The sequence below is a fragment of the Narcine bancroftii genome, chromosome 8 (assembly GCF_036971445.1).
Source record: "Narcine bancroftii isolate sNarBan1 chromosome 8, sNarBan1.hap1, whole genome shotgun sequence".
Lineage (NCBI taxonomy): Eukaryota > Metazoa > Chordata > Chondrichthyes > Torpediniformes > Narcinidae > Narcine > Narcine bancroftii.
This window is the reverse complement of record NC_091476.1, coordinates 10,582,218-10,726,396: the sequence shown is the minus strand read 5'-3', so window position 1 is coordinate 10,726,396 and position 144,179 is coordinate 10,582,218. Positions and strand designations below refer to the sequence as shown.

The 144,179-nt window shown below is 39.6% G+C and overlaps 3 protein-coding genes across 4 annotated transcripts; 2 read left to right on the top strand and 1 right to left on the bottom strand.

Moving 5' to 3' along the window:
* Positions 1-19,394: 19,394 nt before the first annotated feature.
* Positions 19,395-22,166, top strand: LOC138741661 (G-protein coupled receptor 12-like). Its single transcript, XM_069896004.1, has one exon. It carries the CDS (start codon positions 19,395-19,397, stop codon positions 20,388-20,390), a length of 996 nt encoding a protein of 331 aa, XP_069752105.1. The 3' UTR covers positions 20,391-22,166.
* A 29,893-nt stretch (positions 22,167-52,059) lies between these two features.
* On the bottom strand, positions 52,060-121,892 carry LOC138741660 (actin-binding protein WASF3-like). Of its 2 annotated transcripts, none has more exons than XM_069896002.1 (9): positions 121,650-121,892; positions 94,170-94,328; positions 89,106-89,240; positions 77,955-78,108; positions 74,278-74,395; positions 63,649-63,824; positions 61,244-61,498; positions 55,332-55,708; positions 52,060-52,355 (listed from the first exon to the last, which is right to left on the bottom strand). In XM_069896002.1, the coding sequence occupies exons 2-9, from the start codon at positions 94,300-94,302 to the stop codon at positions 52,198-52,200; spliced, it is 1,506 nt and encodes a 501-aa protein (XP_069752103.1). In that variant the 5' UTR covers positions 94,303-94,328; positions 121,650-121,892; the 3' UTR covers positions 52,060-52,197. The 2 variants fall into 2 exon arrangements, with proteins under 2 accessions (XP_069752103.1, XP_069752102.1); XM_069896001.1 differs by lacking the exon at positions 121,650-121,892 and adding an exon at positions 120,845-121,564.
* A 10,532-nt stretch (positions 121,893-132,424) lies between these two features.
* igbp1 (immunoglobulin (CD79A) binding protein 1) lies at positions 132,425-143,936 on the top strand. Its single transcript, XM_069892885.1, has 6 exons — positions 132,425-132,685; positions 134,109-134,420; positions 134,528-134,723; positions 137,294-137,364; positions 139,661-139,773; positions 143,118-143,936. The coding sequence occupies exons 1-6, from the start codon at positions 132,456-132,458 to the stop codon at positions 143,246-143,248; spliced, it is 1,053 nt and encodes a 350-aa protein (XP_069748986.1). The 5' UTR covers positions 132,425-132,455; the 3' UTR covers positions 143,249-143,936.
* The last annotated feature ends 243 nt before the right edge of the window (positions 143,937-144,179 follow it).

Sequence of the window (144,179 nt, the reverse complement as noted above, 5' to 3'; positions counted from 1 at the left end):
GAGAGATATAAGATATCAGAATGTGTTTCTGTGCAGTATACCCTTTGTAAAGGGAAAGAGAAGAAAGCTCCTGGAAGTATATTCTTACAACCAATAAATGTATGGAGTAAATTCTGATGATCAATGGTAGAAAACAGAAGATAATTATCACTGACATTATTTAGTGCAGCAAACCCAAATTCAGTCCTGCTCCGTAGAAATTAAAAATGAGAAGACACTAAGGTTTCAAAGAAAAGAGCCACATTACTTCATGCATGCTTTTATTTGGGGGAAGTTACTCTGAACCACTATTAGCCTATAGATACCATTTTCTAGATAGGCTTGAATCTTAAACATAAACACACCATCACTGATTATTTTTCAAGACTTGCAGAATAACATAATTTTTAACATACCCCGGGCATCTAAAATCTTGTTGCAGTACTCCAAAACCAACATAGGATCATTTCCACTTTCAAAAAAAACTGGGATCTTAATCAGTTTTGTGCATCATTGCTGCAGATGCTTCTTATCCCCTACTGGATACGCAAGCCTCTTTTGATGTTCTTGGCATGGAAGAAACACCAGGCATAATAGAGCATGATATGTCGTAGTATTGTCCTTATTAACTTGAACTAAATGCATTGATTTTTCAAAGAAAGCTGAGCACAGTTTGGATGTTAGACCAAGCTTTTAAATTTAACTGCAATGCTCACATTTCTTTCCCTCTAACTACCAATTTAACTCATTTTACCACCAATCAATAGTGCTGGAACCATTTGAGCTTTACTATGGCCGTGATGACCTAGATATGAAGATTGGAGGGATGATCTGCAAATTTGCCTGCGAAACCAAAATCCATGCAAACATTAGTATAATAAACTAATATGTGGGGATAATGGGCTGTTCACCCCCTCCATCCAGTGATCTGATACAAAAAAGGACGAATTTCATTCACATTGATGCAAGAAAAAGAGTGTTAGGGGTGTGAGATAAGGAAGATTTAGTTTGTTGAGTAGGCATTGTTAAGTCGACACAATGATCACAAGCCTCCAGTCTGAGTAACATCCCTCCACTAACACATTCTGTCTCCTACCACTGTGCTGTTATGTTCTATATTCTAGTTTAAAGCTAAATATGTATTCAACCTATTGGAAATTAAATTGAGCCCATAATTTAAAAAAAATGTTCATGGTCAGTGCTTTGAACTCATAAGGTTCTCAATTTTATTCACAGGACAATTCAACCATTTTGTCCTAATTCAGAAAATGGGTTAGCTCTCCATTAAAATGCTGTTCCCAAAGATGATTTCCAACATGTATATTTAAGCTACAGTCTTGATATAACTGTTTGTGACCAGTGATCCAGTACTTCCATGTGTGATTGAGATCTGATGTTCTAAAACCACTAGCATCTATCTGTTGCCTATTCCATCTTGAGCAGTTGAATGGGTAGGCCATTGCAGTAAGGGAGCTTGGGAATATATAGTCCCTTAAAATGTTAAAAGTAAGAGTGGGTAAGGAGAGTGTTATGTGTTTTTCAATAGAATTATGCAGGAGATGGGAGGTAGAAGACATCTGTCATTCTGAATATGGAGGCTGATGAGGTGAAAAGGCCATTGTGGTTCCTAGAGAGAGGAGAAGGGTTGAGAGGATAAGAATGGGAAATGAGACAGACAACCTTGAGGACTCTGTCATCCCCAAGGACTCCATCAGTTGAGCGAATAAGAAGATGTAATTGGAAACAATTGTGTAAATGTAAATGTGCTTTATTTAAAATTACCATTCTGAAATGTAATATGTTGGCATGACCTACTTTAAATAAATTGAGATATGATATCAGAATTATTTACTGGTCAATGTTTTGCTCTAATCACCAAACTAGATCAGAATTTATTGATTTATATGAATGTTTAGGCACATATACTTCACAAGTACATTATTATTCCAGGCAAAACATTACAATACCAGATCATAATTCCACACAATATCATTATCTTAGAACAGGAGACTTGTCTATTTCATGTTCTTCAGAATACTTTGAGAAAAGTGGAAAATATTCACTAATCTTTGACAGGAAACACAGAAAGTCTGGTCCTTCCCATTTTTAATTTAGAGATACAGTATGAGCCCACTCCAGCTCATGAGCCCACTCTGCTCAAACACACCCATGCAAACAATGAACTTTAGCCTTTAAAACGAGGGAGGAAGTCGAAGATCCTAGAGGAAGCCCACACAGTCATGGGGAGAATGTACAATCTCCTTGCTGGCTGCGCCAGATTTGCATCCAGGTCGCTGGTGCTGTTCTTTTTCTTCTTTGGCTTGGCTTCGCGGACGAAGATTTATGGAGGGGGTAAAAGTCCACGTCAGCTGCAGGCTCGTTTGTGGCTGACAAGTCCGATGCGGGACAGGCAGACACGGTTGCAGCGGCTGCAGGGGAAAAATGGTTGGTTGGGGTTGGGTGTTGGGTTTTTCCTCCTTTGCCTTTTGTCAGTGAGGTGGGCTCTGCGGTCTTCTTCAAAGGAGGTTGCTGCCCGCCAAACTGTGAGGCGCCAAGATGCACGGTTTGAGGCGATATCAGCCCACTGGCGGTGGTCAATGTGGCAGGCACCAAGAGATTTCTTTAGGCAGTCCTTGTACCTTTTCTTTGGTGCACCTCTGTCACGGTGGCCAGTGGAGAGCTCGCCATATAACACGATCTTGGGAAGGCGATGGTCCTCCATTCTGGAGACGTGACCCACCCAGCGCAGCTGGATCTTCAGCAGCGTGGACTCGATGCTGTCGACCTCTGCCATCTCGAGTACTTCGACGTTAGGGATGAAAGCGCTCCAATGGATGTTGAGGATGGAGCGGAGACAACGCTGGTGGAAGCGTTCTAGGAGCCGTAGGTGATGCCGGTAGAGGACCCATGATTAGACGATGCCGCTTTAGTTGCCCATTCAGAGCCAGCTCTTCAGCGCTTGACGTCCTGCTTTGCGGAAACTGCCAAAGTGTTTGGCCTGGAAGTCAGCCTGAAGAAAACTGAGGTCCTCCATCAGCCAGCTCCCCACCATGACTACCAGCCTCCCCACATCTCCATCGGGCACACAAAACTCAAAACGGTCAACCAGTTTACCTATCTCGGCTGCACCATATCATCAGATGCAAGGATCGACAATGAGATAGACAACAGACTCGCCGAGGCAAATAGCGCCTTTGGAAGACTACACAAAAGAGTCTGGAAAAACAACCAACTGAAAAACCTCACAAAGATAAGCGTATACAGAGCCGTTGTCATACCCACACTCCTGTTCGGCTCCGAGCTGTTAGAGGGTTGTGTTAACCATGCCACATTGTGCTATTTTGTCTGACAACCAGGATTATAACACAAAATATATCGGGGTTACATACTAATAGCTGGCATCTTACCTTTTCTCCTATAAGCAATGTTAATTTGGTAAACTTAATTATTTGACCTGGGTAGTGCTCACTAAGTATGGTGAGAATATAAATAAGCAATTTTCAGATGGCCTTGGAGAGAAAGTGTCATTACCGGGACTTAAATCATCTGACCCAGGAAAATGTTATATAAATGTCGTAGAATTTTCAAAAAGACTTGTTAGGAAATTAAAGGATTACTGTCATCTTGCATGAATAAGTTGTAGCATATAGATTAGGGAAACAAACTCATACAATATTGTATACAATAAACATGGACTATGAAACCTACCCAGGCAACGACTTGTTTAGTAACATTACATCAGTAACAGAGAAAGTAAAGGCCAAGAAAATGCCTAAATATAAAAATATCAATAAGAAAGCCCAACCATGCAATTTTTCTCAGATTTCATATTTTAGATTTATTGTCAGAATACATACAGCCCTGAGATTCCTTTATCCTGCGGGTGTGGCAGAATTATCCCTAATTCGTAGTGCAAAAATAAACTATACACAGCATAAACCTGTAAGCAAGTAAACAGATAACAAATGTCAATAAACTGACTGTGTCTCCGCTCTCCTCTCTCCCAGGTCCACACCAGTGCTGCCGTTACAGCTGTTCCACAGCCCACCATTTTCTTTTTGTACCGATACATCATGGAACTCCCTGTCATGATCTGTTTGGACTCGCAGAAATTTTTTGACTTGCATCACGAATAAAAAATTTCCAAAAATGACGGAATAGAAATGTGAATCCAAGCGTGAACCAAGACTGAAGGTTATATGGTTTGATCATTTACTCTGAACAATTATAATTATTTTCTCAGTACATTTTAACTGCTCAGCGTCAATTTACTGCTCTTGAATTTTTATTCCTTAAATTCCAAGAATCCAATTATTTGGGTTAGTCAAGTACGATAGGGAAAGTTGTTGAGAGCGCCCGTTTTTTTTGTGGTGTATTGGAAGAAGAATGTCTCAAAAATCCTATATTTACATTCTCTTATATTCATTTTCCATGCAGACATAAATTTCAAGTTTATTGTCTTCTGATTGTACAGAAAATGAAATAGTGTTCTTCGGTCCTTGCTGCCAAACCTGCAGGCACAAAGCCAAACATTGCACACATATAGACAAACAATGCATACGCAGGACAAGTATTACATTTAAACAAACAAATAAATATTGTTTCATGAATATAAGAGACTCGGATGGATAGCGTGAGCAGTTCCTTTGGTCGTTCTGCATTCTCACTGTCCGAGGGAAGAAGCTGATCCTCAGCCTGGTGGTGCTGACTCTAATCCTCCTGGATCTCTTCCCCAATGGGAGCAGCTGAACGATGCTGTGTGCAGGGTGGAAGGGGTCCTCAATGATTTTGCGCACCTTCTTCAGACAACAATCCCAGTAGATCATGCCAATTGTGGGGGGAGGGGGTTCACGAGGAAGACTCCAGTGATCCTCTCTGCCACTCTTATGGTCCTGTGGATTGACCATTTATCTATTTCTCTGTGCAACTGATGCTCTAGATAGAGATCCTATAGAAGGTAGTAGCCTTGTCCACTTTCGTCTTTAGAAGTGCAGTCACATGCAGTTTAGACAGACTAAATTCCAAATTTAATTTATGAAGATCGATTTGGCGATAGCCAGGAAGTGCATAGTGGTTTCATGGAAATCCAACTGCCAGCTAAATACCACACAATGGAATATGGAAATGCAGAGTTGCATTCTCCTGGAGAAAATCACATAAAACCTATGGAGGAAACCTGTCACATTTGTGAGAGTGTGACAACCTTACTTGCAGTGCATTGATTCTCAGGTGGATTGATTCCCCCTCTTTTAAAAAGGGATAAGGTTAAATTATCCCAGAGCGGCCAGAGATGTGATTATGGAAACAGGACTTGGTGCAGACGACGCACCTGCCCTTTTCTTTTCAGGCCCTAAGTTTTTCTTTTGAGTTTCTTTCTTTTCTTTTTAGTGTTTTCTTTGAATGGCATTGCCACTGTGATTTCTTTTCATTCCAGGTCTTGATAGGGGTCATGTGCCCTATGATGAGTGGGATCGAGATAAGTTTTTGGAATGTTTTCGCTGGGGTTGGGTGGGGGGGGGGGGATGGTTGGGACAAATACGGACTTTTGGTATGGATATGTACATGTTTATTGGATTTTGTAATTCTCTTCCATCTTCCTGACAGCTGAGGAGATGTTGAAGATCACTAGTTAAGTGAACTCCAAGGAACTTGGTGCTCTCCACTCTCTCTACTACAGAGTTGTTGATATGTAGAAGAGGGTGGCTGTTCCTCATCCTTCTGAACTCCATCATAATCTCCCTCATCTTGTCCTCATTGAGACTCAGATTGTTACTCTTGCACCATTTCACGAGATTTTCCGCCTCTTCTCTGTAGTGCAACACATCGTTGTTGCTGATGAGGCCAACAACTGTTGTGTCACCTCCAAACTTGATGACACTGTTGGAGCTGGATCCAACATGCAGTCGTGGGTCAGTAGTGTGAATAGGAGCAGGATGAACACACAGCCCTGAGGTGCACCAGGGCTCAGCTTGACAATGCTTGACATTCTGCTACTGACCCAGATAGACACTACTCTTTCAGTTAGAAAGTCCAGGATCCAGTTAGAGAGAGGGATGTTGAGTTCCAGCAAGGACAGCTTCTCCACAAGCCTCTGGGGAATTATCATATTAAATGCCGAGCTGAAGTCCATGAACAGCAGCCTGGCATATGAGGTGTTGTTCTCTAAATGGGTCAAGACTTAGTGAAGTGACAAGTCTATAGCATCATCTGTGGAACAGTCTCTTCTCGAGGTGAATTGAAGTGGAGGTGTGTTTTGATGATTTCTATCATTAGATTTGCAAAGCATTTCATAATGGTGGAGGTCAGTGTACCGGGATGGTGGTGGCTGTCTTGAACCCTCCAGAAACAATGGCTTGCTGCAGCAAGGTGCTGAAGATGTCTATGAAGACCTCCGTCAATTGGTCTGCACAGTCCTTCAGTACCTGACCAAATATGTTATCTGGTCCTGCAGCCTTGTGTGGGTTCACCTCAGATAGGGTTCTCCTCACCATGGCCACTGCTATGCAGGGGGCCTATTCATCAGAGGGACACAAATCTTTCTTTGGCGTCATCCTGTTCTTCTCATCAAACCTCATATAAGAGATGTTCAGTCTGTCCAGAAGGGAGGCGTCATTGACCTTAACTCATAAGGTTGACTTGTGATCCTGATCCCTTGATTTGCCATGTGGCTATTTATACCAACCCATGCCATTAAAACAGCAAGAACACAACCTGCCAAAACTGCTTGAAAGGACAATAACTATTTTAGTATTTACATTACAAATATAAATAGGTATTAAAATATCCTAGGAGTAACAAATATTATATTGTACTTTCCTGGAATACATAGCATTAGACATCCATAACTGTTCTACAAGAATAACAAAATATGAAATATTTTGTACCCAAATAAGAGTTATTTAAAATACAATAACATGATATACATAGTCCTTTTTTAAATGTCTTTTAGTCTGTAACATGTCCAAGATGATTCATTTCAATATTTGCCTTGGCTGTAAAATTGCCCACACACAAAATGTCGGACATTGTGTGGTGACATAGTTGAAACCCTTATCCGCGGGTGTAAACTTTACAACTCAAAGCAAATGATGAAAATAATATTTAACACGAACAAAATACTTCTAATGCATTTTAGAAATAAAAGCATCAACATTTCTTAAATTAATTGTCCTCAGAATTAATTGTGATCAAAGATTTTGCACTATCCTGCATATCACAGAGGAAGGTCAAATGATCAGAGTATGGTATACAAGTTCATTTGTCTTAATTTCAATCTGAGAACTAATTAATATATTGCTTCATCCTTTAAAGCAGATCAGATTCCCTGAATTGTCTTTTCCCTATGTGACCTACCCTTTCTTTGTTATCCAAATACAGTAAAATCCCCATTATCTGGAATTCAAGCAACCGGCAAAGGTATCACGGAAAATAAATAGGTAAAAAAAATATGAATGTTTAAAATTGCACTCCTCACTAACCTCCCCCACACTCCAAGCTGTCGGTTCGCCAATCAAGCAACATGTAATCTCAAGCAATCGGCAAATTCACTTATCCGGCATCTATCAATCCCCAAAAGGTGCTGGATACCGGGGGTTTTACTGTAATACCACATAAAATCATTTATATTTATTTGATGCAGTGCAAAACTGGAGTAGAGAAACAATGCACGAGAAACAAAATTGTCTCCATTCAATGATCTTAGTAAAAGAAAAGCCATAGCAGTGGGAAGCATCATTATTAATGACCTTTAATTGTGGTACATGGATTCCAATCTAGAATAAGAAGCTCTGGTTAAGAGCTGGTAATCAGATTGATTTGGCCCATTTTCACTCAGTCCAACATTCACATCATCACCCTTCCTTACTTTGAATTCCATATGCTCTGCTCTTTGTACGTTTATGCTTATTCACACTGATTTTGGTGCCACCAATCTTAGTCATCATAAATTTGAAGCTACAGTAAGTAGATGAGGTCAGATATTGCCATTTGCATCCTGCCAATTAGAATACTGTGTCCAAATTCAAGTCTCCAGTTCTCAGATTCATTTTAAACAGAAAGAGAAACATGGAAATTGCAGGTGCTGTAATCCACAGAAAACAATGAGAAGCTGTAGAAACTCACCAGGTCATGGATAGGAGTGGTCGGTCAAAGGTTTGGGTTAGGACTCATTAATGAGACTAAAGTGGGAAAGGGGGATAAAAGAGGCAATGGGGAAAGAAGGTGGAGTGGATTGTTTATTTCATGGTTTCTTAAATTTGTATATTCTGTTCAATAGAATGAGACTATAATTTGCGGCCCTACTTCTCAGAAATGCTACTATTAATTTCCCCCATCTTAGAATATTTCAGCAATTTGCTGTAATGTAATTTTGATCTTGTAATGACATGACTCAGTGCATTCATTTTTGTAATTATTATTGGGTTGTGCCTCTTTCCTAAGTAGTTCCACAGTTAGCGCAACACTATTTTTAGCCCCTTTCACACTGCCAAATAACGTGGGTTGAACTGGGCAATATAGCGGGTCACCTGCCAATGTGAATGCTCCCAACCAGGTATGGGGGGGGGGGGGGGGGTTAAAAATCAACTGGACTCTGATACTTGGTAGGAGGTTGTATCAGAGCCTGGTTGAGTTAACTCGGATTTCACTTGGCACCTGGTCGACTGAAATTTGAACGAAGAATTGGCTCTACCAGGTACCATTAATGACATCAGTACCTGTGTGCGTGCATCAATCTGGTAGTTTGAATATCAGTGCATTTATATTTCACAGGGCGGCCAGTGGAGCTGTCAGAGCATATCTGTGCTTTAAATCATCTCACGATTACTTATATATAATACCTAATACAATATCAATGCTAAGTTGTTCTTATTTACCCAGTATGATCACAGAACTTGCATTAGTGCTCAGCCCAATGTCCTCTCAGATCCCATGTTTGAACAGACTGAAGCCCGCTGCAGTAGATTTTCCAATGGTCTTTTATACATTGCATGCGTAAGTCTTATTAAATTGTGTGCATTTTTTCCCATGCTCGTTTATACATTGTGTGCTAATGTGCTTTACTCCCGCTACAACTTCATGCCCTGCAAATACATAATATGTCACTAGGGATGTCACCACTGGAGGTTGGACCTCCCTTAGATTCGAGATATCCACATGCACCAGGTAATTCAAGGTCGAGTGTGAATGGCTTAAGCCTGGTGCAGCTACCCGGGTCATTTCCTCACCTATTTATTGGGTTGCCAGTGTGAAAGGGGCTATAGTGTCTACGACCTGGGTTCAAAACCAGTGCTGTCTGTAAGAAGTTTGTTTGCTTTCCCGTGTGTCTGCATTGGTTTCCTCCCACCTTTCAGAATGTACGGGGCATGTGGGCTAATTGGGGTATTTGGATGGCACGGGCTTGTGGGCTGAAACGGCCTGTTACCATGTTGTATGTCTAAATTTAAATTTAAATATAAAATGCAATCAGTGGTAGTGACATCTCACCATCACCTGAAGGTTAAAGTTACACAAATTTATGAAACATTTGCTTTCTTGAAAACTTTCTGTCTTTTAAAAAATCTAATTATCACACACACACACACACACACACACACACACACACACACACACACACACACACACACACACACACACACACACACGTCACTAGACTACTAATCATTTCTGAATTAAATACTTATTTGTACAATTAGGCTCTGTGTATTTATTTAGTAAACCTCAACCCCTTGTGTGCATAGACAGTTAAATAGGAGACCATTTTCAGATCAGGTGCTGTTGCTTGAGCATATCTTTATAAAAAATATATTTCTAACAAAAACCAGAAAAGAAATTTCAAATCTTCTTGTCTGTTTGATATTACAGCTGTAAAACCATTGAGACTTTAAAATAAGATTCAGCAATGCCATCAACAAGAAGAATGGCAGGCCTCAGGAGGTAAATCTAAACCTGGAACACCTAAACACAGAAGTGGTAAATAAATAAGATGCAAAAGGTCTTACAGGTGAGAAGAAGCACAAAATATCACCATGCCAATTAAATACTAATGTCATATATATGAATAAAGCAATTCATGTTCAAAGTGTTGAATTGGAGCCTGGGAAAGACAAAACATACCTCTTCCAGAATTAAATTCCAGAAATTGACGATTCAGTGCAATGAACCATGCATCCCAAGGATAATAAAAAGTGAAGGATTTACATGAATGTTAATGGTGTCCTACCTGTTTCGATCCTCATACACTCTTGTTCATTTAAAGATATTTGACTTCAGGGAAAGATAAGTTGGCCTGCAGTCCATCGCTTAGTTTTCTCCAGTATTAACTCTGTGGCAGAGAAAGAATTTTATTCTTCAATGTTATACAATGTGAATTGATGACACACACATGCATTAATGTTTTCAATGGGAGAATAATTCTAACACCCACAACAGTTTAGCAATGGCAATGAATAATTGTTTACCACAATGATACTCTCTCATGAACACTATGAATCATTGCCTAAGTTTCTTCTAGTCTGGTACTTTAGTAAAACTTTGATAATCTGCTATATGCCCCATTCTATATGTGATTCATCAGATGCACTTTCAATCAGGGCCAAGATTCCCATTTTCCTTTTTAATCCACTGGGGATGAGATTCCTCTGTTCCCAATAAACAATTTCAGGGTCTAATTTCCTGCACTCTCCGTTGGCGACTCGAGGCGAGAAACACACACAGGCTGCAGTCAAGGGAATCACACCATGCCGCAGACTGCTGCAGATTGGCTCGAGACTGGTTCCAGGTATTGGAACCGAGACGCGAAGGTGCTGAAGGCATCCTGATCATGTCAGAGGTTTGGATCTGGACCTTAATTTGCTGGTGGTTTGCACTGAAGGCAATTTGGCTGCAGAAGCGCAATCCACGAACACTCAGTGACTCTGGGAGGACTCTCTATCAGATGCTCACCAATTTCTGCTGAGGGCAAATTGAAAGCAAATTTTGTGTAATATTACACCTGTTTTATTACATGACAATAAAGGAATCTTGAATCTTGAATTCACTGAGACCTCTGTTTCAGCATTTCACCTGAAACTCACCTGTGCTCCTTGAAATGTACCAGGCCTTTTTTCTGCTTTCACTGTAAACTTACTGTGGGTTTTTTAATATTTTATTTTAAAAGACTCAAAGAAATATATACAAACAATATAAGACATCTTTTTAACCACACAATATAATATCAATTTATATAAAATAAAGTATTTTTCCCCTTCCACAGATATTAAATAAACCATAAAAGGGAAAGGAAAAAGAAAATCAAACTAAAATTAAAATTAAAAACAAAAAATTAAAACACATGTCATCTGTACCACAATCAAAATTCAGTCTCTTCTTTATTTATCTGTCAGGATGGTTTGTATCTTAATTTTCTTTCCTTAAACTTACTGCGTTCAATGGAAAATTGATTTCTCTGCTGTGTAACATATAAAAAAAGTGAATTAAAAGTGTGTTGAATAACATCCAATCACCCAGAAAATCGACTAAACTAGAAACACTGGATTTACAAAGATGTAATGGAATTACAAAAATTACAAAGGACAGTTTTGTGTTAGCTCAGAATAGAGAACAATGAAAGTGAATGTGAAATCCTAGAATTATCTTCATAGCTAATCTCATGTTAAATGAATAATGTGACACCATATACTGGGTAACACTCAGAACAGTAGCTGGTTAATGAGTCTGCCCTGAATCTCCTGACAGCTCTACAACTGATGGTATATTAATGGATAGTAGATAATTAAATAATATTGATACTAACATCAATCACTACTACATTGACACCTTGACAGCTTTAGGTTTTAATTGTCTTCCTCTAAATCTATTTCTCTAGACTCCATTTGCAGTAGTATATTCTGATCAAGCTCTCAGTACATTTTGCTGCAATTTCACCACTAAAGGAACCGTCTATGGAGTTCATTTATCAATACCCTTTGAATTTCCCTCAAAAATATAGGTGGTTTTTTTTTAACCTCTAAGTGCATGAAATTGTATAGCACTCACATCTTGAAGATGAAGAGCCTACTTCTTTCTGTATAATGGTGTGATATTTTGCATATGCTGATACTTTCGTTTGGTTCACCTGCTCTTTTACCATATACTTAAGACAAAGTTGGATAGATTTTTACATTGCAGGGGAATTAAGGGATATGGGGAAAAGACAGGTAGGTGGAGATGAGCCTAACAGCAGATGAGCCATGATCTCATTGAATGTTGGAGCAGAGTAGACGGGCCAAATGTTGACTACTGCTCCTATTTCTTATGTTCTTATGTACCGCAGTCCTTTAAATATTTCCTTTTTAAGTGTGTGTTAGATTCCATTCCAGAAGTTACTAATGATCTAGAATCTGCACTGAGAAATAAAGAATTTCCATGCTCTCATTCTCCAGCCACTGGAAAACTAATTACTGAGGGGAAGGATTCTGAATTTCATACTTCATTGGCTTATAACCAACAGAATAAATGAGGCAGAGTAGAATCTAAAGGAGTTCAAAATGGTTCCCTTGGACCGAGTCAAGGAAGTGACCTGAATTCACAAAAATAATATTTTCTTTTTAATAAATTCCATGCCAAGGGTCAAGAAAGAGAAAAGTGAGATATTAGGATGGGCAAAGCCCTGATAACCTTTTTGATGGAGAGCAGCTCCCAGATTTTCTGACACCATGGACTTGTATATGTCTGTCATAGCATGGGAACCAACAGTAATTTGCAAACATAAGTGAGGTTAATAATAGAGGGCACAGCAGAGTATTTTGAATGCTTTTATGGTTGCTGCTGTACTTAATGACTAGGATAAACCTCCCCCCCCCCCCCCAACAGTTAATGGTCAGTGACATCGTAATGTTTAAAGTAGAAACAATCATTATGTTTTGTTAAGTGGCATTTGTCAGATGTAGGAATGAATATTTCAGTTTAGATCTAATTGTATCCTGACTGAAATCATTCAGTTCAAAATTAATAGTGAAAGATATTTTCAAATGCTTAGCAAGGTAAGGGTAACTAGTTCTGAAAGTGTTCCAGAGAATGATTTCTTGAATAAATTAAATTAATTTTTTAAAAATCTAATGACCCTAATAAAAATTAGTTACTTCATTGTTAGTTACACCTGATCAGAAAAACTGTGGCAGTAAAGAATTGCACTCTCTTTCCAGATGAGGGGGAAATCTGATACCTTTAGTCATACAAAGGTAGCCATCGAATACGAAATGACAGCTATAATTCACTGTTCCTTTTATGTTTAAACCACCTCCTGAGATGACAGTTCTTAAGTCACAAATTTGTCATCCTACACACTTTAACATCCTCCATACTCACTGGTGTAACCAAGATAGACTCTCTTTCAGATGCTTCATTTATCTCCACTATGTTTCAAACTCAATTTGGATATTGAACTGCCACTCGCTTTGCCAGGTAAGTGACATTTTGTTTTCATGTTCATCCGCCAAAATCATGTAACAAGCTGAATGGAATTGATTGTATTTTTTTAAACATATCAGAGTCAGGAGTCATACCCTGGGTTTATGTCAGGGCTACTATGGATCCATAGACTGACATAAAAGAGACAAATAGGAACAAAGGAATGAAACACGAAAATTCTATATATGGTATTTTATTGTCTCTATTTAATTGCATGATGGAGTCAAGTGGAAGAAAGGATCTGTTTGTTCAGTACCATACTTTTTCCTTGCCTAAGTTCTACTACTTGACTGTCTTTCAATTTCTTAAAACACAGATATTGCTCTTTATTTAACCAGGCTTCCCAAACTATTATTACTTGCTTTGGAGGATGCTCTATCTTAAACTTTCAGTACTCTATCGAGGTACTATCAGGGTAGAAATCTACGATTTTAGAACATAGGACAGATTTTAGGACATAGGACAGTACAAAACAGGAACAGGCCCTTTGGTCCACATGTCTGTGCTGAACATGATGCCCAAGTTAAATGCTGCTTGCTTGTAATGCATATCCCTCTATTTTCTAAATATTCACGTCTATTTAGAAATCTCTCACACCCTACTTCCACCATGTTCCAGACACCAACTTACCCTGCTCATCTCCAGCCACCTTAAATTCATGCCCACTCATATTTGACATCTTTACCCTGGGAAAAACTATTCCAACTGTCGATCCTATCAATGCCTCTCGCAATGTCAGGTCACCCCTTCCTACAAATATTCTAAACTGAGCTTGGCTGCGATTCGTTGAATATGAGGCAATAAATATGGAATATAAAAGGTCTGAAGAAATGCAATCAGACACTGATTTTGAAAGTAAAGATTAATTTGTCTTTAAGTCAGAGGAAGAAAGGAACACAGCGGAAATGCTAAGTATTGTGAGTTTTCTGATTTATGCTAAAATATCAAAATAGTGCATCATTAGGTATCAGCCCATCAGGATGGAGTTGGGGAGAAATGTATTCACCCAAAGCATAGTAAACCTTTAGAATTCTCTATCCAAAGGGGCGATGGAAACTTAGCTTAGAACATTCAAGGCAGAGATAAATTTTTAGATATTAAGAGAATGGATGGATATGGAGCCAATGCAGGAAAGTATTTCTGAGGTAAACGAACATCCATAATCTTAGTGGATGTCAGAGACATCCATGTTATCTTACTTAAATCAAATTCAATTTTGCAAAATGTACTTTCTCTTTTCACATATGTCGCCTCCCATATATTTACATTTTCTGCATTAGCTTCAGATTTTCAGTATGTATGCTTTGTTCTTCAATATCTACAAGAATTCACAGGTTCCAATAGATCTCTGACTTACAAATGGTGCATTTTTGCAGATAACAACCAAACACGGAAATTGCATTTATGGAGAAAATGCATTTTTTATACACTCCAGTGAAGTATGCATACAGAATGGTAGTTTGGACAATAATAACGCTGGAAAACAATATTTTTCACAAAGTTTGCTTCCTGAAAAAAAATTGAGGATTATGATAAACAACTTAAAGCTGAACACAAAGATAATTTCAGATTTGCTGCATCATGTAGAAACATTAAATTAACTTTTATTAAATTTACATGTTTAATCACATAATGATCCTGACACATTGCATTATTTCAATTGACCTAAAGATGTTTTGCCACTGATTTTCATTTGTACTGTAAGGTAAAACATCATGAGATGGGAATGTGTAAGGAGTTACCCTGTACAGGGCTGTAACAAGATGTGAATGCATCCTTGTACTTACAAGATAAGAGAGACATTGATGGATTGAGAGGCAGGAAGCTAGCAGGGAAAGGATAGCAACAGTTTTAGTCATTGGACAAGTAATGATATGATGATGTTCTAAGCACGTATCCAAGGGTATAAAAAATCACCATATTGCTGATAACGGCAGAATGCATTCTCCGACTAACATGGTTAGTTGCAAGTGTTACAATCTGGTAATAAAGAACAAAGAACCCTGATTTCGACTCAGTCTGGTGTTTGTCTCACTCATTCATGAACAAAGCAGACCTAACAGTACTCAGCATCTGAAGCCTCTAGTATCAGTGCCCAACAATAGTCAGCTTGCATTGATGGATTCCAGTGACCTTGAAACCACTTTTCCATGGTCGCAATGTCCTGGTGAAACTTTTCAGCACCAACTGCACCAAGATCAGCAGAGAAGAAAACCAAGTGCAAATACAGAAAATTAATTTTCAATGAGATGCTGCACTTCATGGTTTTGTATTCTTGAAACACGTTGTCAATCAGCTGGATGTAGTTTGGTGCTCTTTTTAGTTGCCAAGAAAATCCTCAACAACATCTTTAAATGCTTCGCAAGCACGCCAGGCCTTTGATAATGTTGGCATAACACCTGCACTAAGTGCATGCCAAAGCATGCTTGGACTGACCAAAACGTCTTGTTTTGTGGGCAAGAACCTAGTCGACAAATAATGACAGGAAATCACAAAAAAATTTGAAAAAACAGTAAGGTAATTTTCATGATCATCAGCCCAAAATCCATAAACTACATGCAAAAGTGTTCAGGAAGCGAAATCTTCGTTGTCCAGTGTAATGATACACTGGAATTAATATTGAAAACATTGATGCAATTGAGAAGGTAAGAAACATGAGGAAAAAAAAGGTTAATTATAAGAACAAATTTGTGAGGTACAATCCAAAGAAAAAGCGGAAATTAAAGAAAACAAGATTGGAAAAAAGGGAAAAAGTAACCAAGCAGCAAACAATGGGAAAGGTAAAGTCATTGGGAGAAATGTGAATGGAATGTGAATGGAAAGTGAATGGAAAGTGAATGGAAAGTTGAGTTAGGATGAGAAAATAATGCAAACAACTCTGTTACGAGCCCAGAGGACCCATAAACCCAGCAGCAATAGATATTCACCACGACAAATGGTCACTTAAACAAAAGTTGATTTTAATGATCTTTAAACATGAAAACAGAATCACACTTCAACTTATCACTCTTGACTTAACTAACCTAACTTAACCCCCTTCTAGTTTGAAGGGCCTGTGTATGTAATGTGTGTGTAAGTTCAGAAAAGTTCTTTGGTTCACAGTCCAGTCTCATTTCTCATAGTTTACAGGTTGCAGGCAATTCTTATACTGTGCACAGAATTAAATATTTATAAAGTTCACCAGGCTTGGTGCTTGAAAGGTAAATGGTTACCGTTCAGGAAGGTTCTTGACGGTTTTCAGAGAGAGATTTGTTGTACGCTGGACATCCACAACTGATTCATTTTTTAATGAGCCACTTCAGTGTCTTGACGAAGAAATGCCCCTCAGGGTTCTCCAGATGATAACCTCTTTCTTTCAGGTCACCACAGAGTTCCTTTCTGTTTACTTATTTCAAGTGAAACATTAGACAGCCAGTCCTCTCCTCTTGCATGAACCACAAGGGCTTTGACATGAAGAAAATGAAGAAAAGACTATAAATCAGAAGGAGTTGGGATAAAATAGACAGTCCTAAAGAAAATCAAGAGAATCAAAGTAAAATGAGGGAACCAAGAATTAAATTGAGAAAGAAAAGAAGCAGAATCAAAAAGTAAGGGAAACCCAGACACAAACAGTGAAATTAAAGAAGAGCTGCCCTGTTAAAATATTGGTCATGTTTTACTTTGCCAGTGAGTATGAAGCATGATGAGGAAAAAATAGAGGGAAATAGTTGAGGGAATTTGTTCAAGACACTGGTACTCAACCTTTTTTCCCCACTCACATACCACCTTAAGGAATCCCTCGCTAACCACAGAGCGCCAACGGCATAGGATGTCACAGGGTCCTCTATGGTTAGTAAAGGATTATTTAAGGTGGCATGTGAGTGGAACGAAAGGGGTTGCGGACCAGGAGATAGAAGGGATGTAAGGAAGATTCTTTTTTTGTTCATCCAGGGGATGCTTGGAGTCTGGAACATTCTGCTGGAGGCAGTGGTTGGAGCAGAGGTTCTCACAATATTCAAACATGTAGGGGGGCTCTTGAATTGCCGAGATATGACAGATCAAGAGCCAAATTCAGGAAAATGGGATGAGCATTGTTAGGTAATAGATGCCTCACACGGGCCCTGTAGGCCGAATGACTTGTAATTATGGGTATGAATGATGGGGAACCTTGTTGAAAGATATCAATATCGAAACATTACAATTCAGGAGTTGAATTTTACAAATCGTAGTCAATGAGGTAAAAAGCAAATACTTCATAACAATCTGCCAGAATAACAGAGAAATATAAGGAAGACGAATATGGAAGTCAATACACAATCTTCCCCTCAATAGGACTTCTCTCCAAGACCCTTCTGAATACTTGTGGTTAAATTGCATCTCCACCGTCGCAGGAAACCCTCAAATCATTTTACGCGATGATTGAGACTCTTGGCTTGATCAGTGATTCCAGAAAGCTGGAGCCCCTCTTCAGCTTGAAGAACCTGCTTCTGATGAACACAGGAAGCAGATCTGAGCAAATATCGAATGTTACCTTGTTTCAGCTGAACATCTCACCCCTCGAGAACGATCTCCAACAGCCGCGGTGCAGGGAGATATTTGGGAAGCCAAAAGGGTCGCCCTTCTGCGGGTCTCACCGGACTGCATATAGGGCATATGCGTTCAGACTGCATTTGTCGAGGGGGGAGGCCACCGATCAAATGATTTCATCTTCCATTTTATTCTCGGTGCGGGGGGGGGGGGAAACGGGGGTGTCAGTGAATATGAAGGGAGTTTATCCAGGTACGTGTAGACTGAGCTGGAATTTCGCCCGCAGGCTTTATTTAAGGGGTTCCTCTCCGCTCTGCCACTGGCAGGGGAGCTTGGCTTTCGGGGATCCTGCTCGGCTCGGTTCCGCCTGAGAAGCCAATACATGGGACGGGACAGGAACACCAGGGCGAACATTACCCTCCTTGCCGACCGACATTCCAAATTCACAGCAGTCAACGCTTATAAAACAGAAGGGCTGACGTTTCCGATTTTAGTGCAGTCTCGAATATGTGAAAAGCATTTGAATTGCCCAAACCTGGCCAAGGCAGTGGGTGCGGACTGAGTCGCCTTGCCTTGTGCGGGAGCTATTCCTGGGGATGATGTACTGGAGACCTGGCTGGTTTCAGTGACCTTGGGAGGTGTCTGCAGAGGATGGAGGTCTGGTTAGAAATCTTGTGAATGGAGCTCGGCCCGTCCAGATGTGTGTGCGTGCATCTGTTTAGATATTCCTCTCACACAGCCGGGGCGCTGAACACAATAAGTGAACAGTTTTTGACGTCAGAGCTGAGATTTATCAACACCCCACTGAGGCATCGCATGAACCGCATTCAATTCACCAAATCTTGCGTTGGATGAGCCATGTCAACCGAAGAATAAACCTGCAAACCCGAGCAAAGCTTCAGGCGAGCAGCACCGAGGAAAGAGCAGAGAGTCGGTAAGATATTGAGCCCAGTTCCGGTCCTTCTGGCATCGTTCTCGTATTGGGGGGGGGTTGCGTAAACGAGTTAGGAATCCGTGAACTCCCTGCCTGTTCTGAGTTTAGTTACAGTATAGAAACGAGCACATCGTATAACTTGTCCTCTTTGTCTATGATGTACGAATCGAGAGAGGAGATTGATCTGTAAATCAGTGCTGTTTTCTGATTGGAAAATCGATATTTGTTCTGTCCCCACTCGTGCGACTGTTGAGTTAAAAGGTACAGGCTTCCTCCTTCCCACAAACACGTTTACAATGAGGTCCAGCTCAGTGCTACTGCAGTGAGTATTTACAAAGGACTTCTCCCTACTGACAGCAGCCGGCTGTTATGTAATAGTGAATGTTCCCTCATTGGGAAACTGTCAACAAATGCTAATAACTTCACGCCGCAGCACAGGCTCGGTTCTTTACAAACGGGCACCTGAATGTCTCGTCTCTTTGTTTCTGAACGATATGTTTTGTTTCCCCCCCCCCCCCCCCTTCAGATCATGATTTCCATGCCTCCAGTTATGAATGATCAGAGCAGGAATAGCTCCAAGCAGTCCTCCAGCTGGCTCCTAGCAGACAGCAGTAACTCCTCCGTCGTCAGCGCTGACATCCCCGAGGACATAGTCAATCCCTGGGACATCGCCCTTTGTGTCGTGGGCACCGTGATCTCTTGCGAGAACGCCATCGTGGTGGCCGTCATTTTCTACTCGCCGACCCTCAGGGCTCCCATGTTCATCCTGATCGGGAGTTTAGCCTTGGCTGATCTCCTCGGAGGTCTGGGCTTAATCCTTAATTTCATTTTCCTCTACTTGCTCAACTTCGAAGCCGCCAAACTGGTCTCGGCGGCTCTCCTGATCGCCTCTTTCTCGGCTTCGGTCTGCAGCGTGCTTGCCATCACCATCGACCGCTACCTGTCCCTGTATAACGCCCTGACCTACCACACGGAGAGAACCACGACTTTCACCTACTTGATGCTGGTCGTAGCCTGGGTCACATGCCTGAGCCTGGGATCCCTGCCCGTGGCGGGCTGGAACTGCCTGGAGGACGAGACCACCTGTAGCGTGATCAAGCCAGTCACTCGGAATCATGCCGCGGTGCTCTCCGTCTCCTTTCTGCTGATATTCGCCCTGATGCTGCAACTCTACGTTCAGATCTGCAAGATCGCCTTCAGGCACGCTCAGCAGATCGCCATCCAGTCCCACTTCATGGCGACTTCCAGCACCTCGACCAGGAAAGGAATCTCGACGCTCTCTGTCATCCTGGGCACCTTCGCGGTTTGCTGGGTCCCTTTCGCGATCTACTGCCTGGTGGCAGACTCCAGATATCCACTGATCTATACCTATGTCACGGTCCTACCAGCCACCTGCAATTCCGTTATTAACCCTATCATTTATGCATATCGGAACCCTGATCTCCAGAAGTCTCTCTGGCTGGCTTGCTGTGGGTGCATTCCGTCTAACTTTTCATTCAGACCAAGGTCGTCCAGTGATGTATAGTACCTTCTGTTTCGTGGATTTTATTTTTTCAACAGTTATTAATTGTAATATTTATTTTTTACTGGAGCTATTTCAACAAATCGCCCGTTCATTCAAATGAGAGAAAGGTGTATTTTTCGAGAGTAATATTTTCGCATTGCCGGTGGAAGAACCTTCTTGGTGCCCCCGGCATGGTCCAAACCCCATGGAGGGAAGATTCAAGCTGCAGAGTGTGGGACTGGACGCAGGTCCTCGCTCGCTGCGCGCAGAGAGACGTATCGATCCAACGTATCAAATATCTCCGCGTGGGGCCAACTAGTTTGGAAAATCAAAGACACGGATGAAGAAGAGAGATGTTGGGATGTCTCCACCGTCGATCTCGCTCTTGTTCAGGAAACGCGAATCCAACTTTCCTCAACTCCGGAGCCACGCCGGCATGTGATGCACTTTAAACCGACTCGTCGGAGCCCCGTGCTCAACTGCATCGTTGACCCTGACGAAGTTACCACTGTGAATTGCTTTGCCGCAGATTTACCCCCGAAACAAACACAGATGTTGCAGATAGTGGGAGAGGGCATTGTTCGTGTCACAGACTGACAGGGGATCCCTGGATGAAACGCAGTAGCCAATATTAATTTTTATCTGCAGCGGAGCAATTTTAATATGAAGTGGGCATCAGTTCTCATTTCAAAGGTTCGTCCTATTTATTTCGAAAAGTATCTTTTTTTTTGTCATATTGGAGATCGATACCTCAAATTGTAAGCTGTAGTGGCCGGCCCCTGTGTTAACTCGACAATTCCCGATATGGGGGCTAGCATGGGAGTAAAAATCTGATTCAAATGTTCAATAAAAACGACTACCATGAGTTTACTAGACCTTCTGATCTCGCCGGGAAATCGGGCCCATCCTTTTCACCAGGCACTTTGTAAACCAATAGCTCAATTCGAGTCATTGCCAAAGCACTCTGTCAACATTCCCTCGCTACGAGGAGTTCGACACCAAGCACTGCAACTCAGTGCAATAGTTTGGAGACGTCCCCGGGCCGATTTGATGGGACAAAAGGTTCCCCCACCCCCCTCTCATCCGTTCTAAAATTGCACTTTACCAAACCTAAAGGATTAGAAGAAACCACCCGTCCCGCCACTGTCAAATCGGTTTATTTTGATATCGTTGTATATTACTGTAAACTGCCTTTTGCAAAAGGTCAATTGGATTGAATAAACGATATTTTAGGAAGCCACCGTTTGCATTGTTTGATCTGGTTCTGTGCATTACTCGAGTCTGCGCATTGCCTCGCTGCAATGAACTGATTGATTTCCAGCCCGAGACCTCAACGTGGTGAATCGAATCCCTCATTTCCCTAGCCTTCCTATTCCAAACCGGGGAAGGCAGGAACAGGTTGGCCGGAAAGCTCGTCTGTTTTCCTCGGACTATAACGTGGACCCTTCGCTGGGCATCTCGGCGAAGGTTGTGCGCAGTCAGGGCTCAGCCTTTCATTTCAAGGCAGAGTCTCCCATCTTGACTGAGAAGTGAAGCCCTCCCCTTCTCTCAGGCTCCAGGACTCTGACGTCAATGAAGCCACGGACTCCCCCTGTTTGCAACGTGAGTGAGGATTGAGAAGTGAAGCCCCCTTGTTTTACTGGCCCTGCACTGCAAACCACTGGCGGATAGTCGCTGACATTCAGACCACGAGTGATCCGCCCCCCCCCAAACTTGGTTTCGGGTCTGTTTCAGATTTCCTATCCCATCCCCCCTCCGGCCTGACCTGGATGAAAGAGGAATGTTTATGCAATTAATTACCACGGTCGTTTATTAAACTGTATAAACATTTTTTTCTGTTTGAGCTGCTTTTCTCTTTCTTATTTCACCCGTGTCCCGAAACATCATTGCCACAGCAGTGTGTGTGTTTGTAGGGGGGGGCTCTGTCCTAGCGTGTGGCAACGACACCTTGCACTTGTCCCACCCCGAAGGAAAAGACGTAACCTTGTCTCATGCATTTTAAACGCTTACTCGTGATATAAAGGTAACGACTCTGTTTAGAAGTCACCTGGTCACCGAATAAAAGTGGAGACGTTGTTGTCAATTGTTGCAGGTAGGCAGATTTCCAAAATTGAATTTAACATTGCTAAAGAAGACTTTTAGATGCACATCATGGTAAATATCAGCGACAAAACTGCACTTAAACCCATCCCTGATTTTGGTTGAGAAGGTTGTGGAGAACAAGCTTATTGAGCGACTGCAGGCCTTGTGGGCTGGTGGTTTTCAGCCAGGGAAAATGAAAAACAAGGCAATAGGTTTTCCAAATCGTGGGAGTGTGCAACTTGGAGACAAACTTGCAGGTCTTTATATTTGTTGTCCTTGACCTCTGGAATTTTGGACATTTTTGTTGAGGCATCTGCAAGGTACGTTATATAGGTAGTTAATGTATCGGGTATTAATGGCGTACCTAAAGAAGGGTCGTTTTGAAGCTGCGACATGTGTACACATGATGTGTTTTTTGAATATGTAAAAAATTTTTAATACCAGGAGGTACAGATGCTCTGAAATTCCTGATTGTGGCAACTACACAGGCATGTAAACAATGAGTATAAATTAAATTATGAGAAAAATAATAACAAGGATAAATATTCATAGTTGCAGTTGGTGGGAAAAAAAAAGTGATGTCATGAAAGCACCAACAGATCTATGAGTGGTCCGGGTGCAGTTGTAATTAGGGTAGTGCAGGGAGGTTCAAGAGCCTGATGGCTAATGGGGGGGAAAATAAAGACTGCTCTTGAACTCAGAATTTAGTGTTCTGTATCTTCTGTCTGAAGGTAGCAGTGAGTAGAGAACATGACCAGAGTGATGGGGATCCTTTATGATGTTGGCTGCTTTCTTGAGGCACTATTTCACGTAGGTGGGAGGTCAGTGACCATGATCGACTTGAGAGGTTTGTCCCTTTGTCCAACCTCTGTGTTTCTGGGCAGATGAGTTTCCAAACTAAGCCATGATGTAACCAGTGAGTACACTTTCCATTGTATGCCTGTGAAAGCTTGATAGATTTTTTGACATGCTGAAGCTTAGAAAGTGGAGGTGTTGGCATATCTCTGTACACTTGCCTCGGACTACTTGTCTCAGATGTGCGGGTGATACAGGTACATGGATGGAAGTGGTATGGAGGGCTTTGGACTGGGTGCAGGTCAGGTGGACGAGGCAAAAAAAATGGTTCGTCACAGTCTAGAAGGGCTGAAGAGGCCTGTTTCTGTGCAGTAATGTTCTATGTGCTGTTCACTGTCTCAGTATAGACAACTGGTCTGTATAAGATTTTAGTTGATGTTCCTTAGGGTGTTGATGGTTGTGACTTGATGGTAGTTAAACCAATGAATGTTAAGGAAGATGATCAAACTCTTGTTATTCCTGATAATGCTTACATGCACTTCTTGCCAATAGCTAAAGATGGGAACATGTTGACCTTTATTCATATCTGATAATTACTTGGTCACCATTTCCAGACTGAGAATAGCTTGAAGTTTGAGTGCACTAAAAGTGCAAATAGAACTGAATCTCATTAAATTGTAATATCCCCAGAAAGGAAAATCTGTAGGAGGGAGGATATTTTACATCATGTTTCCCTCTTAAAGATGGGATGAGGTGTTCTATAATTTGAATATATTACTTCCTTTAGTGTCTATTAATATATTTGTATATTGGTTATTTTTAATATTGAAAATCAAATTTAAAAACCAGCTTCAAGAACCAGTTAATAAAATTAAACTTTAGTTTCCCTTGTAGCTGTCTCTATCTTTGAGGCAATTAAAATCCGAGGTTGCTATATATTTGGACCATTAATTTAGGCAAAAATATGCTGGTCTCCAAGAAAATTGGGCTCTGATTATTACTTACTGATGATTTTGAATGTGTGCCTTGGATGACCAGGGAGACAATGAAAGAAGAATGTGTTTTTGATGTTGATGAATATATTTTTCACCAACAGGGAAACAAGAATTAAATTGTAGTCAGATGTGTGTAAATCAAGAGATCTCTACCTGGTGGATAGAGATGGTTGATACTGTTCCAGTATAATCTTGATTCTAATTTAACAGCCTACATCAATGTGCAACACACCCAGACACAACATCGATTTCCACTACCAGACTTCTGAAATGTGAGCTTTACCGTGGGAAAAGATCATCAGAAGGACACGAGAAACAATTCAAATGTGTTCTTCAAGTTTCTTTGAAAAAAATCTAAGTTCTCCCACTTATTAAAATGAAGAAGTCTCCAGCAACATACTGCAGAAGCCTAGCAGAAATGGCAGAGAGGTGGACACACTTCCATGTCATCCATCTCTCTGTCGCATCAAGCACTCCTACCTGTATGTAACAGATTGTGCAGATGCTATGGTAACTTAGACCTCATCAGAATGCATGGAATTAGAGTAGAAGTTGTCATTTTTAGATCCCAGAGGATCTAAAAAAGGAATTGAGAAGATGGTCATGAGTTCTTAAGAAGATTGGAGCATGTAGGGTGAATGATTAAGTAACAATTGCATGGTATGATGAATAAATTTAGTGTTCTAGATATTGCTCAGTTGTGCTAAGGGATTGATGTGTAATTTCCCAGAGCTCTTTCTGGAATTGATTCATTTATTTATTTGCCTCCTCAGAAGTTAACATCATTTAGCAATCAGGGAAAGTGCTGATGAAAGGACTTAGATTAGTTGTCTTTTGCTTTTCCATTTGTAGGTTTTATATAAAAGTTTGACCAGAGTGTAAAGTTACCGATTTTAAAAGAAGTATTGAATTCACATCAGTGGGGAAAATAATTGGACTTTTTTCCAAAAAGCATTGCTGCAACATTGTTACTTGAAGAGGATATTTTAAAGCTAATCACATTTTAGACCCAGGGGAAGCATATTTTAATGATGAAACATTTGTCTGGCATTGAGACACGATGATTAAAAAATCAGTTAAAACAATTACAGAGATGAGATTGAAGAAGCAAAATGAGCCAACAAACCAATTCTTCTAATTGTTTTGTGCTATTAAATACTACATGTTGGCTATCATTTTATTATTCTCCTGGGTAATCAGTTAATCTTGTATCTGGTCTTCCACTTGTGAAATGTTTGACTTGTATATTTTGCCTCAAGCATTTTCTGTGTGATTGTTAATGGGCAATTTGAGCATCGCAATAGACTATAAGAGAGATGCCCTTCTAGCGTTTTGGAGAGTCCTGTTTATTGCAACAGAGAGGATTTCCCTACTCTGCCCAGTACAGTACAATCAGCCCCAAAACTCTACGTATTTTTGAGTCTTCCAATTTTCATATTTTTACCTTTAGGTAAATATCCAAGTTGTAAAGGAATGGAATGGAAGTAGTCTGAGAAAGTAACTCTAAATGGTTTCATGATTCAGTTTCAAATACTTTTTGAGATTTCTTCCGACTTTAGAAAGCCAAGAGAAAGCATTGGCAGAAAAGGTGCACGTGGAAGTTGAATATTGACAGACGATTTAACCACGTTTGTATATTTTCCTTACAATGCGAGTCTATTTGGCCCATTGAATCTACATTGGCTTTCAGAGCAATGCTATTATCGTTCCCCACCTTATTTTCCTGCCATTTCTTTTTCTTGCACTCCTATCAACTCCCCCTCAATTCATCGACCTCCCACCTAATTACTCAAAGGGGTCATTTACAGCATTCAATTAACTGGGATGCAGAGAAGAAACAGCATATGGGGTAAATCTACATAATGATGGGAAGATGCATAAGCTCTCACCCAACAACACCAGAGGCCAGAATCAAACTGGAGCTGAAGTAACAACGTTCCCTGCTGCACCCTTGTGCAGCCCATTTATTTCAGGGAAACCGGTTGCTTTATTTCCCCTCCACAATCTCACCTCTTGCTCCCAGTCCCTGCTGATAGGTGAGCTTGCAGCAGGAATTTGTGATGTGATTCTTGATTATATCTTGCCATGTATGCATCTTAGCAAGTCCAAGACTATCTCATTTGCAGAATAAGGAGACCTTCCTTCCATTTAATGCAATGGAATCCAGAATTTGCATTGCAGATGGACTATTGTTGGAACTTCAACCAAATTTCTGCAGGGCACTGGCATTGCAGTTCTGATTTCATGTAGTCAGCTTCTAGTCTATTTGACCAGTTTGGATGTACAGTAGAAGTCAAAACGTTCAGATGCCAGAATTCCAGACCACCTGATGATCCGAACTTTTTGAAAACTCTTAAACTTTTAAAACTTAGTGGGCTTTTCGTGTGTGCCTTAAATGCCACAGATGCACAGCGGCAGCAAGCGACCACATTAGTTGACTTTATTTTTCATTAAAGCTGTTTATTTTGATCAATGAAGCATGCTGTATTTGCGAATGAATAAATTATCAACATTTACCTGTTCATCTCTTCTTGATTTCTCCATAAAATTGAATTTTAAAAGTACTGCCCAAGAATCTGGAAAATCCAAAAATTCCCAAGCAGTCCAGATTTTTGGACTTCTACTGTAAATTTCAAGTTTTACCATAAGATGATCTTGCTTTTCGGTAGGTGAGTAATATCTTTGTATAGCAGAACATTTGGGCTCATGCATAATTATTTAGTTCTCTCAAATTATTATTTCATCCCTGCCATGTCGGTAGGGATATTGAAATAAATCAAACAGCTGCAGTAGTGGTGTAGATTTTGGGGAACTACTCAGTGTTAACATGGCAATATCCACCTGTATGTTGACATAATATTTATTTAGATTTTGGCACCAGAAACAAGAACGATACTGGGCTGTAGATCATACTATTAGGTTGTGGTGCAAAACAGGAAAGGTGACAGCTTATTCATGGACTTCTCTGCCTTGTGTAAATGCACAATTCGCCAGACCACTGACCAAACTGCTGCTCAAAAATGCCAGTGCAAATGCCTGTTTTAAACTTATTTGGAGACTCAATGCAAATTCTGCAGCCCCCGCTCAATGGGGAATCTGTTGTAAAGGAATTCTCTTATCAAATCCATGTAAAAATCTTACTTCAGATGAAAACACTTCTTGACTCAGTTTATACCTTTAGAGTAAAATAGATGATAACAAAACAAATCTGTTTAATCACATCTTCTTGTATTGCCTGCAATAGAAATAAAAATCGCAAGATTGATAGTGTATTTCCAGCCCATTTGTAATTTCACTTGCAATGTGGATTATCATGTTTTTGGTGGGTTATTTTTGTGAAAAGGAAACCTGGTGCTAAACGGGTGTTTGGTTTACAAGATGTCTGTTGGTAGTCTGCAGTTTTATTTTTTTAATTGCTGATTACCAGAGTTTGAACTTGATGGAAGTTCTTCAATATAAAATCTCTGTAAATGTTTTCCAGTGCTGATGAAGCACTGTTTTCAAGAATTAATACTTGGCCTCCACTTAACCACAACCACAAACTTTGTCGAGAGCTTTCGCTAAGTTATAATAGCCTGATCTGGTGTGGCTTGGGAACTTGACGGAGGCGCGCACCACTGGGTGTCATGACGGATGATCAACAAAAGTTAGGATGCTGTCCTCTCAGGAAGGGACACACTTTGCTTTCCTGCCTTTGCCATTCTCCTGTTTCCCTGGCCTCAATATTTTCTCCCACAGTGCTGTTTGACCCCTTGTCTCATTCTTGTTTCTTTATAATTCCATTTATTCCAGAGCAGGTTCCACAGGCAACAAATGTAATCTGACTATTAAAGGAAGAAGAGAGAAGTTAGGGGATGGGGGGGCCAGTTAACCCAACATCAGTAGTGGGGAAATGCTACTAAAGAAGTGATGACAGGCACTTGAAAAATAACAGTAGAATAGCACAGAGTCAACCTGGATTTATGAAAGGGAAACCACACATGACTAACCAATTTTGGGGTTGCATCCAGCAGAACAAGAAAAGGCAAATCAGTTGATGTGGTGCATTTAGATTTCCAAAGATCCTTTAGTGAGGCATCACACAAGAGTTTTCTTAAAAATACAATTATTTGTAATACCAAGTGTTCTATTTATTCACAAATAAAAGAGTAGGGATATTTAGTAATTCTTGGATTGGGAGGCTGTTATGAGTGGAGGCTTGTGGGACATTGCTAGACTCCCAACTATTCACAGTCTACACCAATGAATTGGATGAGGAGGCAACATTTGCCTGATGATATTAAGCTGAGTTCCAGGGGATGTAGACAAGCTGAGTGAATGCCATATGGAATATACTATGGAAAAATATGAATCTTTTGTAATTAAAATAAGAAGGCAGAGACTTTACGTGGTGAAATCAGAAGATGATTGTGTTCAATCCGTTTTCCATACCCTTGCGTACGAATTGAGGAAAGTGAACAGCAATTAGTGAGGAAGACCAGCTACATATTGGCTTTTAGTGCAAAAGTGAGTATTAGAGAAAAGATAGCTTGATGAGCTATCTGGGATCCATATTTGAAGGTGTGGGTGTTTGATGGGGCCAATACAGTCTCTTGCATTGGAATGAGAGATGATCCCAATGTAGCTCACAAAAGTACGGGCCTTGAAAGGATGGAAGCAGGGACGATGTTCTCCCTGACTGGGATATCTACAAGCAGTATCAATGTCACAAAACAAGAGGGAGAAATGTCTTTCAAGATGGCTTTATTGTCATATAATAAAACAGGTGTAACATTACACAAAATTTGCTTTAATCTGCTGTAAGGCAGAGCGGTTCGCCATCAGCAGAAATTGCCGGACGCCTCTTGCAGTTAGAGAAAGAGAAGCAAAAGAGAGTCTCCCCAGAGTCACCGAGTGTCCATGGATTCACCTCCAGTGCTCCTGCAGCCTCCACAGCCACACAGACTCTAGTCCAAACTATCGGCAACCCAAGCTCCAGATCCAAACTTCTGATAAGATCACGAAGCCTTCTGCACCCTTGGCGCCGGTTTTGATACCTGGCACCCCTTCAGTCTTAAGCCAGTCTTCAGCAGTCCGCAGTCCTGCAGTCGCCAGCAGCCCATAAGCCTGGGTGGGTTTCTCGTCTTGACTTGCCCTGCCGCCTGTGTGTTCTTCAGCTGCAAAGCCCCTCACTGGTGACTGTCAAATAGGGTCATCCTCTCTGCTTTTCCTATTTTCTGGTGCCCTGTGCCAGTCCTCTGCTGTCATGGAGTCTGCTAGCCCTTGACGCTGCTAATGCCATCTTGGGCCCAGACCCCACGGTTACAGGATTTTAAAATGAACCACCATTGGCTCCTTTAAAGCCTGTATGGCACCATCAATATTGATCTGGGCGGTATAACCTTGCAGAGGACCACTGGGGTGCCTCTTCCTGCTCTCCACCAGTCCACCAGCTTTGGCAGCCCCATCATTTTTTTTTTGGATTATGTACCTTCAATCCAGAGAGCTGTGAAACCAATGTGGCTGGGTATCTGGACCTTATGGGTTTGTGCAAAAAGGTGACAAAGGTAAAATATCAATGTTGGTGTGAGTTTACATTGAATGTCTTGCAGTGATAAATACATATGAATTGTTATTACAAAATCCATTGTAATGTGACAAGCTTGCATGGTTTCTTTCCATATTTATAGCAATTCACAGAAATAAATGCACTTTGGCTATTTCAAACCTTAAGGCTCCAAAAGACCATTGTGGGGATTTGAAGGGAAATTTTCCTTTCATGAAAGGAAGTACAATTGTATTTTGACTAGATATCAGTGAGCCTACCTCACTGACAAAAGACAAAGGAGGAAAAACCCAACACCCAACCCCAACCCACCAATTTTCCCCTGCATCCGCTGCAACTGTGCCTGCCTGTCCCGCATCGGACTTGTCAGCCACCAACGAGCCTGCAGCTGACGTGGACATACCCCTCCATAAATCTTCGTCCGCAAACCCAAGCCAAATAAAGAAGAAAGATATCAAAGGAAATCTTTTGGCATCAGTTTTTAATCATTCTTGCTGAATACAAGTGAGAAATTCTGAATATAAAATCAGTCTAGTGACGGCTAGAAAAATCTATTGGCATGGTTATTCACGTCAAAAAGAGTTACAAAAATGAGGCAATTGATATATGAAATGTTTCCAAATTATTTATATAACATTTATTTTTAACGCAAGGATGTCGAATGAAGATGATGAAATAGGCAAGCTCATGAGTATTTCCTTAACCAAGATGCGATTACTCTATAAATTTGCTTACTATATTCTAGGTTACTGCTGAATATTAACTTAAAACCATAACCATATGACATAGGAGCAGAATAGGCTATTATGTCCATAAAGCCTGCCCCGCCATTTAATCATGATCTGATCCATTTTCCCACTCATCCCCACGGCCTGGTGAGAATAAAAACATCCAATGACTTATCCTCCATAGTTGCCTGTGGCAACAAATTGTGCAGATTCACCACCCTCTGGCTAAAGAAATTTCTCCTCGTTTCTGTTCTAAGTGGATGCCCTTCAATCCTGAAGTTGGGCACTCTTATCCTAGACTCTCCCACCATGGGAAACAATACTCAGTCCATGCCTTTGAACGTTTGAAACATTTCAATGAAATCCCCTAATTTTCTTAAATTCCAAAGAGAACAGGCCGAGAGCGATCAAACTTTCCTCATGATAATCCTTTCATTCCCGGAATCCTCCTTGTGAATCTCCTTTGAACCCTCTCTCAAGGCAGCATATCCTTTCTTAAATGAGGAGCCCAAATTGCTCACCATACTTCAAGCGATGTCTCACCAGTGCCTATAAAGTCTCAACATCACATCCTTGCTCCTACATTCTATTCCTCTTGAAATAAATGCCAGCATTGTATTTGGCACCTTCACCACTAGCTCAACCTGCAAGTTTACTTCAGGGTATCCTGCATGAGGGCTCTCAGTATCTGGGAATCTTCAATTTTCTCCTTATTTAGAAAATAGTCTGCCCATTTATTTCTTCTACCAAAGTGCACGACCATACACTTTCCAACATTGTATTATGTTTGCCTCATCTGTCAAAGTCCTTCTAAAGCCTCCCTGTGTCCTCAACACTACCTGCTCCCCCACCTGTCCATATCATCTGCAATCTTGGCCACAAAGCCATTCATTCCATAGTCTAAATCATTGATATAAAGAAGCAGCCCCAACACCGACCCCCCCCCCCCCCACATTAGACAACACTAGCAACTGGCAGCCAACCAGAATATGATTCCTGTATCCACTCACTGCCTCCTGCCAATCAGCCAATGCTCTACCCAAGCTACTATTCATATTATAGCATGGCCTCCTATCTTGTTGAGCAGTCTCGTGTGGCACCTTGCCAAAGGCCCTCTGGAAGTCCAAATACACAACATCACCTGCCTCCTTTATCCAGCCTACTTGTCACTAATTGAAAGAATTTGAATAGGTTTGCCAATCAGGATTTTGCCTTGAGGAAACTATACTGACTTTGGCCTGTCCTGTGCCTTCAAGTACTCCATAATCTCGTCCTTGACAAACGACTCCAACATTTTCCCAACCACTGATGTCGGGCTAGCCGGTCTATACATTTCCTTTCTGCTGCCTGCCTCCCTCCCTCCCTTCCTGAATAATAGAGTGCCATTTACTATTTTCCAGTCCTCTGGAACCATGCCAGAGTCTACTGATTTATGAAAGATCATTGCCAATGCCTGCACAATCCTTCTTTCAGAAGACGAGGTGCCATTTATCTGGTCTGGGATATTTGTCTATCCTTGGACACGTTCCGCTTTCTGATCACCTTGAAAGAGTACTTGCACTCACTTCCCTGTAACCCTTGGATGTGCGGCACACTGCTAATGTCTTCCACAGTGAAGACTCATGCAAAATACTCATTTAGCTCCTCTGCCATCTTCTTGTCTCCCATTATTCTGGGGCATCATTTTCTAATGTTTCTATATCTCATCTCTTTTACTTTTTATATACTTGTTTTTTAAAATCCTTTGATATCATTTGCTAGCCTACTTTCACGCTTCATCTTTTCCTTCATGAGTTTTTTCAGTCGCCATCTGCAAGATTTTAAAATTTCACCACCCTCCATCTTCCCATTAATTTTTGCTTCCTCGTATGCCCTCTTTTGCTTTAACGTTAGCTTTGACTTGTCTTTCCCTCACCTGACTGTCACCCAGCTACATTCCTCCTGCCTTCTGGGTGCATTTGCTTCCCTGTAACCCCGTTCTATCATCACTCTGCCTCTTGAATGATTTGGAGTTCATCCAGCTCCAGTTTCCTGACACAGTTTATAAGGTGCTGTAGTTGGATGCCCTTCTCGCAGATGAAGTCACCAGGGATACTGTTGGCTTCCTTGACTAACCACATACTGCAAGAGGAGCATATCCTTGCCCTGGCTGCCGTTCCCTTGTCTGTGCTGCCTTGTTGAATCCTTTTGCTTCTCTCAGGCTGTCTTACCTCAACTCCTGCACTACCACCAGTCTTCGTTAAGTCAAATCAAGTCACTTTTATTTATTGTTCATACCATGCTCGCAGGGTAAAGACCAGATGGTGTTTCTCCAGGACCATGGAGCATATTTACATAAATATAGGTTAGAATAGAAGTTAAGCACAATTAAATATTAAAATATTAAGACGTACACAGCAAAAATCCACAGTACACTATCCACATATGTTCTGGGAATTCAGGAGCCTGATGGCTTGGGGGATAAACTGTTGCCCAATCTGGATGTAAGGGCCTAAGTGCTACAGTTCCTCCTACCAGATGGAAAAAGGGAGAACAGTTTATATGAGGGGTGTGTGGAGTCCTTCACAATGTTTATTGCCATTCGCCTGCATCAAGTGTTGTAGGTGTCCTTCATGGTAGGAAGAGAGTCCTCAATGATCTTTTCCACTGACTTCACTATTGTCTGCAGGGTCTTGTGGTCCAAAATGGTTCAGCTTCCAAATCAGGCAGTGATGCAGTTGCATAGGATGTTCTCAATACATCCTCTAGAATGTAGTGAGGATGGAAGGTGGGAGATGAACTTTCCTCAGCCTCCGCAGGAAGTAGAGATGCTGCTGGGCTTTCTTGGCTATGGAGCTGGTGTTAAGGGTCCAGGTGAGATTCTCTGCCAAGTGCACTCCAAGGAATTTGATACTCTTGATGACCTCAACGGTTGAGCCATCAATGGTTCAGATGCAGGTGTTGGCTCAGCACCAGTCTATTAGCGACTGTACCTCTTCTCTGTCTGATGACTCCTCATTCTTACTAATAAGGCTCACCTTTTTCTTTCCACTCGCATCCCACTTTAAGTAATCCCTAGGGATTAGTAAGAGATTGCTTAAAGTGGGATGTGAGTGGGAAGAGAAGGTTGACAATCATTGCTCTAGACCCAATTGTTACTGAAATATTTTGCTTGAGAAAAATTGTCATTGGCCCATTTCCTTTGGAGTTAGGAAACCGTGCACATAACGAGTCAATGAGGTACAATGAGGTGGTTTTCAAACTTTTTCTTTCTACCCACATCCCACCTTAAGCAACCCCTTACTAATCACAGAGCACTGATGGCATAGGGAATACTTAATGGTATGAGAGTGGAAAGAAAAAGGTTGAGTGCCAATTGGTATAAAGCAAATATTAGGAGTGTGCAGGCCTGCTGGCAAATCTGAAACATGAGTGTGCACCAGATGCTTGGGAACATTTATTTTCCTGCTTCCTTTTAAAAGGGGCAAAAGCTGAAGGTTGCCATCATGTGGTCGAAATATGTTGTGGCATATTGAAAGGATCATATTATCCAAACTACCTATCCAACACAGCCAAAAAATGACTTTGGCTAATTTTGGATTAATCTAAAAGGCTATGCTCCAAAATTCAAGCAAATGTAGGTCAGGGTACAGTTTTCCTGACCGTGAAACACTTTGCCTCCAAGCAGTGATTAAAAAATAATAAAAATCTCCCTATTAGAAGGCAAGAAATTAATGTTATTTTTATTTAAAAAGTAATCAGTAAGCAGGGAATTTCTACTTGGAAACAAGTATATAAATTTCTAGCTGGAAAAAAATAAGGAAATGATAATAAGGGCACTTTGAAAAGCACAGTGTGATTAGGAGTGAGCATGGTTTTATAAAAGGTAAATTGTGTTTGGATTGTTCGGAGAATGTGTCAAGCTGAGTAAATAAAGAAGATCTATAGACATAGATTTTCAAGAGGCATTTGATACGATGCCAGAGAAAGGAGTGTCACACACGCCCCGTGGAACTAGGTAACGTTAAATTGGTTAAGGAATCGGAGAGATTAGGAATTAATGAGATTTTCAGCTTGTAACAAGATAGGTCCCTTAAGGATCAGCGCCTGAGCTGCAATTAATTACAATCTGCATTAGTTACTTAAATGAAGGGACCAATTGTGTGTAGTTCTCTTCACCCAGCTATAGAAAATGTGTCATTTAGCTGAAAAAAAGAGTTCAATAAACGATTCACGGGGATGTTACTGGGACTGGCAGGCTTCAATTGTAAAGGTTGGCTGAGGGGTGAACTTATCAAACTATATAAAATCATGAGGCCCATGGATAAGGTGAAGAGTTGTTTTTCCCTCTGATATGGGACTGTGAAACTACACAGCATGTATTTAAGGTGAGAGGGAAAAGATTTAAAAGTTATCTGAGGGGTATCTTTTTCATATAGAGGATGGTGGGTTTGTAAAACGAAAGAGAAAATTATAAAGGCAGGTACAATTGCAACATTTAAAATAAATGGACTGATGTATATGGATTGGAAGTATTTAGTGGGATGTAAACTTGGGAAAATGGGCAGCACAGATTGGATCATAAAACAGGAAGTGGGAAAGTAATTGTGAGAAAATGCAAAGAAAAATGAATAGATTAATTCAGAGGTTACAGACAATCCCATCACCATTATTCACCTATCACTTGAATATTTTCCTGATATTTGGCATCCCTGATAAAAGGATCAGGCTTGAAACATTGACTGGTTATTGGTTTCCATGGATGTTGTGTGATCTGCTACATTCCTCTAGCATTTTGTATGTTGTTCCAGTTCTCAATCATCTGTAGACTTCTTGCTTAATCTCTGTCCAGACCACTGGCTGTTAATTTAGTAATTTAACCACGATACTATCTTAATTGTTATACCAACAAATGGGTCTCTCACAAACATTGTATCGCTCAATAAGGAAATAAAACCTTTAGGCTGGTTTACACCCACAAAGAAGTGTTGAAGAACAAACTGTGTGGTTCCCAGTTAGACTGAACTTAAACAATCACAATAGCTAAAGCTTCATTGCAGAGCAATTTGAGAAAAGAGAAAGCTATCGAGACTGTAAGGGAGAGAACTTCCAGATCCACAGAATGAGGCTAAATTTTCTTTGAATATTTTATTTAAAATTTTTAACCATATATGGATTCAAATATATTTCAAAATACAGATGTAATGTTATCAAATACATGATGATGATACCCCAATGGCCCTCCACCCCACCCCCTACAGTCCCAAGAAAAGATAAAGAAAAGAAAATACACAGTTAAATGTTAAAATAGAAGAGAAAGGAATGAGAATGAACTGTTGAACATGTTAAAACCCATCTAGTCTAAAATTCTTATCTAGTTCATCATTAATGGGGTTTCACGCATTATAAAAATTAAATTTGTTTTGTAGATACGGGCACCAAATTTGTAAAAAATTATCTTTTTTTTCCCTAAATTATAGGTAATTTTCTCGAGGGGAACACAAATGTGCATTTCCCCACTCCACTGTTCCAAACTCGGGTGTGAATCAGATTTCCAAGCAACTACATTTTCTGGCCACTGCTAATACAATTTTAACAAATACTATAAGGTATTTATTCAATTTCAATTTAGGTTTTAATCCTATAATGTTACCTAATAAAAGTAATTCTGGATCTTGTGGAAATTGGACTCCTGCAAGTTATTCTAAATATTTCCTAATTCCAGCCAGAAGGGTCTGACTTTATCACAACACCATGTTGAATGTTTAAAAAAAACTTCCCACCTCTTTGCCACATGATCTGATTTCAATTTATTTAAATTTTGTGGTGTGAGGTATCGAAAGTATTAAAAAAAATTATATTGTTCCAGTCTTTATCTTACAATTATTGTATTAGTCATACAGTGTTGACATAAATCAGCCCAATTCTTCTCATCTATATGACACATTTTAAGTCTGACTCCCCCTCTTTGTCTAGAGGTAAAATTCTTGAGAGATGCGTGTGAAGAGGGAAGTCCGATGCTTGGGGAGTGTAGGAGAGGGGCCAGGTAGCCCACTCAGAGCAGTATAAGAGCCTTGCAAGCAAATAAAATGATTAAAGAACATGTTTATAGTGTTTGCAATATCTACGATCTCCAAGACGTGTTGATTCCCACCTCAAGACTCTTCCTCACTTGAGACGTGCAGGCCCGCAGATGCTGGAAACTGGAGCAACAAATAATCTGCTGGAGGAACTCAGCAGGTCGAGCAACGTTAGGGGGAGAAAAAAGATTGTGAACGATTCAAGCTTTAACTCTTGCTCAACCAGCTGAATTCCTCCAGCAGATTGTTTGTTGCTCTTTCTTTCTTTGGTTTGCTCTTCCAATAAGTTTGCTGGAGAACCTCAGACTGTGAGCAAGATCAAAAGGTGCAATGAAGCATCTGCTCCAGGTTGTTCATTCTCCAAGAGTGAATTTTTGTGTGTGTTTGAAAACAAAAGTCATCACTGATGCGGAATGATCTGAGCATACTATGGCATAGATTGTGTCTGGAAGTACCTGGTAATGTTTCACAATTGGCATGATTTCACTAGACAATGATAACTGACAGGATTTGTTCTGGATAAAATAAATTTTGAATCATGTAGCACTTTAAAAAAATTTTTTAAAGTGTCATCAGTTCTGCTATAGTTTTCTCAAAAGCTGGTTGTGTGAAATTTCATGCTTTCCCGAGATGTGCCCATTGTTTATTAATTCATAATAAAACCATCATTTAATCATGTTTAAATCATTAAACTCATCTAGTTCTGATACATTTAGCTTTGCAACCACAATGAAAAGAAAATTCATCTCTAAATTTCCATGTATTAACAATTTCTGTAAGTTGGTTTCATTTCACATTTTGACCAGAGCAAAAAATGATGAGCAAATTGTGTCACGTGTCTATCAGTGGAATATTTTTATATTTCATAGTTATACACACCTGTTTTCCCTGTCATTAATGAGGAAATTTCTAGAAACCATTTGGAATTTCTCTTTTTATTTCTGAGGTTCATTGTATTTCTTGACCTTTTCTACACCAAATTTGACAGCACAGAGTGGCACTTAGGGTTAACAGAATGTGCAAAGAACAAGAAATATTCCTTGAAGAAATTAGTCATTCAAAGTCTTCCTGCTTGCACACGATGTTGCCCATGGGATCCACGTCCCTCAAATTTTACTGTGCTTGGAGACATTTTCAACCTCTTCTAGACTTTTTTTTTGTGTAGGAGCCCAAGTTGAAGTGGTCAACTTCACTCATTCTAAATCTTTGTTTTCAATTTCTGAACTGGTGGAGATGCTCAGGTTGGTCGAATATTTTGGGTGCACAAAAGGAACATTTAACTTCTCAGATGCTATATTTTTTTTCAGATTCTGTACATTTATAATTATTTACTTAAATAGCTAGCATACAAATAAGCCATCCCAATGTTTTCTTTCTCTTTGCTTTTCAATCTTTCCTAACATTTTTCTATTCTGGCTTTCTGCGGTCTCAGTTCTCCTTATCCATGTTAATATACTGTGTAACATAGTTCAGCAATATATCCCTTTGCAATGGAACCTTCGTGTTTCTCAATTAAGTATTTTGTCAGAAGCCAATTAATGAAACAGCATGGAACCTGAAATTAAAGTTCAATCAAAATACTTGAAGCACTTCGAGTTAGCATTGAAACATTCAAAGGTGCTCACAGGGATTTTTTTATTTGATTTTTAAAGACATTGTAAAGTTTAAAAATCACCAGTGTTTACATCATCATTGTCTATTTCATTAAATACCGTCAAAACTCCAATAATAAGCTACTGATGTAAACTGAAGCAACGACATATCCCAGCCAAATAAATACCTGTACGAAACATTGTGTTAATCGACTGTCACTTGTACATTAACTCATGTCGAGCAATTAAAGATGCAGTGCACTTTTTCATCTCAAATACAGATTATGCTTTCACACTGAAATTTAAAAGTTGCAAAGGTCTAAATAAGAGGCAATTCTGCACATGTTTTCCTGAAGCTCCTGTTCGTGCTTGTAAAATTATTACGATTTGCATTGGAGGTATCTGTGCAGCATCAGATTCAATGTGCAGGGAAAAATGGAAAACCATCTTGCATGAAAAATTGACAGAATTCCATCTTTCTATTGTCAGTGATAACAGTAAACATTTTTTTGGGGGTGGGGGAGAAATGGCTTATTGTTCAATACTGGGTATTTTCCTCCATGAAAATTGAAACATGAAATGCATTTTGTAAATGGGTCTTGGACTTAGCCAAATATAGATGAAAGATTATCTCAGAAAACCCAAATGGCTGCCTAGTGTGCAAAAGTTGAGGTAATAAACATGAGTAATAAAATACACAATCAAATACTAAACAGAATTGTCTGCTCTTAAGCTTCAGGGTGGAGAATGGGGACTAGAAAATGCAGCAGCAGGGTTAATTATGAATTTATGAACATCATGGGTTTCTAATTTTTACCTTTAAACAATTTTCAAATTGTAACTGTAACTTTCTCTTGAATTAAATAGTAGAACAGATTCTGAGATTAGAATAAATTTCATGTGAGCTATGTCCAGGGTTGGCTTGATGGACAATGTTCCATACATAATGTAAATTGTACACCAACATTGATTGATTTCTAGTCTGTTCTACACTATTCTTGACAGACAAACTTGCCACTCTGAAGCCATCAAACTACATCAAGATTGATTTCATGCCTCTTCTTTCTGTGAATCCATAATATCTGTTCCACCCTTTTCCCACGATATGGAAGATAGTTAAAATTCTTCCTGTTCCTCTTCTCTTCCCTTCAAAGCTTTCCAACTCAACTTGCCTGATGACTGGCTGATGGAGGAATCCTCAAGCTATCTATCTGTGTATTTTGCAAGCAGTTCAGGGTTGGGGGTAATGGGATCTAGCAGGGCAGGGGAGATGGTCGGAGAGATGGAATTTTTAAAAAAAATGTCCAGCCTGTTGCAGATCACATCAATGAGTTACTATGACTGGACCTCTCTCGCACGAACCCACGCTGACAATTCAGAATAAGACTATGCTTTTTGAAATGTAAATCCCGTTCTTAAAAAATCTCCTCCGATAATGTTCCCGCCAACGATAAGGTGCACCGGCACTTTGTTTCTTACATTATCTTGGTTGACCTTAAACAAAGGAACATTGGCTTTTCTCTGGTCTTTTGATACCCTAGTCAAGGCCCTAGCAATCTTTTCCTTGTTTCCTTCAATATCCTGGAATAGATTCCATCTCATCGTCTCCTTACTATTGGTAATGCCTTGGTTTATCAACCTACTCCTCCCTGACCTTACCAACATGCAAAGTATTGAAAAAGGACCTTGCCTACTTCCCCTGACTCCACTCTTTTGTCCTGAAGTGGATGTACCATTTCCCTAGATAGCCTTGTTCCTATTTTATGTATAAAATGCTTTGGGATTCTCCTGGACCCTACTTGCTAAGGGCATTTCATAGTTTGAGTTTAAAGTACAGATGATATATTTGTGCATACTTTAGATAATAGTGTGCATAATAATATCAGATCCTTGTATTCCATTGATCTTTTTCAGAAATCTATGTCTCCATACATGCATGTAATTCTGTAGTGATTGTAAATTTAAAAAAAAAATTTATCCCCAAAAGTCTGTATCAAGATAATTATTCCACCTTCATGCCTGAATCACAAAGAATTAACCAATATTGAAAATCACGTGCCGCATGCCAACCTGAAATAATGGTAAGCCCTGGATCCCTCTGAAGAGGAGAGCTTTGTACGTTGCTTTTTCTTTGGGCATATTGTCATTGTTTTACAACATATAATGCCATTCACATTATTGTTAACACTCAGCTAACAAGCAGCTGCTTCAATATCCAAGTCAATTAAATGACAATGTTAATTTATTTTTCATTGCAACAATCCTGCAATTGGTGCAATGAAAAAGCTAGTTTATGTGAAGAGATTTGCTTTAAATATTGTCAGAATTTGGGCAAGACACATCATTGAAATTAAATCACAGTTTCCCTTTTGGAAACCAACAGTTTTTATCAAACTTGTTCACACATTGGAACACTGTAATTGGACAATTTAACAGTAAATTCTTTAGTGTAAACTTGAAGAAAATAAAATATTCCCCAAATATACTTTGGAAGTTGTTAATATTGATCAAGAGAACTCTGGGCTAGGACATAATTTAGATTGAGAGAGTACTGCCTTACCAATGAAATTTTAGAGCAAGGTATACCTGTTCCCTGATAGATGTTACTGCCACCACAATATCAGATGAGAAACAGGAGAAGGGAGTATTTTTGACCAATATTTAACTTCCAGCACCTTCTAAAACATTTGATCTAGTCATTTATTACTATTTGCTCTGCAGGCACTGGTTGCAATAGAGACCATATTTCAAAATAACTTAATTAGTTGTAAAGATATTTGGGATGGCTGGAGCTTACCAAAAATGTTATATAAAGACAATTTATTTATTTCCTTTTGCATTTCACTGGAGGTAACTTTAGTGAAGTGATGGCTCCCTGTGAGTCTAGTCTCTTAAATATATTTCACACTTGGAAACCCAGATACCAAAGTACAGTTCTTGAACTTGGGCTGTTATTGTTCCAGCATTTCTCAAATATGACTGAACAGCAATATCTTAGTGAGTGTACTAAAGGAGAAGTGAAAATTAGTCAAGCAATGGGGGGGGGGGGGGAAAATCTGACCTGACCTACAGCTTAATACTTCAATCAAGTGTTCAAATAAGACTCTCGTATGAATGCATTTACAAATCAGAGCTTAGAAACTATTGTCCAATTGCTTCAGGCCATTGACTTTGATTTCTATGGTCAATAAGATAAATAGTCTTTGAAAAGAATGATTTGTATCAAAAGCATTTTGAAAAATTACAGGCTTTATCTATATACAAAAATAATTGATAATGACATCTCAGAATTGCCTTACATAGTAAAATATGTGTGATTCAGTTCAAGTATCCACTTCAGTATATTTTCTTTCCAAGTTCTGTAATCATACTGAATAGTGTAATTGTGTGTACAGAATGATGGCAGAATGCAATTATTGAAGGTTAACTATAAATACTAATATCAAGTCTGAACTCAAAATATATCAGACACAACATCAGCAATAGTCTGACCATGTTATTTATCTTCTGACATTTGGAGGGTGAGAATGATAAATTTAAAGGTGATAGTACTTTTCTCATCTTGACATTTGAGGCATATTAATTTCACATAAAATGTCACCTCAATAGTTTTCAAAAGCCATTATTTAAATCACCAGCTGAATGAAATGATGGCAAATTGTTTTGATTCACATGAACCCTTTTTACCTTCTCCTGTAAAGCTACCATTTCTAAATCAGATGACCACTGATGAAGAAGGTCATGAGAAACCAAATTGTTTAGGAGCAATAAAAAATGTCATCTGATGATGGCTGAATTGATTCTTTCTCATCCTGAAGCTATCAGCCAGGCAATTAATAGAAATCAATCACCTAATGATCCCACATTTTATTTTTAATGCATTGACTTATCAAAGTAGGGTAATGGATACTGCAATGGGTCTAATGCATTGAGAATATAGAGATACTAGAATTCACTTCCATCAAACTACCCTCTTTCCTAAAATAGACAGCTATTTATGACATAACATTTCACCTAATTGATTTTTTTTTCCCTGTCCTCAACCTTTTTTTCCTTTAAATGTTAATATTGTTGACATTGGTTGTCTTCACGAACAATTCTCAACTTTAAAACCCTGGTCCCATTTTGCAACAGTCTTCACTGTGGAAGACATTAGCAGTATATCAGACTTTCAAGGTTGTCAGGGAAGAGAGGCGAGTGCAGTCACAAAGGTGCTTGGAAAGCTGACTGGTCTAAGGGTAGATAAGTCTCCCACAACAAATGGAATGCACCCTCAAGTTCTGAAAGAAATAGCTATAGAGATTGTAAAAGCATTAGTAATGATCTTCCAAGAATTCTGGCATGGTTCTGGAAAATTGCAAAGGTCACTCTGCTATTTAAAAAGGGAGCAAGGTACCAGAAAGGGAATGATAGACCTGTTAGCCTAGCATCGATGGTTGGGAAGTTTGAGTTGATTGTCAAGGATGAGGTTATGGAGTACCTGGAGGTGCATGACAAGATAGGCCCTAAGGGAAAGTCTTGCCTGACAAGCCTACTACAAATTTTTGAAGAAACAGGCAAGACAAAGGAGATGTAGTGGATGCCATATATTTGGATTTTCAAAAGGCCTTTGACACGTAAAAGCCACTTAACGAGTGGAGAGCCCATAGAATTACAGGAATGATCCCAGCATGGGTAGAGCATTGGCTGATCAGCAAGAAATAGAAAGTGGGAATTAATGGATCCTATTCTAGTTGGCTACAGTTTACCTGTAGTGCTCTGCAGGGGTTAGTATTCGGGCCTCTTCTTTTCACATTGCATATTGTTTTGGATTGCAGAATTAATGAATGGCTTTGTGGTCAAGTTTGCAGGTGATACCAAGATAGGTAGTGATGAGGACATGGAGTGGCTGCAGAGAGTCTTGAATAGATTACAAGAATGGGCAAAGAAGTGGCAAATTAAATACAATTAAGAAAGTGTGTGGTCATGCAGTTTGATAGAAGGAATAAAAGAGGGCTGACTATTATTTGAATGGGCTGAAATTTCAACATTCAGAGGTGCAAAGAGACTTGGGAATCCTCATGCAGGATACCCTAAAGATTAACCTCCAGGTTGAGTTGGTGGTGAAGAAGGGGAATGCAATGTTGACATTCATATCTACGGGAATAGGATATAAGAGCAGGGATGTAACATTGAGGCTTTTGAGGCACTGCTAAGACCTCACTTTGAGTAAGAGGTACAGTTTTGGGTTCCTTATTTTAAGAAAGGATGAGCTGGCATTTGGAGAAAGTGCAGAAAAGGTTCATATGATTCCTGGAATGAACAGATTACCATATTAGGCATGTTTGATTGCTCTTGGACTATACTCAAGAGGGAACAACTTCAGGATTGAAGGGCACCCATTTAAAACAAATGCAGAAGAATTTTTTTTTAAGACAGAGTGGCGAACCTCTGGAATTTGCTACCAAGGGTGCCTGTGCAGGCCAAGGCATTGGGTATATTTGAGATTGATGGGTATCTGAATAGTCAAAGTATCAAGGGTTATGGGGAGAAAGCAGGGGATTGGGGCTGAGGGTGAGAATGGATTAGCTAGTGATGGTCTGTTCACTAAACAGATTTTGTGTTTCTAAAACTGCAAGAAATAGTTAAATGTTACTAATTACACCAAATTTCAGTGAATTGTAACACTGAATGGAGAAATTATTTGATGCCTAATTATTTTATAGTTTTGAAGTTAGAATTGCTAATTTGGAGCAGGTGGCTTCAAAACTGTATAGACAGAATTAATTAACTGTTTCTCCTTGCATGTAAATAAGTACCAGAAAATGGTCAGCAAACAATATTGAACTAATATGCTCCCACATTTAATATTCATTCTAATGTCTGATTTACAAAGGACATTAAACTCTGCCTTTAATGGTTACTTGCTTGGCCAAGATTCTCTTCATTGAGATCCTAGTTTCTCTCAATAGGTCACTCTAGAAAAGCCATGCTGCTCGCTGATTAATATCAGACCCCTGAAACACACATCCTACTCCTTGCATTTGTAAGGAGATCAAGATCTGAAACCACAACCATTTAAAATCCATAGGCCATTGAAAATACTGTAGATAGTTTGACTGCATTTCCTATGCATCAGATATGGAGGAGTCACCATCACAATGAGAATTGCAGAAAAAAGCCCTTCTCCTGGCAATACAAAGTTAATCAGAAATGCAACATCTTTTAAAGTATGCAGGCACTGGTCTGATTCCCATCTTGAAAGCTTCAAGTCAACTTGTTTAAGAACTGGATGCGTTTTGAGTCAAATGTGAATCAAGAAAAGCATAGTCCATTGCACTTTAAAAAAAGCTGAAATTTTGAGACCAGCTGCTTGGGTGAATAAATATTTTTAAGAAAGATAAAATTGAGATGCCATGAATATATCTTCACTTCAGAGGAACTGTGAACATATTAAAGTACTCTTTGCCATAGTTCTGTCCTGCACAAAGCAGGAGATCCCATTACCAGGATAGAGATCCAGGGCTCTTGCACAACTCGAAATATAGGAAACATTTTGGGATTATTTAAACTCTCAGGTGAAACAACAGAATCTGAATTGGTCTTTAAAAAATCACTGACTGATATTCAGTATCAGTTTTAAGACACTAAAGCTTCATTGTTACAAACTATTTTCCAATGGTCCTTATCAAAATCAACTCCCAAATCTTTCTCCCATTTAAGTCTTGATTTATGCAAATCAATTTTGGGCATTTTCTGTTGCAATAATTTATACATTTCAGAAATAAAACCTTTCTTCCCTCCATAATGAACCAACATTTCAAATTTTGACTCTTTAGGTAAAAACAAATTCTTCCCAAAATAATCATGTAACATTACAGAGCCAACAATCGAGATCTGGCTTAGGTTCGAATTCCATGCTGTCTGTAAGGAGTTTTTATGTTCTCCGCATATCTGTGTGGATTTTCTCTGGAAGCTCTGATTTCCTCCCACCATTCAAAAAAAGTACCAGAGGTGAAGGTTAATGACCCGTGGGCCAAAATGCCCTGATACCTTGCTGTATGTCTAAATTTTTAAAAAAAGCTTGCTGCAATATGTTTTATATCTATATATAGATATATCTATAGCTCTATAGGGGAGTGAGAGATATAAATATAGGGAGGTATAAAAGAGATCTACCGGAACCAATGCCTGAAGAGGGCGCACAGAATCAGTGAACCGGTGCGGACTCGAAAGGCCAACATGGCCTGTTTCTGCTCCGTATATGGTTATATAGAAGCTAGGTGTTAGACAACTGCAATGTGAATACATTTCCTAATGTTCATGCCCTTTTAAACATGATCATCTTTCCAATAACCATCTGCACCATGGAAAAGTTCATCTTATAAAGCGAATCAAGTTAGCATCAAAAAATTTTCATGTTCACAAGCCATCTCTCAATGGTGCTCTCTGAAAGGGAACCACGGGGTTCACTGAACAACAGGATTATTGCAATATTCAACAATAAGCTACAAAGACCTGCATCTCTGCAGAGAGATGAAGCCAGAAGCTACAACTATTGGTTTATTAATAATTTAATTAAATAGTTAATGGAAAACCTTGAAGAACATGGATGGGATTAATGGTCAGGTATTGTGAAACAATACATCTTTGACACACAAAATTAATCTTTGTTATATTTTCTGAATGATGCTTCTTCATCATATGGAAAATGTTGGCATACCAGGTTTATTCAGTTTCATGACTTAAGTTGACATGTGCCCTGTTGTATAAAAATTTGGGTAGAAGTGCAAAATGTACTAATTACATTATAGAATTCTTTTATCAAAATGCCCATGTACATACAGGATAACTGTCAATGTTTAATGGCTTTGTATACAAGTATTTATGTGTTTCATTAATGCATTTTAGCAATTTGAAGTGTTACCAAATCCTTGTTGAAAAGGCAGCACACTCCAACAAATTTTAGATTAAAAGTGTATCACATGACAAGTAGTATTATTTTGGAGTTGTTTACTATTGTGCAAGGATATGATCTCTAGGATAGAGAGAAACTGAGCAGGATGCAGCATGAGAGCTTGTGTTTTGATCAGGATGGACAGATATCCCATTTCTCCTTCCACTTCCTGACCTACTGAGTATAACCAACACTTTCAGTTTTTATTTGTGAACAATTTGTCCCCGGCATGATATGATGTGATCTGACGTGCCACGTTAACCACGTGCCAGCCAAAATATCATTCCTAGCTATGAACTTTGAATGGTAGTACATGTGCAACTGGGATAGAAAATTGAGTTGAAACGGCTTTGAGATTTTACATGGAAAGGAGGAATGATTTTGGACAGAATTCGAGTGGCGCTATAACAATTCAAACTCACAATCAGTAGCATGTAAATCATGCGCTTTATAATCTCAGAAAGTAACTCTATAATGCAATGCATCTTAGTCTAGACAATCACCAATAGGAACCAAGACAAGCTGGATGAGGAAAGAGAAGAGGTTTTAGGACTTGTGTTAAATATGTATTTGAAGCCAATATTTATTGCCAGGATGTAATGAATATGGAAATAGACTGTTGTCCATTGGGAATCAATGGATCTCAGGCATTAAAGAATGTGCATAAAAGACTACTTAATCATAGTCGCACTTGTGTGCAAAAGGATTCCTCACCATAGAAAGTCAAGTTTGTAGAGATTCCACTGGGTCAAAGATGTCAGCAAAAGGTACAAGTTACCGCAACTGAATTCCTAATTAACAAACACAAATAGAAACAAACCCTGCAAATTTAATTCTACAATACATTTTTTAGAGGACACATTATGATTCATTGCTCTGGGCCTGAAGTTGATTTCCTTACCTAAAGAACTCTGTTGAATCAGATGGGTTTTGTTGACAATTCAGTACTTTTATGGACATCATTATCTAACACTGGTTATTTTTTATTTAAATTCCAGACTGAAATTTAGCTGCTGTGTCAGGAACTCTGGTTTCTGGATTGTTAGTCGAGATCACTTGGTTACTAATCCAACAGTCTGATCATTGTATTACCAGTCAGACCATAGCTATCATTTTGATTCTCCAGTGCAGAATGTCATTGATTTAGTGCATATTTTAATAGGTACTTTAACATTTTTACAGGATATTTTGAAACATTTAATTGCATTATTCTTACATTTCATTCATAATTCATATTGAATTTTTTAATACTTTTATTTAATCCTTCTAATTACTGATTTCTAAATCATGCTAAAATTGAGTTACTTATTAAGTTACTGTTTAATTTCATTGAAATTTGTACAGCATAGAAACAGACCCGTGGGGAAAAAAACGATGGCGGACCTGCCTTCCCAGAATGCTATGCAGCAGAGAAAGGGCTGTATGCCCGGATGGATGCATGGTTTCTCTGCTGCACGGGGTTCTGGGAAGTCGGGTCCACAATTGCCTTTTCCCAGGATCTTTATAAATTGGGCACTATAGAGTTACCAATTTTCCCACGTTGTTTAAAAATTGTCCGCTTATTGCTATTTATCCTATTTATGGTTATCTGTTTCCTCTCTATCTCCCACTGTGACTTTCCCATGATAAAGTTTAATCTTTTCTTCCTTCACATTCCTGCACTTGCACAAGTACTTGGATCATTTCAATCCCACAATGCAATTGCCTGTTTCACACTTGTCTGATTGTAACACCGGCATCTACAGATGCTGGGGATTGTACTGAGGGTTGAGGCCATCGATTCCCGGCATGATATGATGTGATCTGACTCTGGCGTTGAGCTGATTTTGCTTTCACACTAGACACTTTAAAGGTCAATTGGCCGTTAATTTTTGGGATGACTTGCAAGTGTGAAAGGGGTTAAAATACCAGGCTAAAATGTTAAATAAATCCAGCATTTTTTTTATTGGTGTAAACTGGGGTCAGCACTTGCCCAATTGGACTGGCTTCCCTTTTAAAATGTAGATATATTTTTTGGATTTATTCAGTACTAATAATTCTCAACTTTTCACAAATTTACACTTTCTTCCCAGTCATCTAGTCAGAAGATTTGTTACACTTAATCCACTCATGTCCAAGATAAATCCTTTCCATTATTCAAATCCATCTCTGGCTTTTAATGTAACTGATGGTGGCGCCATGTCTTGGAATATCATCTGCGCCACTCAGGGACACTGTAGTCCATCCACTGTCAACAGAGATCCTACCAAACTACACCCCCACCCCCTCACCCCCTTTCTGGGGCCAACAGCACATTTAAGTCAAAGCCTTTTTTTCATCTCACATAACATGAATTTTTTTTTATGTAGGAGAGACATACAGAAGAAACTAAAACTTGACTGCTTCACAGGGAAAGGGGCCCCTAAACATTGAGCGGTCCTCAGGGGCAAAAGCCAAAAAAGGTTGAGAATGGCTGCTGTAGACCTTGATGTGTGACAAACTTTAAGAGGCAGAACTGGTTGCTAGTGGCCACTTGAACTAAGATTTCACAAGCAGGACCAACTTTTTTTTTTAAATGCGAAGGTCATTTCACATTCATGCTATTGGCATCCAGAGCAAAGTGGTGAGAAAATTCACACAAACATCCTATGGATAAAATGCCCATGTGATTTTTCACTTTAAAAGAACAACTTTGGTAGTAATTTGGAGATTTCAATCTTAATGTCAAAATTAAAATAACGTGCTAGTTATTCAGATTTGTTTTAGTCATCGAATTACAGGAAGGATATAAACAGTATAGAGAGAGCGCAGAGTAGGTTTACGAGAATGTTGCCAGAGTTTCAGGGTTTGAGTTACAGGGAAAGGATGAGCAGGCTGGAGCTTCATTCTCTGGAGTGTAGAAGGTTGAGGGGTGATTTTATAGAGGTATTCAAAATTATAAGGGGGGCAGATAGAGTCAATGTGGATAGGCTTTTTCCACTGAGAGTGGGGGGAAGATTCAAACAAGAGGGCATGGATTGAGAGTAAAAGGGGAAAGGTAAGGGGAAATTTCTTCACGCAGATGGTGGTGGGGGTATGGAGCTAACTTCCGGCAGTGGTAATAGAAGTGAGAGGGATGTTAATATTCAAGGATAGGTATATGGACGGGAGAGGTGTGGAGGGTTATGGGCCAAATGAGGAGGGAGATGATGTTTGGCACAGACTAGTAGGGCCAAACTGTGCTGTAAATGGTTATATAATGGTGTAATTTATGTAACAACCTTTTAAAGTAATAATGCATATTGTAAAACTCAAAATATACTGCAGTTATCCATGTGGATACCACCCAGCATTTTTTCATTTGATTACATTTACTGTATTTCAGTGCAGCTATGCTCTCATGCTAACCGCAACGTTGCCTTTCTATCTGTCAGCACCTGTGCCACTCTTTCAAAATTCAATTTGCAATTTAAAATGGTCTGAACACTTGCTCGTCTTATTAAAATATATTTTTTCCTTGTTCATCTCTTGCCTGTTTGGCTGTTCCTTATTTAATTGCACCTCCACCTTTATCTTGTTGGTTTTGAAATGTGCAAATCAGCTCATTTTTAAAAAAAAATTGCTCAGGGTGTATATGTCGCCAACAATGTGCATGCTTATTGGTCATCCCCAACTGTTCTTTTAAAAAAAAAAATTAGTGGCAGGCCACCTTTTGTGTATGTGGTAGTCTTTTAAATATGAGCAAGTTAAAATATTTTCACAAAATAAGATTTCCATTGCATTGATCCTTCTTTCCATCTTTGTCATTCTTACACTCTACTCCTTATTCCCAAATGTCTCTCCCCATTACTGTTCGAGGAGAATTTTTTGCCTTTAAATTGTCTCGGCAGTTTTATCTCTTGATGATTATTATGACATCATTCAGGAGCTTCCTTTTATGTCTGAAAAGCACTCATTCTCCTCTTTACTCAACATTAATTAGCTGGTAATTTTCCCTCTTATTTTAGATTAAATTGCCTTGTAAACATGTTTTTTTTTTAATAATTTTGGCACAATTAGAAATGAGCAGTAAATTATAACCTTGCCAGCAATACTCAAATTTAATTTATCAGAATGTGGGCATTACTGGCAAGGTCAGCATTCACTGCTCACTTCTAATTGCCATCAAACCGAATGACTCATTAGGCCTTGTCCAGTATCTACTTTTGCTACATATTCCTTGAGTGTGGAAATAAGGGAAGAAGGAGTGAAAAACTATGTGGATGGTGGTGGGGGGAAAGAAACGGAGGTCAGGAGAGGGTGAAAACTGGGTGTGTGTTCTCATGCACTGAAATAATCAGTAAATAATTTAGAATGTGGGGAGGAGGGGTCATTGGGTATGAAAATTATGCACCTTTAATTTCGGTATGGTTATCCATTTTGGGTCTCTTGAATGAAAAACTATGGTCTAATCTTTTGATCCAATTTCTATCTGAGCACCGCATACATCGGTTCAATGACAGCACACCCTCCCCCACCTCCAGTTTAAATTCCATATGGAACCAAGAAGGATGAACAATACTGCATATTCTTGGTTCAAATTTCCCAAAGGGCAGGATCTCAACCTGAAATAGATGCACAATATTATTTTTATATAAGATTTGCACAAATTAATCAAGTGCAAATAAGTACAATTTCCAGGCAAATTTTGTTTTGATGTTTCTCCCTCATTTTGAATAGACAGCTGACAGTGAACTTTAACCGAGTGCATGCTATTTTTGGCTAGCCCTGTATTAGAGGCTTTTAATTAGAGTATGTTGCACTCTTCCTATGGTCTAATTTCATTATACTTCTAAGGTCATGGCAATAGAAGGATTTATAGGGACCTTTCTGCATGGGAAATACAGAATGACCAGATGGTACTGATTAAGAAGAAATTAAAAGTTTGAGCTCAGGGGTCTCTAATCAGGAACAGCAAATAGAGAGGCGTCCAACAGTGGAACACAAATATTAATAAGACATTAATAAAAACATCCCTATCACCATTTTCAATCATGTCATGGAAGTGCTACAAACAAGTATACAGCATGTAGATAGAACAGCACCTGTATCAAAGTTATGAATGTTTATTTTACGAAAGGAATAATTTAAGATTTATTAGTGAGGCAACAACTTTGGGACCCATCAAGAGGCAGGTGATACTTTGAAAATGTAGGGTTTCCAGGTGGAAAATAAATGGAATGACATTGCACTTTTGTATCTGTTGTTGAGGTTAGGGACTAACATCATCATCTCAGATTATGACTTTGAAATGATTTTAGTTTGTATTTCAAATATCTCAAATTTTAATTTTTTTAATTAGCTGGGAACTTTACTACATCCATAAATATTTATCTTTCACTGCAAAAATAACCTAAATTGTAACTTGAGGCTTGTGTTGATTACCTGATACTATTATCTGAATTACTCAAATTAACTAAAAAGAATTAGTTATTATTCATTCACAGTGGTATGAGCTCACCACTAGATTGTCAGTGACCTGATTGTTGACCTGTAATGTCAGAAAATCGCAGTCCTGGGCTGCAGTATTTAATATCAGGTTAAAGGCAATATTAACTTATAGAACAGGATCTCTAGCATTTTTCAATTATTCTGTGACATAAACTACAGCAAAATTTCTTTGTGTTTATGTTAATAATAATATGGACAGCCAAGATCTTGTGTATGCACAATATAGGAGGAATTTCACTTATTTTTGGTATTACATAGCATTTGTTCAACAAAAGGAACACCTAAATTTAGACTTCTGCCACTGATCAGATGAAGACATTTGCTTAAATATAGTGAACGATTCTGGATGTACATCACCATTGGAAATATAAATCCAATACGTGTTCACAAGAGCACATTCTAAATCATAGAAATATATAGAAGCCATGCTCATAAAAAGCACCTGGCATTTTACACCAGAGGCAGGCCAATAAACAATGTTATTTATTTTACATTTTTAATGTGTGCTTTACTTAGGTGTGGTTACAAGGGATACATCAGCTAAAATATGTAAATGTATCTGCATCCCACACCTTGAAAAACAGAAACCCCCCCCCCCCAAGGCTGGGTCACTCCAGATAACATTTCTCAAATACGTAAGTAAACTTGCTAATCAGACCACTCATTCTCGTCCAGTTCGGAGTCATCGTCAGACTCACTATACTCTACTGCAATTCTGCGAGACAAGATGGTTGCCACATCATTCCCTACAGGCTCCTTTTTGGCTTCTTGCTCTCGCTGTTCTTGTACTTTTCGAAGCTGAATTCCTGTAGTAGATAAGGCCTGGTTACAAGGTGTCTTTCAGTTTTTGGCCATTGTACAACTCAAATGAAGAAAAATATAATGAGGAAACATTTGGGAAGGTAGATTTGTTTACTTTGGAATAGAAACGTTAAGTTGCTCATTTGAAAATTTTATAACTTGGAAATTGATTTATAAATTTTATCCAGGCAAAATGTCATTACATTGAAATACAGGTTGTACCTCTTTAATCTGGTTATGTTGTGATCTGGCCATTGCTGGACCACAGAAAATGCCAAAAAACAGAAATTGACCCCTCAGGGAACCCTCTATGTAACCTTATGCCTTCTTGACATCCTGAAGGGCTAAAATACAACTGAATATAAGAAATTAACAGGACTATGACCAAAATGTTTGGCTGCAATGTACATTAGTGTTGCTAACAGCGCCACCCTGGTGGCAGATCCACAAACTAATGGTGGCAGATTCAAAACGTGCTGGACCACAGGAATTGGTGAACCCCAGAGTGCCAGAGTAGAGAGGTACAACCTGTATTCAACTTGCTAAGACTTACAATTGTATTTATAAAAGGAAAGTTATATGAAATGTGTCTTAATGAGGAGTAGAGAATTGCAGAATAGGTTGCTAGGCAAGGCAATCAAACACATAGTATAGGTAGACTGGTTGGTTGGTTTATTGAAGTAAGAGCACAACTGTAATACTCCTCCCCATTAAATTGTGACCTTTCAGCTTTAATGCAGCTTAGTCACTGAGCAAAAATGTAGATATAGAAACAGGACATTTGGCTCTTGGGGCTGCTCTGCGATTCAACAAGATCACAGCATTATCCTGCCCTGTTCCCATAATTCCTCGATTCTTCGAATATCCAAAACACTCATTCTCTATTTTGTGCACTTCAATCAAGTCACCTCTCTTCAAAACTCTAATTTTTATTTTTTTTCTATTGTATAATCTTGAAATCATTCAACCCAGGGAAACAGTGATCAAAAGGGTCAATGAGATAAAACCTTGATTTCCTCAAATAGTAGAAAAAGAGAGTCTGATGGGTCAATAATTACTGGCATGTTCTTGGATAATGAATTTTGGGAAAATCAAAGTTATATTTGCTAATCCAAAAAAAAGTTTCCTTGATGATCATACTCTTGCTCAAGGTTAAAACTCGTACTTTATTTACTGTATGGTATATTTTAAAATATCAAAATTGATAACTTTGAACTTTTTTTTAGAATAGATATATAGAGATAGATAATGAAATTAACTTATTCAGTGAGTAGAGACACTAAATGGCACAATACTGTCCCTTACTTGGGTTGTGTGTGCACGTGTGTGCTCATTTTCACCTGTGAACTTAAATCAGTGATTTCACTTTTATTCCCTGCTGCCACTAGGATATGCTTGTGATTTATCATACAGTGAAACTATTTCAATTTTTATACTCGCATACAAGATCAGTCTACTCATCATCAAAATCATTGTCTTAATCTCAGGAGAGAAACTTTCTACAGACGTTTTTTAAAAAACAAACCTACCTCAGCTACACTTCTTCACAATCAATCCCCTGTAAGGATTCTATTCTTTCTTTTAATTTCTGTCTCCATCACATCTTCTCTCAAGATAAGGTCTCCCAGACTAGATAATTCAAGATGTCCTCCTTAAAAACATGGCTTCCCCTCTACCACCATCAACTCAGCCCTTACCTGCTCCTCCATTTCCCATATATCTGGCCCCCTCTACCTCGAGATGCAACAAAAACTGGATTAATCTTGTCCTTGCCCATCACCCCACCAGACGCATCTTCCCCTCTCCACTTTCCTTCAGGATCACTCCCTCATGACTCCCTTGTCCACTCATCCCACAAATCACCCTCCCCTTTGACCACAAGAAGTGTCACACTTGCACCTCCCTCACCACCATTCATGACCCCAAGCAGTCCTTCCAAATGAAGCAACATTTTACTTTTAATCTGCAGGAGTCATCTACGCATCTGGCGCTCAGTCCACATCAATAACAGAGATCTCCCAGTGGCCCACTTCTGCACCTACATGTCAGTCTATGGCCTCATGCACTTCCAAACCAAAGGCACTCATAAATTGGAGGAGAAACACCTAATATTCCTGTGGTGAAAGGCATTTGCGTAGATGTATGGACTGGCCAGTCCAAACCTATCTGACTTTCCCTAGCCCCTCCCTTGGCTCCTACCTGTATTTCCCAATAAAGGTTGGCATGCCGGACTTGCCCCCTCTTGCTCCTGTATCTGGAACCTGGCCAAGTCATGTATCAGTCATGCTCAGGTTTTTGGTAATTAAAGCCGTTTAATTACTCCACCATGTCAGCGTGATTATTGTGTGTACCACAGTTCCTTCTGGGCACTCTCCAACTGGATGGTTTGAACATCAACTTCTCTAGTTTCTGCAAGAGCACTACCAGTTCTCCCGTTCTTCCCCATCCCCCCCATCTCCTTTCCTCCAGCTCTACATCCCCTACCCCTCCATTCACAGAGCCATCTCCCCTCCTGAGAATTACTCTTGGCCCTACCTCTCTTATCTACCTATTACCTCTTGCTTTGGGCCTGTGCTCTTCTCTTCCCCCCCCCCCCCAATTTTATTCAGGCACCTGCCAACATTTTGCTCACACCTTGATGAAGGCTCAAGCCCAAAACGTTGGTGATGTATCTTTATCTCTGCTATATAAAACAGACTGTTTGACCTACTGAGTTTCTCCAGCATTATGTTTTCAAGTGTCTGCAAACTAAATGACATTAATTGCCTGAACTACCTTTTAATAAAGTTTTACAATCAGTTTAATCCTAGATTTTTTTGGCATTCAATCACTTTGAGCTTGATGGAATTTAGTACAATTAGTAGATGCTGATGCACTCGGTTCTTTAGAGCGGTGATGGAGCTGCTCCAAAGCATCTCTGAGATCAAATGTCATTTAGTTAGCCTCCATTTTAAATGTAATTAGAACTGAATGCCACTCACCTCTTCGAATAGCAGCAAGCAAGTCACTTCGAGCATCACTGATTGGCATTAGAGTTGCTTGGGCTTTCTTTATTTCAGTCACAGATGGTGGTGAGGCAGTGTGCAAGGGCGATGGAACCAAAAGAGGTGGGCCAGGTGGAGGAGGAGGAGGTGCAGCAGGAGGTCCAGGAGGAGGCGGGGTATAAGACGATGGAGGTGGAGGTGGTGAAGGGGTGTATGTGCGGCCAACAGCTGCCACCGAACTGAGTGCAAGAGGGGGAGGTGCAGAGATAGGACTGTCAAAGGCAGTTTGGGCTGAAGGAATAAGAGGGGGGGGTGGAGGTGGAGGAGCAGGGACAGGTGGTGTGTAGTACTCTGCCAACTGCACTGGCTGTGCACTGTAAAAAGAGGAAAATATTAATCAACGGATGTTTGAGAGTTAAATATCAAATGCTGGCATAGACAGCAATTTTTTTTGTAATTAGCATTTTAATGTTTGTTATCTATTTATACCTGTTGATAATAATAAAGTTTAAATTACACTACCTTCAATTTAAAAGAAAAAATTCTGATCAAACTCAAATGTTCTGCACTGAAGTGGTTTTCAAAAGCTAAAGAAAAATGCACATTTATCAGAAAGACAATTTTGCTGCAATGTCAGAACATTAGATTAAAATTTTCTCAGATGTGATTTTTCAAAATAAGTTCCATAAATATCTGCTTTATTGGCCATTGGTTTAAAAAATGGAAAACAAGCAGGGAAAGGTTACTGAAACAAAATTGTATAAAGTAGATTCAAATAACAACACTGGAAAATTTTGGATATTAAAAACTCCACTGATGTGATTAATCCAAGTAAATATGAACACAATGTGTTTGGGGCAAAGAAATCGATTTACACACGAGTATCTGGTAGTAAAGTGATCAAACACATGAATGGTAGTATTGGGACAACACTCATTTTCATGAAACTGATGGACTGCAGGTAGGAAAATGCAGCTCAATGGCTCAGAACAAGTCAGTGCTCCTGAACTAAGTGAAAAAGATGGAGATGGCAAATTTTCTCTGTTTCTGGAATGGGGAAGAGTGGGTGGAATAACATAAAAGAGGAACAACACAAAAGATAATAGAATAGAGGACAATTCTCCATCTTGAGGATGGCCTCCATTTTATGTCAATGCATATTTGAGGAAATTGGAATAATTTATATACATCAATAAACAGAAACCCATGCCACCCAATTAACCTTCTAATCCTGTATATTTTGGAGAGTGGGAGGAAACAAGGCAACTGGAGAAATCTAACAAATCACAGGGAGAAGGTACAAACTTACAGACAGCAGAAGATTCGAACCCAGGTTACTGGGTGCTACATTAACAATGCCATTATGTAAAGCAGTGGTTTTCAAACGTTTTTTTCCCCACTCACGTTATGGGAATGTGCGTGCACGCGTGATGTCAGGTACAGAGTTTCAGAGTGGTGCCATGTTCAAATTAAGAAACACAGGCTTACAGCTCCTGTCTAGTTATGTTATTTCCAAAGGGGAAATACACAACAAAGTAGCAGTGAGGATAAACCCTGGACGATAGGCTCTACATGATTTTGTAAAAAGGATCTCAGAGGTGAAAAGAAAAGGGACGATGTCGGGCTACAGTGAGATGGAAGCACGTGCTTGGCAGGAAAAGGGAAAAAACTTGAGGAAGATGACAAAAAGTGAGAATAAATGCTGAATTTACTTGTATTTGAATATTAGGTAGTTAAAATGATGGAAGGATGATTTAGAGAATATAAAGAAATGTAAAACTGGTATGAATATGTGGATAGGTTCGATATGTACTGCATTGCCCATGATGTGAGGGATACGGAAACCTGCAATAGAAAACAGGTGTTGTTTTTAAGTGAGGTGGGGGGTGCAGAACGTATGGTCGGATCAGACCCTATTGGCACTGGCAAAAACAAATACCAAGTCTTATGAAGAGTTATGTGACCTGGTTGGAGAGAATCTGTCCTCAGACCAGTGGTGATCGCGGAAAGATAGAAATTCTACACCAGAAAGCAAAAGACAGGCAAAACAGTGAGCCAATATTTTGCTGAATTGCTTAAGTTGTCGGAGACATGTAGTTTTGAAAATTATTTGAATGAGGCTCTGAGAGTCTTGCTGACCGCGATGCCCAACAACGATTGTTGAGTCAGAAAAATTGGACATTAAATCCGCCTATGAGATAGCATTGAGGGGAGCATGTGGTGACGAGAATGCTTCTGCTATGGTAGGAATAACCACAGCCCTGATGATTTATCACAAAAGGGACAAGTGCTAGTTATGTGACAAGGAGGGACACATCAAGACAGTGTCCAAGACAGAAAGAAAATAGAGAAAAAGTGGGTCACCGAGGGAAGAAAAACCAGAAATTGAAGTATAAAAAAACAATCCTCCAGTATTAAATGACAAAAGTTCCAGCAGTGAGCCAGAGAACCAAAGTAACTCCAAGAAGGACAGAGCATTGGCAGTAAAGTACATCCGTGGTGCAGTTGATCACAGGTCAGAAATTTTTATTTGTATTAAAGCTAACAATGAACCAGTCTAGATGAAATTCAACACAGGGTGGCCGTGTCATTAATGTGGAAAGACCTGAAAGACAAACTACTGCCCAAACTTGAAATGAAACGGTCGGATATAGTGTTAAAGACAGTTACAAGAGAGAAAGTCAAAAGTCAAAGTGCTAGGGAAATGTAAACATCAAGTATAAGGGATAGACCAGTGGTTCTCAACCTTTTTCTTTCCACTCACATCCCACTTTAAGTAATCCCTATGCCATCGGTGCTCTGTGATTAGTAAGGGATTGCTTAAGGTGGGATGTGAGTGGGAAGGGAAGGTTGAGAATCACTGCTCTAGACCCAATTGTTACTGAAATATTTTGCTTGAGAAAAATTGTCATGGCCCATTTCCTTTGGAGTTATGAAACCATGCACAAAACGAGTCAATTAGCGACGATTAAAACAGTGCTTTTCAACCTTTTTCTTTCCACCCACATACCACCTTAAACAATCCCTTACTAATCACAGAGCACTGAGATTGATCTTAGGCCCCAAGAAAGGCATTCCTGTGTTTGCAGCGGCAAGAACTCAAAGATGGCTGATGGAGCTTGCGGTGTACGATTATGACCCAAAGCCTCGTCCAGCAGACAAGAATGGTCATGTAGGTGCATTATCATGCTTACTTGCCTCTGCCTGAGGCAGAACAGGCAGAAGGGAACATTAATTGAATGGCAAAAGCCACAGCGATCAACCAAGTACAACTTCACCACTTGCCTATGTCAGCAAAGGTATGGAAAGAGGCTACACTGTCTAAATTTCACCTTGAATGGGTGGCCAGAAGCTGATAGTATTACCCCTGAATTGAAAGCTTATCATGCAGCAAAATGAAATATCAATTGAAGAGGGTTCCCTGCTGTAGGAAACAAGAATGATCATCCCTAGGAAATGGCAAGAGGCAATGCTAAAGGATCTCTACACCAATCATCCAGGAATGGACTGGATGAAGGCACTGGCACGCATGCATGTCTGGTGGCCATCAATGGACAGTGACATTGAAAAGATGCTGTGGAGAGGTCACATCTGCTAAGAAATGCAAGCAAAGGCAGCCCAGGCTGAAACTAACCCATGGAAATGGCCATCACGACCATGGCAATGAATTCACATTGATTTTGCTGGTCCATTTATGGAGGAGAATTTCCTGATTATTGTGGATGCACATTCCAAATGGCCTTTACTGGTGCCAATACGGTCAATGACAATGGAAAAAGCAATTGAGGAACTACGAGGTGTGTTCACAGGTTATGGATTACCCATAGAACTGGTTTCAGACAATGGACCTCAATTTGTGTCAGCTGCTTTCAAACGGTTTCTGCAAGGCAACAATGTGTGACATTATCTGCACCCTAGTACTAACGGGGAAGTGAAGCCCTTCACACAGATGTTTTAAAGGGCAATGAAGGCAAAGAAGTCACGTAAAAAAAAAACACGTAAAATTGCAGACTTTCTGTTATCATACAGAACAACACTGCACTCCACTACATAATGCATGACAGCAGAAATGATCTTTGGATGCAACCTTGAGAACCGACTTACTTCAGTACATCCAAACATTCAACAGTCAACATCCCCAGGTAAACTAACAAAAGCTCTGGAGATTGGAGAAAGAGTATTAGTAAAGGATTTCTAGGAGAATACAGAAACATGGATAAGAGGCATGCTCCAAAAGAAACTAAGTCCATTTTCATATTTGGTACTTTTGGGGGGACCAGATATGGAAATGACACATCGACTAGTTAAGAGCAATCAAAGACTCCATCCCCATTGCCATGGCGGATGATTCCCTCGGGCATTCTGTTTTGGGCACAACCCAATGATAATGCCCCTGAGATAGCCGTGGTACCATCAGCACAGGAACAAGATGCCGGTTCTCCTCTGGAGAACTCATCTGCACCAGAGGAGTTGAAAAATCATACTCCAGCTCATTCTTCATCCTTGAGAAGATCCAAGAGATAAAGAATCTCTCCAGTACATCTAAAAGACTACGTGCATTGACTTAAAGACTTTATTCAGTACATCTTAAAGATTATGGGTGGTGACTTTAAGACTTTGTATGTTTCCAATAGTTGCTGCGATTAGTTAATTTTATATTTATTTACCAGTAAGTACAAAACATTTTGAGGGGGAAAGAGTATTAAGGGAATGTGCATGCATGTGTGACATCAGGTACGTGGTGCATTGTGGGGAGAGTTTCAGAGTGGCACTATGTTCAAATAAAGAAAGCTTACAGCTCCTCTCCAGTGATGTTATTTCCCTATGCCATCGGTGCTCTGTGATTAGTAAGGGATTACTTAAGGTGGTATGGGAGTAGAAAGAAAAAGTTTGAAAACCACTGTTTTAATCATACCTGATTGACTCGTTATGTGCACACAACTCCAAAGAAAATGGGCCAATGACAATTTTTCTCAAGTAAAATATTTCAGTAACAACTGGGTCTAGAGCAGTGATTCTCAACCTTCCCTCCCCACTCACATGCCACCTTAAACAATCCCTAACTAATGCACCTCTGGCATAGGGAATACTTAAGGTGGTATGTGAGTGGAAAGAAAAAGGTTGAAAATATCAGTGTTAACCCAAGGCCAGAATACGGGGACAGAGGCAATGGCAATAGTGGTCTGACGACCAGCACTAACCCTGTAGTTTGCTTATGGACATGGGAAATGTACATCAATTTATTTTGGCCTATGTCAACATGGGCATTAATCTTCCAGGTCATTGAATGTGTAAGCTTCCTCCCCAAGAGGCCATCAAGTTTCCCGAAACAGGTGTAGTTTTATGTCTGAGCTCCAGATGCTAAAGGGATTGGTATTATGTAAATAATACCTGTTAATTTCCAAATAAATAATATTTCTCAGCCTGGTCCAAATATGGTGGCACGGTTAGCGCAATGCTGTTACAGCAGAGGTGTTTGGGACCTGGGTTCGAATCCTGCACTATCTGTAAGGAGTTTGTTCATTCTCCCCATGTCTGCATGGGTTTTCCCTGGGGCTCTAGTTTCCACCCACTATTCAAAATGTACCGGGATTGGGTGGCATAGGCTCGTGGACCTTTTAGTGCTACAAGTCTAAATTCAAAAAATATTCTACGCATTGTTCACTTTTGTTTAAATGGGGAAATATGCAGTTTGACTCTGGGAAATAGAATTTAATCTGAACATTACCAGTGCAACATTCAGAATTAAATAGCACAAGGCCACCAGCCTGATTCACAGGTTCATTGAAAAGAGAAAAAATATCAACCAAACATCAAACTCAAAAGTGTATTCATTCCTTCACCCAACACATAACTATTTACTCTTCTATTCATTCTCATGCTTCAATAACAAGTATTGTCTTGATTACCTGTACTCTTTCAGAAGCTGAGGTCTTGGGCCATTAAGAATAGCCTCAGTAGGTTGAGTCAGGTGAGGTTGCTGAGCTCGAGTGAGTGAAGTTTGCCTAATATTTGTGGTAGGTAATCTGTATGCACGATCCTGTGCCTGGGTTACAGCTGTTAAAAGCTCTTTGTTATCAGGTACATAAGAAATGGCAGATTGCTGAACAGGATGATTTGGACTAGCTGGATAAGAAAGCTCTCCAACATCAGATACAAAGGACCTGTCAAGATAATCCAAGAAAATGTTAGTTATTTTGAAAATAGTTGGGCAATAAAAGTTCCTTTTCTTAATTTATTTCCACAATTCTTAACCACATCTAATTTTCTCACAAGTTGAGATATTAGAATAGGGGATCAGGGACATTAATAACTCTGTCTTCACGGGTAAGATCAGCCAAATTCAAACCAAGCAATATAAATGATCTCCAAGCTAGGATCATAAAATCTTATCATGTACAAGGGACTTAAATATTCATCTCCAGCTTGGTATGACCAGCATTTTTAAATACCTCCTGTTGGCACAAGCCTCCTGCCATCAGTGAACTTGGTATTGTGCACCTGATGACAGAGGTAAGAATTTATATTTAAGCTGATACCATAGGACATTTTGAAGTCATCCTTGTTTGTTAGGTACATAACTGGTTGGGGGGGGGGGGGGGGGGGTGCATTTCTTCATCTGCAATGTTTGCCTTGGGTTCATTTACTGTGGTTTTGTTTTTCCAGTGTCTTGACATCCCAACCAACCTTGTCTTTAGTTTTTATTTCTTTCAATCATCTTGTCTAGATAGGTTCCTCAGCATTGCTCCAAAACTTTATACTTGCAGTACTTCTACCATGATCATTTTATTTCTCTCTTCATGGAACTTCAAGGATCATTTTATCCTAACCACTACAGCATTTATGTGTCGGTACATTTCAATATTGCACTAATTGGAGTTATACAAAGATAACTTTTCCCTAATTAAAATTATGAAAACATCAGGTCAAAAACATGATGAAGTTTGCCTTCAAGGTTACAACAATCTGATTGTTGAGGCTTTCACAAATTTAATCTGATATGTATGTTAAATTTAATTTAATTTCTGATACCACAGTGTATTTATTGTATGTGTTGAAACAGGAAACTGAAAGAAACTACACCTTGAAGAAAACTTAATTTTCAAGATATGTCTTTATCTTTCTAAATTTCATTCCCCATTCTGACTGGTCTTGTGCTCATTATAGTGTTAAGGCAAAAATAGGTAGATTGATTCTCTTTTAATTTTATATAAATAATGGTTTAAATTCTATCCCTTGATCTATATCACTTTCCATTTCCAAGTAGTACTTACAATAGCCAGTCCATCAGTTGGTGCACTTAATTTCTTTCCATTTTCATTTATGCCAACTATATCTATATTTCAAGTTATCAAACTTGTGCATTTTGATGCACCCCTCCTAAAATTCTTTTAAGACTCTGCTTGTACTTCATCAGACACGATCCAGCTTTATTAACAAAAATTTATGTTGGAGTTGGTTTGAGTTACTGATAAATGTCATCAGCAAATATCTATCATACTATATGCGAGCCACACAACAGTAGGGTATATGCATAGCATTCTATAATGGTAAAGGTTCCATTATTGTCACATAATTCTACATTTTTTAAGAATATAACATACATAAAATTCTTTAACTTTCTCTACTGTAAGGAAGACAGAGTTGCCACTTTGTCAAGCACCCCTCACAGATTGAGGTCCCAGCAAGGAATGAACCACTGAGCTATCGGAGCCTCAGTTAATCTAAGGACTCACTTCTTCCATTTGAAAAAGAAATTGGTGAGTAGTCTTTATCATAGACCTTGGTGAACACATGTCAATTCTCCAATTGATTAGCTTCCTGTAATCTCATTGCCTACATGAACCTACTCAAAAAGTGACAACTTAAGGCAACTGTGGTTAGCTCAGTGACTTGGTGTACTGTAAAGGTTTTTTTTAAATAAAATGCCCAAAAAGATTAGATAAATTCAAAAGCTAAAGAAATCAAGGATTACTGGTGATAATGAATAATAGTGCAGTTGATAGAGGTGTTAGACTGGGGAGTGGAGAAGTGGTGGGAGCATAGCGGTTAGCGCAAGCCTTTACAGCACCAGGGATCGGTATAGACTGGGATTCAAGTCCCACACTACCTGTGAGGAATTTATATGTTCTCCCTGTGTCTGTGTGGGTTTTCTTCAGGAGCTCTGGTTTTCTCCCACTGTTCAAAACGTGCCAGGGTGTAGGTTAATGGGATGTAAATTGGGCAGCACGGACTCGTGGGCCAAATGTCTAATTTTTTTAAAATTACCAAATCCAGAGAAACAAAGTTCTTGTCGTGCATCACTTAACCCTACCTAGTATCTGGTGACACAGATCCTTCAGAAGATGCAGCATGGTATGGCGATGGAGTAAACCTGTGATCAGCTCTAAATTCTTTATCACGTCCCATCACATCCCACTCCGGCCGCCTGGTACGAGCTTTGCGGACTTTCTTCACCTCACGAGTGGCATCTTCCACCAGTTTTTGTTCCTAGCGGAGGGGAAAAAAGAAACAGAAATATTTGCACAGCACATTTCAATGTTGAATAGGACCAAAGAGACGTATGGCGTGAGATGGATGGAGAGAGACTTGAAACATACAGAAAAATGTAAGAGTGAAAACTCCAGCAAGTGAGGATGCTCCAGGTATCCCTGCATCCAGGTATTGGCTTTGGGCAACAACAAATTTGAAAGAAACACATTCTATATTCCATTTGTAAGAAAAAGTACTGATTAACTCAGAAATGTGTTTGATGCATTATCTGCTATATTTAGAATGCAGACACACAAAATAGGTGGCATGCTGCACTCAGCTGTCAGCAGGTAGCAGAAGATAAAAGTGTCAACTTGCATAATATGACTAATATACAATGAAAAGCCACAGGGCAATAATTTCTCCTTTTGGAGCTTTGGATTAACAGAATTTGATTACATGAACTAATAAGAATTCTGTTGTGACTAAATTTGAAGAAATAAATCTGGAGTGAAACAAGAAACATAGAAAACAGGTGTAGGATTCGGCCATTTGGCCCTTCAAGCCTACACCGCCATTCATTACGATCATGGCTGATCAGTACCTGGTTCCTGCCTTCTCCCCATACCCCCTTGGTCACAAGGGCCAAATCTAACCTACACTTAAATACTGACAGGGAACCAGCCTCAACTACTTCCTGTGGCAAAGAACTCCACACATTTAGAAATTTTTCCTCATCTCAATCCTAAAAAACTTCCCCCTTATCCTCAAACTATGGCCCCTAGTTCTGGTTTTTCCCAGCATTGGAAACAAAATCTACAGATCCTGTGATTGTGGTCAAAACATAGAAATGCTGGAGCAACTCAGCCCGTCTCACAGCCAGCATAGTAAGTAAAGATATATTACTGACATTTCAGGCCCAAGTCCAAGCCTGAAACATCGGTAATCTTTACTTCCTATGGACAGTTCCTCCAGCAACACTATGTTTTGAAATAAATCTGGTAATGGTTTCTTGAAAATAAATGGTGTGGGCAGACTTTCTTTTGCAATAGGAGTTTGTATCTGTTTTTATGCGTTTTATTCACACTTGTATTTCTGGTTCTCAATTATTTCCCCATGCACAAACAAGGCTGAATAAGGTGCCAGTCATTTGCAATAAATAGCTATCCAGTCTTAACGGTCCTGATTTATACTCTCAAATGATTAGCTACTAGCACATCAGTCACTACAAAGGCCAGATGTTTTCTCCATACAACATTCCCTGCATCAATCCATTTAGTTTGAGTTGATAAATCCATTTGTGTTGCTGCCTGGATCCCAATTTCAGATCGGAATGAATCAAACCAGATATGCAGAAAACAACACCAGCAGTTTTGAAAAGAAAATCTTCATAAAAGAGATCTTGGGTTCAATCCCCAGTCTCTGTTGGAAAGCTGAGCTAACCAGGTAGCCAACATGGTGATTTCAAAAGTGGTCTCAACATCCCAGTGCTAGACAAGAATATAAATCAGATTGAGTTAGAGATCTTGGAACAGGCAAAAATGCAGAAACATTGGAAGAGTGTGTTTTTTAAAAAAAAGAGAGATGAGGACAGTTTATAAATGAAAACACAAAATTGAATAAGGTTTCAAAGCCCACCAGACAATTGCACATCTATCAGCCAGAGAATTTAAAGTATTTTATTCAATGTAAACTTTGTATTTCAAAAAGAATCAATAAGACCATGTAAATGTAATCAGAACAAATCAAAATATCTTTTTTTCCTCCTCACATTAAATGAAATTTGAAATTCACAAAAATGTATTCTAACAAATGTTTTTGGTCAAAACCAATCAATACAACTGGCAACCAATATCAAGGCATAGTTTTACATGACACAAGGATGGGTTTTTATCATCTCCAGCCATTTGAAAATGAACCTTTCATTCAATTCCCAACACTGGTCCATGTCTTGCTACTTGTGACATTGAAGTGCTCAGTTGAGTGCTTTCTGAATACCATATTGGACTCTGCTCTCCCACCATCCTTCCAAGGAATTGGTTCTACAGGTCATCCATCTTTGAATAGGGAGATATTGCTTCAACGCTACTCTAATGTTACCACATTCTCTACATATCAAAGTCTGTCTGGTCAAATTCTGCTCAAATTCCACCTACAATTTTTCAGAAGACACCACTGCAGTAGGCCAGATCATAAACAATGATAAGACAGATACAAGAAGGGATACAGAATCGTAAAGCATGGTATCAAGATAACATCTTCCTCCTTAATGTCTGCAAAACAAAGGAGCTGGTCATTAACTCTGGGAAATGGAGAAGACCACATGGTGCAGCAGTGGAGATGGTGGGAAGCTTCAGTTTCTCAGGAGTAAATATCATCAATAACCTGACCTGATGCAACCATGTCAAAGTTATGATCAAGAAATCCCATCAACGACTCTACTTTTTCAGAAGCCTGAAGGAAATTCAGGATAATCTTTAAGTATCATACCAATTTTTATTGCAGCCTGTCCCAATGTATCACAGCCTAGAGCAAGATGCTGCAGAGTTGTGAATGTAGGTTAGGCCACCAAACAAATGAACCTCCCCTCCATCAGCCCTTTTTATTTCAATGTCAGGTAATCTGCTAACATTAAAGGACCCCTCAACACCAGTTATATTCTCCCCTTCTGGTTGGTAGAAGATAAATAAGCTTAAAGATACAAACAACTGAATTGAAGAACTGTTTCTTTCTGCCATTATCAACACCATTTTCCCTCAGTGCTGGTCAACAAGATCCAAACCCTGAGCCTCTGCACACCCAGCCACCCTTCACAACTGCATCCTTGACTTACTCATTGGAAGACCACAGTCAGTACAAATTGGAAACAACTTCTTCTCCTCATTGACAATCAACACTTGTGCATCTCAAGGATGTTCTACTCACTCTACATCCATGAATGTGTGGCCAGGAGCAATTCAAATGCATTCCACTAATTTGCCGATGACATCACAGTTGCCAGCAGAATCTCAGACGGCAATGAGAGAGCGTACCGGAGGAAGACAGAACAGCTCATTGAGTGGTGTGATAACAATAACCATGCACTCAAACTCAGCAAAAACGAAGAGATGATTGTGAACTTCAGGAGGAAATCAGGAGAACATGAACCAATCCTTATTTAGGGGTCAACACCTCTGAAGATCTGTCCTTTAGTCTCCATGTTGATACAATCACAAAGAAGGCCTGCCAATGGCTATACTTTGTAAGTAGTTTGAGGAGATTTGGTGCATCAAGACTTTCATAAACTTCTACAGGTATACCGTCGAGAGCATTATGGCTGGTTGCATCACTGTCTGGCAAGAACAAGAAAAACTCCAGAGGGTTGTTAACGCTGCCTGAACATCACTGACACCAATCTTCACTCTTCTACAAGAGTTGGCATCTTATCTAAGGCATTGGTGAGGCCAAGTTTGGAGTATAGTGTGCAGTTCTGGTCTCCAAATTATAGGAAGGATATAAATAAGGTTGAGAGGGTGTAATGAAGGTTTATGAAAATGTTGCCTGGATTGCACCATCTTGAATATGGAGAAAGATGGAGTAGACTGGGACTTTATTCATTGGAGTACAGAAAATGGAGAGGGGATTTGATAGAGGTATTTAAAATTATGAAGGGAATAGATAAAGTAGATGTAAATAGGCTCTTTCCCTTGAGGGTAGGGGAGATTGGAACAAGGGGTCATAAGTTAAGGGTCAGGGAGCCAAACTTAAGGAGTAATACAAGAGGATGCTTCTTCACTCAGAGAGTGGTGGCTGAGTGGAATGATCTTCTAGAAGAGGTAGTTGCGGCAGGATCAATTCTGTAATTTAAGAGGAGGTTAGATGAGTACATGGATGTGAGGGGGTTAGAGGGTTATTGGCAAGGGAGTGGGTAGGTGGAACTAGTGGGGTTTCACATAAATTGGTGCGGACTAGAAGGGCCGACATGGCCTGTTTCTGTACTGTAAATTGTTACATGGTAATATGGTTAAGAAAACAGCCTCTATCCTTGAGGACCCCCACCACACAAGCCATGCCCTCTTCATTCTGCTTCCATTGGAAAAAAATGTATGGGAGCTTGAAGACAAGCTCTCAACAGCACAAAGACAAATTTTTTCCCTCTGTCATCAGATTCCTGAATGAACAATAAACCATAGATGCAACCTTAATTTTTCTTGGACCATTTTTATTCGTTTGGTAAGGTGGTCTATATAAGTGTTTGCATTGTGATGCTAACACAAAGCAACAAATTTCATGGCACATTTATGACAATAAAGTTTGATTCTGAGACTCTCAAATGTATCTCGTCGCTATAAGATGATGCCCTAGAACTGTTCCACTGTATTTTCCTCTATATCCTGTATTTGTCTTTATAACGCTCTTTGATTTGCTGTTACATTACACTGTATGCTCTTGTTTTATTATTGTACTTCCTACTGTACTTGTGTTTTGGTCGACTTGCCTGGATGGCACATAAAACAAAGATTTCCTCTATATGTCTGTATATGTGACAATAAACAATTCAAACATCCCTCTATCAACAATTTTAAATCTGTGTACTCTTAATGAATCACTTCATTGCTAAGAGAAACAAAATGCATATTTCTTATTATCTCTAACTTGCTTTTTGTTTGAGGCATCTTAATTAAATTTATTCTTGACCTTCATGTTCCAAATAACAGAATTCCAGCCAATAAAACCAAGTCTCCTCACTGAAATTTTCCAGGGCTAGCAATGTTGTCACATATTTCATCTGCATCCTCTCTACATCATTACATCCCAATTGGAATTTAACAGAAGGAACTACATTAGAACTCCTGCAGTAGACAAATCAGAGTTCCTATAATTGTAGCACAATGTCCTGATGTACAATCCATTCTTCTGCTGTTCTAAATTATTCAACTATCCTTCTACCTTGTGAACATGCACTACCAACACTCCTCTACTCTGCAACCAATCACCTGTTATGTATTCATTTTTCCATTTCCTTCCCATCCTCAGGAAAGATGAGGAATTGAGATTAATTCTAGTGCTGCAAGATATCTCCTCTGGATATATCTCTGGATATACAGACCACAGAAGCATTTAGGAAGGCAGGGTTCATAGTTGCCTTGTAAACTATGGGTTGCCCAGTCAGAGGCCTCCATCTTCATATAACCATATAACCATACAACAGTTTACAGTGCAAAAACAGGCACTTTCGAGTTCGGGCTGGTTCACTTGAACAACTTCACTAGTTCCACCCTCCAACCCCCTCATATCCATGTACATCCAACTTTCTCTTAAATGACACCACCTTCCTCAACTAACCAAATGCCATACATTTCCATTGCAAGCAATAATGAATTTCGTCAATGACATCTGCTTTCATTGAATGGTGATTGCCATGGTATGGCAAGTGACCCACGATTTCAAACTCCCTACCATGAACATTTAGAGTTAAAGTTTTCATTCCACAATGTCCACATCTTCCATGTCAGAGGGCAGTATAGTACACTGGTGGCAGGTTGGTGTCAAACAGATGTTAAATAAGGACAATCCAGATATAATTATTCAATGAACAAGTCAATGCAACAAGCAGCACCGGGCAGCCACCATTATATACAATTTTAAAACCACATTATATATATGTATTGTTTAAACCACATGAACTTCATCACTAGAAATTCATCAACATTATACGTGTCACATTAGGCAAGCCATGAACCTAACCAACTCTTTGAAAACAAAGCTAATCTCAGTGATGACCAGCATCAAACATGACTGTGTCATTGCCCCAAAACATTTCTCAGTCTTTCCTGATGTAACATTGCACTTCTCCTCTAAAAAAAGCAAAGTTCTAGGTCATCGCTGACTCGCTCATTGAAGCACATGAGTGTTGAAATAAACAGTGCAACCCAATCTCATTTCTAAGCCATGAATTGTATTTCAGGTCCACTCCTAGAAGATCTCGCAACTGACCAGACGAATTACGAGGGAAAGTTTACAAAAGAGATGGTGGGTTTAAAAAGAACAACTTGGATAATGTCACAGCTGAGTAGAAGAGGGAATGGTTCAGAATCCATCAAAGTTTTTGAAGCCAACTTTATCATTAAATATATCATTATTTTGTGATATTTATAAACATTGTTGTAAATGCCATTGACTAATGTTGACAGTGACAAGGATAAGTAATTAAGGCAAGAACTCAAAATATTCATGTGGACCAAAACATTGCACAATAACATTACTAAATGTACATTAAAAATAGAAATTTAAAAATGGGAAGAACAGAAACTCAGATTCTGGGTAGAAAATCAGCTGACAACCCAGTGCAAACTGCAAAGTTGAAGGACTCAGGAAAATTTATACAATGGCCAAATTTAACAGCCTCACATTTACCAAATATCTTTATTCATTATAAACATTACTTTTCAGTTAACAGATATTATCAATTACTGTCTTGTCTTTTTTAACTTAATGAAGAATTTGGATCCTCTTTGATGTCACTGCTCTCTCTTTCCCCCCACCCCTCATCTTCCTTGTGAAAAGCATTTCTCAAATTACCCAATCAATTCCCACTTGGCTTGTTAATTGGATGTACGCCTGTTACAGCTCATTGAACAACTTCTCGCTGAATCTGTCAATGGTAATGAAAATCAGTCAAGCAGTGGGCAAAGGCAATAATTCAACTATGAAACCCTATTAAAAGAAATTCAAAGCCTCAGGAGATCCCTGCCTTCACGCACACAAATCCATGAGCATTTACACATCGTGTCTTTTGCAAATATGGTTTCCAAAGGCTCTTGCAAGGTAGCTTCATAAAAAGAGACATTTCATAATTTTCTTAAAGATGCAATAAGGTTCTTGCCTCATCTACTACAATTGTCCATTACGATTTATCTATCGGATTTAGTTCCACCCAAGTACATTTCAACTGCAAATCAATGGGCATTCATGATCTTCAGTATCTTGTCTAAGTGGTGGATCAGAAAATAGACTCTGAATGGATGGTTCTGACCCGGACATTTGGTAAGGAATGAGGTTAAAATGAACCAGATTCAATTCTCCTGATTTACAACTTTAACACACCTGCTTTAACTTCAATAGAAACTAAATTTAAGGAGGATGTCAAACCACAATTCGTCCTAATCCTTCTATTTCCCCATTAAAGTTTGCGTTTCAATAACCTTTTGTTTCACCAAATGCAGTGAGTTCAGATGGCATTGCACCCTACATAGAAAAAGGTAATAAAATAACATAATAACGTTGTAACAATGAAAATGTAATTCAATAAGCAATGCTGTTTATGTAAGTAGTAACTACATAAACTACTTATGTAAGTCATTCTGTTTCAGAACTTAACATCTTTTAAATGGAGCAATGAAAGACCATTTACTTTTGCTATTTAATTTTTATTATTATCCCTTTTGCAGGGCAATTACATTAATTTCCAATTTTCTTTGCTGAATGAACTAAATCAGAAGGAATCAGGCATGCTTCCAATGTAGTGCACAGATCTCGTCTAATAATGTTCTTTGGCAGACGGCAAAAGTTTGTTTGCAGTGAAAGTCTATCAATAGCCAAGGTTAATTTCCATTCATATACTAGCCTTGAATAAGTTAATACTCTGGGTAATAGAGGAAGTCATACAGTCCATTTTTGCCTATACCCAGTATATATTTTGTTTGCTATTCATGGGCTTCACTCAAAATTAGAAGTCTTAACATCGACCTTGTTGTTCTCTATTCCCAGGGACATTAAAACCAAAGACACCATCAAATACATCACACAAACCAATTTGATTTCTATCTGGATAAGTGTAAGGTGATACATTTTGGAAGGACAAACCAGAAGACTGAGTACAGGGTTAGCGGTCAGTTACTGATGAGTGTGGATGAAAAAGGGGATCTTGGGGGTGCAAATCCATACATTCCTCAAGGTCGCCATACAGGTTGATAGGATAGGTAAGAAGTCCTGGGATTCCTTAATAGGGGCATTGAATTCAGGAGTAGAGAGGTCATGTTGCAACACTAAAGCCACACTTGGAGTATTGTGTTCAGTTCTGGTCACCTCATTACAGGAAGGATGTCAAAGCTATAGATAGGGTATGGAGGAGGTTTACCAGGTGTATTGGAGGATTTAAACCATGCTTTTGCTTCTGAAAGGCTGAGAATCAGTAACCTGCTTTGAGACTCAGCAGGCATAAGCTAAATTCGACCATGGGGCCCAGAGATACAGTTATCGGTCAAAAAGACATCTATGTACCAAGAATGTTTAATTTTCCTGCTTGTTAGTATATTGGTCACAGACTGTCAGACAGCGACCTAACCTTGAAGCAAAATAAACCATTGTATTCAAAGTGATAATCTAGAAAGTTGTGTTATTCGATAGAAGCCTAGGCATGCTAGCTTGCTCGCTTATCTTTCTTTTTGTGCTGGGAATAGGTGCTTGGGTAAGCAGTTTTTGGGTAATATAAGCCATGGTCCCGCTGCCGAAGTTTGAGACTCTCTGAGAGGTGGCAACATCTCTCAGCAAGAAGAAGAACTTCTAGAGTCCAGCCAACGTCCCGGCTGGGGGAGGTGGAGAAGCTGCTACCGGCGCCCCGACAACCTACTACAAGTGTGCAGTCATTGCCTCGCCTCGGCAGTTGGGACCAGTCCAGGCGTTGATAAGTATAATTGGGAAGGGTTTGCATATTGTAGTTTGATATCAGCTTTAGAATTTGTAATAAAGATTTGCATGTGTGTCTATTTTCTTTTGGTAGCTCAAACACTGTGACCAATCTAAAATGAACAAAGTGAGAGGTACAAGTTTACCCAGGACACCAGGATGTTCCCAAGATTGGGAAACCAGTCTTATGAGGTAAGGTTAGCAGAGCTGGGACTTTTCTCTTTGGAGCGTAGGATGAGAAGAGACTTGATAGAGGTCTACAAGATTAAGAGAGGCATAGATGGGGTAAACAGCCAGCACCTGTTTCCCATGGCAAGTATAGCAAACACCAGAGGACAGAGGACATATATACAGTGAAGGGAGGGAGGTTTAGGGGAGATATCAGGGGAAAAGTTATTTCCCCCCCCCCCCACAGAGAATTGTGGGTGTCTGGAATGCCTTGCTGGGGATGGTGGAGGAGGGTGAAACATTGGGGGAATTTAAGAGACTCTTAGACACATGGATGAAAGAAAAATAGAGGGTTACGAGGTCGGGAGGATTTTGTACCTTTTTTTTTTAAAGGAAGGTATATATGGGACGGCACAACATCAAGAGCTGAAAGGCCAGTACTGTGCTGTATTATTCTATGTTCTAATTTAATTCAATTATCAAACTTGGGGCCATCCTTCTCAAGGATAAAAATTTATCTGTAATATCAGAGGTTTTCAAATTTGTATAATCTTGCCTAAAATTACAATCCCATTTTTGCCTCTTGTAGAGAACCATACCTCTCATGCATCTTTATCCAAATTCCTGAGTGTCAATACCCTGGAACCTGCATGTCAATGCAATCACGAAGAAAGCTCACTAGCAACTAAACTTTGTGAGGTGTCACCGAAGACTCTCAAACTTCTACAGATGTACTGTGGAGTATATTCTGGCTGGTTGCATCACTGGTACGGAGATGCAAATGCTTGGGTCAAGAAAAAGCTCTGGAAGGTTGTTAACTCAGCCTGCGGCATCATGGGCACCAGATTCACTCTATTGAGGACATCTACAAGAGGCAGTGTCTTAAGAAAGCAGCCGCCATCCTCAAGGACTCCCATCATCCAGGCCATGCCCTCTTCACTCCGCTACCATTTGGAAAAAGATATGGGAGCTTGAAGATGAGCACTTAGAGGCACAAGGACAGCTTATTCCTCACTGCTATCAGATTCCAGAATGATCAATGAACCAATGACACCACCTTACTTTGAATTTTTATGCACTTTTTTTTATTTTTGTAAGGTGATTTATATAAATGTTTGCACTGAATGCTGGAGATAGCATTTCGTGCAATATACAGAGGTGCTGGAGGAACTCAGCAGGTCATGTAGCATCTATAGGAAGCAAAGGGTAAGCACCCTTTCCAGCCAGAGCCTTGATGAAGGACTCAGGCCTGAAACATTGGTTAGCCTTGGCTTCCTATTGAGGCTGTGTTTCACTTTTGTGCATTGCACAGCAATGATTGATTGCATTTTGTCCTGACTACATCTTTCTTCATAAGCAGAGAAAGGATGCAAAGTTGTCCTACATTGGTTTAATCAGCTGCGTCACATTTGTAAAGACAGACTGTAAAATACATTTGTTCCTTATCAGTACCACTCAACGGGCACTCGGTATTCAACAATGACAGTATTAGTATCTATTGTATGCCAAAATCCAAAAAGAAATGGTTTAGAATTTGAGATTTGGTCCATTGCAAATAGTGGCTCACCACAGTCAGTTCAGATAAAAGTGAATGCAATAATACACAAGACATAAATTGCAAGTCAGTGTTTAATACCTTTTGCCTTCGCTTTTCCTTTCGTTTATCCTCTGTAGCCTGCAGCATCTTCTCTTTCCACAAATTAAAGAAGTAGGAAGAATCTGTGTAAAATTTCAGTCCATCTTTTCTGTCATCCCTACAGTATCAAATTCAAGAAAATTATTGTGCTTGCAAAGCAAAATAAAGGCACACTCCAGCAACACATTTCCCATGACATTACTTTTGCAGCCCATTACAGAATTTTCTGGACCACAAAAGATAGCAGAGAAATATTCAGAGAACTCTTACATCATGAATCTTTCACTTGTTCAGAACAACTCTTCAGATTAACTGACAAGCATGGACAGTTTTTTTTTGCCAAGCTGTTAACCTGCTGGTTGGTACTCTAGTGGAACTGAATGCTGAATGACCCAAAGGCAACGCCCACACTAACCATCTGAGACTCCAATATTTATGAAATAAAAACATTACTTATTTTATTTTTACATATGTATGTTTGTCCTGCAAATGTATTATTTGTCTGTATGTTTTGCACAGACGACTGGAGAATGCGGTTTTGTCAGGTTGTACTTGAGCAATCAGAGGACAATAAACTTGAACTTCAATCCCTCGAGGACATACATTTCCATTTTAGAACGACTTGAATTTTATTTTACGGTGCCCTCCATAATATTTGGGACAAAAATCAATGGTTTGGAACATCATTAAGAAGGAAGAGCATATTGGTGACCTCAGTAATCGCAAAGGTACTCATATTCCAAGGAAGACCTCTATTGCTGAAGAAAGAAGAATTCTCATCATAATGAAGAAAATACCCAACATGTGTCCGACAAATCAGAAACCCTCTTCTGAGGCAGGTGTAGATATGTCAATGACTACTGGCCTGCAGAAGACTTCATGAACAGAAATATAGAGGGTATACTACAAGATGCAAACCATGACAAAGGTGGTATGCTTTGGATCTTGGCCAGTTCCTTTACAGCTCCACACTTTGCTCTTACCATCGCTGATGCAGGATAATCTTGGTCTCATCTGTCCACAAGACTTTTTTCCAGAATTCTGCAGGTTCTTTTAAATATTTGTTGGCAAACTGTAATCTGGCCATCCATTTTTGTGGCTAAATAGTAGTTTGCATTTTGCAGCGTAGCCACTGTATTTCTGTTCTTGAAGTCTTCTGTGGACATGTCATTGACATATCCACACCTTCCCCCTGAAGAGTGTTTCTAATCTGTTAGATACATGTTTGGGGATTTTTCTTCATTATGATGAGAATTCTTCTGTCATCAGCAGGGGAGATCTTCTTTGGAAGAACAGTGTCCTTATGCAATTACAGAACTCACCAGTAGGCTCTCTCTTCTTAATGATGTTCCAAACAGTTTATTTTGGCCATCCTAAGGTTGGGGTGATGTCTCTTATAATTTTATATTCATATATTTTAGTCTCATAATAGCTTATTTGACTTTGGTCCTCATATCAAAAAATACAGACTACAAACTTCAAAAGCTTAGAAGCAAGCCTAGCTTTCTTAGGCCTGCACCAATTAAACATACCTGAGAACTCACAAACATATCTTTTTCCAAATGTCCCGAAAACATTATGGTGCCCTGAAATGAGGGGACTATGTATAAAAAGTTCTGTAATTTCTACATGGTGAAACCACAATGTATACAAATGTATAGAAATGACCTGAAATAAAATCTGGAATGTGCACTTTAATTTCATGTGAATTATTTGGTTACAAATTTTAAAACTGTGGAGCACAGGGGTAAAGGAAATAATGATTGTCCCAAACATTGTGGATGGCATTGAATGTTATAAGCTTTGAAAAATACTGCCTAGATTTTTTTTTAAAGTGTAATTGTGCTACTTCTATTCTTAATGATGGGGGATTAGTTGGAGTGGGCTGAGGGTCATAAAGAAATCTGTTCTCCAGAAGCATAAGAACAACTGAAACACTTGTGCAACTCTGGACCATATTCATTCAAGCTTGGCATCTTAAAGGAGGCAGGACTCAAAAGGATTGAGGATGTGATCCAGCACTCTTTTTGGGACAGGAAGTGCAGGAATACTTCCATTCTTAGTGGTCCAAAGGTAACTGTTATAACCTGCTTCTTTCCCCTTCACAATCCACCCCAAGCCATTTCAATTCTATGCCCTATGTCAGCACTGACATGACTGTCCATGGCCTCATGTCCTGTTAAAGCAAGACCACCTGTAAATTGGAGGAGCAACACCTAATTTTCCATCTGGGCTCTCTCCAACTGGATGGCATTAACATCAACTACTATGGTTTCCATTAGCCTACTTCCTGTACACCCTCTCTTTGCCATCCCTCTGTCTCATTTCTTCCAGCTCTCCACTCCCTTTCCTCTGCATCCAGAGAGCCTTCCCTCCTCCCCCTGCTTGCGGGTGTGCCCTCCCTACCTTATCCACCTATTACCTCCTGCCTTTGGCACCTTGGTCCTCCCTCCCCCCCCCCCCCCCACCCCCACCAGTTTGTTTGAGGATCTACTTACATTTTGTTCTTACTTCGATGAAAGCTCAAGCCTGAAATGTTGGTTATGTATCTTTATCTTTGGTATATAAAGTACACAGTTTGATCTGCTGTTTTTCCCCAGCATTGTGTTTTTACTTCAGCCACAGTGTCTACAGACCTTAGTGTTTCACCCCAAGTCTTGAGAAATCATTCGTTTCAATCTACCATTTTCTCTTGCTCCACCTACTAGGTGCAATATATTACTACAGCCCTACTCACTTGACAGCCAACTATTCCCCTTTACTACATGTCTACTGGCTGCAAAATAAAAGGAAATTACCCAATCACTAAAGTTTGCAGACATTTAGCATCTTGCTTTTCCATTAACAATCATGGTTACTTGTTACTATCCAGTTCTGGTTGCATCAAGTTGGCAAGATTGCCTGGATAAATACAAAGTACAAACATTAAGTGTCACTACATGCTGACACACTGTATTCCATGTTGAAATGTCAGGGTCAGCCATGTTGGTACAGAATATTTCACTGAACTGTTCTATTTCACCAATTCCATGTGTTTAAAAAGTGCATGAATAACATGCCAACCCAGAAGGTGGGCCTCATCGTGTCATTCCCAGAACAGGCTTTCAGAAACATTTGAAAGACCAGAATGCTCAAACCTTGACTGACTGGAGGGAAGAAGGGTCCTCTTCTCTGATCCTTCTTGCATGATCAGAGTCTTCAGCTTCCCCTAACACAACTACATTACGGTCACTCCATCTCACTATGGAATGTGTGTTTGCCAAGAAAGTCTGGAAAGGAAAGCAATGAGATGTCCACAAACAGACATTGCAGGCTGGCTAGGGGGTCTCCCTGTTACTTGGCGTAGTTGCAGCAAAGGCTTTATGGAGAAAGACTAGATTTTAAGGCCTTCCTGGCTTTACATGATAAAGGGATGGAACTAGTGTTGTGAAAAAACCCTTGGACAGTTTAGGAATTTATGTATATAAAGTTAATGTCATGCTGACTTATTATTAATAGAACAACATATGCTAAGAATCGTGATACACAAATGTCTTGAATATATTTGAATATTTTATTTTTAAAAATTCAGTGCATTCTTTGCAAGGTTATTGAACCCACCAAATGATGATAATATTTTCTCTTCAATGTATCACCTCAATTTCAGCAAAGTTCCACAAGGCCAAGCAAACCTTTACCTGTATGGTGTTAGGATGTTGAGAGGTGGAGGCTTGTCACATTGCTGGAACATTTCCAACACTGGGTTTGGAATGGTATTCCGTGAAACCACCTGCTGGTTTTGGGTGGTTGAACTCTTAAACGCTTTCCTCATGTTGATATCCTGCAATGAAACTGAAGCCAAAACAAAATACAAGGCTACTAAGGCAATGTTCACTTGTATTTGCATTGCAATAATGAACACTTTATAAGAGAAAGTTATTTACTCTTAGTTTTTGCGCAATGATGATGAGTGTACGTGTTCTGAAATTCTTACTTGCTACAGTCAGTTACTTCATAAAGAAAAACTGTGATTGCACACTCATTGAACTAAATTAAAAGAGACAATAAAAGCAAGATAAATGCAAATATTCACATGAATCCTAATGCAAAAAAGGTAACGCAATGGTGCAAACACTCATCTTGGGCTGTCAGAGGAGTCTATTATTTATGTATCAAGGGCAAGTTTAAGAGTCTGATAGCTATTGAAAGAAACTTCTTGAACCTAGAGGTCCTGGGTTTTTGGGCTTCTATACATTTTGTCCAAAGGTAACAGTGAGAAAAGAGCATGACCAGGGTGATGGAGGTCTTTTATGATGTGGATTGCCTTCTTCAGGCAACATCACATGTAGAAGTCTGCAATGGATAGGAAATCAGAGCCTTTGACAGACCTGGCTATGCTTGCCTCCTTCTGCAACCGTGAGCAATTAAATTGCCACACTAGGTTGAAGTGCAACCACCCAGTATTCTTTCCACATTACAGCTGCAGAAATACGACAAATCTCCTCATTCTCCTTGGGAAGTAAAGGTGTTGGTGTACCTTCTTCATGGTTGCCTTGATCTACTGACTCTAGGAAAGGTGCTCAGAGATATGGACTCACAGGAACTAAGGTAACTCACCACCTTCTTCCTATGAAAGCAGATAGGTGTGTGGTCCCTCAGCTTTTCTTTCCCAAACTCAACAATCAGCTCCTTGGTCTTGGTGACTAAGAGAGCCAGATTGTTGTTCTGGCAACACCCAACCAGATTCCCGATCTTCATCCTGTATTTGGACTTGTCGATTGAGTTGGAGCTGAACTTGGCTAAGCATGGGTGCACAAGGGGATAGACTAGGGAACTAAACATGCAGCCTTGGGGTGCCCCTGTATTGATGTTCAACATGGAAATGTTTCTGATTTGTAGTGATTGGGGTTTGCAGATGAAGTCAAGGATTCAAGTTTTAGCAATGACATTTGTCCAGAAACATTTCTCATTACCACTGAAATGTTTAATGCTAGCAGATTCTCCAGTGAATTAGTGTCAGTAACTGTCACTGTCTGAACATAAAGTGACAGATATAGTAAAACTACATCACCACCACTATTATTTGCTTTATAGTAATTTCTCTTCTTTCCTTAATCCTCTGTTTTGAACTGAGGTTTAAACAATTTCCCCCACCATGATCATCCATTTCTTTGAAATCATTCGCAAAATAGACACCATAGCTGTAGGGACCCAAATTAGTAAACAAGAAATAGGATCGAAACTCATATTTCTTTATACTGAGTGTGCCCAGACGTTTGGGGTTATATTTAAATTACGATTAAATGAAGACCCTTCTCTCTATCCAAAGAATTTCTCATCAGTGATTCTCATTGGAGTTTATATCCCTCCCGATGCTGATTACAAACAGGCATTTGCAGAGTTGCATGATGTGGTCAGTAAATGAGAGACGGCCCACCCGGAATCTTAATACAAATCTTAGTCAGTGACTTGAACCAGGCCTGTCTAAAGAAAATTGTGCCCAACTACCACCAGCATGTAACCTGCTGTACCAGAGGTCCCAGCACACTGGATCACTGCTACACCAAGAGAAAGAAGGCCAACCGTTCTTTCCCAAGACAACATTTTGACAACTTGGATAATCTGGCTATGCTCTATCTGCCTTCAGACAGACAATGCCTAAAAAGAGAGGCTCTGGAGATCAGGACAGCTAGAAGGTGGTTGCAAGAGGCTGAAAAATGGTTACAGGACTTACTCAAGCCAAAGGATTGGGCGGTGTTCAAGGACTCAGCTGAGGATCTGAATGATTACACCAGGGCTGTCACAGACTTGATCAAAACAACTGTGGACGAATGTGTCCCACAAAATCATTCATGGTTTTCCTCAACCAGAAGCCCTGGATGAACAATGAAATCTGGAACCAGCTGAGAGGACCACTGAGCACTCCCATGTCTCCTGATGATCCTTTCCTGTCCGTATCCAAGGATGACATCTGGACTGCATTCAGGAGAGCAAATCAGGAAAGCATACGGACTAGTATTAAAATTCTGCGCTGACAAACTTACCAACATATTCACAGATATCTTCAGCATCTCACTCTAGCAGGGCATGGTACCCACCTGTTTCAAACAGGCATCAATTGTACCAGTGGCCAAGAAGAATTTGGTAACCTGCCTAAATGACTGGTGTTGAAGCATTTCAGCTCCTGTCTGAGCGGTGACATATATATTTTCCAATTTGCCTATTACAGCAACAGGTCTATGCCAGATGCCATCTCACTGACTCTACACAAGGCCCTAGAACACTTGGACAGTAAAGGTGCCATACAACAGGATGCTCTTTATCAACTACAGTTCAGCATTTAACACCATCATCTCCTCAAAACTGATCAGAAAACTCCAAGACCTGGGACTCAACCCCCTACTGTGTAATTGGATCCTTGATTTCCTCACCACAATTAGGTGAGAACATCTCCTCCACAATCTCCATCAGTACAGAAGAACCACAGGGCTGCATTCTTAGCCCCTCATTCTCCTTACTTTACACCTGTGACTGTGTGGCTCGGTACAATACCATCTAAAAATCTGCTGATGGTACAATGGTAGTAGCTTATACAAAAAGGGGTAATGAGTCAGCATACAGGAGGAAGACTGAAAACTTGGCTGAACAGTGCACCACAACCACTTCACACTCAATGTCACCAAACCAAGGAGCTGATTGTTGACTTCGGGAAGGGAAAACCAAAGGTGTCGATCCAGTGATCATTGAGGGAACAGAGGTGGAGAGGGTGAGGGTGAGTTCTTAGGAGTCACCATCTCGGAGAATCTTTTCTGGACCCATCACTAATGGTGTCGTGAAGAAAGCTCATCTGCTCTTCTACTCCCTCAGGAGACTGTGGAAATTTAGTTTGACATCAGAAACCCTGACAAATTTCTACAGATGTGTGGTGGAAAGTGTGCTGACTGGCTGCATCACAGTCAAGTATGGGGACACCAATACCCCTGAGCGTAGTGGACATAGCTCAGGACATCACAGGCCCTTCCCACCATCAAGAATATCTGTGGGTAATGCAGCTGAGAGTGCAGGAGCAATCATCAAGGATCCACACCACCCAGTACACACAATGTCCTCGCTGCTACCAACAGGAAAGAGGTACATGTGCCACAAGACTCGCACAAGGGTTAGAAACAGCTGCTACCCCTCTGCCATCAAACTCCTTGAGAATAAACTCATTCAGGGACTCATTTAAGGGCTCTTTCTTTTGCACCTTATTGATTTTCCCCCCTCTGTATTACACAGTTTGTTTACATTTCTTTGTTTTCACGTGTACGTTTTTTTTTGCACATAGGAAAAAAAATCTTAGGGTTGTATGTGTTGTCATGTATGTGTGTATGTACTCTGACAATAAATCTGAAATCTAGAAACAGGAGCACTTCAATCAGACACAATGCCTGCTGTACTAGATCAAGGCTTAGAAAGCTATGAACAAAATAGGGATAAACTTAGTATGGATGGGTACTTGAGGATGTGCGGTTCAGTGTGGGTAGATGTCAGAAATAAAAAGGGAACAATCACTCTGTTAGGAGAACACTACATGGTCCCTAATAACCATCAGTCTACTGAGGAGGGAACAAGGTGGTACCTTTTGGGAAGGTGTAAAAAAAAAGATTGTTGTCATGAGTGACAACAATTTTTCTAATATTGACTGGCACCTTTTTAAATGCAAATTGTTTTGATGGGGCAGGATTTGTTGTGTCCAAGAAGGATTACTGTCACAGTATGTGAACTGACTAACTAAAGTGGAGGTCATACTGAATCTAGTATGAGGTCATGAACCTGGTCACATGACAGATCTCTTGGAGGGCATGCATTTTGAAAATGGTGTCCACAACTTTACCATACCCATGGACAAGGTCAACAGTTGTCGATATGGTAAAGTATTTACCATATTTAAAGACATTTTGACACTGGAACTTGGGATTGTTAATTGGAAATAGATATTCTCAAGGAAAAGTACAGAAGAAATGTGGAGGTTGTTATGGAACCCTGACAAATTTCTACAGATGTGTGGGTTCTGGTTCAGTCTGTCCCAGAAACAGGGAAAGGGTAGGGTAAAAAGGAAACATAGATGACAAGGAAGAAGCATACACCAATTTAAGAAGCAAAAAAAAAAAATTTTTTTAATTGGATGGGGCTCGAGAATTATTGGGTATTGAGGAAGGAACTAGAAAGGACTTGGGAGAGCTAGAACTGGACACCAGAGCACTTTGACAATTAGGATTAAGGAAAACCCCAAGGTGTTTTGCATAAACGTGAAGAGAGGGAGAATGGCTAGAGTGAGGATAGGAATTTTCAGTGATTAAGGAGAGGAAAAGAGGAAGAGAGATGAGGAGCTCCTTAATGAATACTTTGCTTTCCTGTTCATCAGGGAGAGGGACCTTGACAAGTGAAAGATCAGCATAGAACAGGCTAATGTGCTGGAGCATGTGGAGGTTAAGAAAGAGGTAATGTTGGAGCTTCTGAAAAACAGTCAGATAGAGAACAGGTCTTCTGAAAAAAAGGTTGAGCAAGCCAAGGCTTTCTCTTTGGAGCAAAGAAGGATGAGAGGCAACTTAATAGAGATGCAAGATTACAAAACAGAGATGGAGTGGACAACCACCCCCTTCTCCCTGCCAAGAAATAGGCAATACCAGAGAACATTAGTTTAAGGTGAGTGAAGAAAAGTTCTGGGCAGCTGTCAGTGTAAGTGGTGGTAGAGATTAATACAATAGGGACATTTAAAAGACTCTTAATTAGGCACATATACTGTATTTAAGAAAAAATTGAAGGGTTAAGGACTGTGAGGGAGGGAAGGGTTAGATTGAGCGTGGAGCAAGTTTACATCAGCTGGCACAACAGTGCAGGGTGAAGGGCCTGTACTGTTCTATGGTGGGCCAAAGGGCCTTCTTTGTGCTGGGTGACTGCAGATACTGTAAATCTGTAAACTAAAAAACACTGAAATAATTCAGCAGGTAAAGCAACAACTGTGGAAAGAGAATGAGGGTTAATGTGTCAGGTCAAAATTGAAGGTTTCTCAATCCACGGATGGTGTCTGATCTGTTGAGCAGGGTCACAGATTTAAAAAGACATTTAATTTTTTTCCTTTTCCTTAGGGTTGCTCATTTGAAATAACCTCACATAATTTTTGCCCTGGAACCAGCTTAGGAGAGGGTGTGCAGGAAGAATATTTGATCAATGCTCTGATCTTCTATTCAACATCTTTTCCCCAAAGGGCAATGTATTTTTTTGGAAGATGCAAATTCATTTTAAAAAGTGTATCGCCCACAATACAGACAAAACAAACCTAAAAATAATTGGGAATCAACATTAAAATCCTGGGAACTGCATTGTTAAAAAGAGATGACAATTCTTCAGGTGCAAACTCTCTTTGGAATTAAATGCCTTCAAGGTCAAAACACTAAAAAAGCCGAGAGAGAAACAAACAACAATTTCTCCCAAGTTAATAGGTTGAATAACTGGAAGGTGCAAAATAGAGATACAGAAACCTGATAATTTTATAAAATATCAACTCACAGAGGCATGAAAAGGTAGGACAGATGAATTTGGAATTGCACAAGGATTTAATTTGTGCAAGGGAAAATCAAGAAAAAAGAAAATGAAAAAACAAATTAAAAACTGAAGTCTAAAATGAAAACAAATACAAAAACTACATGTCATCTGCATTCTGAACAAAACAAACAAGATAAATGAGAGAGATGAAAATCATAGCAAAGAACAAAACTCCTCTCAGCCTGCCATCCTTGGGAAGGAAGAGGCTACAATAAATCAAATAGGAAAAAAATAAAAGTCAACTCACTAACATCCAAAAGCAGAAGAAAATTCTGAAAATACTTGTCTCTCAGACAGATTAGCTAAGTTTTAGATGGCATCAACAGTAATTGATATCACAAACATTCCCTTTATTTTGTTCATCCCTCTCTTTCTCTGAACTTAAGACTTTTTCCACTTCTGATGCAAGGTAACATGCCCTCAATAATATTTGGGGCAAAGACACTTTTTTTCCTTTATTTGCTCTTGTGCTCCATGGTTTTAAATTTGTAACCAAACAATTCACATGTACCCGGGTAATTAAGTGCACATTCCAGATTGTATTCAAGGGTTATTTGTATACATTTTGGTTTGACCATGTAGAAATTACAGCTCTTTTTAAATACATAGTTCCCTCATTTCAGGGCACCATAATGTCTGGTATGTTTAATTGCTTCATTTGTACACACATAAGAGAACTTGGGTTGCTTCTAAGCTTTTGATCACCTTTGAAATCTGTAGTTGCTATTTTTCAACACGAGAACCAAAGTGGTGTCATTGAAAGGTAAAGAAACCATTATGAGGGTGAAAAACAATAAAATAATGAGAGACATTGCCCAAACCAACTGTTTGAAACATCATTAAGAAGAAAGAGCATACTGGTGAGTTTAGTAGTCACAAAGAGATTGGTATTCTAAGAAGACCTCCCCTGCTGATGACAGAATTCTCATCACAATGAAGAAAAATCCACAAACGTATGTCCGACTGATCAGAAACAGTCTTCAGGAGGCAGATGTGGATATGTCAATGCCTATTGTCCGCAGAAGACTTCATGAGCTGAAATATAGAGGCTATACTGCAAGATGAAAACCATGGCAAAGGTGGTATGCTTTAGATCTTGGCCAGTTCCTTTATGCCTTCACTCTGATACAGGTCAATCTTGGTCTCATCTGCCCACAAGACTTCTTTCCAGACTTCTGTAGGCTCTTAAATACTTCTTGGCAAACTGTAATCTGGCCATCTTTTCTGTGGCTATCTAGTGGTTTAAAGGCTGCACTGTAGCCTCTATATTTCATTTCATGAAGTCTTCTGGGAACAGTAGTCATTAACATATCCACACCTGCCTCCTGAAATGAGTTTCTGATTTGTCAGACATACGTTTAGGTATTTTTCTTCATTGTGATGAGAATTCTTCTGTTATCAGCAGTGTTAATGATGTTCCAAACAGTTGGTTTGGGCAATGTCTCTCACTACTTTATTCTTGTTTTTCAGCCTCATAATGGCTTCTTTGCCTTTCAATGACACAACTCTGGTTTTCATGTTTAAAAATTGCAACTACAGACTCTAAAAGGTGATCAAAAGCAAGCCTAGCTCTTTTACACCTTCACCAATGAAGCAATTAAGCATACCTGAGAACTCACAATCACCTGTGAAGCCAAATGTCATGGTGCCAAATGAAATGGGGGAACTATGTATTTAAAAAGTGCTGTAATTTCTACATGGTCAAACCAAAATGTAAACAAATAACCTTGTATAAAATCTGGAATGTGCACTTTAATTACAGATGAATTGTTTGATTACAAATTTAAAAACTGGAGCACAGGGGCAAATAAAGTGGAAAAAAAATGCCCTTGTCCAAAACATTATGGAGAGGAAATGTTAACTCACCACAGAAGCTGCCTGATTTGCTGAACAAGTCCAGCAATTTTTGTTTATGTTAAATAAGGCATATTTAACTGATTTTACTACATTTTAATTTTACCAGAAGGATTTTTCTTTTGTTCCGATGCAGGACTGGCAGACCCATTTGCAGGTTTCCAGCATTTCCAATCCAGACATTAGATATCTTCATCTTCTTTGCTATTTTGTGTACTTTCCACCTTTGAGTGAAACTTGCTCATCTTGTGCTTATTTTTCTGTCCTATCGTTCTTCTAACCTTTCATCACCTCACTTAGATGAGAATTTATATTATTTAATGTTGTGAGGAAGCATTAAACTTTTTAATTTTCACTCAGTGATTAAATTAGTTCTTTTACTCTCCTTTTAATGTTCACCCACCTAACGAAAGCACATCTTTCATTTTTAAGAATTCCTTCAAATTAGAGTGATAAATATTTCTTTACCCAATCAACTGCTTGCTCTTCTACAAGCAATAAACTGCTGGAGGGACTCAGCAGGTCAGGCAGCTTCCATGAATAGAAATGGTGAGTTACCCTTTCAGGTCTCAATAAAGGATCCTGACCCTTTATTGTCAGCTCAGGAAAGCTGTCTGACCTGCTGAGTGCCTCCAGATTCTGTTGACTCAAGATACTGGCACCTACAGCTGTTGTGTTTCTCTAAACACTTGCAAAAGTCTAATCCCTGATTTTTTTAAAAAAAACAGCAGGGCCTTTGCAACCCACTTCACATTTATGATCACTACAAAACTCCACCAACCTTCACCCTCACCTCCAATAACACATTGTTATCTTTAAAAATAAAATCACAATAAATCCTTCAGCTAATGTCTATTGGATTATCCTTCAGCTCAAGGCTGAAGATTCCTTTACTCCATGTAAATAATGTACAGAATATGTAAACTTTGGTTTGCCGTAAAGCTACACAAAGAGGTGCCATTAGATCACAGCCCCCACCAACAAGAGAGAGGAAAGTCTGCTGTCCAGCCTCAATTCCCACAAATCCACCACCCATGTTGTAGTCCTAAAATCAAGAACTTCTGTATTAACAAGGAAGAAAAGGTGTGGGGGGGGGGGGGGGTGGTGAGGGAATACCCAAAATGGCTATAAAAAGCAAGACATACCAAGTACCTGATAACTATACAGTGAAATTTAATTATTCCCACCAGTTTTCACCATCTACACAAACAGCAATAGAATTGAGATTTGTAGTTAAATATTCACTCTATTTCCTTTTTCACAGGATTAATTTTATGTGCTTTTCCTCTCAGATAAAGATCAATAGTTTTCTTTAGAATTCCCATCAAGCAGTGGGTGTATGTGAGGATCCACAAGTGAATCTGGAAGCTGATGTACGTAGGTACTCAAGCAGAGGGATCAACAGCAATATTACTCATTATTGCAAGGCATAAATCATAGCTGGCAAGGGAAAACTCATTCTCACAGTCATTGGAGGAGGTCCAGCTGCTGTTTCTAAAATCAAGCAAAGCTGAAACAGGACTGCTTTGTAAATGACAAATTGAGATGAAAGCCGTGCAGTGTCTGACATCCAAGGTTCATCCATTGTCGTGACTGCCACTACAATCATATTTACCAGTCTTTATCCAGCTCTTTTCCTCCCGAGGAAAAGTACATGATTATCTGTCTGGAAAGTTTCTATTGATTCATGAGAGCATTTCTGAAGTGACTATCAGTGATACAAGCTTTTCCTGATTTCACTGCAAAGTACTCTTCATGCATGTTGATGGTGTGCAGCCATACCTCCCCATCAACTCCGAAATTCCCTACTGCACTTGTGCTGTCAGACTGCCAGACTGTTTTTTGACAGCCTCTCTAGATGGTCTATAGCTTCCTTCAAGTAAGGAATCAAAAAGATCAATGTAGATGGTGTTCGGTACATGGATGTTTGAAAGAGCCATTTTGTCAAAAAAGCTAAACCCCATAAGACAAAAGGGATAATGATAGCACACATTCAAAACTAGCTGATGCATGGGAAACAGAATTAGGATGAATAATTGTTTTCTGCCTGGAAGAACACACAAGTGGCTCCCTCAAGGATAATTACCAGGACTTGTGTTCATCACCTACATTGTAATAACTTCAATTCAGATCTCCAGGCCAGGCTACTATTTCGAATTTGCAAATGGCCCATAACTTGGAAGGTAGCAAACATCAAGGATAGCAAAAGACTTCAAATGCACATAGACAAGCTGGTAAAAGACACGAGGAAGGCAACATTTAATGCAAGGAAATGAGATAATATAGTGTCATAAAAGAGAGGAGGGACATAATCCTTGGCTATATGTGTGCATCAATCTTTGGAAACTTGGGCTTTATGCAGTATAAAGCAGAATAAAATTCAATAAAAACATAAATTTGTCACAACTCGAGTACAACGTCTAATTCTGACCATCATGCTTAAGGAACAATCTAAAGGCTGTAGAGAAGGTGCAGAGAAGATTTGGTAACATGTTAACAAATCCAAGTACAAGAAAGTTTGGAATCATACAGCACAGATATGAGCCCTTTTTGCCTACTTGACCTCTACTGACCTTGGTGCCCATGCATTAAGCCCAAATCCCTCTACATTTTTCCTGTCCAAATCCCTATCTAAATACCTTTTAAACATCCTAAGTTTTAGTTGTGTGGATTCAGCAGAAAATCTAGGTTTGTTCTCCTTACACAAAAGGAAGCTGAGAAGTGATTTGATTGAAGGGTTCCTGAGTAGGTGCTCAAGGAGAAATTCCTGCCATTTTTGAAAAAAATATATTTTTTTAATTACAATTAAATAAAACACTAACAAAAATCAAATATAATTAGATTCTACAGAGATGAAGGCATACAAGGAAGAGAAAAAAATATTAAGAAGTACTATGTTCTAAGTAAAAATCTTCCCAGTGGGTTGGCTGATAGTCTGAAAAAAAAAGTATTCTATCAATGTACAGTTCTTTGTGGACATGGAATAGTGTTATGGTTCAGGTGATGCAGGGAGGTTTAAGAGCCTGAATCAATAGGCTTTTATGCCTTCCACCTAAAGGTACCAGAGAGAAGAAAGAATGACCAGAGTGATGGGAGTCTTTTGTGATGTTGGCTGCCTTCTTGAGGCAACGCCTCACAACGGTAGCTTTGGTGGACAGAGAAAAGACTGCAGAGAATAGATGAAAAATGCTAGGAATGAGAACAATTAAACTGCTCTTGCAGACAGCCAGCAATGTATAGATGAGTGAAATGGCTCCCTTCCAAGTTGTGATTCTTACCCAAAAACACAATATATTGCATCATAGAAAAACTTATAGCACAGAATAATGCAACCATTTAGCAGATTGTACTGGTCTGTAACAAATTTGCCTCCACCCACACCTATCGCCCAGCTTGCAGTCACTGACCTTCTTCCACAGTCGAATCTAGTTGGGTGACTTTAATTGCCAGGCAATCAATTCTTTCCTGGAGACAATTAACTCGCATACAGAAATTATTAGCTTCATTAAAAAGCTCTCCAAATACATCTTCAGCATGTCTACCTGTGAGAAAGAAGGTACATTTCAACTGAAACTATTTGGACAGTTTGGTCGATTTAGACCATTCTTGATCTTAATAATTCAGATGGTTTAAACAGATATTTAATTTTAACTAATATGCAGAAAGGAAATAAACATGACAAAAATCATTGGATTGTTTTGATCATAATGTGATACAGCATGGAAACAAGCCTTTCCTGCCATTTACCATCAATGGAAACAGGCCTTTCCTGCCATTTACCATCAATGGAAACAGGCCTTTCCTCCCACTTACCATCAATGGAAACAGGCCTTTCCTGCCACTTACCATCACATGCCACCTATACTAGTCTCACCTACCTCCATTTGGCCCACACCCTTCTAAACCTATTCTATCATGTGGATTACTGAAGGTAACAAATATTAAAAATCAAATCCCAATATATAATTTAATTTTTTTTTAATATTAGACATACACCACTGTTACAGGCCAATTCAGCCTTACAAGTCCATGCCGCCCAAATTACACCCCATTAACCTACACCCCAGTTCGTTCTTGAATGGAAACTACAGCCCCCAGGGAAAACAGGGAGAATGTACATACTCCTTATAGACAGCGTGGGATTTGAACCCAGGCCCAGTGCCAATGATTGGCACTGTAAAGGCGCTGTGCTAACCACTACACTAAGCATGCCGCCCCATGTTGAATTTGAATTTTATTGAATAATGTTGAATTTTACTTTTATAATTAGAAATGTGACAATACAGTTTGTTCCTTCAGTACAACAAAGTCTTCTTGGTTCAATAGTGAGGCAGAGTGGGTTCAAAGACTGCCAGCATCTTAAGGTGAGTAAATGAAATCAAAGAACAGAAAGGAGCTTCCAATCCACCTCAATGAATTTTGAAAATTCAGATTTTTGATTTATTGTTAGTGTACATACATGACATCACATAAACCCTGAGATTTGTTTTTCTGCGGGCCAGGCAGAATTACCACTTATTGGTAATGTAAAAAAAAACACACACACAATGTACTATTACGTGCTCCCATTTTCAGTTCATTTTCATTTAAATGCGACTGTCACTTTAAGAGAATAAATCAAGCTGCAAGCCCTGCAGGTTGGAGATGGACTGTGAGGTGACAGGCTGAGGACAGGGTGTACCCAAATTTGATTCTTCTGAGGTGAGAGGAAGTGTCTGGAGGTACAGGTGTGGCAACCATGTGACCAACATGTTAAACCAACAGTACACTGTTTGCTCAGGGGCCATTTTAAGAAGACAGCACTTGAAGAAACATCATTTGAAGGGACACTGTGCTGAAGTGGCCACATGTGGTGATAGACAATTTGATTTCTCTGTGTTATAGGGGAGTGAGTAGGGCCATTTTAAAGAGACAGCACTTTGGAGCAGAGCTCTTAGAAGTAATACAGTGCTGAAGTGGCCTCGTGTGATAATAGGCAATTTGTCTGATTTCTCCATCTTATACGGGAATGAGTATACCACTCCATGACCAAAAAGAGAAGGTCACTTTGAACAGCTGACCCACAAAAGGGTTCTGGAAGCAGAGAAATTCTGAGTTGGATTGTGACCATTGTGAAGGTCACTTGGAATGGCTGACCCACAAAAGGGTTCTGGAAGCAGAGGAATTCTGAAGTTGGATTGTGACCATTGTGAAGGTCACTTGGAATGGCTGACCCACAAAAGGGTTCTGGAAGCAGAGGAATTCTGAAGTTGGATTGTGACCATTGTGAAGGTCACTTGGAATGGCTGACCCACAAAAGGGTTCTGGAAGCAGAGGAATTCTGAAGTTGGATTGTGACCATTGTGAAGGTCACTTGGAATGGCTGACCCACAAAAGGGTTCTGGAAGCAGAGGAAATCTGAAGTTGGATTGTGACCATTGTGAAGGTCACTTGGAATGGCTGATCCATGAAAGGGTTTAGGAAGCAGAAGAAATACTGCAATTTCGGCTGACCCAGGAATAGGAGCCTGGAAGCTTTGTGAGAATCATTTGCTTTGTGTCTCCAATGCAAAGGTGGGGGAGGGGGGAAAGAATAGGGGGTTTGATTGTCACTCATCTGAAGGGATATTGGTCTGGAAGCATCTCAACAAGCACTTTGTGAGTTTATATACAGTGTGTCACCCCAGTCTCTTCGACCTACTTTGTGACTTCTCATGTTCATCAACTTAAAGCCTGCGCGTCAACATTGGATTTTTTGAGACTGAACCCTATTGGCTTGGGATATTTCACACACACACACACACACACACTCACACTTGGGAATTAATTAGATAGGTTAGATAAATTAGACAAGGTGTTAGATTATTGTTAATTAATAATTTAAAAATATTATTTTAAATATCTGGATTAATTTCTATTGCTGTCTGGGTACATATCAATACATATATAAATGTAAACAACTGAGTGCAATACAGAGAGGAGAAAAGAAAACAAAGTGCAAAATGGGTCCCTGATGGAGTTTGTTGTTGAGATCTGATAGTGAAGGGGTATCTGCTGTTCCTGAACACGTTGGTGTGGCACCTATACCTTTTTCCTGATGGTAGCTGTGAGAACCCAGCTTAGACTGGGTGGTGTGGATGCTTGATCATTGCTACTGCTTTCCAACAGCAATGTTCCCCATAAGTGTTCTCAATGATAGGAAGGGGTTTGTCTGTGATATCCTGGGCTGTATCCACTACCTCCTGTAAAGTTTTATTCTCGGGGTGATGCAGACCGTAATGCAGCCGGTATGCACACTTTCCACCACACATCTGTAGAAATTTCTCATGGTTTCCAATGACACACCAAACCTCCGCAAACTCCTGAGGAAGTAGTGGTGCTGACATGCTTTCTTCAGGATACCATTAATGTGCTGTCTCCAGGAAAGATCTTCCCACATAGTGACTCCCAAGAAATAAAATTTGCTCACACCACCACCCCCCACCCCCGCCCCACCCCATGATCACTGGATCATACACATCTGATTTTCCCTTCCTGAAGTGAACAAGCAGCTTCTTGGTTTCGGTGACATTGAGTGTGAGGTTGTTGTTAGTGCACCATTCAGTCACGTTTTCAATCTCCATCCTGACTCATCACCTCTTTTTCTATAACCCACTACTATGGTATTGTCAACAAATTTGTAAATGGTGTTGTTGTCATACTCAACCACACAGTCATAGGCACGGCATCGTAAGTGGAGAAAATGTTGAAATTAAAGGTTTCTTCATAGGAAAACAGGGTGGGTTTATTTATTTTTCTCCTGGGATGCTCATTCAACCAAACTGGCAACATTCCATGGACTCTCAATGAAAAGCAGTGTTCCCAATTCTTTGCTGACACAGCAAATCTCATCTAGAGTAGCGGTCAAAGTGCCTTTGGGTTTGACAGAAAGTCAAATGTTGATTATTCCAACCCTACTAGAAAATATAAGATAATATCTGGTTTGGGCATGGAAAAAGGTGCCAGTCGATACGATTCAGACTCACAACTAAAGGATGGTTACCTCCAGGTCTACAGAGCCTGCCAATGCCATCAACTGGTGTCATAGAGGAACAGCAATGAGAAAGGCAAACACCTTAACAGTTCGAACCTTAGTAACCATGGCAATTCAGCTGTTAATTAACGTCATCTTGAACAAAGCACATACACTCCTCTTAAAAGAAGTTTTACAGGCATATCATATTCACATGAAAGACTTAATGCTAACCCTAGCACCAAACAGGGGCAACATGATATCAATGTGATGGGGTTTATTCAGGAACCTGAATAGTGCAAGGAAAAAAAAACACTAAGTCTGTTGGTGCAAGCTTTCACACTCCTGCACCCTTGCCCCATTGGGAGGTGGGAGAACAGAATGTGTCCAGGGTGTGATTTGTCTTTCTATATGTTGGAAGTGGGAGGTGTAGATGAACTCCATAGAAGGGAAGGACTGTTCTGAGCTGCTATTAGCTACCTTCTTGTGCAGAGCAGCACCCATGCTACGCAGTGATGCACCCAGCAAGTATGCTTCCAAACTAACACCCGCAGAAATTGTTAGGGGACAGGGAGACATGCTGAACTTCCTCAGTCTCCTAAGTAGAGTCTTTAGTGTGCTCTTTTGACCATACCATCCATCGCTGAGACACCATCTTTCATTACACCTGAGAACTAATGATCCCCCACTGAAAATTAAGCACAGATCAGGAATCAAAACTGGATTCTTCTTGCTGATGTATCAAACCATTAAGTAGGATTTATTATTATATTTTAAAATTTAAATTTTTAAAACTCATTTTCTGAATAAACAGAAATAAAAGCAGATAATCAGCAGGTCAGGCTGTTCTCAGATTGATGAACTGTTATTATTTTTTCCCCCGGATTTCCAACATCTCCAGCATTTGTTTTTCCATGTAATGAGCATAATCACACTTCTTTGCCTTGTGTTAGAAGTAATACTTTAAACTTTATTGCAAACAATTGTATTATTCAATTGTTTTAAAATATGAAATTGTTAGTTTTGCAAGTTCACTATCAAACTACAGTAAAAATGGAGAGCAGCTCTGCTACATTTATTGTGGACAGATAATAGAGTGAAAAATATCTATTTTAAGAATGAAAACTTATTATCATTTAAACATCAGCAAGAAAATACTCAATGGCTAAGCACATCCCATGCAGGGTGACATTTTCATCTTCCAAAGATCTGCCTCAGAAAAGTCCATATTAGTGAGTGTTATATCTCTGGTTAAAATCTCCATCATTGTCCTGACCTTCAAGTGAAGGCAATGTCAGATGATGGGCAGCCATTGCTATCAACCAAAGTCAACTAGGAGATGGGTTAAGAAGAAAATGGGTGGTTTCCCTCAAAGGGTGCAAACGCAAATCTCCTGGAATGCTTGTGAATATGAAAGCACTCCTGAAAGAAGAGGCAATCCATGTTTATAACAGAAAATAGATAGAGCAATGATTACTCACTGAGACTGCCAAGCTGCTTTATAATGGCAGCTAATGTGCTATTTGTCACACATTCCAGCTCACTGGTGACACCTTCTGGTAAGGCTCCATGACACAGATGCCGAGGTTCAATTATCCTCTTAATGAGAGGCATGTTTAATTCAAACAGACATCAATTCCCTGAAACAGAATACAAAACATAAGAAATTCAACCAATTATCATGCAAATATAGATTACATTCAGTTCACTATTCACATTATTTTCAACCTGTAAAATTTCCCAGTAATATACAATTAAGTAGCTCACATGTTATTTCAATTGATATCAGCTTTTAAAACATTAATAGTGCACTTACTTATATAGGTAGTGGTCACATACTGTATCTCCATACATTTTAAAAAAACTGTATTCAATGATTCACACTGTTAGGCTGAGTTTTAAATTTAAGCTTGATAAGATTTTAGAATGGCTAAACCTATAACTTAATTTCTGCATCACGTTACACTGCTGTTCATCAAATAAATTCACAACCTCAAAGACGATAAACTGCAGAAACTGAAAATTCACCTCTAAGTGTTTGGTGTTCTTAAACATGTTTAAACTGTGCTAGAAATACCAATAATCAGTCATTTGCAATGTCAGTGTACATTCACTGTAGACCAGGAAGATCTAGCCTCTGCAACGGAATTTTGCCATGTTTTAGAGAACTGAGAGTGCCAGAGACAATTCGTCACAAGGTTTACACATTCCACCTTTCCAACAGCCAATAATCACCACAGTTTTTTGTTGGGTTCAGAACATTTGTAGAAGAACTTGCCCTATATCTCAAGGGCCACTTGATGCTGTTATTACTTTCGGCTAGCACCAACCTCTGCACATTAAACACGTATATTAGAAATTCATATCGTTCAGTTTAAAAATAACCTATTTACATGCTTGTCACACTCCATTGATTCAAATTGGTTTGCAATCCAAGTCTCACCCTGCAATCATATACAGTATCTAATTTTAAATATTTAAACGTTCCTCAGAGAGCAGTGTATTTTGAAAACTACTAATGGTCTTCAGGGGAGGACATTGATTTGCCACATGCACAGGCTGCACCACCGAATTTCCTAGGGAAATGCAGAGAACTGAAAATATACTGATGCAAGAGACAGCTACACATCTACCCTTTCACTGCTTCCCCATTTCCAATGCAATATTTGCTATCCAAATGCACCATGAGCGTCAAAAGAAAATGAACTTTAAGATTTTAGCTGCTTAAAGATAGGAATAATCCTGCAGTAGAGCCTGTTAGAGCATATTGTTAGTTGCCAAGGCAACAGAAAATATTGTTGCACTCTCAATTGCTAAAAGAGTTCATTTATTTAACAGCTGCAATATTTTGGTGAGGAAATCCCTGAATCTGATCATTGCTCTGCTGGTCCATCTAAGCTATAGCTATGAAAACATCATCCCAACTCTCCTTTCCACCACCGAGATACAGAAAAGAAAGTTATCACAGATTTCTTTTCTGGACTGCAGTCAAGCAATCCTGTTTTATCTAGATACAAAGTGGGGCAATAAAGAATTAAAGTCAGCAGGCATTGCTTCATCTCTCTATAATGATGGACAGAATGTGGCTAAATCGCAGATGCAACTGAGCAAAGTTTCCACAAAGAGGAAACAGTCCAGCTAATGAATTAGTTCAATATTTTTAAGCATTATATATTATCAACAAATATGCATTCAGTTAATAACAATGTTATTTCTATAGTTATTCCACTAAATGTTTTCTGATAATAATCAGTCTGATCACTGACTGTAAAAATTAAAATAAAATTGAGGTTTTCCCATTGATCACCAGACACCAGGATCCATGTAACTGGAGAAACTTTGGGCTCTTTAGCATGGAAAGAAGATAGTGGAAAAAGTAATCTTGAGAAGCACAGTCGGACATTGGTTCCAAGTCAGAGAAGCAAGCAGATTGGCTTACAGCAGGGGTTGCTAGGTAATGATGAACAACAGCACACGAATGCACACTGTCTAATATGGGGATACAGAGACAAACGTTGCAAAATTCTTCTTCATCCCATAAATCACTGCTTATCGACTGGGACTGTACTCACTGGAATTCAGAAGAATGAGAGGGAATCTTATGGCAATGTATAAAATTATGAAAGGGATAGAGAAGATAAAGGTAGACAAGTGTTTCCCCCCTGGTGGGTGAGATGAGAACTAGGGAGCATAACCTTAAGATTCAAGATAGTAGATTTGGGACAGAGATGAGGAGGAACTACTTTTCCCAGAGAGTGGTAATTCTCTGCCCATGGAAGCAGTGGAGGCTACCTCAATAAATATATTTAAGGCAAGATTGGATAATATTTTTGCATCGTAAGTGAATTAAGGGATATGGGGGTGGGGGGGGGGGGGAAGGCATGTTGGTGGAGATGAACCGATCATCAGATCAGCTGTGATCTTATTCAATGGCAGAAAGAGAAGGGAAGGAAAGACAATGGTATACCTTTTATTTTAAAAAAAGAAAATTATAATTCATTTGAAAAGGACTTTTAACTTTATTTTTCCTTTCTTTTGAGTGTTTATTTCCTTGTTGTTTGATGTATATTTTACTACATTATTCCCAATGTGCATTGGTCCTTTGAATTATGTTCATATTTGAAATGTATTCCTATATTCTTTAATGTATTGCACAATGTATAATTGTATCATTCGATTGTCTATATATTAAGTATATTTTAAAAAGAAAAGAAAGGAGGAGAGGTATAGATGGGAATTCCAGAGTTGGCCCTTAATTGCTGAAAGTGAAAGCACAGTTGACAGCGGTGAGGCAATTAAACCTGGTGTGAATCTTGGCAGAATTAGTGAAGGGCAAACATTCTGGATGTTGTTATAAAGATAGCAGGGATTTGAAAACAAGGTAGATAGAAAACTAGTCAGCTGGCAGTAGTTTGCTGAATAAGGACAGAACAATTAAGGTCACGGCAACAGTTTTGGATGACCTTGATTTCTGTTTCATATGTACTTTATTGAGCCTATCCATTTTATGTGCACTAATCTATTATTTGTTCATTAAAGAGGTCAATCTGATACCTCATTAGTTATTTTCCACTATACACAAGCTACTATACAACAGAAATTCAAATTCTCTCCGTTTCAGCAGATATCAAATTGACATCTCGATAGCTTGCTGGATGCAGTCCATTATAATCTCAAATCCTTTTTCTGATTGTAAACTAATCATGAATATAAAAGCAGGCTTGTGGACCAATTCTACTCTAACCTATATGATAGTAAGCCCACGTGAATGAGTCCTCTGCCATAATTTAAATCTTGTAATTTGCAGCTCATGATGAAGATAGCCCAATAAGCAAGAAATGTTAGCATGACTGCAGTCTACAATTCCAAAAATATTGCTGATTTATGGGATGAGGATGCATTGCCATGCAAGAAAGATTCAAGGCAAAATGTCTGAATGTGTCAATAACTTTCAAAAGATTTGCTGATGTCTTCAAAGATTCTGAGCATAATGTATAACTCACTCAAAAGATTGGCTTTAAAGAGGTGGAGGAGATGGATATGATGGAATTGCTCGGTTCCTCTGCAAAAGTTTCACAAGGATTTAATGCAACTAGAAAAAAATACACTTAAAACACCCCGCTCATATATGAACAACAAACTAACTGTCGAACATTTTCAACTTACTAAAAGAGCAATGGAAATCTTTGCCAGTGAACAAAGAGTGCAGTTCCAAAGTGAATTGGACGATCAGGACTTTGTGGGGAAATTCTACTCTGACAATTTACAAATGACACCACTATAGTAGACCAGATCTTAAACAGTGACAAAAATGGAGTTCTGGAAGGACATAGAGAGCTTAGTGGTATGGAATCAAGACAACCAGCTCTCCCTCACATATCAGCAAAATGAACGAGCTAGTCATCAACATCACGATACACATCACTGTCTGTATCAACATTGCTGAGGTGGAGGTGATCAAAAGCTTTAAGTTTCTTGGTGTATATAATACCAACAATTTGTCTTAGTCCAACCACATTGACCCCACAGTTCTGAAAGTGAACCAGCACTTCTAATTCCTCAGAAGCCCAAGGAATTTTAGCACATCCCCAATGTCTCTTACCAAGTTTTGTAAATGCACCATGGAAAGTATCCTGTCCAGATGCATCACAACTCAGTATGAGAACTGCTCTGTCCCAGACTACAAGAAATTGCCAAGTGGTATATGCTGCTCTGGCCATCACACAAACCAGCCTCCCTTCCACTGACTAAATCGATACTTCCCACTGCCTCAGAAAAGCAGCAAACATTATAAAGGGGCCATCACTCTCCAGTCATACTCTCCCAACGGTCAGAAAATACAAGAATAACATCTTTCTCACTGTTATCAGACTATTCAATGGACCTCTCATACACAAAACACAAACCTGCCTCGATCTCTCAAACCTGCTTCATTGAAACCCTTGCACTGTTTTAACTACTTTTTTCTCTATAACATTATATTTGGCACTTTTGTTTTATATTTGCATTGTTGTTTTTAAACATGGGGTGGACGTGCCTGGAAAGCAAAGGTTTTCACTGTATCTTGGTGCAAATTGCAATAATAAACAATTCAATTAACACTGGACAACAAAGATTTTGCTTCCTGAACACTTTTAGGTTATTTTATGGATTTTGAGCTGCTGATCACAAAAATCACCTCAAAAGTTTCCTATCATATTCCTTTTTAAAAACATTTTTTTGTGATTTCCTGCCATATTTTAAATCTACAAGGCAAGCTGTTTTGCTCTGTCCAAGCATACCTAGGCATGCACTCAGTGCTGGTGGTTTGCAAATGCTGTCTTAAGCCTTGGCATGCTTAGTCAGGAGAGATGAAGACAGGCTACAATATCAGTTCACATTATTCAGATACTGTGCATTACACTGATATAGATTGAATGCATGTTGATGCACACGTTAAGGCAATATAGCACAGTGAGCATACTTAACAACAGCATTTATTGTTTTCACGAAGATTCAATACAGGAGAAATGTCTCATCAACGTCTCAACAGCTGTGATACATTCTGTTACATTAATGGCAAATATATGCTTAAGGCTCAAAGATGCAGCATGACTGCACTTATTAAGAAAGCCTATGACCTCTATTTCCATTGTAAAATTGGTAACCAAGTCAAACCCTGGGTTCCTCACATTTGTTGGGTAACATGTGCAGTCAACCGGAGTTCATCATTATGTGATTAAATATGCCAAATTCAATAAAGGTTGATTTAATGTTTCTCCAACTTCCTACGTGAAACAACAAATCCAAAATTATCTTTGTGTTCAGCTTGAGCTTGTCTGTCTTTTTTTCCAGGAGGCAAACCTTTTTTAAAAAAAAAAAATATTGTCCAATGTAATCATTTATGGCATTACTGTTACTGGGACTTTACCACCAAAAGGAAAGATAATCGTCCATTCATCTTTGGTTAATTTTAGTTTAAAATGTCATTTAAAAAGTTAGATATGTTGGAAAAGGCTGCAGTTTCATCTATGGATGAAGAGAGCAGCTAAACCTATCACCTCATTAACAGGACCACTTGCTGTTCACCCCATAACAATAAATAAGTGACAAACATCATTGATGAGTGTGATCATAGGTGACTTTATAATTCTTTATTATTTCAAAAAAAATCATTATCTAGATATGTACAGTTTTTCAAGTTTTATTATTGCTCAATGAGAAATATCCAAACATCACAGCTCCTGTTTATGGATTAAACAAACCCTATTTTCCTCAAGAATCAAAGATGTTTTGCTTTTCGATCCACTTTCAAGAGGACAATTTTGAAAGGTCTCTCACCACATCTCTTCCATTTCCCACATTTGTCCTCCAACCCCCTTTTCCTTCCACTAAGGAGGAGGATTGGGATCTTGTTTTACTAAAATTCACAAGCAATGGACCACCATTTCCATCACTTTCAACAAGATTCCACAAGACAACTTCCCCTTCCCGCCCGTTTCAGCATTCTGATGGGACTTTTCCATCCATTACTTCCTAATTCTCTCTTCCATTTTGCAACCTACTACTCCCCTTTTCATGACATCTTCCCATGCAAATGCAAGCCATGCAATATTTTCCCCCTTTACAACAATTCTTCCCAACATATCATGAATCAATCTTCTTTTCCGATGAAGCAGTAATTCATTTGAACTTCTCCCAATAGAGTAAGCAGTATTCAATGCAAGTGACTGACAGTCTCTGCAACAATGGAGAAACGAATGTAGGTTAAATGACCACTTTAATGAACACCTTCTACAGTGCAGTGGTGTCGCTAGGGTTGGTGTCACCACCTCCTCTCATACCAGACCACACAGAATCTTTAGAGAGTTTTTTGTACCAATGTTACTTGTAAATCGTAATTCCAATCTATCACTGAATGTAATGGCAAAAGTAGTGAGATAAACAACTAGCAAAATTAAAATTATGCCTTTAAATTACATTATATGCACAGCCTAAATGTATTTACATAGTTTCTTGTGGTTAAATTGAGAATTTGGTAAGAAAACAACAGAATTCAAAAAAACATTTAAGCACTACATCAAAATTATGTTGATTTTAATGTTAAACTTTATTGTTACACGAGATCCTTCCTTTCCTTGAATTACTATTTCATTCTCATAAAGGTTATTGCTATAAGTTCATAAATACTAATTACCACAATATGGTAGCTAAAACATCAGAAAATTTGACAAAAGTAGTGTCTATAACAACACCAGCAGCAAAAAAAACAACAGAGCATGCTTGTCGCATATGAAACTGATTTGAAGCGTTATTGTAATTGGCATAGCGTTTTAGCCTTGTAGGAATATTGATACATGTAAGATGGGCTTACAAAAAAATGTTTTTGTTGTTATAACTAACTCCAGGGATATTTTTATAAAAAATAATAAATTTCTGCTGAAACACACAAAAATGTTTTATAGACAGTCATTTTGATGTCACCCCCTCTGATGGTGTCAACTGATGTAGATCAAAGCCCACCCCCCCCCTCCGCCCCCCGCACCCCTCGAGTGACGCCAGTGGTTTAGTACATAAAATGATTCTGATATCCAGTTGCTGGTCACATATCCCACTCTAACATCTTCATCTTTGAGCTCTTATCTTGTTCCAAAATAGCCAATGCAAAAACATTGTACAGTGTACCTCAAGGAACAATAACTGATCTTCAATCTGGATATTCTACAGCCCTCAATAATCCATGTTGAATTCTACGAATGGAGACTGCCAATTCTGATGAAAGCCCATCAACTTATTGACATTTTTCCTCTCACCACAGATGCCACCTTATACCAGCATTCCCTCTTATTTCAGATTTCCAGTGGCAGCTGTATTCTGCTGCTCAGAGTTCTGACATTGTTCATTTGCTTGCTTACTCTCTTCTGTGCTAATTCACCTCTCACTATGTACAATTTCTCCAGTCACATCACCTATAATTAGCAAGCCTTCACCATGCTTTTAGAAGACACCAACAATATTAGCATAATTTGCCTTCTCTTGGACTCCATCATTTCAAAGGCATTCATCTTATTCTTTCTGCCTCTCTCATATGTAACATAAAGTACACTTATTTTCTAGTCCTAATAAAGATTAGAGACCCAAAACATCATGTATTTTTCTCTCCATTGATGGTGTCTGATGTGCTAAAGATATCCTGCATTTTCTGTTTTATTTGTCATATATTGTGCAATAGATAGGTGTTAATCTTTAAAGTTCAAATCTTTAGTTATAAAATATATATTTCTTACTAAGTTAGTTTGTGAGCTGGATACAGGGTCACACACAGGTCATATCACATTTACAATACACTCAGAAGTGAGGTAATTTGCAGAGTTGACGTGTCTTGGAAAGGCAGAGCTAATGGAACTGAAGTAGGTTTTAATTGAATAAAAAACAATGGAATATTTTCTTCATTAAAACCTCAAGTACTCAAGAAGAACTGCTGAGGGAGGCCATCCATTTAAACAAAAACAGGTTTTTGCTTGTGATCATCAGACTTTCGGGAGACATTAACCTCTTAAACAGAGATGAGTTTATGGATGTGAAGAGACAAGTGTGTTTTGGATAGAAATGAAACTGAAACAGTAATGGTATGTGTGCCACATGATTTCAGAGAAATATAAATGAAGAAGGCAGAGACATTTTGAAACCAGAAGGAGGAATTGACCCTCATGTGAAAGACACCGGGGTAAAACAGTAGTCTCTGAAAAAAAGAGAGATGGAGAGGGAGAGACAGAGACAGGAGATGCTGTTCTGTATTGTATTATCCTTATCATAGAAGATGCACAAAATCAGTGGCCATAAAGATGAGTCACTTCACTGTCTCTTTGAATAAGGACAGTTTTAGGATTGAAGATACAGTAACCAGAAAAGGTACTGTTGTGTGTTACTCCTGGAAAATGGGAATGCAAACTACATGGCTTTAAAATAATTAAGACCACCTCTGGCCATCTCTTTAAAGAGGGCAGATTCATTGTTTGGAACACAGGTTCCAAAATCAAAATCTCCAAGCAAGAGAGGAGAACACTCATGTGAAGAATATCTCTGAAAGACAACTCATCAAGAGGCTTGTGAGTTTAAAGACATCTGAAGACACAATGGTTTAAAGTGCTTCATAATCACTTTCGAACTGCAATTTTAAAAGATCCACAAGTTCAACAAGATGTTTGAAACCGGACTTTAAAATCAAGCTTAAACTGTAATGGTTTGAATTTAATCATACCAAGACAGTATTTGCATATAGTCAGAAATGTTATTAATAGCTCAATAAAAACTATCATTTTGAATTTTCCATTGCAGTTCCTTGGTTTGTTCGCTAGTTAACCTGTAGAACTGAATCCATCTATTCAATGCCTGTGGTTCAAATTGAGAAAACATAAAAGATTTTCTTTGGTTCCAAATAGTTCAAGTGTTTTATAAATGAAGTTCAAACACAATAAAACAGACATCTTTCTGATAGTCAATTAAATTTTAAATGCCATATCCATTCACCCTAGTAAAATAAATCCATATAGAATGCATAGACAATATGTACAGCCCTTCATTTCAAAGCTAGTTAACTTTATCTTTTCAAAGTGAAATATGCACCCAATATAAAAATGTTTTCACTTTTTGTATTGGTCAAAATTTGATTTCTTTCATGTATTTAATATTCTAGCATATTCAAATAAATTATGTAAACTGTGACTGCAGTTGAGATGGAGAAATATGAATTATTGACCTCTGTGCTTTAGAAATGACAGAGAGCATTATAATAGCAGCTAGTGTCTATTTTATTTGTGTTTGTGATTCCAGGCCAAAAGTGAATTGTTTTATAACAAAGACAGGGCACAGGCATTGGCTCAATTTCTCCAAACAGACTCACAAAAATATATTTTCATGGAGCATATCATAACTACTATTTCAGTCCATGGATAATGAGATCATGCACACATTACTTTGATACAGAAGTTCTAAACATGATTAAATTTTGAAACCTGCAATTTCTTTTACATGTTCTTCTAATCTCATGCACAAATTATCAGGAATTACTTTGATAGTCTCCATTTTTGTATTTATTAGTCATCCACGTAGAAACCACAGATTACTGAATAATTTTTAAAATAAATCTTGATGGTAAATCATGGCTTGAGCACATTTAGAACAAGGGCACAAGGCAATGTTCTTGCCTCACTTCACTAGATGTTGTAGTGCAATGCTCAGAAATCCACATGATCAGCTCTGGAATAAAGAGCTGGGGCACTATGATATATGACCAAATGAGGCAACTTAATTATCAACAATAAATTAGATGCTTTCTTTAAAAATTGCACTCAAAAATATTGCAATGTGGAGGCATGCCACTAGGCAGGTGAACCGGCCCCGCTTGTAATCCACGCAGCGGGGAAACCAGCCAAAATGGCGCCGTTGGGGGGGGGGGGGTTTCCCCTTCTTCTCAGTACTGGGCTCAGAAAGCCCGCGCTGGGGGACCACGTGATGCACGAGTGATGTCGGCACCCCCCAGCATGGTTCTCAGCCGCTTCCAGGCTGGGACTACAAGTCCAGCCCGGCAGCCCCCAATAAACCAATTTTTCTGCTCACTGAACTCAACCCATCTGGTTGTGTGTTCTTTCAGTAGCAGCGTAGCTGCTGCTACAATTGGTGATCCCAACTGGTTCAAACGTCTTTGAACCCAACAGGAGCGAACCTGGGATCAGTGCTATAGCCGTCAAGCTGCCTGACTTCTGGGTTCATGAGCTGGAGACCTGGTTCCACCACGTGGAGTCCCAGTTTTACCTCCGCCAGATTTCATCTGACACAACCAAATTCTACCACGTGGTCACCGCCCTGGACCAGGCCACCATCAAATGTGTGCTGCACCTCGTTCAGCACCCGCCCGCCGAAGACAAATATGGGATCATCAAGCGAGTGCTCACTGGATCCCTCAGACTATCCAGGTGTCAGCGTGCCGCTCGGATGCTGCACCTCGACACCTTAGGGGATAGGTCCCCAGTGGAGCTGATGGACGAGATGCTCGCACTCATGGGTGATCACACCAACTGCCCACTCTTTGAGCAAATTTTCCTCGACTATCTGTCCGACGACATCCAGCCGTTACTGGTCCAAGAGAGCTTTACCGACCCGAGGAAGGTTGCTCAGAAGGCCCAAGTGCTATGGCTCGAGCGGTTCCCAGAGGGCTCAGCAGTTCAGCAGGTCACGAGGCACGGGCATGACCACGCCAAGTTTGACCCTAGCGCTGCAGTAGAAAACCAAGCCCCTGTAGGGGCCACCAAGATCATAACCAGGGGCACGGCATCCGCTCCAGGCCTCTGCTTCTACCACCAGCGCTGGGGAGCCAAGGCTCAGAAGTGTCATCAACCCTGCTCATTGCAGGGAAATGATCAGGCTGGCTGCTGTTAATGGCTGCGGCGGCTGACCAAGGATACAGCCGCCTCTACCCGTGGGACTCAGTGAGCAGCCGGCGCTTCCTTGTCGACACTGGGGCCCAGATCAGCATCATCCTGGCCATGGCCATTGAGTCCAGGAACCGACCTAAAGGACCTCCCCTCTGTGCAGCCAACGCAACAGAGATCTGGACGTATGGGAACACGACAGTCCACTTCCAGATCAGCCGATGAAAGTTCTCGTGGAAGTTCACTGTCTCGTCCCTTACAACCGCCACCCTGGGTGCCAACTTCCTCCTCGCCCATGGCCTCCTGGTGGACATTCGAAGAAGGCACCAGGTAGACGCCCAGACTTTCCAGGCTATTTCCCTCAATGCCTCCTGCGCAGAGCAGCCGCAGATGGCCGCGATCAGCATGCCCAGAGACGAGTTCCAGCGAATCCTGGATGTGTTCCTGGCCCTCCTCAGGCCACAGTTCACCGTTGCCTCACCGCACAACAGGGTGTTCCATCACATTCCCACCCAGGGTCCACCGGTTCATGCCAAGGCACGCCGGCTCCTGCCTGACAAGCTCCAGGTGGCGAAGGAAGAGTTTTTGCATCTGCTGGAGCTAGGGATCATTTGGCGCTCCGACAGCCCGTGGGCCTCGCCACTCCACCTGGTCCCAAAAGCCTCTGGCAGCTGGCACCCCTGTGGAGACTATCGCCGGCTCAATGAGGCGACAGTTCCTGTCTGTTACCCCATCTCTCACTTCCAGGACTTTATGGCCAACCTTCATGGTGTGAGGGTTTTCTCCAAGGTTGACCTGGTGCATGGGTATCACCAAATCCTGGTGCACCCTGAGGATATACCCAAGATGGCCATCATCACCCCCCCTTCAGCTTGGTCGAATTCTTTCTCATGCCGTTCGGGCTAAAGAATGCTGCTCAGACCTTCCAGCGCCTCATGGACTCAGTGGGCAGGGACCTGGATTTTGTCTTCATTTACTTGGATGACATCCACGTTGTGAGCAGGGATTGGGTGCAACACAAGGCCCACTTGCGCAACCTCTTCTCCCGGCTGGCCGACTTCGACCTCACCATCAACCCAGCCAAGTGCCAGTTCGGGAAAGAGTCCATGCAGTTCCTGGGCCATACCATCACGGCCGAAGGAGCCATGCCCGCCTCTAAGAAGGTCGCCGCTATCAAGGAGTTCCCATGCCCGGACAACCTCAAGGGGTTGCAGGAGTTCGTGGGTATGGTCAACTTCTATAACCGATTCATCACAGAACCCGCGTGCATCATGCAGCCGCTATTAGCCCTCATCACAGCCAAGCACAAAATGCTCACCTGGACCCCAGATGCCTGCAGTGCATTAGAAGCCACCAAGGATGCCCTTGTGAAGGCTACCATGCTCGCCCACCTGCACACCGACCTGCATATGGCGCTCTCAGTCGATGCCTCTGCCACAGCTGTCAGCACTATGTTGGAGCAGCAGGTGAATGGACAATGGAAGCCGCTGGCATTCTTCAGCCGGCTTCTCCGCCCACCAAAGCGAAAGTATAGCACCTTCGACCGCGAGTTACTGTGCATGTACCTGGCGGTGCAGTATTTCCACTATTTCTTGGAGGGGAGGACTTTTACCATCTTCACTGACCATAAACCCCTCACTCAAGCACTCGCGATGGCAAAGAATCCCTGGTTGGCCAGCCAGCAGTGTCAACTCTCCTTTGTGTCGGAGTTTATCACCAACATTCGGCACAAGGCGGGGATGGATAACGTGGTCACCGATGCACTCTCATGACCGGCCATCTGCATGCTGACACCCGGCCTCAACTTCGACCAGCTTGCCCGGAACCAGAAGTCTGACGAGGAGACGATCACCTTCAGGACCTTTCATGGGCCTGCAGTTCCGAGACCTCCCGTCTCCTAGCGGTAAAGGCACCATCCTGTGTGATCTCTCCTTGGGCACCCCGCGGTCAGTGGTTCCCCAGCAGTGGCACAGGCAAGTCTTCCATCATATCCACAAACTTTCGCACCATCCATCAGGTCTATGGGCTGTATGGTGGCAGAGCTGTTCATCTGGCGTGGGCTGCGGAAGCAGATCACGGGCTGGGCCAGAACATGCACCCATTGTCAGATGTCCAAGGTGCACAGGCACACCAGGGAGCCCATGCAAGAGTTCGAGCACGTCCGGGAACGGTTCAGCCACATTCACGTGGACATAATCGGGCCCTTATCAGTTTCCCAGGGCAACCATTACCTGTTCACAGTGGTAGACCGCACCACTTGTTGGCCTGAGGTGATCCCGATGCCGGTCGCCTCCACGGACTCCTGCTCAAGAGCGCTGTTGCATGGTTGGGATGTCCGGTTCGGCGTTCTGAATCACCTCACCAGCGATTGGGGTTCCCAGTTCACCTCTGCGCTCTGGGCACAGCTTACCAACAGGTTGGGGATAGAGCTACACCGCACCACAGCCTATCACCCACAGACCAATGGGCTGGTCGAGCATCTGCACCGCCACCTTAAATCACCACTTATGGTCCAACTCACCAGTCACAACTGGGTGGACGAACTGCCTTGGGCATCCGCTCCACGCTCAATGAGGATCTGTAGGCGTCATCAGCTGAGCTGGTCTATGGCGCACTGCTAGCACTGCCCAGGGAGTTCATCAACACGCCTCAAAACCCCCAGCGGTCACCGCATGAGCTACTTCCCCACCTCTGGGCCCACTTGGACTCCCTCGCACCCCCACCGTCGCCCAGACACGGCAATATTACATCCCCAGTGAGCTGCACACCGCAGAGTATGCTTTTATTTGGCGGGGCCCGCCCACAGCACCTCTGCAGAGTCCTTACAAGGGGCCATACAGGGTTGTCCAGCGTTCAGGATCTAAATTCATGCTGGACAACGGCAGCAGACGGGAGTGGTTTACTGTGTACGGGCTGGAGCCAGTTCACCTCGACCCCAATGAACCAGTGATTGTGGCCCAGCCCAAGAGGCGAGGCTGCCCAGCTAAAAAGGACATTGGCACCGATTCTGGGGGGGGGCTGTGTGGTGGCACGCCACTCAGGAGGCAAACCAGCCCACGCAGCGGGGCAGTCGGCCAACATGGCACCATCAGGGGGGTTTCCTCTTCTTCTCAGCACTGGTCTCAGAATCTCGCGCTGGGAGACCATGTGATGCCCGAGTGACATCGGCACCCCCCAGCACGGTTCTCAGCCAAGTCTGGGCTGGGAGTACATGTCCAGCCCGACAGCCAGCAATAAACCAGTTTTTCTGCTCACTGAGCTCAACCCATCTGGTTGTGTGTTCTTTCAGTAGCAGCGTAGCTGTCGCTACAGCTACTTAGTTTTCAGGGGTTTTTTTCTACTTTTTTAGGATTACACAGTAATTTTATTTTGGCCAAAATGTCAAATTTCAGTGTTCTATTTTACAGGAATCCAATTCTTAAGTATTTCACTGAGAGATTTAGTAAATTTAACTTGTGCTTGACTGACTTAATATTGGAGTTGGCCCAAAAAACGGATTAACAAAAAAAAAGCAAGATTAACTACGCCCAGCCTGAAACATTTAATCAATCAACACAGATTTTCTCCAACTCTCTACATTTATCTCATTTCTTCCAACCAAAATTGAAATGAGGCATAATTAGTCCAAACCTTTGTGAAGACACATAATTCTCTAGACATTAATAGTTGGTGGGCGAGTCAACTGTGAAAGACTGCAGATGAACACATTCTTTCCTTCATCTGTTGTAAATCTATGCAACATCCCTATTGCTCGGATTCTACAAGAGCTAAGGAAAATAAAATAGGAGCAGCAATGGGCCATTCAGCACTTAAAGCCTGTTTATCAAATGATGGTGTGAAGATCATAGCTTATCATTTATCCCAATACTATTTATTCATGCTGGTCCTTTTTGTTTCGAGAAATGTATCATCTATGACCTACGGAAGGCCATCTCTGAAGCAAAGTGGCAATTCAGGAGGAAGCTGGAGACAGATCAGATACACGCCAGCTATGGCAGGGAATGCAGGCTATTACAGCCTTCAAAGCAAGGGTGAGCACTATAGATGGCTGTGATGCTTCATTATCCAATGAGCTGAATACTTTCTCTGCCCACTTTGAGAAGAACCAAACAGTGCCGACTAGAATCCCTGAAAAGGCTGAGGACCCTGTTATATCTGTCTCTGAGGGCGACATCAGAACATCATACAAGAGGAGGAACATTTGCAAGGCATCAGGCCCTAACAGTGTACCTGCAAGGGTACTGAAAATCTGCGCCAACCAACAGACATTTTCAACCTCTCGTTGCTGCAATCAGAGGTTCCCACCAGCTTCAAAAGGGCATCAATCATCCCAGTGCCCAAGAAGAGTAGAGTGAGCCTGCCTCAATGACCATCGCCCAGTAACACTAACTTCTACTGAGATGAAATGCTTTGAGAGGCTAGTCATAACCAGAATTAACACATACTAAGTAAGTAAAGATCTGGACCTGCTGCAATTCGTCTATCATCACAATCGCTCCACAGCAAATGTAATATCGCTGGCTCTCCACTCAGCTCGAGATCACCTTGAAAACAGCAATTCATACATAGAGCTGCTCTTCATCAACTACAGCTCAGCCTTCAATATCATTATTCCTTGTGCTGGTTAAAAAGCTACAAACTCAAGGCCTCTGTTACCGACTCTGCAACTGGATCCTTAACTTTCTTACTGGAAGACCACAGTCAGTATAGGTGGAAACAACGTCCCTCTCCTCGCTGATTATCAACTCAGGCGCACACCAAGGGTGCGTGCATTGCCCAATGCTTTATTCATTATGCACCCATGACTGTATGGCCAGGCACAATCCCAATGCTATCTACAAGTTTGATGATGACACCACAGTTGTTGGCAGAATCACAAATGGCAATGAGGAAGTGTACAGGAGGGAGATAGATCAGCTCATTGAATGATGTAACAATAACAACCTTGCGCTCAACATCAGTAAAACCAAGGAGATGATTGTGGACTTCAAGAGGAAGTCAGAGGAACAGGGCTCAGTAGTGGAGAGGGTCAAGAACTTCAAATTCCTGGGTGTCAACACCTCCAGGGATCTGTCCTGAAGCCTCCATGTTGATGCAATCACAAAGAAGGCCCACCAGCAGCTGTACTTTCAGTGTCTAAGGAGATTTGGTATGTCACCAAAGACTCTAGTAAACTTCTTCAGGTGTACCATGGAGAGCATTGTGGCTGGTTTCCTGGCTTGGAGGCACCAACTCTCTGGATAAGAATAAACTCCAGAGTGTTGTTAACTCAGCCTGCAACATCACAGACACCAGACTTCACTCCATCTAGGACATCTACAGGAGGTGGGGTGTCTTAAAAATGCAGCCTCTATCCCCAAAGACCCCCATCAACCAGGCCAGCCCTCTTCACTCTGCTGCCATTGCCCAAAGACGAGCGCTCAATGGCACAAGGACAGCTTCTTCCCCACTGCCATCAGATTCCTGAATAATCAATGAACCAAAGACACTGCCTTACTTTTCGTGCTCTATTATTGATATTATAGTAATGTTGTAAGATGGTTATAATGTGAACTTTTGCTCTATGATGTTGTCGCAAAACACCGAATTTCATGACTTATTCATGGCAATAAATTCCGATTTTCTTAATGTTCAACTCTTGGCCTCTACAGCAAATACAACAAATTCACTACTCAGTGTGGAAGAATTTTTCCCCTTCAGTCCTAACTTCATTGCTCTTTTAAGATGAGATTGACTCTTCATTCTTTGACATCCCAGCCTGCGAAACAGCTTTTCCCCCATATCAAATCTATCTAGTCCTGTAAACATTTTGCAAGGTTCAATTGAATCTTATTCTTCTAAGTTCTAATAAATATTAACGTAGATAATATAAACTCATCATACATCAGTCTTTCCATCTCAGAAATATTTGCTGCATTTCCTCTCTGGCAGGTATATACTTTCTTTAGTCGAGAGACAAAAAGTGTACACAATATTTCAGGTTCAGCCTCAACAAATTGCTTACATAATTATAACAAGGCAGATTTACTCTTGCACCAAAATTCTCTTGCCTTGAAGGCTAAAGTACAACTTGCCTTCTTAAGGGTAATAAAAAAAAGCAAGACAAAAATCCCATTTCATAGCTCGCCATTCAATGTCTTATAGATTTCAGCAACAAAACCTTAAACAGGGCAGTTTTCTGAAAATGTTCCGAGTTTATGCCTTAAGCATTGCTAAAATCAGGATGTTCAGACCTCACCTTTTTGGGAGAAAACAAGTGTCCTCAACTCCTTCCCATCAACTTCAATCCAAATCCCTTGTTTATTGAGCACTTCAGTAAAGACAAGACCTTAATACATAGCAGCATAAATAGACTATTCAGCCCATCAAGTCTGCTCCATCATTTAATCATAAGTTGATCCATTGTCCCCAATCAACCCCACTGCCTGGCCTTCTCCCAATCACCTTTGATGCCCTGGTTAAACAAGAACCAATCAATATCTGCCTTAAACAAGAACCAATCAATCTCTGACAGTAACCTGGGCTCCACAACAGCCTGTGGCAACAAATTCAAAAGATTACCACCCTCTGTTTGAAGAAATTCCTCCGCATCTCTGTTCTAAGTGAACTTTCAATCCTGAAGTTGTGCCCTTTTTTCCCCAGACTCTCCCACCATGGGAAACAACCTTTCTGCATCTCACCTGTCCATGCCTTTCAACATATGAAATGTTTCAATGAGATCCCAGTCATTCTCCTAAATTCCAACAAATACACTCCTTATCTGATAATCCTTTCATTCCCAGAATCATACTTCTTCAGAACTCTCTCCAACATCAGCACATCTTTTCTTAAATGAGGAGCGCAAACCTATTCCAAGTAAGGTCTCACCAATCCCTTTTAAAGCCTCAACATCACATCCTTGCATGTTTATTCTATTTCTCCTTAAATGAACACCAGCATTTCACTGGTCTTCTTCTTCAACCTGCAAGTTTACCTTCAGGCTGTCCTGCACGAGGACGCCCAAGTTCCTTTGCAATCTAAGTATTTTCAATTTTCTCCCCATTTAAAAATACTCTGCATGCTTATTTTTTTTCTACCGAAGTGTACGACAATACACTCTCTGAAATTGTACAGTATTTAATTTCCTACTTCTGCTGCCTCCACGGTTCCTCTACTACATGCTCCTCCACCGACCTTCGTATTACATGCAAACTTGGCCACAAAGCCATTCATTCCATAATCCAAAGCTTTAAAACTACATAAAAAGAAGCAGCCCCTGTGGAACACCACTAGCTACAAGTAGCTGACCAGAATATGACCCCTGAATTCCAACTCTCTGCTTCCTGCCAATAAGCCAATGCTGCAGTAGATTTCCTGTTATATCATGGGCACATATCTTGTTAAGTAGCCTCATGTGCTGTTTCTTGTCAAAGGCCTTCTGAAAATCCAAGTTCTGCATATTTTTTTCTCTATCTCACCTGCTTGTCACTTCTTCAAAGAAGTCCAATAGGTTTGTCATGCAAGATTTTCCCTTAAGGAAGCCATGCTGGCTTTGGCCTATCTCGTCATGTGGCTCCAAGGACTCCATAACCTCATCCTTGACAATGGACTACAACATCTTCCAAACCATCGACGTCAGTCTAATTTGTCTATAGTTTCCTTTCTGCTGCCTCCCTACCTCCCTCTTGTATAGTGGGGTGATATTTACAATTTTCCAGTCCTCCAGGAGCATTCCAGAATCTACCGATTCTTGAAAGATCATTACTAATGCCTCCACAATCTCTCCCACTACTTCCTTCAGAACCAGAGGGTGCAATCCATCTGCTCTGGGAGTCTATCTACCATTCAGCTTTCTGAGCACCTTCTCCCTTGAAATGGTAACTGCACTCACTTTCCTTCCCTGATACCCTTTGGCATCCGGCATACACTGTCTTTTACAGTGAAAACTGATGCAAAATAATCATTTAGTTACTCTGCCATATTCTTGTCTTTATTATTAAAAGGAAAAGACTAGCCACCTGGCATTCAATAGCATTACCACTGGCAAATCTATCACAATCCAATTCCTTGAGGGCAGGGTGGTGTCACTTGGCTAGAAACTTAAATGGACCAGCCACTTATGTATGGAGCCCGGGTATTCTGCAGGAGTATCTCACCAAAGCTTTTTTAATCAACTACAAAATGCAAGTTGAAAGCATGATGGAATACTCCCTACTCATTTCGATGAGTGCAGCTCCAACAATAATATCTCAATAACATTCAGCTACAAAGCACCCTACAAAGTCAAAGCCATCTCAAGATCTTAAAACGTTAATTCCTATCAACACTGGCTACATAGCATACAAGTAAAACCAGTACAAAAGTCACCAACTTCTTCCACAGAATTTCCAAACCCACATCCTTTAGCATCAAGATGAATCAGATGAATAGGCTTGTGGGAACACAACTTACAAATTCCTTTCCAAGGTGAGCACCATTCCAGCCTGAGAATCTACTGACATTCTTTCATCCTTTGCTAGTTAAAATTATGGAAATTAACAATTGTATCAAAAACATTCATTTAAACGATATTGATGTTATTAAAACAATCTTGTCTCATCAGTAATAAAATAATTCATGCATTTGTTGCAATAATCTGTTGTACTACTGAGCCCCAAAATAAATGATATATGCAAATTAAAGGACAATCAAATTAATCTAGAAATACAGATGCTCAATAACCTCCAGACTGTCATTGGTTTTAAAAAAGACTAAATGCACCAGTCCCATAGCACCTTTTGCTCAGAGTGTGGGGAGTAAACTTCTATAATGCTACCTGCACCCCTTCCAAAGATAAAGTGTGGTATACTTTTTCTCAAGCTGCTTTCCTGCCTAACTGAATAATGCAGCTTCAGATTATACGGGATTTAGCCAATATCAGAACAGGAAAGTGAAAGGGAGAGAAGACATAAAACATGCATTTATACAAAACCTTTCACAAATCAATATCTGGAACCAGTCTGCACCCAAAACAATTGTTCAAAGGCACCACTATCTAACAAGAACTGAACATTCAGACAATCTGCAAACACATTATTTCACATAACCAGTGCAATAAAGATCAATCAACTTTATGGAGTCATTGGATGAAATATACACATCAGCCATGAAACCAGAGAATATTCACCTGCTCCTTTTCACTGGATCTTTTAAGTCTCTATAAAGAGATTTTTCCATCCACTATTTGACATTGCAACACTACTCTCTCCACTATTGTCTATTATACAGAAGGTAGTGCACTGAGTTGACTTGCCTGGAGAATCTTCAAAACAAAACCTTTTACTGTATTTTGGTACACATCACTATAGATTCAATTCAATAATTTGGGGTTCAAATCCTGTGCTGACTGTAAGGAGTGGGCAGCACGGTTGGCATAGCGGTTAGCGCAACCCCTTTACAGCACCAGTGATCGGGATCGGGGTTCAAATTCCATGCTATCTGTAAGGAGTGGGCAGCACGGTTGGCATAGCAGTTAGCGCAACCCCTTTACAGCACCAGTGATTGGGGACCAGAGTTCAAATCCCACGCTGTCTGTAAGGAGTTTGCATGTTCTCCCTGTGACTGCATGGCTTTTCTCCATGGGCTCTGGTTTCCTCCCACTGTTCGAAACGTACCGAGGGTTGGATGCAAAATTGGCAGCATTGACTCATGGGTCAAAATGGCCTGATTCTGTGCTGTATATCCAAAAAAATGTTTTTAAATAATTTTAAAAATTAGTCTTTCCAAACTTTTCAATGGAACATACAAACAAGAGTTAATCAAGCTACCTTCTTGCAAGGTCAAGCTATGTATGGATCCTTAGTGTTTCTTCATCCATTTTTAATGATAAATACTCCCATGTCATGCATAGAAATATTTTCAATTTCTAAACTTCATATAATTATATAACAAGAAATACAAAAACAATGCATGGCTTTCTTTACATTTACAGCCTATAGTGTTATTAGTTCTATTTTTTTAGTATTAGTGTATTCCTTATGCATCATTGCTACTCAAAAGAAATATATGGGAGGGATTGGGCATAACTTTATTATTCGAACATAGGGATTGCGCAAATGCAACAAATTGAAGGCTCCCTGCTGCTCAGTATGGCCAAGGATAGATCTCAATAAAATATAAATAATGCAAAGGATAAGGCTACTTTATTCTGCCATCATAATATCCATTAATGTGTTGAAATCATAGGAAATTGATTATGACTCCAGTTATTAATCTTAAAAAACCTGAATACCGTAATCAATAAAATTATTTGCCATTGAAACGCACTTCATTTAGTGTATTTAATTTTGATACAATGCTGTGACAAGACAATAAATGAAGCATCCAAAAAGCTTAACATTCCTTTCGTCCCCTCTGCTCTGATGCCATAAATTCTTTTCGTCATAATCCCTCTATCTCTATACTCAATGCCAGTATTTTTTTCTCTATTATACAAAATACACTGGCATCCATTTATATGCAAGTTTAAGCAAATTTTATACCTGTATATGCTGAATGTTTATGAATGGTCAAATCCCATAAATTGCTTGAAAAACTGCACAATAAAAATTTCAAAAAGCAGCAGCTGCTGCTCTGCTAGTAAGAAAGTTCTATGCATGATCGCCTTTGATACAGTGAAGTGTTCTCTTGCCTCAAGAATTCCTTTAAAAAGCAATTCCATAAATTGTTCACAGACCTAGTAAATGTAATACAAGATTTTGTTCTATATGTGAATATCATATTACTTATTTAATTACACAAAGGATTTTGGAACATTTGTCAAAAATGCAAAAATTTAATGAACCAAATAAATTATTCATGACATGACTCCCCTCATTCGCTTTTTAGTCCAATTAATACAATATACACCAATCATAGATGCTGTTTGCCGCAATTTTTTTTTTTTAATTTGATGAAAGTTAGAAAAGCTGCAAAGAGAAAAAAAAACATACTTCATGGGATTTTCTATTGGGAATTGGTCAGTCGTCAATGAGCTCCTATAGTATTAAAGTTATATCTTGTATGTTTACATATAACTTTTTTTTTAAAATCAATGTAATTACATGTCATGAAATACAAATAAGGTCAATTAATGGAATTTAACAAAAAGTTGGTCAATCTAACCAGGTGCATATATAGTCAAGATTTGCTCTGAAATAATAATTGTACTTCAATTGCACAGCAAAAGAGAGGCAGAGTCCACTGATGAACAAAAAGTACTTGAATTGTTACACTCCACAACATTCTGAGCTCCTGCTAATCCATAAATTGATGCCTTCCAAATGACAGTATCCAGCTTTTGCCATGCAACTGGAGGTGGTCATCTTCCTTCTTACTCCTGTGAAATGTGCATCCATATTAGAAGTTACAAAATTATTATATTGATATTTTCACTCTTCAACCCCAAAAATACAAAAACATTTTACCAGGGAAATAAATAAACACAAGAAAACTTCCAGATGACTAATGCACATATTTTAGGTTTGTGCTAATGTGCGTAGCTCCAGCTGTATGTTCCTTACAACACAGGAGTTTGATCCAGTTTCCATGGTAGCATATCAGATGCTAGCACCAATAAGCTTCCCACCATAAGCTACTGCACCTTATTCACTCAGATGCTGAAAAGAAATGGTACCAATCTCAATGTGCATTTTGCTAAATATTTTAAAAAAAGGAAAATTTAGGATTAACAAAGCAAAATCTCATGTAGTGAACATGTTTAATGTAAACAAAAAAAAACACTAAATTAAATGTGTTTAAGATTACAATCTTTAGGATTACAAATCTATCTGCATATTAATAGTCAGAATAAAAATAAACCCCAAAACTTTATAATTAGTTTTCTTCTCCAAGCAGATGGGTGGACTTTGACATGCTCCATATCAATCTATGGCACTCAGTGACACTTTAGATGTAGAGTACATCTTTAATCAGATTCAGAATGGATAGTATGTGACACAACTCCAATACACACATTTTCAGTTTCCTCATGATGTAATACAAATTAAAACCTTAATAACTTTTCTGTTATTTAACTTAACTGTCTGCTGTGGAAACATTTGTAGAAATTGACATTACAGCAATTAAAAGATAGATTTTTCATGTTCAGTTTTAAATGTTCTAATTCCCAGAAATAGCACTCAGAGACCAGGTTGCTTGTGAGAAAATGAAATAGCAATCTTGAAAGAACATTGTGATGCATTGCTCCCAATACTCCGTTTTGATTTAAGCTAAGAACATGGCTCAACACCACTTCAGTGAGTATTGACAAGAGTCATGAGAGAGCCAGTACCATGTGGTGACAATGCTGACAGAAAGAGAACAGTAACGGTATGTTTGGAGAAGGTATAAATAAGAGATGGTGATCCATCAAGGAGGAGGTACAGGAAGATTAAAATTAGGACTGCCAGGCTGGGAAATAACTTCTCACAAACTGTGGGACTGCTGGACAGCAACCAAGTAAATATACCAAAATGTAGATTTTAAATTATATCTAAATGTACAAGTGTATATCTGCATGCATCATGGTCCGGCGAAACACTGTTTGGCCTGGTTGTAGATGTATAGTCATATGATAATGAACTTAAACTTGAATGAAATCAGAAACACCAGAAATTGAGGGGTGGGGGGGGAGGAAACTAGATATAGGAAATATGGCTGATTATCAGAAATTGTTGGATTATCTGTGAGGAGATGAGAATGCAAAGAGAATGAAAGTAGCAGTTATTTGGAAGCTAGAAGGAAGTATTTTGTAAAGTCTCATCCACGCTTTGATTAGTTTCACCAAATGTAGAGATCACCAAGTCATGAGCACCCCAAATAAACATACCAAAGTAGGATGTACAAGTAATTTGCTGTTTCACTTGCAAGATGCTTTTGATAATATTTATTGTACACGATGTACATTTGCAGCAATGTTATTCATGCTGCAGCCAAACAGATACTTTTTGTAAAAACTAATAATATACATTAAAATTCCCCTAATAAAGAAAGATCATATTTTTTTAAAAATATTCAGTTATAGATAGTATAAAAAGTGTTTCAATACTGCACACAGCTTTTTGTTATTGCCAGAGTAGTTTATGATCAGGGTTGTAAGAGGAGGTTCAAGAGTCTCGCAAATGAGGCATTGGTGTTCCTTTTTCATGGTTGCCTTGCTTAACTGGCTCCAGGTGAGAGCCTTCTTTCTGGAACTCAAAGATACTAATCCTTCCTGTTTCCATCTTATCAATACATACAGGTGTGTAGGCCCTCCGATTCCACTTCCTAAAATTTACAATAAGCTCCTTGGTCTTGATAACACAGAGCAAGAATGTCGTAGTTCTGGCACCACCCAACCAGATTTTTAATCTCCTTCCTGTATTCTGACTCATTATTTCCCATTATTCAGCTATCAACAGTGGTGTTGTCTGTGAACCTATAGATCATGTTGGAGTCAAGCTTGGTCAGAGTTAATTGCCTGCAAGGAGGATTGGGGTCTGCCAATGAGGAAGTCGAGGATCCATGTGCAGAAGGATGAACAGATTCATAATCCAGGATTGATCATGTTTTGTTGGTGGGATGGTATTGAGCACCAAGCTGCAGTCAATGACGTAGATGTTCTTGCGGTTTGGTCCTATTGAAAAAGTAAACTCGAGAAAACTGCTGGGATTTAGGCTGAATAACTCTTGCAATGACAGTGACAAAAATGCACCAAATGGCCTTGTTCTACAATTCTCCACAGGACTCCTACTATGTGTGTGTATATATGTGTGTGTGTGTATATATGTGTGTGTGTATATATATGTGTGTGTGTATATATATGTGTGTGTGTATATATATGTGTGTGTGTATATATATGTGTGTGTGTATATATATGTGTGTGTGTATATATATGTGTGTGTGTATATATATGTGTGTGTGTATATATATGTGTGTGTGTATATATATGTGTGTGTGTATATATATGTGTGTGTGTATATATATGTGTGTGTGTATATATATGTGTGTGTGTATATATATATATATGTGTGTGTATATATATATATGTGTGTGTGTATATATATATGTGTGTGTGTATATATATATGTGTGTGTGTGTATATATATGTGTGTGTGTGTATATATATGTGTGTGTGTGTATATATAGATATATATACACACATACACCTTTGTTGACCTCACCAAAGCCTTCGACACCGTGAGCAGGAAAGGGCTTTGGCAAATACTAGAGCGCATCGGATGTCCCCCAAAGTTCCTCAACATGATTATCCAACTGCACGAAAACCAACAAGGTCGGGTCAGATACAGCAATGAGCTCTCTGAACCCTTCTCCATTAACAATGGCGTGAAGCAAGGCTGTGTTCTCGCACCAACCCTCTTTTCAATCTTCTTCAGCATGATGCTGAACCAAGCCATGAAAGACCCCAACAATGAAGACGCTGTTTACATCCGGTACCGCACGGATGGCAGTCTCTTCAATCTGAGGCGCCTGCAAGCTCACACCAAGACACAAGAGAAACTTGTCCGTGAACTACTCTTTGCAGATGATGCCGCTTTAGTTGCCCATTCAGAGCCAGCTCTTCAGCGCTTGACGTCCTGCTTTGCGGAAACTGCCAAAATGTTTGGCCTGGAAGTCAGCCTGAAGAAAACTGAGGTCCTCCATCAGCCAGCTCCCCACCATGACTACCAGCCCCCCCACATCTCCATCGGGCACACAAAACTCAAAACGGTCAACCAGTTTACCTATCTCGGCTGCACCATTTCATCAGATGCAAGGATCGACAATGAGATAGACAACAGACTCGCCAAGGCAAATAGCGCCTTTGGAAGACTACACAAAAGAGTCTGGAAAAACAACCAACTGAAAAACCTCACAAAGATAAGCGTATACAGAGCCGTTGTCATACCCACACTCCTGTTCGGCTCCGAATCATGGGTCCTCTACCGGCACCACCTACGGCTCCTAGAACGCTTCCACCAGCGTTGTCTCCGCTCCATCCTCAACATCCATTGGAGCGCTCACACCCCTAACGTCGAGGTACTCGAGATGGCAGAGGTCGACAGCATCGAGTCCACGCTGCTGAAGATCCAGCTGCGCTGGATGGGTCACGTCTCCAGAATGGAGGACCATCGCCTTCCCAAGATCGTATTATATGGCGAGCTCTCCACTGGCCACCGTGACAGAGGTGCACCAAAGAAAAGGTACAAGGACTGCCTAAAGAAATCTCTTGGTGCCTGCCACATTGACCACCGCCAGTGGGCTGATAACGCCTCAAACCGTGCATCTTGGCGCCTCACAGTTTGGCGGGCAGCAGCCTCCTTTGAAGAAGACCGCAGAGCCCACCTCACTGACAAAAGGCAAAGGAGGAAAAACCCAACACCCAACCCCAACCAACCAATTTTCCCTTGCAACCGCTGCAATCGTGTCTGCCTGTCCCGCATCGGACTGGTCAGCCACAAACGAGCCTGCAGCTGATGTGGACTTTTTACCCCCTCCATAAATCTTCGTCCGCGAAGCCAAGCCAAAGAAGACACACATACACACACATACACACACACACACACACACACACACACATACACACACACACACACACACACACACACACACACATATATATACAGACACATATATATACACACACAAATATATATATATATACACACACACACAAATATATATACACATATATATATATTTTTTAAAATACACATAAAAGGATCAATGCAAGCTTAAGTAGCTTACACGTTACAGACTTTTCGACTTACATGTTGCAGACTTTCAGGACCCAACAATAAATTCAACAATTTCAGTTCACCAGCCTCTTCGATCTTGTAGCTCACTTGAGTACGTGTCCTCTCTCCTCTCCTGGTACCTCAAGTTTTAGGTGTTTGACAGTTCTGCCCTTTAAGTGCCTCTTTCAACCACCACTCGTTGTGGCATTCCAACTCATCTTTTTTTTTCGAAAAAACCTTTCCCCACTTCTTCAGTTACAAAATTCACTTCAAACTTTTTCCAGTTCTGGTGAAAAGTTATCGACTTGAAGCATTAACTCGGTTTCTATCTCCAGAGCTGCTGTGATATCATTTGTAGCGGTTTTGCTCCACGACAGTTTTAAGACGGATAACCTTCTAAAGCATTCCCATTCCGACTTCAATTCTGAAATCCGATCGTCTCCAAACCGTGAAGAAAAATGCTAAACGATACCTTTCTGTAACTTGTCACAACTCTAGGGAGCTTTAAAGTTGGTGAAGTGCAGCGCCTAACCGTGCCCGTGGCAGCTGAGGTCTGATCTGTTAACCTTGCTGTTCTGGATCTCGGTGCCGTGCGGTTGCATTCCAATAACTATGGAGTACCAGCCTGGAATACCACTCTTGCCCATGTGTCATTTGGATTCCGAGCAAGACCTTCCCCGGGTCAGAAGTACCAATTCTCAGCCGCATTATTTTATGACTCCGTAACTGGTATATTTTTAATGCCTCCGCAATGGTGGGATTTGCACCCCCCGGTCTCGGCGCAATTGCTTGCAGCCATTGTGTCGTGTTTAAACAGATAACGGGGGATTTCTCTTACCTGCTGCTCTTGCTGTTTCAAGGGCCTGGAGGAGACGTAGAGAGCGACGAGTGGCAAAGCCCCAGTCCCTGGCTGACGAGAAGGTCTCTTCCTCCCCGGGCTTTCATCTCTCCTGGCGGGGGAAATGAAGCTGGAGCTGCCGCATCTGAGTCGCCGACCAGAACCAGCTCACTGCCCGCAGTGGGCAGCGCGCATGCGGCTCACAAACCAAGACCACCACCCACCCGTTCGCTCGGGCTTAAAAGGCTCCTCCCAGCTCTGTCAAGAGGAATTTATGCTTGCCATCAGCTGGCAGCGATTTGGAAGGGGAAGGGTTAAGAGCAACAAGTGCATTAGCGTTTATAGCCGGCAATAAAAATTAACAGTTTCTGCTACCCAGATGCATGGCTGCTCCGCAGGTATCTTCCCCACGCTGGTCCCCGCTCGTCTCGTAAAGCTTCTCCCTTTCTCCATTCATTACCCCAACACGAGTGAACAAAGAGAGGCTGGAGCGACTCGGAGGTCAAGCAGGATCCACGGAGAGGAATGGTCAGTCAACGCTTTGAGTTGGGACTCTTTGTCCAGACCAAAGTGGGAAGGCGGCCACGGCAATCTTCAAAAAAGGGACGAAGATGTTGGACAGAAGAAAGTGGGGGAGGAGACAAGGAGGCGGAGGAGGAGGGGGGGGGAATGGGAGATGAAAAGGGGAAAGGTTTGAGAGAACAGGAGTACCTAAAGGAGAGATGGGAAGGGAATAGTGGAACTGGATAGGGGGAGGGTGACCTAAAATTGGGAAACAAAGTAATATTCATATCATTGGGTTTAAAGTTTTTACAGGAGTATTCCTGCTTCAAAGATTCAATTAAGAACTAATATTCAAATTAAATAATTTAATTTTCTATTCATAAGATCGAAAATTAAATAATTTAATTTTCTTTCAGTAAGGTCGAAAATTAAATAATTTAATTTTCTTTCAGTAAGATGATTTGTGATGTTTGTGTTATTCCTTCTTCAATAAACCATCCGGGACTAATTGACGGACTCTTACTTGTGCACTTTATTGATTTTTTTAATTCTCCCTGTATTGCACAGTCAATTTGTTTAGATTTGTGATCTTGTTTACAGTGCTTTATTTGTTTACATGTGTACATTGTTTACAGTATTTTTACTACCAATAAATGGTAATTGTACCTTGCTCACAGGGAAAAAAGAATATCAGGGTTGTACTCTGACAATAAATCTGAATCTGACATTATTGAGGTGTAATCATTTTATTTGGTAAAACTTACATCTATATTTACCGTAATTAATACCTGTTGATGACCAATCAATTTTGGTAAGTTAATATAAAAAGGAGATGATACCTTCTTCTTGTAGCATTCAAAGGGTCTATTTCACCCCGTCATGATTTATTTTGTTGTCCGCTGCAATTTGTGAACTCCTTAGTCTTAACCCATTCCTTTGATGTTTTCAGCCAGTTGTAATATGGTGCCATAATCTTTATATGAAAAAGCTATTGATTATGTTTTACTTAATATTTTAATTAATTTATAGGATGGAAGCTTCAGTGGCAAAACCAATGTCAATATTCAAATTTCTCTTGAGAAAATAATGGTGAGCTATGTCTTGAACTGCTGCAGTTTTTTGGGAACTATATTCCCATGGTGCTCTTGGGCATAGATTTCTAGGATTTGGATAGAGGAATGGCAGTGTACCTCCAAGTCTGAACAGTGTGTGACATGGGGAAATGGACTGATGAAGGTGTTTCCAGATGCCAGCTGTCCTTTTGTTCTTGTTGTTAGAGCTTGCAGGTTTGGGAGGTGTCGCAAAGTCCAAGGTAATTAACTGCAATGTATTTTGTATGCAGTACACAATATAGTCGCAATGTGGATGCAAAAATTAGAATCAAATGACGCTCAGCATCTCCTATGACTCACCTCAGTACTTAAAATTCTAATGTGTGCAATTATTTTTAAACTGCGGCTAAGTGGAAGATTTTTACACTAAAATTAGGTGAACATTGTTCATGACCAGTTAAGAAGTATATTATTAAACAATGCACATCTGTCCTAGGATAAATTTGATGAGTTTATCATCATTAGTACAATGGACATATGCACCTAAATTCATTCTTGCTGGTTGGCACAGACCAAAAGGGTCGAATGGCCAGTTTTTCTGTGCGGTCATGTTCCATGATACTGTCGTCATAAAAAGTCAATAGTATATATTAGGTTACCCCAGTACAGAAAGAGGTAATAAACATAAAATAGAGATAATGAATTTTCACAGTTGCAGTTATTGCAAGAAATAAAAGTGGTGTTGCAATAATGCAACAGGTATTTTTCTGGTCCTGGAGCAGCTTATTTTCAGGGTAATAAGTTCAAAAGTCTGAAAGTCATCGGGAAAGAAACTGTTCTTGGGCCTGGAGGTGCTAGACTTCATGCCTCTGTACCTTCTTCCCAAAGGTAGCAGTGAGACAAGGTTGTGGCTATGGTAATGGGCATCTTCTATGATGTGAGTTGCCTTCTTGAGGCAGCAGCTAAACAGAGAGGTTTTCAATGAATTAGAGGTTGGAGCTCATGGTGGACTTCGCAAAGTTTGTTGCATTCTTCAGCCTTCTTCATTCCCTGCACTCAAAGTACTAAACCAAGCATAATGCAATCACTCAATATACTTTCTATGGTTCACCTATAGAAATTTTGATAGCATATTCAATGGCATGCCAAATCTCCTCAGACTTCTTAGAAAGTAAAGGCATTGGTGTGCCTTCAGAGTAATTTCAAAATTTTCATTTATAAATGTTTACCATCTTTTTCAACACGTCCTGTTTTTATTATGTTTCACGTGGCCAATGAAGCATGTTTGAATTGTATACAAAAATGGATAGCGTTGCACCCAGAAATGTCCTACAATCTGTAATGTGATGATGAGCAGAAAATATATTTTCCAATTGAAAGATACATTTTTATCAGGGATAACAGAAATAATAATTTCAAAACACATACTTCATCTCGCTGTGAATGACAACAGCTCTCCTTCAGCATTTCATTAATACATCAGAAAATATTTCATACTCAAGTTGAGATTTGAACCCATTATCTTCAAAGGCTACTACACGACTACTGACACTCAATGCAGTGCTATCATAACCATGCAAAAACCATGAAAACAAAAATGAAATTCAGCTAAGCAACTGCAAGTTGATGGTAGCAAATGAAAATGCTATCAGCTGCTTGTAAAATCCCAAATAAATTGAATCGAGGAGAATCATTTCAATTAAAAATGAGCAGGATTTCATTGAGCACAATTGTCAGATTTATTCCAAAAACTAGCTTCTGAAAATTAAAAATGCCAATTCAGAACACAAATGAAATTAATGCAACATCCACAATGGATTAATGATGAAAAGTTTGGGAACTGAAATCAAAATCAGATGCAACATTTTAGCAATCTGTCCTGGCCACAACCACAATCGTCCAGAAGAATATCTGGAATTATTAGTGGTGAATACATAATTTTAATCCTGTCTGGGGACTTGCTCAGTGGAATGGCTTTCAGTCATCAAGAGGCAAGCCACTTTATACAAAGTATGTAGCTTCTCTTCCACTCTTGCAATTACAGTAATGATCCAATAAATAAGATGAACTCTTTGATCACTGGATTCCCTCCCCATCAAGATATTGTTATTAGGTTGTGGTACTTTTGAAAGTTGTAGAGCAGCAACGAGTCTTTTTTTTTGTTCAAGTTGGCCACCATCTACCACTTACAAAGTATAAATGTACCTGATACTTGTTAGGTCTATCCTGATTGATCCATTGGCAGATCTGCCGACTGATATGACAGCTACACAATCACAGGAGCTGTAAACAGACCTGGATACTGTGGTGTCATCAATCAATAGTTCAAAACAAAAGGTCATCAAACCTGAAAGCAGTATTGTGTTTCTCTCTCCCCAATGGAAGATGATCCACAAAGTGTTTTCTGGCATTTTCTCCTTTTATTTTAGTGTTATTCTTGGCCTTTGAGGTGAAAAATAGTTGTTCAAAGTCAACAAATCATAGCTGGGATAAGAACATGTTCCTGAAAAACCTATGCATTGATATGTTGGAACTGAAATGGCCTTCCAATTACCATAAACACCATATGGCTTTCAGGTATCAGCACTCACCAACAATTTTGCTAAGCTCTGTGGTATTGTATTAGTTGGTAACATCCACACTTCTGAGCTAGAACATGCTGCATTCAAGTTGAAGACAATCTAGATTGTCGCTAAGGTGCAGTACTGGGTGAGTGCCGCACTATTAGAGAGGCTCCGATAGCTCAGAGGTTAGGACACTGGTCTCGTAAATCAGGGGTTGTGAGTTTCTGTGAGGGGTGCTTGACAAATGGTGACTCTCTGTCTTACTCACGGGAGAGAAAGCTATAGAATTTCCTTTACTAGACATAAGGAATAGGAGCAGATGTCATTCAGCAAGTTCATGGCTGATCATCTACCTCAAATGCAATTTACTCTGTCTTATCCCTGTCCTTTGAATCATTTAATATACCAAAAAATCTAGCATTCTTTGTTTTGAGTGTAATCAGTCATTGGTCATCCTCTACCCTCCGGGTTGAAGAATTCCAAAACGCCATCCTGGTGAATAAATAACTATTTATTTTCAGATAGTGACCTTTAGTTCTAAGTTTTCTATCTAGGGTAGCATCCACACCAAATTTACCCCTAAAAAGCTCCGATAAACATGTGTATTTCAATCAAATCACATCTGGAGACGGAGTTTTGCCAAATCCATCTTTTGTTGTTCGACAGACCCTAGTTAGGAATCAAATGTTAGCGTATATTTGTTGCCTTCCCCAGTTAGGAATTATTTTTTTCCAGCTATGGTCTCATAGAGGCAATATATAATTGTAGCTAGACAAAAATTCTTTTGCGTTCAATCCTATAGCAATGAAAGATAACTTGCAATTTGTTTTCCTTATATGTGGTACACATGTATGGAGGTGCTATCTTTCAAATGAATTCTTAATTAATGCCCTGACTTTATATTCTCCAATGAATATAAAAGATTCCACTGCTTTGTTTCAAAGAGCGGGGTGGGGGGGGGGGGGGGGGGTGGGGAGTTATTTTGTTCATTATTACTTGGTTTATGGAAGCTTACTGTGGAAAGAAGCTGTCACATTTCCCTAATTACAGCTCTGTTTATACTTTGTAATACTTGATTGGCTGTGGGAGTTTCAGGATGTCTTTAAGGGAAGTGGATGGTAATTCCTAAATGCAAGTCTTTCTTCCATTCTTACTCAGACAAATGGTCCACTAAGATTCAATTCTCTGCATGTGAATCAAGGCCAAAGGAAGATCTGGAATTGTGATTCTATCAGAGCTGAACTAAGAATTCATGAAAAAGTAATTTATTTTTATAGATGGCACAACTGATGAGTTTTTTCACATAACTGGTATTTGAAAGATGACAAAATGATGACCCAAAATCAACACACACCAGATGCTAGAAGTCTGAATAAAAACAAAATAATCTGGAAATACTCCGCAGCTTTAAACAAGAGGAACAGAATAAGTTTTGTTCTTGCATCAGAATGTTGGTGAATTGGTAATTAAATAGGTTAGATTTATTTCTTTTTTGAGGATGGCACTCCTAGACAATGTTATGTCGCAACAATTTACCTGAGAGGTGAACTAATTCTGCTGTGCGTTGTATTTGATTACTGACAAGGTCCAAAGATATTGCCACATATAATCTACTCCGCTACTAATATTTCATCTAAAGTGCATGAAATTGGCCACCATAAGGGTGACAACCTCACAAGGAGAATTTGATCTTCAACATAGTGTTGTGATTGAAGGTATTTGGGACCCATTTCAGATTTTTTCACTTGCAGACAAGGCTGAAATGGGAATCAAGATTGGAATATTCTTTGGATGATCATTTCCTTGAACTCCTCCTCTGGGACCAGCAGTTCTTCTCGATCTGTTTGCCAAGAGACTGCCTCAATGCATACAAGATCTTAGTTAATTAAGATTAGTGGGATAACCAAATGAATTCTACTTCTACGTCCTACTTACATTGAAATAATAAATAAATTGGGTGAAATATTAATCAAAAATCCATCATTAATCATTATAAAGAGCATGCTTAATTATATTCCAAAGAGAATTAAGTTATTCACTAACTACCATTTTGAAGAGTAGGAACTGTTTCTTATTATAATGATTTTTTTTTCAATTTGCTTTCCAATGAATCTTTCCAATCAATCAAATGCACGTTTTTGAGTTATTGGGATTATTTATGAAATGGAAGAGGAATCAAAGTGAACTTGTATTAATGAATACTTTGATGAAGGGCTCAAGCCCAAAACGTCCGTTATGTTTGCTACATAAAGAACACTGGGTTTTTGAGTTGCGTTATTAATGTGTAATAATTATTGGGGAGGGTATAGTTTATTTAGATTACTGATATTGTATTGTAATTTTATTATTTTATTCTTAATTTTTTTAATGTAATCCTATATGTTATAAAATCTTAAATAAAGTTTATAAAAAAAAAAGAACACTGGGTTTGATCTGCTGAATCTCTCCAGCATGGTGTATTTTTACTTCAATCACGTGTCCACACGTGTTTTACCCTTTAATGAATAAATTGAATTTCAGGGATTTTATTTTTATTTCATTTTCTAAAATGTTTCAGGAACCAAATTTTAAAGAGATTTTATTTCTCAAGATTTTAGTATTCCCTTTAATTTTCAAGCTCCATTTTTCACTTTTGTAAAACCAATTGCTTCAAAAGCATTATTTCTGCCTTTCCCTAATGGAACAGTGAGTAAGTTTAGGTTTAAGTTTAGCAGTTATCTATGAATAATTTAAATACTAAAGCAATTACAAGTCACATCACAGCCACTCAATAGGTATTGAGACTGCCTGGTTATGTTTCAGTTGCAGACACAGGGTTTCTTTGTGCTCTAGATTTCAGAATGTTCATTTTCTTAAATTGCTGATGCATTGTCTGCAATATAGCATTGACAATGAAAAAAAATCTGCTATACATTATAATTGCACTTTTGTAATTCACATGGAGAAATATGTGAAGAGAAATCAGGTTATTTTTTGATACTCGTGATTAAAATTATGTTAAATGGCAGCTCTAATTAATATATCTGAAATTAAAATTATTACATATATAATTGTAGAGTGTCTATTATCCATGTTCCATTTAACTGCTGGCAATTTCATGAAGCAGAGTCTGCTGCAAGATGTTCTCCTATGGCAGAGTCTCCTAACATTAATCTCATCCTGTCTGATATAAATCCACCTCAATCGAGAAGATAGATTACATGCAATTTGTGTTATTTGTGCTGCATTTTTCTTCATTTCCTTTTCCAGGCTATTGCTATATCATATCTGTAAGAACAATACTTGGGACACAATTATCCATCCATTTCTATTATCTAACCTGGAAATTTGCTGGATAATGAAGGCTTTGCTTTAATTTGTGAGTTTCTTATTGTAAGAAAAATACAAATGAGATAATGATTTTGAGTAAAAAGATTTTTTGTATTATAAATAAAATCAGTTATTTTATTTAATGCTTGATTATTTTTCTCTACCCAGAAACTGTGCAATGTGAATGCCTCAAAATGAAGAGGGATCTGTGTAAATATGAGAATTACACTTTATAAGATGAGAATATGAGTGATGTAGAAATTGGACAATGGAGCCAATTCAAATCTCACCAAGACTGATAGAATGTTCTGAGAAACGTGTTTGAGCATTTCTCAGTAATTGTGCTCACCCAATGATGTGACTTAAAGAAGCAAATGGGAAAGCTGATGTTTGGAATGGAATAGTGCTATTTTTAAATAGAAAACCACTACCCAGAGATTATCGCAATAGTTTTATGAAATGAAATGCCATTGATTAATGTCATTAATCTCAAGCTCTGATATATAACCTTGTACAACATCATAGTACACCCCCTTAATTTATTTTGTCCCAATCATTTCTAGTTCATCGAATAATTTGGAAAATAAAAATAAACATTAAAATTTGTTATTGACAATGTAGTCTGCAAGCTAGCCAGGATTAGAGAACACATTCATTAATGAGAGTACACCTGCAATTTCCCAATACAAACGAAACTACCTGTTACAAACATGTGTTCATAAGTCAGCTGTTTGGTTTTACATCTGCTCTGTCATCAACCAATGAGTAATTGTCACCACTTCACCATTTGCAAGAAGCTTATTGAGTTGCCAGTTTAACATGTGCGCAGATGTTCTACTCAACAAAGGTATTTAGACCCTTGACTTTCTCATCAGAAGACCACAGACAATAAAAATTGGAAACAAAATCTCCTCACTGACGATCACAACAGGTGCACCTCAAGGATGCATTGATCTACTCGCTATAGAGCCATGATTGTATAGCTAGGCACAATTCAAATGAAATCAACAAATTTTCAAATGACACCAAAATCATCGGCAGAATCACAGATGGCAATGAGGAAGCATACTGGAAGGAGATAGACCAGTTAGCTGAGTGGTGCCACACCAACAACCTTGCACTCAACGTTGGCAAAACCAAAGAGCTGATTGTGGTGTCGACATCTCTGAGGATCTGTCTTGGGGCCTCCGTGTCAATTCAATCATGAAGAATGCTCACCAGCGGCATGCAGAGCACTCTGACTGGTTGCATCACTGTCTGGTATGGAGGTGCCAATGCACAGGACAAGAAGAAAATACAGGATTGTGAACTTGGCCAGCACCATCATGGGAATCAGTCTGCCCTCCATCAAGGACATCCGCAAGAGGCAGTGTCTTAAGAAGGTAGCCACGATCCTCAAGGACCCTCAACACCCAGGCCATGCCCTCTTCTCACTGCTACCATTGAGGAGGAGGTACAGGAGCCAAAAAATGAACACCCAGCGGCACAAAAACAGCTTCTTCCCCTCTGCCATCAGATTTCTCAATGGGTAATGAACCACAGACACTACCTCACTTTCACTTTTTTTTTTGCACTAACCTATTTACTTTTAAATGTAATTTTATAGGTATATTTACACTCTGACGCTGCTGCAAAACAACAAATTCTATGACATGTTCATGACAATAAATTCTGAATCTCATACTTTAATTATCATTTCAATTTCCTAATATTTAAACATTGTTGCTGGACACATATGGCACAGTGGGGAATAATCACTGTTTAAGTTTCATACTTTCAGGTATCCTGAATGGGAGTTGATTTATCAATGCAGTATATGCAAGTTGAAAATTGCCAATACATATATGGTTTGCAGAATCCTCAGCATTTCCCAGGTGGAGATTCCAATGAAAATGGAAATAACAAAGGACACCCGACAGCAGTGGCAGAGCCTAAATGACATAACCTGCTGAAAAACCAAATCCAATGCAGTAGCAGAAAGCAATACTTCACTCCCAAAGGAATTCATTGCCTTCTATGCCCAATTTGAACACAGTGACAGTGAAGAACCACACCTCAGCACCCCAAGACCCCTCATTATGCTCTCCTGTCCATGTCAGAGGATGACGTGTATTCTGCCTTTAGGAGAGAGAATCCGAGGAAAGCCACCTGTCTGGATGGAGTACCTGGTCAAGTATTAAAAATCTGTGCTGAGCAACTTACCAATGTATTCACAGATATCTTCAACATCTCACTCCAAGAGAGCATCAATCATACTGGTGCCCAAGAAGAGTGCAGTAACCTGCCTTAATGACTATCGACCAGAGGCAATTACATTAACAGTGATTAAATGTTTTGAAAGGCTGGTGTTGAAGAGTATCAGCTCCTGTCTGAACGGCGACCTGGTTATATCCAATTCGCCTATCATAACAACAGGTCTACGGCGGATGCCATCTCATTGGCTCTACACAGAGCCCTGGACAGCAGAGATGCATTCATCTGGATGCTCTTTATTGACTACAATTCAGTATTTAACATTATCATCCCCTCTACTTTGCCTGTTGGAAAAAGAATCTCAAGTGTGTATGTAATGTCATGTATGCACTCTAATAATAATCTGAAATCTGAATTTTTACTTGAGTAATATTGTAAAGCCAGTCAGCATCAAAGGCAACTGGTGGAAAAAAAAACCACTTGCACATTTTAACAGTGAGAATTTCTTTAAAACTCCAGATGCAGGCAATCTGAAATAAAAACCAGAGAGTACTGCAAAAAAAAAACTTAGCAAGTCAGGCAGCATCTGTGGAAGTGGAAACTAAAGTTTCATACTATGGACCCCTCGACAGAACTAGGAAAGATGGAGGGATGCAAGTTAGTTTTCAGTAAACTGGAAGGTCAGGAGATGAAGAACAAAGGAGTAGAAATAACTCAATGCTGGGCAGTTACATGACAACTAGCTTCTTGGTCTGTGTCATAATAAGGGTGTGGGTTTAGCCTGGCAGACCAGAGCTATATGAGTGCAGTTAAAAACAAAAAAAAATGATATGAAAACAGAAACTGAAAAATGCTGGAAAAACTAAGTAACTGTGCAAAAGAGAACCAGCTAAAGTTTTAGATGACTTGAAGGACCTACCCTTGCTTCTATTTCTCATCTTCTTACGTCCCATGTTCACTCTATTCCATCTGTTTTGGGGTGAGAGAAGCATTTTAATTGGAAGTGATTTTCTTTTTAAATTTCCTCAATTGTTTCCTGGAACCAATGTGATTGACCAGTGGGTGTCGAGGTGCCTTCCCTTTGAACGCGGGACTCCCACCGCCAGGTGGCACTGTCCGACCCGCCCTTGACCACCCGCTGCGGGCTGGCGCATGTGCAGTGAGGGCAACTCCGTCTCCGGGCGATGGCGGCGGCTGCGGGGAAGCTGGAGCCTGGGGATGAGGCGACGGCCACGGCCTCGTCCGACGAGATGCCAAGGCTCTCCGACATTTTCGAGAGCGGCTGGAAGCTGCACGACGAGGTGGAAAGCAGCAGCGAGTCGTCCAACTCGGAGACCTTCCAGCGCAAGGTGCGGCGGGGGGTGGAGCTGCTGGAGCAGGCCACTCGGATGGTGAACGAGCTGGACCTGTTCAGGTAAACCGAGCGGGAGAGCCCGTCGGCGACCGGAGCTGGCACTCGGACCGCGCACTCACAATGTTCCTCAAAGGGCGGGCGGGCGGGGGGGACCACGTGGTCGACCACCAGCAGGCATTTGGTTGCAGTGGTGTATTGTCTGGTTGGAAGGTGTCTTTACTCTCAGCAATTAAGAGTTTATTAATTCGTCAAAAGTTGTGCCCATTCCCCACCCACGTTACTTGGACCACCCCTTCTGCATGGTGACCCAGAATCCTTTGAAAAATAAGCTACACCTGAGTCTACACTGAGTTCAGCTGGTCTGGACTCCTATAGTATGGAAACAAGTTCTTTGCTAACAAATTCTAAAGATCCTAACAAATTCTAAAGTTCCTAGAGCCAAAATTCAAATATTAAGAAATGGTTCCGAATACCAATACTGCCACTCCCACCCCGTAGTCAAGATTACAATTGCAAAGTGAGTTTGGGATTTGATTAAGCATGCCATTAATTGTGATGTTCCACTTTTTTTTAAAAAAAACCTAAATTCACCTGATTTTGAAATACTTTTATGTACGCAAATAAACTTGTTGTTAATGGTCAGTGACGGAAAATCATTCTGTTATTGAACTTGTTTTAATGGGTGAGAGTGTTGTACAACCATTAGCTCTGATGTCGTTGGCACCTCACATTCTCAACCAGGTGCCATCCTCATTACAAGAAATTAATAGGCAATCGAAGGAAATCATTTGAGAGAATATTCTTGAAACGTCCATGTGATTGGTGGGAATTCGAGGTCCATTTAAACTTATTTGTCATAAATAGTACAGTGAGAGGGGTTCTTCAGCAAACATTAACAGATTATCTGTAACATTTATGCAGCTATGTAAAAAGTGTATAGGATTATAACGAAAAGGACAGTCAATTAGCACCAAGCAAGCATGATATAGCACTTGTGATTTATTCAGGGGACAATGGCTGCAGGGAAGAAACTGTTTTTAAGCCTATAGGTGTGTGCTTTCACACTCTTAAGCCTTCTCCCATCAGGGAGAAGAGTGTCTGAGTTGTTATGTGTCTTTCAGTGTGTTACCATGGAGGGGAGAGAAGCTTGTGAGTTGCATTCACTGCCTTCTTTCACTTATGATCTTAATCCGAGCATTTCCCTGACCACAGTGATGCACCCAGCGAGTATGCTTTTGATGGTCCACCTGTAGAAAATGTGCCAATTCTGCTCAAAGAAGGATTAAGGATCTTGGAGCAATTTGTCTGGAGTGCACAGAAGCTCATCATAAGCAGATAGAGTGGATCACCTCCCAAATTGCTCACCGGCCCAATCCATCAAGCAACTCCCCAAGTTATTTTATCATAGTTGGCTTAAATGTGAAATTGTATAATTTGTCATCATAATTTAGATTTTTTTTTTAAATTTGTGGTTCTATTACAGTCGAAATGAAGAGTTAGAAGAAATTGCCACTGCAGATGTCAAGTACCTGTTGCTGCCTGTGTTACTGGGAGCTCTTACAATGAAACTAGGGAACTCTGCAAAGCGACTTGAACATGTACAAAAGGCCCGAGTCTATTACATGGACTTCTTGCGGCGTTGCAAAGATTATAATGTCATGACATTTGAGTTCCCCCAAATTACAGAAAATAAAGAAGAAACTGATAAAGCAAGTGTTGATCCCAGTAGACCTACTGTTTCAAATCAATCCAGCTTACTCTCCATGGCAGCAAAAAGGCAGGCTAAAATTGAAAGGTACTATTTTAATTTTTTTTTTTGTTTTCTGGGACTGATCTTTGAATGATTGTGGCACCTTGTGTAGAAATACTCAAAACATAATTTTCTTTTTTTTTCTCAAACAGATATAATATGAAGAAAGAAACTGAAGCCAAATTAAAAGAGATTAAATCTGTTATATGCAATGGAAAAGCAGACGACGAGCAGACAAGGAAATTTTATCTATTGAATTTACAAAAGTGGATAAGCACAAGTCTGGAAGAGATTGAGAGCATAAATCAAGAAATAGAAATTTTAAAAAGAATGGCAGAAACTAAACAAGTAAGTGTTTGTTTTACTGATGGGCTTCAAGCTGAAGAAAACCACAGGAATGGACAAAAAGAGTGTTTCCAAAAAAAAAACCCTGATCTTAGACTCCTAAAATTTTAAAATTCTATCTCTTTAAACTCCTCCAGCTGTTAAATCTGTTGACCTTGGCAGTTTCATGGATAAGACTCTATTTTCAAAAACTTTCAGTCCATAAACATGGAAATTGTTAACTTTTCCTTTAACTCCCTGTCCCAAGTTAACAAATTTACTAAGACGCTCGTTAAACATGTTTGAGCCACGAGGATGGATTTGATCACTGTTAAATTTTAACAGGCAATGTAACCTACAATGTGTGCATCAAACATGATGCCCAAAATAAGCCACAGTTATGCATGCACATGACACTATTCCTTGAATATTCATTGTTTCATTGTTTATCTAAAAGCTCCTTAAATGCAACTGTCATATCTGCTTCCACTACTACCCCCAGCAGCCTGTTCCAGGCATTTGCCATTCTCTGTGTATTTTTTTTAAAGTTTGTCCCACACATCTTCTTTAAACTCTTTCTCCTCCCCTCCCCCACTTGCAATGCATGCCCTCTAGTGTGTAATATTTTTCACCTTGGGGGAGAAAGATTCTGACTGACTATCTATGCTTCATAATTTTATAAACTTCCATCATGTCATCCCTCCGCCTATGATGCTTCTAGACAAAACTGGAGTTTGTCCAACTTTTCCTTAAAGCTCAAACTCTCTAATCCAGGGAGCATCCTGGTAAATCTCTTCTGTATTCTTTCCAAAGGCTTCACACCATCCTGTTACAGGCATCCAGAGTTATACATAATAGTGTGGCCTAACTAAAGTGTTTTATAAAATTTTATCTGATAGTACTACCATAAGACATTTTATTATGATAAAGGCTCAATTTGAATGCAAGTTATTGGGAAGTCAAAGGAAACAAAGTGAGTTCATCAAGAATTCAAGTTAGTGTCATAGTTTGCTGTCATTTGAAAGAAACTAGGTCTCCATTTTAATTGAGCAAACGAAGAATTGCTGTAGTCACTCACCATTCATGGATTCTAATTATCAGTCCACATTGAGTGGAATCCCTTTATCAAGTCTCAATTAAAAGGTTTTGACTCAACGTTTACTGACAATTTCTACCCATAGATGCTACCCAGCAATTCTTTGCTCAAGATTCCAACAGCTGTGGCTTCTGTGTTTCTCCAATGTTATAATTGGTTTGGTTTCAAATTTGCTTATTTTAAGGTGATGGTTACAAGTTCTCAAGTAAGTTTTACCTATCACGGCACATTTAGCTTAGTGATTAGCGCAAAGCTGTTACAGCACCAGTGATCTGGTTTCAAATTCAGTGCTGTCTGTAAGGATTTTGTACCTTCTCTCTATGGGGTTCCTCTGGGTGCTCCGGTTTCCTTGCATCCTTCAAAAAAATATACATATTGAGGTTGTAGATTAATTGGGTGACGTGGCTCATGGGCTGGAAGGACTGGACACCATGCTGTATGTATCATTCCCAAATCCAATATTTTTCATATTGTTTGTTCATGAAGCTGGTGGAATGTAACTATTCTGTAATTAAGCATGAATTCACTTGTTTGCATCTAGATAACTGAGATTGGGAGTTTAGTCAGAAATATGGGAAGGCTTTAGTAAAATATAATGTGAACATTTTGTATTATTTCTGCTTTAACTGGACAATGAATTTATACTTCATGTTCTTCTAATATTTGACCTTGTGTGCTGAGTGTGTTGTGAAGTACTACTGCTGGGAAATCCATGATTAGAAAAGGGAGAAGTTGTGTTTATGGAGATGAAGCTGGTTCTCAATGAAGAAGTTGTTTATTCATATAAAAATGGTTCCTGTGCTACATTTGGAGTTTTGACATGAAGATAAAATTATTTTAACAAGAAAACATTTTTAAAAGGTCACTGGACCAGTTTGACCTGCGATCGTTACGTAGAATAGAATTGAATCAAGATGAAAATCTACTGAATTTTCAAACTTCTGCAAAACAAATGGTAAAGTTAGTGTAGGGCATAAATATTTACATGAGGGAAGGTTCCAGGGCCAAGCCACAAATAATTTTAATCATTTGTTTGAATTTTTTTAAAGTATTGTTTTCTGATTTTAGAAGACAAAATGCATTATAAGAGCCTCTCAAATGGTATTGTCATTTAAGCACTGACTTGTAACTTGCCATCATAAACTCAAACTATTGCTTCAACTGAATCAAGAGTAAATGTTAGGAAAATAAGAACTGCAAGATCACTTCTAATAACGAGTCTTGAAACCAAGCGTACTTTTAGAAAGTAATCCTATAAAATAGTCATTGCAGAGCTAACTTTTAAAAATATTTAAATTTCTTTAAAGGATTTGTAAGCAGGATATTTAAAGCTATAATAGAGTGAAGTTTTGTGAAGATTTTTAATGCAAACACAGTTTATAACTACAGATGAGAGTTCAAATTTGAAAGTAGCTTAGAAAAAGTTTTCAGTCAAATTTTCAACAAATATTACAATATGAAAATGTTATTGAGACAATGATCTTTCTCTCTTATTCAGCCTCGGGTTACTCGACCTCAAAGACCTCCAATGCAACCTTTTATCCTTACTCGAAATGCAGTTGAGGCCAAGTAAGTGTAAGCAAGAATGCTATTTAAAAATTCGATGTCTGTATTAAATAGTAATTTAAAGATCTAAAATTTAATGAGGAGCTTTTTTCTTTGTTTTTCTTTAATGCACGCTTCTCCCAAACAATTTTTAATTTTTTTTTTTAATTCACACTTCTCCCAAATGATTTTTTTTATTTTGTTTTTTTTTAAATTCACATTTCTCCCAAGCGATTACTATGTGGCCATTTTCCATATCTGGTTATCAATTTGAAAGAATCATACTCCCTCTTGTCCCTCTTTGACGTTCACGTACATGCGCTAAATTTTGTATTTTCTGTATTTGTCCTGGCCAAGGTAAATTTCAAGTGATTTTATAGTGGCTAAATCCAAATGAATAAATAGTTTAAACTTACAAATAAAACATAGGAGTTCAGTGAAAGAGTCCAAATCTGCCCTTCCTGCAGCCAACCACTTTAACTAACACAGCAATTCCCACAATATATGTCCTTGGCCTCGTCTATTGTCAGGGTGAGGCTAAATGTAAATTTGAGGAACAACATGTCATTTTTCTCTTGGATAGCCTTAAATCATTGACTCGAACATTTGAGTTTTCCAATTTTAGGGAACTCCCATCTGTATCTAATTCCACTCTTTCCATCTGTTTACTTCCACCTATACTCATTTTTTTCTCTCTAACATTTCTTCCCATCTCCTCCCCTTCTAATTGTTTCTTCTTCTACCTTGTCACCTCACCTCTCATATTTTCTGTTCTATCACCTCTGGACCACTGCCCCAGTTTCTTACCAACTTTATGGATCTAATTTTACCTTTTAAAGAGTTTTGACTCAACTTTGACCCATGGGTGCTGCTTAGTTCCTTCAGCAATTTGTTTGCTCAACATTCCAGCATCTGCAGCTTTTGTGTTTATTCAAAGTTGCTTTTTACTGCTCATCCAAGTTATCTCAGCTCTATCACTTTATATTTGATATTTTGCACAGAATGTAAAACTTAGAATAACAATTCACATTTGTAGTTCATTTGATACGTCCAACAATCTCTATGGATATTCATCTTTTCGGTTTTGTCTGAATGAAGTCGATTGCTTTCATACTTGGCATGCAAACAATAGTTATAGAACTTTTTTTCATCTTAATAGTTGAAGTTGAAAATTCCAAGACAGAATCTGTTATAAACTGCCAACTCAATAACATGTTAAGGTTCTAACTTGCTATAGTGTTTATAATGTCTCGTTGTAAATGTTTTAAGTTTGACCAAGTCAATCCTCAAATTTACTTTGCTCTGCAAATTAAGAATCTGCTGCAAGTTTTACTTTGTGGTCAATTTCAAATGCTGTCCATTAGAAATAGCACTAAGGACAAGATAGCATTGTGTGGTATTCTCCAAATTGCATCATTATTTTCATTAATTTCCAATGTAGCAGTTTTCATCTTCCAAATATGGAAGTGCAGAAATAGGAGCAAGTTAGTCTGCACTTCAAATCTGCTCCACCATTCAACGTGATCATGGTGGATCATCCAATTTCTATATACAGTTCTTACTTTCTCTCCTTGAATGCTTTAGCCCTAAGAACTGCATTTTAATGCTACTTGAATGATTTTAAAGATTTGTCTTCAACTGCCTTTTGCGGTGAAATCACTAATTAAATTATTCTTCTCATTTGAGTCCTATGTGAATCAACTCTTATCCTTAGACTATCATCCCAGGCCCTGGATCTCATCCTTCCTGAACTTGGTGTGTCTTGTTAGAATGTTTTGAATCTTTGAGATTACCTTCCAACATCTACAAAATACAGCGTAATCTCTCTTCGTTTGTTAACCCTTCTGCCCCAGGAATCAGTTGGGTCAGCCTTTACTGTACTGTCTCCATGGCAAGAACATTTTTCCTCTGACTTAGACTACACACAGTGCTCAAGGTCCAATTTTGCCATGGTGTATAGTGAATCTTCTTGCCTTCTTAACTTCTTGCTACACCTGCTTACTTATTTTCATCATCTGGTGGGCAAAAACATCCATCTTATTATTACATTATCTTATTACTCGTTATGTGCATGGTTTCCTAACTCCAAAGGAAATGGGCCAATGACAATTTTTCTCAAGCAAAATATTTCAGTAACAATTGGGTCCAGAGCAGTGATTCTCAACCTTCCCTTCCCACTCACAAGCCACCTTAAGCAATCCCTTACTAATCACAGAGCATCAATGGCATAGGAATTACTTAAAGCGGTATATGAGTGGAAAGAAAAAGGTTGAGACCCACTGGTCTAAAGGATTAATATCCTGATGATGTTTGTTTTTAGGGTGTTTGGTCTTGGTTATCCAAGTATTCCCACCATGACTGTTAATGATTGGTATGAGCAGCATAAGAAGCAGGGTGTCCTCCCTGATCAAGGAATTCCAAGAAGTTGTCCAGGTAAGAATAGTTTCTTCCAAAAAGTGTGGTTTTGTATTCGTTCTATACGTTCCTTTTCTCAGATCCATAATAGTTTAATACATTGGCTTTGCTAGGATACTCAATCTTTAAATTGACATTACAATATTCAAAATAGAGTAGTGATTCTTTCATTTGCACTATTATTTTTGAAGTGTAACACTACATATTCACTGTGTATGATCTTCACTGTGGACAGCTTAGAGATTGTTCTCCAGCCTTATCAGGAAGAACAAAACAAACTCATTGTTACAACAGTTAATGTATATTTCCTACTGATGGTGCATCTCTGGATCATTAACAAAGTAAATTACTGTATATTAATCAAGGAGTGTAATGTAAAGTGGTCTTCATTAATAATGATATTCCATATAAAGTTTGCTTTCTGTCTTTCATGTTAAATATATTAGGAACAGTTCATTTAATTCAAGAGGTCCCATTGCAGTTCATTTTACTATCTGGTAACCATTATCAAAAGATTTGTTTGCAAATCATGTTCAACACAAATCAAATCACTGCAACCTTCTGTTCATATTCTAAAATATTTTTCTGCTCTGTCCTTGTATGAAGAATTATTTACCATTGGGAGTTTTTGTTGTTTGGACTAGTTTGAGGGAATTTAAATAAGCTGAATCTTGTCTCTTGCATTCAAGGGCATGTGCATAGCTTTGAATCAATTCTTGTTCAAATAATTACTAAGTAACTGACAACAAACCACCTGAACTAGAAAAAGGGCTGTTTAAAGCAATTAACATTGAATTTGCTCATGTGGTGGAATGACATAAATTATACACATGCCCTCTCTCTCTCTATATATATGTGTGTGTGTATGTAGAAGTCTATGTATTTTGTACACAATACATATATACATACACACATGTATGTGTGCATGCATATTTATGTTGTGTGTATGTATATTCAGTATATGTGTATATTTTCTACACTACGCACACACATATATGTGCATGTCCATGTACACGCACCCCCCCCCCACCCATTACCCAACACCTATGGGGATTGCGGATGCTGGAAATGCAGATTTTCCAGTTGACTGAGACTCACTCTTACAATAGCTAAAACATTTGCATTAAGAATATACCATTTAAAAGAAAAAAGACGGTGCAAAATGTAATTAGTGATTCCCATAACTTACAAAATTAAAATTCTAACCCAGGTTGCTAGTACTGTAACAGTGTTGCATTAGCTGCTACACTAACTCTGCTGTCTTCATAATTAAGCTACCCCTCCCCAAGTTTACAGATAAAGCCTTACTAATATGCCTAATGCAGGCACTCCCCGGGTTACGAATGTCCAGGTTACGAATAACTTGTACTTACGAATGGGCTGTTCCCCCATTGGCTCATGCGCATATTATTATCTCACGAACATTAAATAAGAACTGTAAGAACTTGTTCTGCCTTGTGTACAAATTTGGTTTATGGACAGACCCAGGTAATGGAACTCATTTGTAATTTGGGAACTGCCTGTACTAGTAAAGATATAGACTTACTAGGTAAGGTTAGGGAGACCGTTAGGGAGAGTTGCCTCTGCAGTGAGCAGCATCGACCAACTCTTCATTCTGATATCCCGGTCAAGCCCTCAGTGCAATCCAACTCACCTCCACGCCAGTGTCCCAGTCAGGCCCTCGGCACAACCAAGATCACCTCCACGCAAGTGTCCCGTTCAGGCCTTCTGCGCAACCCAGCTCACCTCCACGCAAGTGTCCCGTTCAGGCCTTCTGCGCAACCCAGCTCACCTCCACGCAAGTGTCCCGATCAGGCCTTCTGCGCAACCCAGCTCACCTCTATGCAAGTGTCCTGGTCAGGCCCTCGGCTCAACCCAGCTCACCTCCACGCCAGTGTCCCAGTCAGGCCCTTGGTGTAACCCAGCTCACCTCCATGCAATTGTCCCAGTCAGGCCCTCAGCTCACCTTCCTTTAAATTCAAACACATTCATGAGCACTGCAACAGGATTGCGCTAGCCGCTACGCTAATTGTACCACTGTTTTAATTAACCCTCTTCCCCCATCCCCCCCACATTTACAGATAAAGGCTTACTAATACACTTATACACTAAATAAAGATTCTTACCATGCGGGGATAGGGAGACCTGTTGAGAAAGTCTCCCCAGCAGCAAGCAGCATCAATCGGCTCTTTGTCCTGGGTGCTGCCATTTTATTCAAACTCAACTTTATTGAAACTTCATTCAAACAGCTGCTGCAGGTTGGGTATGACCAAGGCTGAATGTTTGCTCCCAGGGGGTTGTGTTGCTTCAGAGCACATTTAATTTTACCATTTTAATCTTTTATTTAAAGTGATATTTATTGTTAATTATTTTTTAATTTATTTATTTCCTTGATAATTTTTAACCGGTTGCCTGTTGATTGAATGCCAGATGATGGGGATTTTACTATATATATAAAATTATGTATTTTGGGAAGCTATACAAGTCACCACCTCAACCACATGGTATGTACTTCAGGAAATCTAACGTACTCTGTCTTTCAATCCAGTCACTGTTTTAACAAGAAAATTTGTGTTTTGGTGCTTTTGAACAAAGCCATCAACTTGGAGACGGGAGGCAATATGGGGGAATGATAGAGAAAAGGAACAAATGGATTTAAAGATGCTATTGCTAAGGACATTGCCCTCTTGCAGTGATCAGTCTTGCTGTCAATAGTAGTGCCAGATTTTGGCAACACTGTAAATGTTTCCACCTAAGTATTAGATTTTACCTCCCTCCTAAGATTTTCGCACACAACTTCAAGTCTGCTGAGTCCTTGAATGTCCTCCCACTTCCATGGCTTGATAATTCCTAATCCCATAGTGAGGCCCATGGGAAGAGTTCCTCTCCAATGGTATGAGATCTGAAACCACACGAGTACTTCTGGAGTCCTTTTCTAACACTTGGTGGTGACCCTTGTCAGGCTTTTTCCACCAAGTATCTAACTTCACACTAGGTGCAAATAATCCTATGACATTTCTGACCAGAGAAGGAGGACCTTGGATTAAAATTTCATCAGCTGCTACTGCACAGAAATGTCAAATTTTATGCTTAACTTCCAAAAGTGGCCACAATAATAATATCCATGCATAAATTGCAATTATTATTTTACAATGATTAGGAGAACCAAGCTTTCCCCCCCCCCCCTTATTCCAGTGGCATTGGTATCCACATCAACTTAAACTAGCCAATAAAATTCAGGTGAAGGATGAATATTTGAGCATTTTGTGTACACCTCACAACCACTATGTCTGTTTCATTATATATAATTAACTCAAATTTAATTGGTGGATTTTAAATTGATCTTGAAAGCTTTCTTCTAGTTGATCAAGAAGAAGAAGCTGAAAGCGATAACGAGGCTGACGATGAACAGTCCCTGAGAATTGCACGTGAAAAGGATGACTGGAAAGATACTCATAAACGTGGATATGGTAACAGGCAGAACATGGGTTAGTTTTATTGTTTGGGCTACATTTCAAGTGTCAACGCTCACCTTGCAGCCTTTGAAAGTGTATTGAGGGTTGGACCCTGTACCAATATCAAGATAGATGTGTCAGCCATGCAGCGTATGCCCCTCTCTGTCTGTAAGGACATCATTGGTTTCTGAGTTGGTAGTGCCTTTTACAAAAAAAAGTAGTGGCAACTGAGGCACTTGTTGTAAACGCCATTTTAAAATATTTTTTTCCACAGTATGGCAATGTTGATAAGTGGATGAGTAGCGGTGAGAGTGAGAAAAGGTGGCTGTATGCACAAATGAGTAGTTACTATCTATTGAGTAACAAATATAAGTAAATGCCTTCAGAGTTGCAATTATATAATTACAGTAAAATGTCTGATTTGGTATCAAACCGTATGTGACAATCTGAATTTTAAAATTTTTGCGTGTTATTCATTCTCCAAATCAGTTCAGATTCCTTTGCCAACTTTCTTTACTGTTGGTAAACAAGCAAGCTATAAAACATGAATATCTGAGTGTATTTAATCCCCGAATTCACTCACTTTTATCATTTGAATTCCGATAATGTATGTGAATGTTTAGAATCTCAAAAACATTTTTTCTGCTTCATAATCCTTGATTTAAATCAAACTGTTTCCCCATGTTATAATCTACAAGTTGCCAAATAAAGAAGCCCTTAAGTCTCTGTTTGCCTCTTAATGTCATTTCCTGTTTCTCCACTGCAGAAAAAAAATATTGTTTTCCTTTTATAACTTTCCTTTTGGTTCACCAAATAATGTTGACATACTGAATCAATCAATCATTTAAAACATTAATGTGAAATAAACAATCTGGAAACCTAAAGCGCCTGATAAAATTAATGTTTCTGTTTATGATAGAGAAAATTAGCTGAAGGAATTTAATTAATAAATTTTAACATGAGCAGAGA

Coding starts and splice junctions, on each gene's coding strand:
- LOC138741660 (XM_069896002.1), bottom strand. CDS start 94,302: ATGCCTCTCATTAAGAGGATAATTGAACCTCGGCATCTGTGTCATGGA. Junction 78,109..89,105: donor AGATTCGACTGTGGAAGAAG/GTCAGTGACTGC, acceptor TTTTGGCTTCAG/TTTCATTGCAGGATATCAAC. Junction 74,396..77,954: donor AACATCCTAACACCATACAG/GTAAAGGTTTGC, acceptor TTGATACTGTAG/GGATGACAGAAAAGATGGAC.
- igbp1 (XM_069892885.1), top strand. CDS start 132,456: ATGGCGGCGGCTGCGGGGAAGCTGGAGCCTGGGGATGAGGCGACGGCC. Junction 132,686..134,108: donor AACGAGCTGGACCTGTTCAG/GTAAACCGAGCG, acceptor GTTCTATTACAG/TCGAAATGAAGAGTTAGAAG. Junction 134,724..137,293: donor GAATGGCAGAAACTAAACAA/GTAAGTGTTTGT, acceptor TCTCTTATTCAG/CCTCGGGTTACTCGACCTCA.
- LOC138741661 (XM_069896004.1), top strand. CDS start 19,395: ATGATTTCCATGCCTCCAGTTATGAATGATCAGAGCAGGAATAGCTCC.